This window comes from Biomphalaria glabrata, chromosome 1 (genome assembly GCF_947242115.1).
Source record: "Biomphalaria glabrata chromosome 1, xgBioGlab47.1, whole genome shotgun sequence".
NCBI classification, from domain to species: Eukaryota; Metazoa; Mollusca; class Gastropoda; family Planorbidae; genus Biomphalaria; species Biomphalaria glabrata.
Window position 1 is genome coordinate 59485118 of NC_074711.1, and position 130135 is coordinate 59615252.

The window sequence follows — 130135 nt, forward strand, 5'->3', positions numbered from 1 at the left end:
CATTTTATATTGCTACTATCAGCCATCCCTTTTCCATATCCCATTTGTCATAATCTCCCTTTGTGCTCAAAAGCAATTTTACCAATCTGACGAATGCACCTCAGTCGAGGGCATCGATAAGATGCATGAGAGACATGTCCTAACTTGTCTTTATTTATCTGCAGCCTCCCTCAGGTGTCTGCCTTTGTGCTTAGTGCTATTCATCACTGCACTTGCCTATTTATCGGATCACTCACCTGCCTAATTATTTGGCATTGTCTGCCTAGTCAACTGCCTATCTGCTATTGAGTATCATCTCCCGCCTACGTGGATCTACTCAAATCTACTACTATCGGCCTTGCCCGCCTAGTCGACAGCCCACCTGTCAACTTATTAGGTGCGACGTCCCTATAGACCCAGATATATGCGAGACGTCATAGCTACGCCAAACCTCTGCAACCTCTGCAACTCACTGGACCTAGCCTGTTAACTACGCTGCCCACGGCAGATCAGCTCTGCCCGCAGTACACTTGTGCCCACGGTAGCCGGCCACCCGCCCTACTGTGCCCACTACAGATATCAGAACTTTGGATTGAGACTCCACAAGGACTATATCACCGGCGTCCCTCTACCCGCTAGAGCGCCACCTCCAGCTGCAGAACCTCAAGCCAGGACACAGCCAGCTTCGACATCAACAGGACAACCAGCAAAGTTCAGAAGACAAAGTGACATACTGTCTTATTATGTGCAAGAGTGATGATCAAAATTAGTATCAATTAGAGATAGATGCAAATCCTCCCCCTTTTTATTCTTTTATGTAAATATTTATGTAAATAAATATTCTTCATTTTTACTTTGTATATTTCTTTCATTGCTTGTCTCGTTGCGTGCCTGCTCCCGATTTATATGTTTACGGGTTGGTGTGTGATAGCTTCAAAAACAATCATCCCCTAGACATTAAACACGTCACTTTTCCCAACCTGTCACAACGCATTTACACAACAAATACATAACACCCAAAGCACGAGAAGTGGCCTACAGATTACTCTTCGAGATGACCCCAATAAAAGGAAGACTCTCAACTATAACAGGGTCCAAATATATCTGTGTAATTTGTAAAAATGAAAACCAAAACCCAGAGAAACACTTATTTAGTGAATGTGAGTTGGTTGAGGAAGCAAAAAAAAACTCTAGAAGATATTATTGACGCAAACAGTCAAACCTGTGCAAATGTAAATACTGCTATTTTCTTTAATAAAGTACCTAAAGCCATAAATAAAAAAAACTAAGAGACATCAATGTAATTATTTTATCAGAATATAGAAACCTTATTTGGAATACCTACCTACTAATTGTCTACCATAATATACTATACAATAAAGTATTATTAGATCACATTTTTAAGAAAATTATTGAACGCAAAGTGAAACAATATAGCGCTAAATAAATATACCAAGATTGTCCATTAACTTAAAGAAAAGGAAACACACTCGCATACACATATTCATATATATATATATATGAATATGTGTATGCGAGTGTGTATGCGTGTATATATATCCCAAATGATCCTTTTTATATATTTAAAGACCCTGTAACCATATAATTAAACAGTGATTGCCCCTTGAAATCGACAAGGCTTAAGACAATTCAAGACGGTACACAATCACAAAGGCCACGCCGTGACTTTGTGACTGTACAGACTTAAACCAAAGTTTACAAAGACGAGAGAGTTAGGCAGGAGAAAACGAGAGATCTCATTTGATTAAAACAGAGAATCATATTGAAATGGAACATTAGGCCGGCAAGTCAAGGAACGGAAACACAATAAGGAATCAGGAGAGAACACGTGAAAACCCAAGAAAAGGGAAAGAAGAGTAACTCCAAGAAATCAAGAACAAGGGCAGACCTTTACGTTCTATGTAAACATTGTTTTTCTTCTGTTGTTCCTGTATTGAGAATCAGGCATGACCACATGATATCTAAGCAAACAATTCTTTGTATACATTTGTACTTTTTAACAATTATGTCCAAAGTGGCTTCTTTACAAATATTGCAAAAATACCACCACTATCCGTATTGTGCATACATGTGCAGTCTACATACAAATATATTATTTCTTACTACCTTGCAGACGTTTACAGTCTATACAGATACTCCTCCTCTTCTGTTGTCCTAATGTATTGAGCATCAACATAACCTCATATCTCAACAAGCTTCTACGTCAAATTGTTACTAAATTAGTATTTAATTTCATTTTTTTTTCACACATGTCAAAGTTTTTACTATTGTTAAAAAAATAATTTCTCCACCACCATTGTCAATATTGCGCATGCTTGTGCAGTCTACAGAGAAATAATATATTAAAGAGGGGAAGAGGAAAAATAAAAAAGGGGGGAAAAAAAGGAGAAAAAAAAGGGGGAAAATATTCAAGAAAAAAAAAGTATATAGATACATATAAAATAACTTTCAGTACGACTCTAATTGGCCCCTGTGACCAAAAAAAAAAAAAAAGCCACAGAGAAATTGTCTCTGAACAGAAACTCCCGATATACTAACTCTAGCAGACAGGATTTCCACCTTGATGATGAGGAAGTAGTTTTCCAAATCTCAAGGGAGGAAATCAAACATTGTCATAAAAAGGGAGACAGCAAAAGAAACAATATAAATGTTTAAATGCCTATGTTCGCATATGTGTGTACACACATAGATGTCTATGCACGTTTGATAGAAGTTAAAATAAAGAACTGGGTAATGTAGCAAAGCACAAAGGAAACAACCATAAGCAATGCAGACAAAGTGGAAAAAAATGTGACTACGATGTTTAAAATGTTTTAATATCATTTAAGTTTCTACTTTCACTCTTTGATTGTTTCTATTTAATTACCTATTGTTGACATTCTCACCACATATATTTTAAGACCTTAAATTTCAAAAATATTCATTATATGCTATTGAAAAAAAAATAAACGCCATATACAAAGCAATTTAAAACGTAAAAATATTATGACAACCTAAATGTAACTATATGCATTGCTATGTTTTGCAATCATTGTACATTAAAATGTAACTACTTAATTTGTACGCTTACTAACAATGTATGCATGCCTTTGTTAATATTAAAAAAAAAAAAAAAGCCCAATAAAGAGGCCAATAGCCCAAAAAACAGGCAATGCCCAAAAAGAGGCAAAGATAAGAGGCAAAGGCCCAAGGATTCCTAGGATGTAAACAGCTCGACAACTGAAGTGAAAAGCTAAAAAGCTGAGGTATTTAAAAAAAAAAAAAAAAATTTGAAAAAAAATTTTTCCTCTTTCTATATTTTATCTGCTAAGTAAAGACGAAATGAAGTAGACTGACCGACTATTATCTTTACCTAAGTTGACCATTGGGAAGAGAGCGTTCTTTTTCTTGTAATTTTGGTTGGGGTAGTTGGAACTGAACTGTTCCCCATTGTTTTCATTTTTTTTTTTTGGGGGGGGGTGTTCCTGTAGGGCTTGTAGGGGAGGGCTCCCCACCTCTTATATCTGTGTTGACCACGACCCCGTTCTTTTTGTGGTTTACTACTAATGTAAAACCATCCTTTTCCAGCCATGTGTCATTTTGTGTGTCATTTTGTGTGTCCTTTTGTGTTTCACTTTGTATGTCAAGTTTGGTATTTTTTATCCTTGTTTCATCCCCCCTGAAAACCGAGGCATAAGTGCCTTTGACATTGGCATTATGCTCCTGCTTTTTTCCAGGGACTTTTCCCTTCTCTTTCAAGGTTTTCCTACTGGGACACTGGTTTGACCAGTGTTGATCCTGCCCACAATGCCAGCACTGCTGTCTGCGTCCTGGGATGGTCAGAAGGACTTTATAGGTCATTGGATCATCCTCGTATTTTAATTGAATATAGTGAGGGAGCTCGGTCAGCTTGCGGACTTTTACCCAAGCCATCCACTTGTCTGAGTTGCTCAGTTTGATAGGCTCTATCTACAGGGTTCGAAGATTTCTATAATCTTGTTTCTAACAATTGTGGGCGCTACCCAATGCAGTGTTACTTTGACCTTTTCGTCTTCTATGGTTGAAACCTCAACTTTGAGGGCACTTTCTGATCCTAAGGTCTTTCCTAGAATACGAGCTCTCACCCTTGGACTGTTTGAAACTAAGAACCAGACGAAAGGATTCTCGAATCTATAGAGAGAACTAACTTCATCCGGAGTGAGACATAGAACAGTCATGAGACTAACCATTGAGGCCTTGATAGCCTCTTGACCTACCAATTTAAGAAACAAGGTACCAGAAGGGTGGACCAAACCACATTCCAAATCTTTCTTCTCTATTAAGAAAGTTTTAACAGACATGACTATGTAATGTACTCAAATGAGTAAAAATCAAGAAAAAAAAAAATTTAAAAAATATATATAAAAAATAAAGTATTAAAATGTAGATACTAGAGAGTGTGTAGAATAAATACACTAAATACACTAAATACTCTTTTTTTTTTAAGGATACCTCAGCTTTTTATCTTTTGACTTCAGTTGTCGAGTTTAGTACATCCTAGGAATCCTTGGGCTTTTGCCTCTTTTCTTTTTTTTTGGCTATCGGCCTCTTTATTGGGCTTTTTAAAAAAAAATTTTCAAAGAAAAAACATAACATATTATTTTATATTAATAATAATACAAGGTAAATTTTATAATAAATAATAAATACTCCAAGTCAAAGTTACATAGTTCAATTCTCAGTACGTGCATTTTTTTATATATATCTTTTTTTACACATAATTTTTTAATAAATTGAAATTTCTATTTAGATTAACTAAAAATGCAATTAGTCTCAATATGTACTTTTTTTTTATCTAGTGTTACTATCATTATTATTATCTGTTCATTAAATAGTGTTAAGAAATTTTCTTCTCTTTTTTTTTGTTTTTGAGGATACCTCAGCTTTTTAGCTTTTGACTTCAGTTGTCGAGCTGTTTACATCCTAGGAATCCTTGGGCCTTTACCTCTTTTCTTTGCCTCTTTTTTTGGGCATTGCCTCTTTTTGGGCTATTGGCTTTTGTTGTTGTTGTTTTTTTATAAAAAAAAAGGTGAAATAAGAAGCAATCTTAGCAGGAATTGCTACAATGGTAGTTATATTGATTTTATTTTAATATCTAGTTTTTCTTTGCAATTTTTTAACTTTTACACCTATACTAAAATGACTTTGACAGCGGGTCTTGTCTAACAATGTTTCCGAACCAGCATAATTGTTCTCTTTGTTTGCCGATCAACAAGTTGCTTTTTAAAAGCATTGTGATTAGCTCTAATTTACATTTTTACTCACACTGTAACAATTTTTTTTTTGAGATATTGGCCCGCTTCAAAAAAAAGTTTTTTTTTAATTACAGGACTATGGGTTGGGTGAATTTGAATTCTTATGCTAATGATTTAGGTTGCAACATAATGTTTAGAGGTGACTTCTTGTACCAACTATGGATTTTTTTCATATTAGATTTAGATAGACTGGAAACATAAGGTCGGAAATCGGCATCCCATTTATCCATTTTAGATTTTCTGACATAATACGATTTATAAACGTAAAGAGGAGAAGGGCGAGAATAAATTTTTGCAGCACTCCTATGGATATCTATATTGGTCTATCTAAATTGTGTTAAACTTAGGTAAAGATAATAGTCGGTCAGTATACATCGTTTCGTCTTTACGTATGAAAAAATGTCAGATAGAATATAGAAAGAGGAAAATGTTATGTATAGATCTTCTTCTGAAAGAGTCGTGAAGGGTATCCTCTTAATTTTGTTGGTGCTTCTTTTATATTAGTATTAGTTGATATGGATTTGTAAATAGTCTATACAATCGTAAATGAAAAATAAACCTACCGTACTTCCTACACTTTCACAGACGGAACATGACGTTTTTCTATGTATATTGTAAAAATGTTAAAATTTATATTGGTTAAATCTAAAAAGTGCTAAACTGAGAAATTTAATTTTTATTGTAATAAATATAAAAATATTAATAGTTTAGTTCTAAAATTTGTATAATGACACATTTAAAAATCAGTTCAGTAATTTTCTCTTTGTTTGACAACTCACTGTAAAAATAAATTTATAATTGAAATAAAATGCAAACTTTTCTTATTTAAACAACTACAGAGTTCTCTATATCGATGTAATACGAAACTAAAAAACGGAAAGGTCATGCATCGAAAGGCACATAACTGTTGTAAAAGATGTCATCTATTTTAAATTTAAATACAAATTACTATATTTAGAATGTTGAACGTCAAACATAATGTCTAAATTAAACAGACTCATTCTTTTAACAAATCATGTTTTAAAACATTTACAATGTTTTTATTGATTTAAATTTCAACATTTCAAAGCTATATTTTAAATATATATGATTTACAAAAAAAAGGAAAAGTTTAGATTTATCTTTTAGTAGAAAATATATTGAAGGTGTGTATAAATAATCTCGATTTACATTAAATATGTATGGCGTCTGGCATTTGCGTAGAATGTTGGCTGTCAAAGTTACAGAGTTCAATTCTCAGTATGTGCATTTTTTATATATATCTTTTTTTTACACATAATTTTTTAATAAATTTAAATTTCTATTTAGATTAACTAAAAATGCAATTTGTCTCAATATGTACTTATTTTATCTAGTGTTACTATCATTATTATTATCAGTTCATTAAATGGTGTTAAGAAATTTTTTTCTCAATAAGAAGCAATCTTGGCAAAAATTGCTACAATGGTAGTTATATTGATTTTATTTTAATATCTAGTTTTTCTTTGCAATTTTTTAACTTTTGCACCTATACTAAAATGCCTTTGTCAGCGGGTCTTGTCTAACAATATTTTAGAACCAGCATAATTTTTCTCTTTGTTTGCCGACTAACGGGTTGCTTTTTAAAAGCATTGTGATTAGCACAAATTTACATTTGTACTCACACTGTAACAGTTTTTCTTTGAGATATTGGCCCGCTTCAAAAAAAAGTTTTTTTTCATTACAGGACTATGGGTTGGGTGAATTTGAATTCTTATGCTAATGATTTAGGTTGCAACATAATGTTTAGAAGTAACTTTTTGAAAAAAAAGTTTTTTTCTTTACAGGACTATGGGATGGGTGAATTTGAATTCTTATGCTAATGAATTAGGGTATGTATAAATTGCCTTCTGAAAGAGTCGTCAAGGTTATTTTTTAATTTTTTGTTGCTTTTTTTATACTTCTATCAGTTAAAATAATTTTCTAATCTTTTCTTTTTTTTTTAAATGGTCTATAAATCTGTAAATTAAAAAAACAAAACAATAAACTACAAATATATCTAGTTATGTCGACGGCTAGTTAAAATTTGTATTATTTAAATCTAAAAAGTACTAAACTCAGAGATTTAATTTTTACTGTAATAAATATAAAAATATTTACAACTGGACACATTTAAAAATCAGTTTTTTTTTTATATCTTGCTTTTCTTCGTAATTTTATTTCTTTTGCATCTTTTTTTAAGATGACTTTGTTAGCGAACCGTGTACAACTATATTTCCAAACCAGCCCCATTTTCTATTTTTACAGTATTCTTGAGTTACTATTTGTTTAATGGCCAATGGGTTTACTAGTTAAACACAAACTTTTTTTTTCTAATATTTAATAGCTGACTTTGCATTCTATCCCGAAGACTCCATTGGCTCCCTGTAAATGCAAGAATCGACTAAAATGTGAACACACTTTACCATTACCGCATCTACAGCAAAAAACTGTTCCTATCTCTCGGTAAATTGATTACTCGTACTGACCATTATAGAGACTTTCTCCGTGGACAGCGAGAATCACTAAACGAGTCCCGATCTTTTATAGTATCATATTTGTCTGTTTTTATAGTGTATAAATCAAAGAATCTTTAATTCGATTGTCATTGTGCCATGAAAAATAATTAAATTTACCTCAATAGGAATGTCTAGTATATTTTTGTAGTTATTAGATAATACAAAAATTCTGGCCCCTTCAACATTTTTCGTTTGAATTTTTGACCCGCTTGTCAATAAGTTTGCACTTCATAGATGTAGAGGTTACCAAAAAGAATATATACAATAGGATTAGATTATCTCCCTGGCATAAATATGAATTTGATTGAAAAAGAATATTTTAATGAATATCTTGAAGTAATTCTACAAATCATTAATTATTAGTGGAAAAACCTAATAATTTTTTTTTATGATTGTTTCTTTTATTTCTGCTTGGGATAGTGATTATTTTCGATCACTTGACCACGTTTCGTAAACATGACCACATTATATGCAGTTGACCACATTTTGTTCATATGAATTTCACATACACTAGTCTATATTTGTCTTCATGACAGCATTACCCACGTCATCGCATGTATTTTCCCACATGCCAAGATTATTATCTTTTCATTAAAAATGAGTAAGATTTTGATTAAAAACTGACTCTTAAAATATTCTTGAAACTGATTTTGAAAAAAAAAAACAGATTACAAAGACAGTTTGTGTTGAAACCCAAACCCAAAATCGGTTCCCCGAAGTGGTCCACCCAGGCAGATTAAAAGGCAGTTTTCAATATTTTCAAAAACAACATCAGATTAAAATTCTATCAAAGGAACAAATGACATAGAAGAATGGAGAAAGAAGGTTGACAGATCTTGTGTGGTGCCCCAGCGTTCCAGCAGACCAAAGGATAGTTGAAAGTGAATGTAAAGATAGATTTTGAGCCTGGCCTAAATAATGTTTAATGATGAATATCCAATCGATCTTATTGTTTTATACAGGGTCAATGCTCAAGAAAAAAAAACATTTTCGTAGACAAAAAAATTACTTTAGTCAAGTGTTCTATGCATTATATCTGCAGTTCACGCGACAATATGAAAAACTACATATTAACTGTTGTTTCAAATTCTGTCTAAACTTATTTGCATACTAAATAGATTTTTTCTCTTTAAAAAAAGTAAACATGATTTTTGTGTAAATGTAAAAGTTAGTATGACAGAACTTGCTTAACTTCGCAATACAAATGTAAAAAAATATTTTTTTGACAAGAATCTAAAACCGTTAGCATAAATATGTTAAAAATAATGTATTTGGATATCTCCCATACCAAAGAGCTTCCCGTGTTTGTTACTACTAATAGTGAATAGTTGTAAAAGTGGTGTATTTTTTATGAAAAAAACTACTTGAATTAGTGATTTAATAAATTTGATTTTTCGCTTTCAGAAAAGAAAAAAGTAGCCGTTGCATCAGAACTTTGAATGGTATAAAATATTATGATGTCGGATTTTCACTATCTTTTCTAGTTTACGAGATCTAAACGGGACGGACGGACAGACGGACGGACGGATGGACAGATATCCCACAAAAAACTAATAGCATATTTTCCCCTTTCGGGGGCCGCTAAAAAAATAACAACATATTGTTACAGAATACAGCTCAACCTGTTTTTATAACGTTCTATACATCATTGTTTATTTTTTCCCTGTAGAATCTGATACTGGTTGTTGAATTGTAGGACATTGACTTTGCCAACCTATATCATGACCGTTTTCTTGTTGCAGGAAGGCCATAAGTGGTTTGAAATACTCCAGCATGGGTTGGGCGTCCATTTTGTATTGACCAGTCAAGAGAAACATAGCTTGAGTCCAGGGTTTTGATGACCCTAGACTTAACATTTCACTGAAATGATACAAAAAACATTTGGCTTATGACTAAATAAAGCATTTATTTTTAAAGACTATTCAGACAATTTTTTTTGTGTGATCTTAATGCGCCTTTGCAAATTTTAAGTGTGGGTGTATGTGTGTGTAGGTAAGTGTAAAATAATGCTAGTGATTAATGCAAATGAATATATCAATTTTCATGAGCTCTGAAATTTAGAAATAGGTTTTCATCGACAGTCCCTTTTCATTAGCGACTCATGCAAACAGTACAGAAATGTCTGAATTCATATTGCTCCTTGTTCTAGTAGTCCAACTCTAGTTGCTTCAAATTAATTTCAAACATATATATATATGGCTCCTTCTGTCTCAGAAGACAATGGATGCGCCCACTGACTTTGGTTGATATGAACGATTGGCACATGAAATGAATGTGGCATGAAAAAATGGCACTAATATAAAAGATAAATGGGACAAAAGAATAGCGATTATTTTTCTCACCTAAATCTCTTGCCAGCTGTTTTGCTGTTATAAATGTCACATCTATGAAGTGGACCTTGATACCCAGATATGTCGCAGAGCGTTTTATAGAATTGAAACTGAAGAACGGAGCTAATAAAATATCTGGGAATCAAAGAAATGGATAAAGTTATTTCTTTTTTTCTCTCTCTCTCTCTGTCTCTTTTTTTTTCTCTCTCTCTGTCTCTCTCTCTCTCAACTTTCTTTCTAATCTACATATCTTTATCACTTTTAAATTATCTTTTCATGCATGTAGTTTATTTGGAGATGAAAAGGCTAGTAGTGTTGAACGATTAGGAATTAGGCGCTAAAAGTTATTTGTTTCATCAAAAGGGTAAAATATTTGGTGTAGTGTCACGTGACGTGAATATTAAAAGCAAGACCCGGATCTGATGTGTAACAAAAGTAAACAGAGAATCCTCTTGGCAGCTTTAGAGAGAGATCGGCGTTAATTTCCGAAGTCGATATTCGACGATTTCTTCCTTCTTCGACATCGTTCATCAGCCTCGAATACCTTTATATTTTTTGCATGTCTTGCATGGGCGTAGCCAGGATTTTTTTTCGGGGGGGGGGGTGAATTACTGACTTAGACCCTCCCTCGTCGTTCGGCGCATTTGCCATCAAGCTGTTTTCCTAAAATTATGGACTCTCCGCCATTACTAGCAAGGGGGTCTGTGGGAGCGCCAGGAGCTCCCCAGCGCGGGGCGAAGCCCCGCCTCCAAGCACTATTTCTGGTATTGAAAGCCAACAAAATGCATATTCTGAGGTATCTACAGTCCATTTTAATGCTATTAAAAAGTTTTATTTCAAAAACCTAATGTGCTATTCTTACTGACTTAGACCCTCCCACGCCGTTCGGAGCATTTGACGTCAAGCAGTTTCCATAAAAATCTGTCACAGGTAATGTCTGAAGCCTCTTCCCACCTACCACGAGGACCTCCATGAATGAGTGGCGTCAAGTTGTACTAGGATATCATTGCAACTCTTCTTATGCGTAATTCATTTTGTCGGAGAACATGTCCCGCAAACCTCATGCGTCGTACTCTCACAATCTTACTAAGGGGTAGACTCCCAGTTCGGCATAGGATTTCCTTGATTTAGATCCGATCTCTATAACTGACTCTTGAAATCTGTCTTAGCCATCTTTGTTGAGCTATATTTAGTGTTTTTCGATTTCGGAATATGACTATTCACTGCAGTTTATTAATGGAGCCCTGCCACTGGTAAAAATGTGTAACCTCTCTTGAATACGCTCTTGGAATTAAGTGACTATAGTTTGCTTTAGATTTTATATCGAAAAGAGAAGTTTTATCGTCAAAATCTTCTGTTGGGGGTTTTCCACCTTAAAATGCTCTGTAGGGGGATCTTAGACTCAAAACCATCTGGAGGGGTTTTAAACATTTAAAAAAAAAAGCCATCTGTAGAAGAAACTCAAAAACCCCGATTGGCTTGGCTACGCTCAAATAATTTTAGTGTGTAATTTGCTTTTTTTTATATTGAAGATGTATTTTTAGCACCAAACCCCTCTGAATGGGGGTTTAAACTCAAAACCCCTTTCGGCAACGCTCATAGCATTTTGAGTGAGTAATTTGCTTTTTTTCTTACACTGAAGATGGCGGGGGGTTTAACTCAAACCCCCTTTCACTACGCTAATAGATTTTAGAGTGAGTAATTTTCTTTTATTTATATTTAAGAAGTATTTTTTAGCTTCAAACTCCACTGGAGGGGAGTTTAAACTCAAAACCCCATAGACTACACTCATAACATTTTAGTGTATAATTTGCTTTTTTTTATTATTAAAAAGAGGTATTTTTTTACCTTCAAACTCCACTGAAGTGGGGTTTAAACTCAAAACTGAGTCAAAACCCATTTAGCTATGCTCATAACATTTTGAGTGCGTAATTAGCTCTTTTTATATTAAAGAGGGGGTTTATCGTAAATTTTAGACGGGGTTTTAAAATCAAAATCTTCCTTAACTGTGCTCTTGGAATTAGGGGATTTTCGTTTTAATTTTTTTTTGTTTTGTTTTATAGAAGAGGGGGAGTTAACTGCAAAAGCCCCAGGTAGGGGGTTTAAAACTCAAAACCCCTGGTAGGGGTTTTTTAACTCAAAACCCCTAGTAGGGGTTTTTAAACTCGAACCGCTCTGGTAGGGGTCTTAAACTCGAACCCCCCTGGTAGGGGTTTTTAAACTCGAACCCCCCTGGTAGGGGTTTTTAAACTCGAACCCCCCTGGTAGGGGGTTTTAAACTCAAAACCCCTTTGGTTGTGCTAGGGCAAGTGATGGTTTAGTATTTAAATCTCACCTAAAATAAACAAAATCAAAGCAAAAAATCAGTCACTAAATTCCGACTCCCCCCCCCCCCCCCCCCAAGGGGGATGATTTCATTTCGGGGGGGGGGGGTTTGAACCCCAAGAACCCCCCCCCCTGGCTACGCCCATGATGCCTTGTCAGGTTATTTGAGTGTTGAATACATTTTTAGACTTATCTGCAAAGACACAGAGCATAGACACTTAGCAGGGGTCAGTAAACAGGGGTATTTAACATTATCAATACTATTTGTCATTGTTTTCAGGCTATGGTGCTGTGAAGACTTAGTCGCTACAAAAAGAATCGTTGAATAAAAAATGTAAAAAGGTTTATAGTCTGTGAACGTCTACCTCAAGTACTCCACATCAGCTGGGACATGGTACTTGGCGCCAGGATCAAAGTCTTCAGATGTTCTCTGTACAGCTGGATATATGCCTTGATACTGACAGCTGGATGAAAAGTGGGGAAAAGTTTTACTATATTTGATACACTTATTTTAAAAGTAAAACAATGTACTGAACACAGTTTAACTATCTTATCACAAAGCAGATCTATAGATATATTATAAATTTTATTTTGTTGTTTTTATTGTATTAAAAGAAATATTTGTATTCAATGTTTACATCTAATCTTTTGCCTTTCAGTTATTGTGCTGAGTACATTGGATTTTTGGCCATTAATAACAATCTTACACCATATTCCACCATTCCTCATTGTATTTCTCTGGTGTAATCTCTCCTTTAAATACTCTCCACCGCCACTGGTCAATTAAGTAGCCAAAAGGGAGAAAGGCTACTTTTTTTAGGGCCATGCTCATCAAAAAGTTGACTTCTGACTCTGTGGTATAGAATTATAACATTGACTAGGATAATATACTTAAACCACTGTAAATAAAACAACACATACATAGATATCAAAGTATCTTTGTAAAGAAACAATACAAAGACTACTTTCACAGTATCAGTTCCATAATTAATCAAACTACAGTTGGCCGTTCATATCTCTGAAATTTCTTTAGTATCAATTAGAGACAAAGTAAATTTTAGCTATTTAGTAACAGGATAAAATATATGCAGATCTAAATACCGCGATAAATCCCTTCATGTCTTTAGTTTGCTTTATCTTAGCACCGTAGTGACATAATCTACAAAGCTAACCAAATGGAAAGTGCATAAATAAATGATGTGTATTAATACATGTATATTGATTTATAAATGATTTAAAAAACATGCCTGAATAACCTCTAGGCTTTAATTGTCCGCTTTTTCAATTCACTGCATGCATGCAGCTTCGACATCCTCAAGAGACAAGTTCAATGTTCAATGAAGATATAGGAAGTAGTTAGCTTATATTTACTTGGAGCTTATATTTACTTTGAGTTTATATTTACTTGGAGCTTATATTTACTTTGAGCTTATATTTACTTGGAGCTTATATTTACTTGGAGCTTATATTTACATGGAGCTTATATTTACTTGGAGTTTATATTAACTTTGAGATTATATTTACTTGGAGATTATATTTACTTGGAGCTTATATTAACTTTGAGATTATATTTACTTCAGGCGTATATTTACTTGGAGCTTATATTAACTTTGAGATTATATTTACTTGTTTTGATTTCAAAGTATCAACCTTGAAAAATATATTTAAATACATATAAACATCCATCATTTTCAGGCGTTTACCTGTGTCACCGCTAAGGGTTTCCAACAGTCCGATAGCATGCATATGTTCAGGTGTGTTCACGGACAAAGACATAGTGTCCCCCACAGCCTCGTGGAAACCTAACACATTAGAAATCAGAGCTTACAAAAATTTAAAATATAGACAAAAAAGTTAAGAACAAATGTATATAAGTGACTGAGCTGCATAAACCAGAGTGCAATGAACATGCTATAGCCAACACTTTAAACATTTTGTTCTAAAGGCCTAGTATTATCTTTTCTTTGAAAAAAGCTAATTAACGGTAATTATTCACCTGGATTAGCGCCATCTCTGAAGGTAAGAGGTAGATGAGCGTATTGTAGGTAATACTGAATGTGCCCCATCTCATGGTGTGCAGTGTCCAAGTCTCTCATAGAGAGCACAGTACACATTTTGATTCTAGGGGAAAAAAAGATATTTGGAATTAGAAATTGATTTTAGTTGATTGATTAAATTTCTTAGAGTAGTAGACAAAACAAACAAACAAAATTTGGGATCTTCTAATTGTTAGTTATACAGAGCTGAATACAACCAGGATGAACGCCAATATACGACGGAATTAACATGTTACCTAATAACGTAGGACAAAGTACACACTATTACTACAATAACTAAGTTGTCAAAAGAAATAACTCTAATGACAGCATACACTTATATAATTTGTCAATTATTTGTTACATACATCATCTTTCATATGGAAGTATTCATTTGCAATTAATTTTTATGTTATTTTTAGAATATACTTTTTTTTTGTTTTAATTATAGGTAATAAAAAATGTTTTCAAAAAAATTCTAAACAATGTAAGATAAAAAAAAAACAGGTCATGTCCCTTTACGTAAATTGTATTTCTTGGCACATTAGATATAACTCCTTTACAAAAATGAGATGTGATTATAGAGATGATCTAGCCAGGATGACCAGTGACTTAGCAGAATTTAGGTCATTGGTTAATATGCATGGTTAAATGCATGACGCGTAGGACGCAATCATCTTCTTTTTTGAAGTAACGTCTGTATTATATAAGATAAGAAAAGATGCGAGTAGATCATCTTTTTTTCATGTATGCATCTTATGTTATTTTGTTGCTAATGTGTGTATAAAACTATAAATTAGCCTATTTTTCATATTTTCAGATTATACAGTCATTTTTTGTTGATATTAATATGATATTTCCTACAATTATGTTCTGTAAAAACAAATTTAAAACCCAACCTGAAATCTTTGCCATTGTAAAAGTCCCAGGCTGAAGCATGACACACAAACTCTCGATCATCTTTTGGTCTCTCAAATATTGAGTTGTTCCAAAATTCTTCAGGTGCAGGTAAAAGTCCAAGAGATCGAAAAAAATTGTCGGCAGTCTCAAATATTCTCAAAGCGGTATAATTCTGTTTTTCAATTTATCAGAGATACAAAAAAAAAAAAAACAGTTCATATCTATAATACATATACACGTTTTTAAGAAAGTAGGCTTGGTCTAGATGAGTTTCTATGCCATTAAGACATTTATATCTGTATTGTATGTATCCCTTTGAATAAGCTTTGACAGATCAGGACATGGAAATTCTATACATTTAGTTTCTATGACAAGTTATAAGCATTATGCATAACATCAGGTTTTTCATTATAGAAGGAACTTACTGAGCCCTTAGATATGTTACTTTAGTTAACTGTAACAAATCACAAAGTGCTCAGGGTGTTATGTGGCTAGCACAATGACAACATATTTTTTTTAATAGCTAGAACCAGCAAGTTTATAGATCGTGATGGGCTCAGGTCTCACTCTCCTGTCTCTAGTAAAATTCTTAGTGTTTCTTCATTGCTTCGAATAGAATAATTTACAACACCAATCTATCATTACAATTACCAATCAGCTTGTCATTTACTGTCAAATATTGTCAAATTATATAAGTGTAAATTGTCAAAAGTTTTAAAAAAGGACAAATCTAATGTTACCTGACGTATCATTTCTTCTGTGACGTCAAACAAAGATTTCTGTGGGAAAGGTGTCAGTTCTTTGACTAAACCACTCCACTGTTGCCCCCACATGTTTCCTTTGAACACAGAAACAAGAATACAAGTATATAACTATTAGATACATACATTTTTGAGGCCATGTCAAAGATCTACATACAACATACTTGTTGAGGCAATGTCATAGATCTACATACAACATACTTGTTGAGGCCATGTCATAGATCTACATACAACATACTTGTTGAGGCAATGTCATAGATCTACATACAATATACTTGTTGAGGCAATTTCATACATCTACATACAACATACTTGTTGAGGCAATGTCATAGATCTACATACAACATACTTGTTGAGGCCATGTCATAGATCTACATACAACATACTTGAAGAGGCCATGTCATAGATCTACATACAACATACTTGTTGAGGCCATGTCATAGATCTACATACAACATACTTGAAGAGGCCATGTCATAGATCTACATACAACATACTTGAAGAGGCCATGTCATAGATCTACATACAACATACTTGTTGAGGCCATGTCATAGATCTACATACAACATACTTGTTGAGGCCATGTCATAGATCTACATACAACATACTTGTTGAGGCCATGTCATAGATCTACATACAACATAGTTGTTGAGCCCCACTAGCGGATCTAGAACTTTGGAGTGGGGGGGGCGATTTTTTTCCAAACCCTAACCCTAACGCTCAGTAAACCCTAACCCTACTCATAAACGTGCATACAGCGCGCGCGCGCACACACACACACACACACACGCACACACATATATATGTATATATATATATATATAAATATGGGAATAAAAAAAGGAGCATTTCTCAACCTTCGGCGAAAAACAAAACAACTGGGGCAGCGCTATAAGGTTCTCTGGTGAAGTTCGGGGCGAAGCCACGACGCCATAAGCGTTTTCTTGCTTTTTTCACTGCAGAAACGCATTCTCCTGACAAGTACAGCTCATTATTCATCAATGGAGTTCGGGGCGAAGCCCCGACGCCAAAAGCGTTTTCTTGCATTCTTCTCTGCAGAAACGCATTCTCCTGACATCTACAACTCATTACTCATAAATGGAGTTCGGGGCGAAGCCCCGACGCCAAAAGCGTTTTCTTGCATTCTTCACTGCAGAAACGCATTCTCCTGACCTGAAGCTCATTATTCATACTATTAAAAAACGACCTTTCGAATAATGTTGTACTTGAAAAATATTCTAATTTGAATTTATAGACCCATAATACATTACAAATAAAACCGATTTGTTCCTTGAAAAGATAGGATACCCCACGTATTTAGATTTTTGCTTTGAGGATCGCCGCCGAAAAAAAACTTATTCGATAAATAGTATTCAACATAAATCCATCATAATTTGTGAGTTATAGTCCCAAATTTATTTAGCTAAAAAAATATCAGATTGAGTAAAGGTTGGGAAAAGGCGACTATGAAAATGTTATTTGAGTTTAGAACTCATCTCAATCATGACTCTTATACTGAAAAATTTCGTTTGAATTCTAACTTTTCCAATGCAAAGTCTTTCTTAAAATACTTATGATAACTTCATGTGAAATTACAAAAACTCTGTCTGGAAATGGGAATGGCGGTAGAGTGAAAACGATTAATCCTCGCTTCTTTACTAATTTCTGCTAAAGATTGCATTTGGCATTAAAGAATAGGTATGGGGCGACTCGATATAAGAATTTAATTTATAGTATATATAAATTATATTAGTGACAGATTTTTTTAATTTTGTAATTTCTTAACTATAATACAAAAAGAAAAAGTATAGATTTGTCCGATGGGGGAAATGCGATTGCATGTATCGCCCCTCCCACCTGGTACAACCCTTTTTCATTTAAATTTACTAATGATACAATTGGAGATTAGAGTGTGGTACGACATATTTACAATGGGTCACATATCAATATGTAGTTTATATTATATAGATATTCAACTAATTTTATTCACAAACTATGATTCTCCACAAAAAAAGGACCGTCCCCCCGCAGCACTCAGTGGGCTAGAGTGGGGAGGGCAGTACATGCAATCGCCCCCCCCCCCCTCACCCCACCGAATCGGCCAAAATACCAGAAAGGGAGCGACATAATATAAAATTTATATATTAATTCAACTAATTTTGTTCACAAACTATGATTTCTTAATAAAAACGGACCGCCCCCCCCCCACTCAAAGGGTTTAGGTGGGAAGGGCAGAAGAGGTATTCGTCCCCTCCCCCCACCAATTGGCAAACAGGGAACGACATAATATAAAGATCGGTTAAAATATCAATAACAAGTTACAAGGATATAGATATTTAATTGATTTTGTTAGCAGGCTGTGATTTCTACCAATAAATTGGACCGCCCCCCCCCACTCGAATGTTAAGGGGGGAGGGGGGGCGGGATTGATACCATCGCCCCCTCCCGACCCCACCAAATCGGCCAACATACTAGAGGGGGGGGCGAAATAATCTAAAAATAGGTTGAAATATAAATAATTAGTATATATTTTTAACATAAGTAATAAATTCGTATACAAATTGTGTGAATCCTATACTAAAATTCGTCCGCCCCCCCCCCCTCGGGGGGGGGGGTCGGCCGAGTGGGGGGGGGCGATCGCCCCTACCGCCCCCCCCCCCTGGATCCGCCAGTGTTGAGCCCATGTCATTGATGTATATAACATAGTGGTTGAGCCCATGTCATAGATCTACAAACAACAAATTTGTTGAGCCCATGTCATTGATGTACATACAACATAGTTATTGAAACGATGTCTTAGATCTACATAAAACATAGTTGTTGAGCCCATTGTAACATAATAGTATTATATGTACATTTGCACACTAGCGCGTCAGTGCAACACCGCTTGTGTTTACGTAATAAATGGAGTTCCTAATATGTCTTCCCTCTTAAACACTAGTTTGTTATTTGTGTAATACAAATATTCTACATGGTGTCAGAATAAAACTTAAAAGCTGTCCAGACAAAGGTTTTTATTAATCTAATAATGGCTTCTTTTTATTTTGAGCAACCAATCTTGAATTGGAATGCTAAAGATCTGTATCAAGAGTTTTTAAGGTTTCAACAGCAGGTGAGCTTTTGTTTCAAAGGACCGTTAGCTGGTGCCGATAGTAAACAAAAAGCCGGATGGCTGGGAATGTGGATAGGTCAACAAGGCCGTGAAGTTTACAAAACTCTAAATATTACTGATAGTGAAGAGGGAGATCCGCAATTGCTATTAAAGAAAATAGAAGACTACATAAGGCCAAGACAAAATAAAAGAGTGTCTAGATTTAGAGCACATCAGAGAAAGCAGGTAGAAGGAGAAAGTTTTGATAACTTTGTTAAAGACCTAAAGCTTCTCATTATGGACTGTGAGTATGACAACCCAGATGATATGCTTATTGATTTGATCATTAGTGGAGTCATACACGAAAAGGTACAGTTAAGACTACTTGATCAGGGACAGAAGTTGACCCTTAGCAAGGCTATAGAAATTGGACAACAATATGAGATGTCGCAAAGCCAAGTGAAAATGTTTAGGGGCCAAGAAGTTCTAGCAATTAAGAGACAGTTACACAGTGTACTCAATCAGAAGTCTAAAGACAACTCAGATAAATTATGTAGTAAATGCGGCAAGAACCACGAAAAGGGAAAATGTCCAGCAATAGGAACCACATGCAATTTCTGCAAGAAGAAAAACCACTGGTTTCAAATGTGCAGAAAAAGACGCAACGTCAATCTAGTAGATGACAGTCACAGTGATGAAAATATTATACCTGTTAGCACTGCAAGTAGCCAGTATAGAAAGGGTAATATTGAGAACATCAATGTCGCCGAAGACAAGTGGACTGTAAAACTAGTCGTGCATGGCAAGACATTAATTTTTCGTATCGACACTGGTGCAAGATGTAACATTCTTGTCAAGTCAGAGTTTGAAAAGCTCAAAGACAAAGTAAAACTTGCTTATTCAGCAAAGTCGCTCAAGTCTTACTCTAATCATGTTATTAAGACTGTAGGAGCAGTGGTGCTACCTTTGAGAAATAATATCCAAGAGGTGAAAGCAAGGTTTGAGGTAGTAGACATTAGCCAAGAGAACATTTTGAGTGGTGACACAGCAGAATGTTTAGGACTACTACAACGGATAGACAGCATAGAATCCAAGGCAGAAGACGAGTTACAAAGAGAATTTCCTGAAATGCTGAAAACAACTGGAACACTGCCAGGAGAATACAAGATTCAGTTACAGGAAAATGCTAAAGGAGTTATTCATCCACCACGTCGCTTAGCAGCATCTCTACGCAATAAAGTTGAAGAAAAACTTAAAGAAATGCAAGCTGATGGATTTATTACTGCCGTACATGAACCTACTGAATGGGTTAGCTCCATGGTTGTTTCGTTCAGGAATGACAAAGTTAGAATATGTATTGATCCAAAAGATCTCAATAAAGCAATCAGAAGGGAACATCACCCGATGAAAACTATTGAAGATGTGATCACTAATATTCCAGATTCGAAGATATTCTCAGTTCTCGATGCCAAGTCAGGGTTTATGCAAATAAAGCTTGAAAGAGAATCTTCATTTCTCACAACTTTCAACACACCTCTGGGAAGATATAGATGGTTACGATTACCTTTTGGTATTAAATCAGCGCCAGAAATTTACCAAAGAATTATGGATGAAATGCTTCAAGGAATTGAAGGAGCATATGTCATCATAGACGACATTCTAGTAGCTGGTAGAGATGTTGAGCATCATGATCACATTTTGAAACAAGTCATGCAAAGAGCAACGAAGTACAATCTAAAGCTGAACTATGACAAGTGCAAGATAAGGCAAAACAGAGTACCTTATATGGGCCATATCTTGTCAGAGAAAGGTTTAGAACCAGATCCAGCAAAGATAAAGGCAATTATTGACATGCCAGCTCCTCAAGACAAAGATGGAATCAGAAGATTTCTAGGTTTAATTCAGTACCTAGCAAAATTTATTCCTAATCTAAGTCAAGCAGATGCTCCAATAAGAAAGCTTCTAAAAGATGATATAGAATTTCAATGGAATCATGAACAAAACAACAGTTTCAAAGAATTGAAACATCTTTGTACAAACCCTCCAGTTTTGTCATATTATGATGTCAACAAGAACGTAGAAATAGAATGTGATGCAAGTAAAGATGGACTGGGAGCAGTATTACTCCAGGAAGGCCGTATAATTGCATACGCATCAAGAGCTCTCACAGATACAGAAACAAGATATGCTCAGATTGAGAAGGAAATGCTCTCAATTGTGTATAGTACAAGCAAATTTCACTGCTACATATTTGGTAAGGAAGTAACAGTTTATAATGATCACAAACCTCTGGAGCAAATCTTCAAGAAACCTCTATTGTCAGCACCAATGAGAATACAGAAGATGTTAATAAGACTACAGTGGTATGATCTGAAAGTCTGTTACAGAAAAGGCAAGGAAATGTTTATCTCTGATACACTTTCTCGTGCACATCTACCAAATACTGATACACAGACATGTGAATTTACAGATGATTCAGTGCATATGATCTCTGTAAGTGATTCGAAATATAGTGAAATTAAAGACTGTACAAGCAAGGAACTTTCAATGCTTCTGGAAGAAATTATGACTGGTTGGCCAGACACAAGAAGCGAGACTCCAATTGAAGTCAGACCATATTGGGATTCAAGAGACCAATTATCAACTTCTGATGGTATTATATACAAAGGTCTGAGAATAGTCATGCCACCAAGCTTACGTAAATACATGCTAAATCTGATTCACAAATCTCATTTAGGAATAGTCAAGTGTAAGCAGAGAGCCAGAGAAGTCATGTATTGGCCAGGCATGAATGCAGAAATTGAAGTGACAGTTAGGGATTGTAGCAGGTGTGCTGAACATCAGAATCAAAATGTGTCAGAACCGCTAATACCTACCAAGACACCAGATCTCAAGTTGGTGAAGAAACACGTTCACTCCGAGAAACAGTCTCAGAAACATTATTATGACAAGAGGAAAGGAGTTAAGAGTCATAATCCACTACAAGACGAAACGGCAGTCAGAATGCAACTTAATTCTAAGTGGAAACCAGGAACAGTAGTTTCGAAGCATTCTAAGCCTAGATCATATAATGTCAAAAGTGGAAATAAGGTCTACAGAAGAAACAGAAAACACATCAGAAAGTCTTCTGAGAAAGCAAACAGATTTGACAATGATTATGACTTTCCAGATGACATCTCAGAACAACCAGAACCACTAGATCTAGAGAGTCCAAGATTACAAACTACACTAGATTTTGAGCCGCCACTACACACTGCTTCTTCTAACACCTCTAGACCACATGAACCTTATGTAACACGCTCCGGCAGAATAGTTAACAAACCCAAGAGACTTGATTTGTGATGAACTGATTTGACTTTTTAGTTGACTAGTTTGTTAGTTATTCTGATAAATAGATTTTCTAAATTAAAGAAGAGAGATGTAACATAATAGTATTATATGTACATTTGCACACTAGCGCGTCAGTGCAACACCGCTTGTGTTTACGTAATAAATGGAGTTCCTAATATGTCTTCCCTCTTAAACACTAGTTTGTTATTTGTGTAATACAAATATTCTACACCCATGTCATAGATGTACATTTTTTTAGCCTGTTACATAAGACTAATAAAGCATAATGTGTGTGTGTATTTTAAAATTATTCTTTTTGTCTTTAGTTCTTAGTAAGTGGTTTGACATTTAATTAACTAGACAATATTGGTGCAAAATTCATTACATAGTGAAGTAATAAAAGTTTTTTTTTCTTAAAAAAAAGATTTAGTTCAAGTGTGTCTGAAGCTCTACATTAAGAATACTATACAACTACATAGGTAGCATGGCCGGCTTTAGTCATAGTCAAACTAGGCAGCCGCCTAGGGCTTTCAAGTGGTTGGGGCCTAGCACAGGATTAAAATAATTTTTAAAGAGGAAAAAAAAATGCAAAATATGGAACAAACATGTCAGAACTGTATGTGTACTGTATGTGTACTGTATGTGTACTAGCCTAGCTCTTGTCTCTACTACGATGAAAGTTTTATTCGCGAATGTTTAGACTACTTTTTAGACTACACATGTTTGGAGACCGTTGTTTCTGTCTTTTGATGAAATGTCGAAATGTTATTTCTAGTCATGTGATCACGAATCGTTCATGAAGAACATTATTGCCATCGGCGCTGTTTATAACTTATTTGTTGAATTTGATATAGATACAGGACATTTTATATTTCATTGTGAATTTTATTTTTCGGTCTTATTTTTTATTTTATTTTGGGACTCCCTATTCACTTCTTTTAGCGCCTCCAATTACCTAGGTCGGCCCTGGTACTAGCTGTTAGGAGCTACAAAGAAACGACAGATTATCAACCCATATACAATATGATTGAGTGATGGATTGATTGTCAGATTGCATTACAGAAGAATTTTAAAAAAGAATATATTGATTTATTTAAGGCCAAAACATTAATAAAAGAAATTTCGAACTGGTATACATTCGTAAGATACAACAAGCACAGATCTCTTATATTTATAGGTTACCAAGAATATGCGCTGGAATGTGACCTGATGTCGGGAATTTATCCTCTCCATACATGGTTTTAAGTTTACGCCTGGCGTATGCGTGGAGCTGTTCATACAGCGGACGTAGCTGGTCAAATAACGCATTGATGTCTTCTTCTATTGTCAGGCTTTCATATGACATCCGCCAGGTATGCCCAGTGTCATTATACCCTGTCAGAGTGAGTAAGAACTATTGAGGAGTGCAAAAAAACACAAAGTTAACTCAAACTTGTGTGTGTAAAAATACCTTATTTATTAGTATACCTTAATTATTAGCTTATTGCTTACTTGTTAGTATAGCTTATAGTGCTTATTTAGGGGGAGCGGTGTCTTAGTGGTTAAGCACTTGGCTTCCGAACCTGGAGTTCTGGGTTCGAATCTGGGTGAAGACTGCGATTTTGATTTTTTTGTGAGATTTTGAGGCCAGCCAACTCTAATGGGTACTTGAATTTAGGCGGGGGAAAAAAGGCCATTGTTCGTTGTGCTGGTCACATGATACCCTGCTCAATGAACGTTGACCAAAGAAACAGATGACCTTAACATCATCTGCCCTAGAGATCGAAAGGTCTGAAAGGGGAACGTATTTTTGTATTGCTTACTTACTTACTACTTGTTAATATAGCTGACTGAGGATAGCTCCAAACATAGGCTCGAATAGATTTGTCCTATTAGTCTTACAGCTAAATTAGTTCTAAAACACAATAAATATGGCTGCCTGGTCTGGTGTACATGCATTGTCGTCACCATGGTGCCAAGTTTGAGCCCGCTTCCATTCCCATGATCCTTTTGCAAGAGGTTTGTACTAGGAATTAATAATCTTCATTTACAAAGGAGCATTGGAAAATAATAGAAAAAAGTATTATACATTATACAAGTTGGAGAGCTCTCTCGAAGAGCGACGAAACAAACATTTGAGGCCCAAAAGAAGAGCCCTTGTAGAAGGTCAGCGCAGACGACGTAAAAAAAACTGAGCTACACTATCGGCAGACAACGGCTTTGTTTGCATCAAATGTTGAAAAATATGCAGGTTGCAAATGGGTCTTCGAAGTCATGTAAAACACTGAACTCATCGTTGATCTTCGGAATCAACGATGTTATGTAATAAACCAGAGCAGACTAATCAAGCCGGAAGTTTGCTTTTCACTTACCCATAAGCCTGAATGCCTCGTTGCTTAGGTCAACATACTCTGAATATAAACTTTTCATGTTTTTACCGCTAGCATCTCTCCACTGACTCCAAATAGATAGTAACAAGTCATAGTCGCGAGAGTCTGACATCATGCGTGTTACATCTGAAATAGAACTGAATATATTATGCTATAACATAATGATTTCTTGAAATAAAACAAAGATATCTAAAACTATACAAATATTTAACCATTATTTCTTTATTTTTTATATATTTCTTTCACGGAAAAATTAACTTTTAGAAAGAAAAATGTATACTTGGAAGGCTAAACAAATTAATAAAAAATGACTACATCTCTAAAAGAAGTTTTAAATGACTACGGTTTAACTTAAGTAGACAAAAAAAAACACTGATATTTTAGATTCGAATCATGTACTGCATTGAAAGACTATATATTGTTTTGAGCATATATAGATCTAAAAGGTTAAGGTCGGTAAACTATTCAGACTTTGAAATCTATGGGTGTAGACAATGTGAAGCTCAACAGCCACAATAGTTGTCATGTTGTCATGTGGCTATTATAACGACAAACCACTATTACTTCGGCAACGAAGCAGGACGTTTTGGCGCAACCATTTTGGCGCGAAGGTCGCTTTGGCGCAGCCATTTTAACGCATGGAACATTTTGGCGCGTAATGTGTGGGTGTCGGAAAGAGTAAATACAAGGAGTGAAATATGGCAAGATGAGAATGGGCGGGATAGGTGTCGCAGGTAATGACCAGTCAGAAGAAGATGATCGCCAGACGCCAGGACCAGTGCTCGGCGCTGATCTTGTCTTCATTTGTTTGACTTTACCTGCGTCATATGTCACCCAAATCACCCCTACCCGATTTCTCAAAATATATCTTTTAAAAAGTATCTTAACGTGTACGGATATTAAACTAATGTCAATTCTTTTAAAAAGAAATCGAAGAATGTCAGTGTGCTTAGCAGATAGTACATATAATTAAAGGGGAAGGAAGGATGCAAATACCATTCAGAAATCTGACTTATTATATATTCATGAAATAAGCCAAACCTTTATTAAAAAAAAACAACGATTCGCTGGATAGTGTTAGAAATCCTACTATACATACAATATTATAGTCATCATCATCATCATTAAACTCCATTAGAGCGAGGGCTTGAGAGGCTCAAATCCTCTCTTGCAAAAGCCCTGGACAGAAACCCTGCTGTCTTGCGTAGTGCATGAATGTCGCCATACAGGTCGAGAATTTTGGGTTTCCCAGACATGTCGAGACGGAGATCAGCAAGTCTGGGGCAGTCAAACAGAATATGAGGCACGGTTTCCTCTTCTTCCCCGCAGCGAGGGCACCGTGAATCGAAATTTGGCAATAGCCGCGAGAAATATGAGCCAACAGGACAGTGGCCTGTCCTGCACTGTGCTATAATAGCTTGCTCAGGCCTGGACAGCCTCCACCACGGGGAAGTGCGGCCAGGGCGCCTCATGCGCTCCCAGACTCCACGGGCTTTTTGGGACTTGTCCCAGCACTCAAACCACTTTTCCATTTCTGTTTTTTGTATTATAGCCAGGGCTTAATGAAAGCTTACAGCCTGATCAGTGGGTGGAATTTGCCCTCCCTGGTGGGCCAAAGAGTCTGCGATTGTGTTGCCAGTCACACCTATGTGACTCGGTACCCACTGCATTATTACAGGGTTGCCATAGCGTTGTTTGATGTTATGTGAAGCCATGATGACAGTGTTGATATTGGGGGGCCATGGTCCGGGGCTTTGCAAAGCATGTAGTACAGATTTTGAGTCAGTGACCACAACAATCTGTGTTGCCCTCAAATGTCCCTCGCCGAGTTGAGAGTCAATGACTTTTAAGGCTTCACAGACTGCCATGGTCTCCGCATCAAAACTGCAAACACTACCACATGGTCCAAAGATTTTGACTGTGTGAGAGCCAAGAAAGTCGATGTAGGCTCCATAGCCTGCTCTTCCAGAATCTATTGATGCCGATCCATCAGTGTATGCAAAAATAGCACTGGGCTTGAAGGTATTAATGGTCTCCAGAGCTAGGATTTGAAGGTCGTTAGATGAACGGCTTTGCTGAGTGGCACTAGGGTCTACTAATTTCAAGCGTATGTCTGGGGTTGTTGGGCGACACCAAGGGGGAAGGGGATGAAAGCGTTGAATGTTTTGTCGGTTGGTAGAGAGGCCAGCTTCATCAGATAGTCTAGTGGTATGATGCATAAAAGACTGCATCTGGATACGTCTTCTGCATCTCCAACCATCCACTAGTTTTCTAGCTGGGAGGTATTATAGTAGAGGGAAATGAACATTGTTATAAAAGATACGTGCTTATTAAATAATCGTCAAATTATTTCTCGCGCCAACACTTCCAGCACCAAAACGGCCGCGCCACAACGTCATGAACTCATTACAGTTGGTTGGTCTCTGGCGCGTCCCAACTAACTTCGCCAACACATGTCACGTACTCATTAAAGTTGTCTGGACTTAGGGGGCGTCATAAACTGCTTAACTTCTCCATTTCATGTCACGCCCTCATTAAAGTTGGCTAGACTTAAAGGCGTCATTAAATTCTTAACATCTTCAGTACACGTCACACCCTCATTAAAGTTGGCTGGACTTAAGGGCGTCATAAGCTGCTTAACTTCTCCAGTACACGTCACGCCCTCATTAAAGTTGGCTGGACTCAGTGGCTTCCTCCAGATCCTAACGTAGAATATCCACGTCCTCACTGGAACTCATTCTAGATTCTTCTTGCAAGCAAAGCGCTATGCCAACTCTGCTACCACACCTCAACCATAGATCTAAATATAAAACAATTTGTGTAAATAACACTACCTGGATCTAGGGGTATACAGCCAGTAGTGTTAAGACACACTTTTGCAGTACTGTACAGAGACTCCATATCACTCTTGACTTTACTCAGCTATATTAGGAAAAGAGAGAAGTACAACACTTTTATTTTTAAACAAATCTAGACGAAATGAAATATAGCTTCGGTATATATTTATTTAAAGTAGGCTTAACCAGGGCCAGATTTCCAATAGGCAAACATTTGCTTTATTTAGCAATGAAATAAACTTTTCCTATAAAGGCTTATGAAAGGGCATCATCTCAATAACATTAGTGTATTTCAAGCCCATATACGCACTGGGCACGACACTAAACTAAAAGTATACTTTTACAGTCACGATTATTATTATTATTTTTATTTGTGAGACGTTTTACTTTTATATCTTACAAATAGACTTAACCGTAGCTATAATTATGTTTAAAGCAAAATCAATGAGCATTGCTTTATATTTCAAATGTAACATTTGGTTTTGAATGATTGAAATAAATAAATATAAAACTTAAAAATTCTTCATTGAAATATAACAGAACGGCGAAAACGATATATGTATATTGTTATGGCTCGATTAGGAATTAGTTCTTTATTCCAAAAATAGTGACTAGTAATAACAAGACTAGATTTTAGACAGAGCGAAATAACAGCCGATGTAAACAGACTACTTCCAGGCAGGGCCGGCCCTAGCTATTTCGGGCCCTATGCGAAACGGATTGCGCGGGACCCGACTGGGTAGGGATAAGGAAAATTAAAAAAAAATTGTATTAGAAAATAAATTTGTCATTGCATTACCTTTTTATAAAACAACAGTTGACAATGCCTTTTTTTTTATCGCGTGTAGGATAAGCGTTTCCATAGTGAATAGCACGTTCGAAATGACAATTTTGGCTATTTTTTAGGAGATATTTTTAAATTTCAGATCTCCAGGACTATTTCGATTTTATCGCGGGAATCCTGTTTTAAGTTATAATGGTTTTAATTTAAGATTTTACACCTAGAATAAGCGCTGGGCCTATGAACGTGCGGTGCCCACTGCTATTAAACTTCTGGTTCGACATTCAGTGTCGACTAACTTCTGTTGATTGTTCGGCCTTTCGCCGGTGTTAGTGGATTTCGCTGAGTGTTACCTCCGTTTGGTTATTGGCTTTAGACACCGCGGAAGCGCCTAACACTCTCTATCTATATATCTTTATTTAATTGGCTTGAACAAAATGCAAATCATATGACATTTTCATACAACGCTGAACAATTATAAATAGCTTGCATTGTGCTGTATCTGGTGCATACAATAAAAGATGTATTGATACGTTTGTTTTTAAAAGTAAATGACACTATTTGTGCACTTTTTCAGCACTGAAGATTTCAATTTTCTAATCTCTTCGGTTTTTAGAACCAAAATATTTTCTCTTCGTAGGAATCAATACATTTTCACTTTAGGGCTCATAACTTCTTGAAAGACTATTGGCCGATAATTAACTGTAACGAAGGAGCTTGTATAAGAAAATTAACAGTCATGCATTGAGATTATATATAAACTATAGCTCATTTTTTGTTTTGTTTGAGTTGACAACTGTAACGTTCAATTTAGCGTTCTTGACATTGTTAAGGTTATCGTCAAAAATCTCTAATTAACATAATATCGACAGATACGATGAAAAACAAAAGCTGTTCTATTCTAGACTTACACGTAATAGTTTCGTCTCGTTGTATTGTGCAGCCAGGCCAAGGTTTAAGACTCGGAAATACTGTCGAATCTCGGACTCAGATAAAAGTGAGGTATTGAACTGTAAGGCGCTCTCAGCGGCTTCTTGTCGAAATCTGTCCCACTTTAGCTGTTCCTCGAGCTGAGCAAACAAAGGGGAAATAGTTGACCTAATCTTTTTTTTTAAACCGTCGACAACAACAGCAAGACAGTTATAGCTTTATAAAATAATATCACATACTTATTCTATTTAAAAAAAATTACCTGTTTCATTATTTCTATTTCATTTTATATCATTTTCGCTAATGTCTATAGAAATAGATTGTGTTTAATGAAACCAGTTGTCTTCTTTAGACATAAGCTACCTAAAATAAAAACTTGGGATATTTTCCAGATAGAATTGCAAATTCATTTTGTGCATATTTAGACTGATGTTGATGTTTCGTTTTGTTTGTCTGATTTAAAAAAAACAACTTTTTGTTATGTTTTGGATGGCTGTCCGGTCTGCGGTTCGTGCTCTGGTATGTCGTTTTTTGTGGTCCTGTGTACGAACCCTGCCCGCTTCCAATCCGTGCCGTCCTGACAAGGTTTCGGTTATTTTGTAACAATCTTCATTTTTGAAGGAACTTTCTGAACACGTTTCTTGTGTAAAAAAAAGGGCCCCTTTTAGACCTTTCGGTCTGTAGGGCAGATGATGTTAAGGTCACGTTTGGCCCCATGGTGAACGAGCAGACTGTCAAGTGTTCAGCACAACGACCAACCGCTTTTATTTCCCCCCCCCCCCCCCAACTAAAGTCAGGTAGCCATTAGAGTTGGGTGGAAATGAAAACTCTCAGTCCTCGCTGAGATTCGAAGTCAGGAAACAATGTACGGAAGCCACCGCCCCACCCCCTCCACCTTGTTGTAAAGTAATGTTTTATAAATTTCCCTAATAAGCACTATACATTATTTTTTGTATCAAAACAACCAATATGATATTAAATTGAACTTTTAAAGACAACTATGTTTCTATAATTGCATAAATGCGAGTGATGCAGTACATCTTAGAGTACTTTTAACGAGAATATCATTATGGAACGATAAGTTGTTAGTCTTTAGAATTCAATTTATTGCTAAAAGAACAAAAATCAAAATAAAATGATTCACACTTTATTACCATAATTCTTTGATTCTCTACAGTGATATTAGTAGCAAATCCCCAATTGGCCTGCATACTTCTAGATGTTAAGATCTGTCCAAGCCGGTTAAACTCTGCTAGAAATTCTTGAACGGTTTGTGTATCGTTGATAGAAGCTGTTGCCTTGGCAACACACACTAAGAGATAAAGGACTAGGTGCATCTCTTTTCGTTTATTTCTAGCAGTTGTTGACTGAAATGTACAGTGGAAATGAACATTAAGTTAAAATAATTAATTATGCTCAGCTAACATCACAAATACATTTGAAATAAATAACGCAACGAATGTATATTGAAGCCAGGCAGTGACACCGAAGTTATATCCATGTCATCGAAATAATGGCAGTTTAAGTAAATGCACAGGTCAGTGCATTCATAACAATACAAAGTAAATGTCAGTGCAGTCATAAGAATACAAAGTAAATGTCAGTGCAGTCATAAGAATACAAAGTAAATGTCAGGGCGTTCATAACAATACAAAGTAAATGTCAGGGCGTTCATAACAATACAAAGTAAATGTCAGGGCGTTCATAACAATACAAAGTAAATGTCAGGGCGTTCATAACAATACAAAGTAAATGGCAGGGCGTTTATAACAATACAAAGTAAAAGTCAGTGCAGTCATAAGAATACAAAGTAAATGTCAGGGCGTTCATAACAATACAAAGTAAATGTCAGTGCAGTCATAAGAATACAAAGTAAATGTCAGTGCAGTCATAAGAATACAAAGTAAATGTCAGGGCGTTCATAACAATACAAAGTAAATGTCAGGGCGTTCATAACAATACAAAGTAAATGTCAGGGCGTTCATAACAATACAAAGTAAATGTCAGGGCGTTCATAACAATACAAAGTAAATGTCAGGGCGTTCATAACAATACAAAGTAAATGAAATCTAGAACCATTTTCTTAATAGAAAAACGAAGTTGTGATATATTAAAGATATCTTTTTAGAGACATTGAAACAGCTAGAGAGACACTGAGACAGCAAGAGAGATATTAAGACAGCTCGAGAGACATTGAGACAGCTACAGAGACATTGAGACAGCTACAGAGACATCGAAATAGAATTAGAGACACTGAGACAGCTGCAGTGTCTTGACAGCTAGAGACACACTGAGACAGCTAGGGAAAGACATTGAGACATAGAGAGACATTGAGACAGTGAGAGACATTGAGGCAGCTAGAAAGACATCGATACTCTGTAAACCAAAGAGTGCTAGCTGTTGATTGATACAAAAAAGAGAAACAGAGGGAGAGACACAGACCGAGAGAGACAGAAAGAGACAGTGAGAGACAGAAATTGAATTTTTGATTTTCTGAACAATAATAAAAATTTTGAAAATAACTTTAGCGACAGACCAGGAATAGATGTAATAAAGAATGTAGGCTTAAATAGTCTTCAGTCTTTTGAAACCGTCGTACCGGTCTGGAACACGGTTGCTTTATGCCAATCGTACTGGGTTTTCTTTTGACCCAATTACATAATTGTTTATCTAACACAATTTCTTTCACATTTCGTTTCAGATTTTACTTACAAAGTGCACAGAAAAATTCATACTTTATAAACTCCCGTACAAAAATCTCACTCGATACTTAAATCTAGTTGAAGGTGGTCATTGTGTTGACAGTGCGGTGTGTTATCAAAACGAACACATGGATAAGGGGTTGACAGTATGTGCTAGTGGATTGGGCCCACAGGAAATAGTTTTCTTTTTACAAGTAACGATTTTTGTTTGTTTGTGTACCTAAGTTTTGTTGTACTGAACGCAATCAATGTTACCAGTAATTAGCTAGTAACACAAGGAGAGCTCACCCTGACGAATCTAAACTGAGATGAACCAAGCTGGGCCAATATCTGAGTATAGAAACTTTCTCTCTTTTTTTTTTGTTTGACATACTAAAAAAATGATATCATTGTTTGCATTGATTTACAAACTCATTATTTTCCTGGACGTGTAAAAAGAAAGACCCTTCCCTTTAGTCGCTCAGTAAACATAGCTCTGCTCGAATCGGGTGTCGAACCCAAGCCTCCTTGATAGGTAGAAAAGACCCATTGATAGCGGTTTAAGCCCCTCGGCTATACATTCAAGAACAATTGCACAAATCAGTAAGTCTCACCATTGTACTCGTAAAGCTTCCCAGAGAAAAGAAAAGTTTGCTATTACCTGGCCAGCTACAGCGTCTAGGTAGGTCACCAATATGCCAAATACTGCCAAGTGCTTCCCTGATTCCTGAGTTTCCGAAAAGCATATTTTGGCGGGGCTAGGGAGGGGGTGAGTCGTAATCCTACTGATACTAGAGAGATGTTGAAGCTTTACACAATTATCTATTGTATCTAACAAAATATGAATCAATTAAAAAATTCATCAATTCGTTTATCAATTAGCGGTAAATTATAATATATATATATATATATATATATATATATATATATATATATATATATATATATATATATATATATATATATATATATATATATATATATATATATATATGGGACAGATTCTAGCAGCAGTAATGAGATATATGATATTTATATTTATTTAACTTTATAACCATGATTTATTGCAGCTTGAAATTTGGAACAATCATTCTTTGTTACATGCTTTTAAATTCGTTGCTTTGCATTTCATACAATCTAAACTTTGGTGGAATAAAACAATGCAGAGAATTAGAACATTTGTAGAATGCGTTGTGTGATCGATTTAAGTGCGCTTAATTTGAATTTCGATCGACAATTTTTGTTACATGTATATTTAAGGCGCAACTTTCATTTTATGCATGCGCAGTGCCCTGTACTCAAATATATTAAGCGAAGTTGTCTGGCAAGCTTCCGTGCTGTTTTTAGGTGATCAGTTAAATCAGTTTTGCTTTCAATGGAGCTCTATTTCAAATCCTTGTTCCAGAATAGCTAGAAGAGTGTTATTATTGATGACTGTTTGCTTTTAAGTGAAAATAACGCAAAATAATTGTTTTGAATTTTTATTATTTTAAACGATCAAAACAAGACCATGAAGGTATTCGACGGGGGCCGCCTCATAGTTTGTGTGATAACACAAACTCTCTTTGTATTATTGTATTTATTTTGTTTGCAACATTGATGTTTAACTTATCGTTCTAGACATTGTGTATCGTGACCATCTCAAAGTCCAATCAAGTCTCACTCTATAACTTAGTAATTAAATACATTTGTTTTAGCCCATGACTTCAGGATTCTCCACAATGTGAAAGAGAGAAGCTGGATCGAAGTCAATGGATGTCCTTCACACACCTTGATACTTACACCTGGTTTAATTTTTTTATAAAGTAACCTACAATAGCCATAAGTAACAGCCACTATAAAATGTGTCCAAGTGACCAGAGAATGTAAACTGAAATGTGTTGGGCAACGTTTAGTAGGTCACTTGAGTGTCTGGACTATGCAAAGTAGGGGAGGTAACAAAAGACAAAACTTTATCTCAGTTTCATTAATAGAGTTATCGGCAACATTTTTTCCCTTATGTAAGTATAAGTACATATAGAGGAGACAGTGTTATTTTGTTGGTTCATAAAGTCTTTAGTATTGAATCTATTTCTGATGATTTGTCCTGATGAAATAGTTTCGTATATTCTCTTTCGGAATATTTTGGGTGCTTTTGTCATTCTGTGATATCAAACATATCATATGTTGATATCATATATTGAAAGATTCAACTTTGTAAAAAGGACGCTTAGTACAGAGGACTCCTAGACAGTTTCCCTTATAAATAAATGAATAAATAAAAAGCATTAAAAGACGTTTAAAATAAGTAGCATAGTTTGTCTATATTAAATTACATCAAATGTTATAACACTTGGGAATGAAACGAAAATAAATTTCCAGACAGACCTTGACAGAAAAATAAAGTTAAGAAAAATAAAAAGAGACAAAGGAAAAAAAATGTATGCTAAATTGAAGGTTGTTGACATTATCTGACGTAATGCTTCTAGATTATCCTATAAAGGGCTATACAAGAGAAAATTGGTTTGGTTAGTAGGAGCTTAGGATTATTTAGTTATAAAGTGTTATAGGAATATGGAAGGTATTCCGTGGGCTCGGACTCCGGCCTCGCATGGGTCGGATGAGTCCAAAGCGTTGTCTTAAGGTACCGTGATCCATAAACAAACGATCATTATATTTTGTTTGTATATTTATAGTTTTCATACATTGGTTGGGTATCCCATATTACCCATTTATGGCGGATAATATGGGATACTAAAATGATTTCATTTTATTTCTATAAATTAAAATGTAATGCGCAAATCCATCTGATCTTTAGTGAAAAGTTTATTTCATATATACTGAATCCATTTTATATCAGTGTTTGGTAAAAATATATCAGCGATAAGTTTTAAAAATCTTTTTAGTTATGTATCTCATATTACCCCACTTTCCCCTATCTATCGTTTCAAGTTCAAGTTTGAAAGAATTAAACTCAGAAAAATTAGCTCTACACAGCATGGTTGTAGCAAAGCGGGGGGTTCAAACCCCCAGACTCTGATAAGAAATCCTGACTATGCCCATGCTACACAGAATCTCTTCATTGTTTCTTAAAGTGTTTTGAACTGTAATTAATGCACCTCTGCATTAGCATGTCACAAAATATCTCATCAAATAAAACAAACAAAGTCGTAGCAACAAGCTAAATAAAGAGGGTCAGAGGGAGCCTAGCAGCTGAGCGATCTCACACGAGTACAGTGCGTCTTGTTACGTTTAAATTCTACCACAGTACAGTGCGTCTTGTTACGGTTATATTCTACAACAGTACATTGCGTCTTGTTACGTTTATATTCTACCACATACAGTGCCTCTTGTTACGTTAATATTCTACCACAGTACAGTGCGTCTTGTTACGTTAATATTCTACCACAGTACAGTGCCTCTTGTTACGTTAATATTCTACCAAAGTACATTGCGCCTTGTTACATTTATATTCTACCACAGTACATTGCGCCATGTAACGGTTATATCCTACCACAGTACATTGCGCCTTGTAACGGTTATATTCTACCACAGTAAATTGCGCATTATTACGTTTATATTCTACCACAGTACATTGCGCCTTGTAACGGTTATATTCTACCACAGTACATTTGCCATGTTACGGTTATACTCTACCACAGTACGTTGCGCCATGTTACGGTTATATTCTACCACAGTATATTGCGCCATGTTACGGTTATATTCTACCACAGTACATTCGCCATGTTACGGTTATATTCTACCACAGTGTGACAAGTCAAAAACTCGCTGTCAGAGTCACTCAAATTTATCACAGCATTAATTATTATTTTTCATTATTTATTTATTTTATTTTAATTATTTCCCCATCCTACCCCTGAATTCTCCACCCGCCCCACCTTTTCCTCTCCAGGCTGGACTTAGTTGACCACATTGGAGATAGCTAAGGCGCGTCCTTTCATTTATCTTCCCTTGACCGGGGCAAAGATACACACAGACTCTTTGATCTTATCGTCAGGATGTCTGACAGCCGCAGTGGACACCACCTTGTGTGGAATGCAAGTCACTCCCCCCCCCCTTTCTCCTATGTCTCTCTTTGATCTAGGAGACCACGAGGACAAACACGCCCATTGACCTCCCAATGTGCGAATCCCATCTCAAGTCTACTTCACCCACGTGTAAGATAAATCTTAGCCTAGGACATTTCCTGTGTCCGCCCACATTCTCCAGGCCTGAATATAAGGTAAATCAAATCAAGTCAGACTCTCTCTCCTTTCTCATTATATCTGAGCTATCGAGTCTGGACTATATCATTTATTCTCCCTCCTAGAGGAATACCTGGTGGTAAGCCGAACTTAATCACAAGTTCCATCTTAATTACTTTTGTGCTATTTCCATTGGATATTATCATGTGTATTTTGCTTAGTTCATTTAGATTTAATTAGTGCATTGTGTATTTCTCAATGGCGTAAGTAGAGAACATAAACATGTCCTATGTATGTATTTATGTATTGCATTAATCTATTAATGCTACGTTGCTCAATGGATCGTTGATGCAACCATGTATATATTTGTACATCTTATTTTATTTCCTTCATCTCGGTTGGCCGCCTTGATAATTTTACTAGCGCACTAATACTGCGTCTAGAACGGACACCCTCTCCATTCAAGCGCGCTCCATTGTTCTCGACCCACGGTCATATGTAATCATACCGTCAGGGTCGCTGACCACCGCCCAATTCAACCCCCCCCCCCTTTTCTTTCTCTATCCACCTGTGTTGTTTATTTGAGATTATTATTTCCCCTTCCATGTACATTTTATATTATTACTTTCCCTTTTATGTACATTTCTATATTGCTACTATCTGCCATCTATTTTCCAAATCCCATTTGTCATCATCTCCCCTTTGTGCTCTAAAGCAATTTTACCAATCTGACGAATGCACCTCAGTCGAGGGCATCGATAAGATGTATGAGAGACATGTCCTAACTTGTCTTTATTTATCCGCAGCCTCCCTCAGGTGTCTGCCTATTTATTTATTGGAACAACGATCTATTTACCTGCCTATTTATTTGCTATCGAGAATCACCTATTTATGTGCTTAGTGCTATTCAGCACTGCACTTGCCTACTGAGATCTACTCAACTCTACCACTTGGCGCTATCGGCATTGCCCGCCTATTCGACAGCCCACCTGTCAAGCTATTAGGTGCGACGTCCCTATAGATTCAGATCTGGGTGAGACGTCATAGCTACGCCAACCCTCTGCAACTCACTGGACATATCCTGTCAACTACGCTGCCCACGGCAGATCCGCTCTTCCCGCAGTAACCTTGTGCCCACGGTAGCCGGCCACCCGCCCTACTGTGCCCACTACAGATATTAGATTTTGGGGATTGAGACTCCACAAGAACTATATCACCGGCGTCCCTCTATCCGCTAGAGCGCCACCTCCAGCTGCAGAACCCAGGACACAGCCAGCTGCGACATCAACAGGAAAACCAGCTAAGTCAGAGGACAAAGTGACATACTCTCTTATTAAATGCAAGAGTGATGATTAAAGCTAGTATTATTTAGAGATAGAAGCAAACCCTCCCCCTTTTTATTCTTATATGTATATTTATGTAAATAAATATTCTTCATTTTTAACTTTTGTATCTACCTTTCATTGCTTTGTCTCGCTGCGTGTCTGCTCCCGATTCATATGCTGATAGGTTGGTGTGTGATAGCTTTAAAAATAATCATCCCCTAGACATTAAACGCGCCAAACACACGTCACATTTCCCCACCTGTCACACACAGTACATTGCGCCATGTTACGGTTATATTCTACCACAGTACATTCGCCATGTTACGGTTATATTCTACCACAGTACATTGCGCCATGTTACGGTTATATTCTACCACAGTACATTGCGCCATGTTACGTTTATATTCTACCACAGTACATTGCGCCATGTTACGGTTATATTCTACCACAGTACATTGCGTCTTGTTACGTTAATATTCTACCACAGTACATTGCGCCATGTTACGTTTATATTCTACTCTACCACAGTACATTGCGTCTTGTTACGGTTATGTCCTACATCAGGATAATGCGTTGGAACGCTTGCGACAATTATTTTTAACTTTTAAAACATTTTTCATGTCTCGTTAAAAACTAGAACTAGAACATGATGACTATATTTGATGGATTTTTCGCTTTAAAAAAAAAATAAAAAATTTATTTAATAATTTTGCAAACTAACAGGGCCAGAGCCCCAGCGTAAAAGCACTTAAACGCGCCAAACACACGTCACATTTCCCCACCTGTCACACACAGTACATTCGCCATGTTACGGTTATATTCTACCACAGTACATTGCGCCATGTTACGGTTATATTCTACCACAGTACATTGCGCCATGTTACGTTTATATTCTACCACAGTACATTGCGCCATGTTACGGTTATATTCTACCACAGTACATTGCGTCTTGTTACGTTAATATTCTACCACAGTACATTGCACCATGTTACGGTTATATTCTACCACAGTACATTGCGTCTTGTTACGTTAATATTCTACCACAGAACATTCGCCATTTTAAGGTTATATTTTACCACAGTACATTGCGCCATGTTACGTTTATATTCTACCACAGTCCATTGCGCCATGTTACGTTTATATTCTACCACAGTACATTGCGCCATGTTACGGTTATATTCTACCACAGTACATTGCGCCATGTTACGGTTATATTCTACCACAGTACAGTGCCTCTTGTTACGTTAATATTCTACCACAGTACATTGCGCCATGTTACGTTTATATTCTACCACAGTACATTGCGTTTTGTTACGGTTATGTCCTACATCAGGATAATGCGTTGGAACGCTTGCGACAATTATTTTTAACTTTTAAAACATTTTTCATGTCTCGTTAAAAACTAGAACTAGAACATGATGATTATATTTGATGGATTTTTCGCTTTAAAAAAAAAATAAAAAATTTATTTAATAATTTTGCAAACTAACAGGGCCAGAGCCCCAGCGTAAAAGCACTTAATGGGAAAATTAGTATTTTTGCTAATTTTTTAATATTGTAAAGGTATTATAAAGGTATAACCCCAATTCTTTTTTTTTTTACTAGACATATTGTTCCGTTTTTTTACAGTTGTTTATTTATTCGTTAGTATTATTAGATCTTAAATTTGCATTATGTTTTTTTTTAAATGTTTTATTTAAAGAAAATGTATTAACAATTACCCCCTTTGCTTAGGGTATGGGGAAATATTTTCAAACCGGAAATATTAAGCTATTAATTCATAGGTATTTCTACGTCAACCATTATATTGGAATGTCTTTTCTTATATCGCTAAATAATGCATGGAGTTTAGTATGGTAACCCAACACACTTACTCTTGACATGCTCTGAAGTAATGATGTTATGGCAGTCAGATTACTTTCAACGGAACAATGTACAATTATTTCTCCTCATAAATTGCACTTCAAGTTCCACCACTCTCTATTGTACTTCTCTGGAGTTATGTCTCCTTGCTGATATAATCAGTATTTGCAGTAAAATTTAGTTTATCCTAGACAATAAACTAAATTTTACTGCAAATACTCATTATATCAGCAAAAAAGGGCAGCAAACATTACGATTACTAAGAAAACTATCCTCGTTTAATGTTAGCGAAAAGGCCTTGGCTATGTTTTATCACGCTCACATCTGCAATATTTTATGTTTCAATATCACTGACTGGTATGGCAATCTGAGCATTAAAAATAAAAATAAACTTTATAGAATCCTAACTGCTGCTGGTAAAATCATTGGCAAAAAACAAACCCCATTTGAGCAGTTGTTTGAGACAAACATCTATAAAAAAGCTAACAAGATCCTCGAAATAAAGAATCACCCTTTGTGTCAGGATTTTGTGATTTTACCATCACAAAAGAGATACAAGACACCGATAGCAAAGACAAACAGACACAAACACTCTTTTGTTCCCCTGGCAATCAAATCATTAAATAAGAACAATCTGGTATAAACTTTGTCACATGCAAATTATGAGTGAGTCTGGTGTGAATGTACACTTTGGTTTCTTATAGTTATATATAGTTATAGTTATATATAATATTTTTTGTTTGGTGTAATGCACAAATTGTAAGACAAATTTCCATACGGACAATAAAGATTATTATTATTATTATTATTAAAAGATCTTATATGAGAAATGGGACACATTGTAATCAACATGAGGCACATTTTCATTTGCTTCATTCTTCAAAATGAATTATTTTATAAGGGCTGCTTAGTAAGTAGGGGCCCAGGCCAAAGAATTATTAGCACTGACTTACAGTATCTGGACTTGTAACCAGATATGGCTCAGATATGGCTCAGATAAGATATGGCTCAGATATGGCTCAGATATGGCTCAGATATGGTTTATGGAGACGTGTCTCACGGAAACGGATGTGATTAAACGAGTTCAGGGTTTCTCAAAACTTTTGGAATATGTGTACCCATTTTAGAATTTTAGTAACGCCTAGTTCCCCTTGCGCTAGTCCCTCCAGCCCACCCCTCCCCTCAAAAAAAAAGATTTATTATAAAAGAAAATTAGTCTGTTTGTTCTCCTCTTTTTTTTTTTTGGTGCATAAAATAATTTCAAATGAAAAATAAACGTTGTCGTAGGGAGTTCATAGGGATCGTTGACGAGTCTGACGTCTTGAGTAAATCCTTCGAGCTGGTCTAAGGCATGGATTCCCAAAGTGGTATATATAGACCCCGAGGGGTCTACGAAGACTTCCAAGGGGTCTACGAAAGTTAAAATGGGAATTGGGGGTCTATGACATGTGCACTGGGGTCTACGATAAAGAATCTCAACTCAGCATGTTGTAACGTTAATTTTGATAATTGGGATTTTTTTCATACACACATTTATAATTTGTACCTTAGGAAATCCTTAAAAAATTTTTATCCTGCTGATAGAACTAAAAATTGTTTTATTTAATTTAATAACAATATTTAAATAGTGTAGTTTTGTCTAGTTATAACATTAACAAAAAGAAATGTTGACTGTACAGCGTTAAGTATTTGAAATTGAACTTCATTACTTCCTTGTCAACAAGCGAGTGTTAATGTGCCATTTTTTTATGATGCTATGAAACCAATTAAGCTGGGTTAAAGATGATGACACCCTTACAAAAAGATAAAGGTTCAGAATACACCCACAAAATTTCTCTTTGACCTGACATTGAGAAGATGATGATTATTGAACGTTTGACTATATCTCTTTACTTATAGTAAAATACTGAAAACCTTACTCGATAGGCAAATTATTGATTTTACAAGCCGTTGAAGAAATTGTAAAAACTCTTACACAAACTTATATCATTAAAAGAATTTCATGTTTGGGTTTTGTGGCCGGTGTCTTGTTTTGGGCCTTTTGATGAAGAATGCAATTTTGAAGACATAGTCGGCATTATCTGGTGACATGGTCGGCATTCTCTTGTGACAATTCAAAAGGGCAAATTTCAATGGTCCCAATTTTGAGCCTCCAGAAAATATGCTCTCACATTATAATCTGAACAATTAGAAGTGGTCTTATCAGGATAGTTTATAATAGGTTTCATCTTTCTTGTATATCTTATATATTGAATGAGAGCTTGTCCATTTCTCGTTTTTACAATTCACTATTAGTTTCTTCATTTCTTCCGGATAGAGTGCGATGTTCAAGTGTGTATTTGTTTTCTCACATTTGGCAAGTGTGTCAGCTTTCTATTTCCTTCTATTTAAACATTGGAGAACATTGTTCTTGCTGTTGTTGAGCTTTACAAGGTCACACAATATGTTTTGTACAAAATGTTTTGAATGTTCCTTCAGATTATGTGGATAATTACATCCTAGCCCAAACCTCCCGACGGGAGATGCGAGCAGGCAAGGTGACCACCGAACATCAGTCCAGGCATCATAAATTGTTTTATTTAGGAGGCATCAGAGTTTGTTAAGCCTTGAAGGACTATTTTTTTATTTTTCAAGAAATAAAAATTAACTGTTTGGCGAACTTTGTTGATTTGCTAGCATGGTAGCTGTTAGCTCAATTCCTCATATTTCTTCTTTGTGGTTGTCATGGAGCTCATTAGTTACAATGAACTTATTTTTTAAATTATTTTTTCTCCATTGGGTCATTCAATGAGTATTCCAGCTCCTCCGTTTGTGGTGGATTTCTGAGAACCATCCATGCAAACTCTGACTCATTGGTTGATAGGGCAATAGATTTGTAGAAGAGTTCATTAAATTCTTGAGCTCTGTTGGAATATAATCCAATTTTTCTTTCTTCTTATGTAAGTCTTTGCAAACGACATATTTCTGCAAACAACTTATTTCTCTATACAGCTGGCTGAGTCAATCTTGTCTGGTAATGATGTATTTTTTCATTCAAAATATTATGGCTCAATAAATCCACGAAAAACTGCTCTTTGTGAAAACTTTTACTATGATACTTAAGGCACATTAATATTTAATGTTTTGAAAAACTACTAAATAAAACAACAAATCCCAATATGAAAAATAATCTCCGTAGCAACGATTGGTGAGCGTGCAAACCTTTAAACATAAAACATTTTCAATGAGTTTAGTGATTGTATGATATACGTATTAACTGTTATATAATGGGTTTAAATTTGAATTTTCTTAATACATTTATTTAAAAACAATAGATTCAACTTAAATTGTAGTTTTAAATTTTTTTTTCACTCATCGTGTCACTGGTTAGAAATTATTTTATTAAAAATTTGTAATTTGAAATTGATGAATTTTCAAAAATTCAATAAAACTTAAGCAGGGGGTCTACGGAAAAAATCAGAAAACATAGCAATGGGTCTACGAGACCAAAATGTTTTTGAACCACTGTGTGTGATTCTCAAACGTTTTTGACCAGGGGACCCCTTTGTATAACGAAATCTTGCTCAAGGACCTTTAAGTGAAAAAGCTACATTAGTGTACATGTATATGTATTGTATATTCGGTACAAATCTAAAAAAAAAAAGATGATGTTGTGGGAGTGTTTATTAAAATCAAAACTTTATTTTATTTTAAAAAGTTAATGATTTGGATGTGGGTTAGTGACATTTTATGAGTGTATTTATGACCGGCTCAACGTTAGTAAGTAGCAACCGCTAGTTCTCACGAGCGCTAACTTATTGTCGGTTTCTTTTGTGATGAGGGTCATTACGGCAATGATTTTACGTTGTACCAAATATGATGATGGGAAAGCAAACAACAAATTCTATTCCATTACCCATAATGCAGGATATACAAATGGAATCTGATTTGTCTTACCTTATTTTATAAAATAAAGACCTTACTTCAAAAAGATGATTACATCCTTAGCGAATTCCTAGGTCAATCTAGTATTGTATGTTAATCAATGACTTAAATTATGCATAGCCATTGCCTTTACTGGCTGAATCAAACAACCCATTCCATGCTCTAATAGCCCTAGGGAAGAATGAGCATTTGTACAAATTTCTCCTAGCGTATGGGATAAGGAATCTGCCTCTACATAATTTATAATTAGAAGTGTGGTCTCTTTGTTCAGAAATTGGTTAAATTTCCTCGTTTGTATATTGATCCTGTGATTGGGATCTGAGTTTGTCCAAACAGGCTCAATACCCAGCTGGGAATATCCAAAGAAGAATGTCTTCCAATCTTTTGGTTTAGGTCGCCCTAGAATAGTTCGTAATAAACATATCAGTATTGAGGGGCAAGTGGATTTTTATTTAAATTATCCGAACGGATAAATTATCTTTAGCGAAGAAGTTATTTTGTATACTATTTTCATCCCCCAACGGACAACCAACGGTCGCCTAGTGGACCACAATTTGAGAGCCACAGGCCTAGGGTAGTTATAGGATGCAAGTTAAACCCTGGACACGCAACGAGAACTTGTTAAGAGCCCTTGTTAAGAGCCTTATGCAAAACAGTTTAGGGCGTTTACAAGTGAAATACTGGAGTACGTGTTACTGTTTATTTCAACATAATATAAGTTTTATCAGCGGCCTTAACACTGCTAAGACACATTTAGAAATTTGACGCAAAAAAGTTGTTTTTTCCTTTAACATGAAAAAGGTTTAAGTTTTGGCTTGTCGACAATGACGTGACCATAGACTTGTATATAGTGTACCTAGACTGAACATAAAGATCTTTTAAAACTACAAAAAATGTCCTGAATTTTTTTTTTAAAGTTGAAACTAGGCGTGTTTTGTAAAGTAGTTATAAGAAGTAAAGTTGTTTTTTTTCAACCCTAACCTATGTAACATATAATTTAATTTTTAGATCTAGATCTAGTAATTGTACATAAAAAATAAGAGTACTCTAGTCTCATAATTATTATTTTGCAATTTTTATATACATAATCTAAAAAGATCTAGGTGATCAATCTATTTAAATGTACATAAGATAATTAAAATCAACAGACATGAATTATTTCCATTTAGGATTTTTGAAACATTATCTCAATGGAAATTAACAGGAAATGACTTTGTTTCAAATATTAGCTTGAATGTATAGTTCTGTGATAAATATCCCATTCTAAAGAAAATCAGAGAAATGATTTTGCATTATTTCTAAACTTTGAAAACTAAAGATCATTACTTTTCTAGACAGAAAAAATTGACTGGGGCGACCAGTGGCGTAGCTAGAGTATATGATGCCTGGTGCGGTACCTCATCTTGATGCCCCCCCCCCCCCCCAAAAGAAAAAAAAAAAAAAAAAAAAAAAACTAACTAATTAATAACATTGCAAAACTATATTGTTATTCAAAAAAATCACTTTTACATAAACATAATACAAATGAATTTTACGCGCTTTCTTGCTGGCAAAAGTATCAATAATTTTATCAAAATCCATTTTTTTTCCACCAGCTTTTGTTCAATGGACAAAATGGCCAAATTAGTGAGTCATCGTTGATCGCAAATAATTCTTGATCAGTTTAAGTTTGCAAAAACTTCGCATGTAGCGACGCTTACTGCAATAGTCAAAAATATGCGAATCATGATGACGATATTCGGGATTGAATCATCTAGCTGATATTTATTAATAAAATTCAAGAGCTCAACAGTCCTTGTTTTGGAAGTTCGGAGGCTTCTGATGAAACTGTGACAAACCGTTAAGCCTCTTTCACTCCAGCATAAATTTGTTTTTGTCAATGTCGCTAGGAGTACTATCGAGATTGATTTCGACCTAAGGATTTAATAGCTGGGAAGGCGACAAAAATTTATATCTATCTGCTACATCATGAAGTTGCTCGAATCGGGTGATTATTTCTTGAACAATCCTGTCCAAGGTAGAATAAATTTCCCTTCGTAGCTCTTCTTTGTGTGTAAGTACAGAGTAGTCACTTTTCTCACCAGGCTTTTTTTGTCTTATGGCCAATACGTTTTTGAAGTTCTGTACTGATTCTCAGATTTGAACACACGCTTTCGGCAAAGGTAATGCTGGCTTCAGCGATGTCCTCTCGATTACTACTTAAAAATGTCTCTAATGTTTTTAGTTTGAGTGAGCAGTCTCGAATACACAATCCTTGTTTTTGAAGGTAGACTTGCGCATCATTAATTTCAGTTAATACAGGAGCCCAAAATCCAAGATAGGTGAGAAAATTAAAAGACTGAACAGCAACCAATCATCCACCTGCTTCAGATCTAGTCGATGAATTTTCATCTCTGGTAGTTAATGTCTCCAGAGTTTGAGCATGCAATAAATAGTGACTTCTAGAGTACGTTTTTGGACACCGTAGTTTTGACCTTTCATGACCGCCGCATTATCATAGCCTTGACCCCTGCAGTCCATTATGTCTAAGCCATCCGAACGCAGTTTCTCTAGAATCATCTCAGCGATTCCAGCAGCATGCTTGTCCTTTGTGTCGATGAAGTCAATAAAAGACTCACGAACCTGCACCCCGTCATTATCCATTACGTACCGTAAAATTTTGGAAGTTTGATCCAGCTTTATTAAGATGTCAGGTGTACTGTCAAAAATAATAGAGAAATATTTGGCTTGTTTTACTTGTTGTATGATTTGTTTTTTAGCGTGATCACCCAATATTGTAATAAATTCATTTTGTATTTTTGGAGACATGTATGTATTCGGTCTGGAACAAAGATTAGTTCGAAGCACATGCTCCCTCAAGAGTGGATCGTACTTTGATAGTAAATTTACTAACTCTCCAGGTTTTCGTCTCTTGTATAATCAAATCTTGGGCCTTGTTGTCCATATTGTTTCCTACTCTCAGGCGAACTTCAAGTTCCGTCCAAGCAAGCGAAGACTGAATTTGAGCTCTGCTGGTCTCATGTTTTTCTATTTTCGGGGATAACCTCCACCACTCATTGAATCCATCTTTGGATTTAAATGAAGATGATGAAATCTTAACAAACGTGGCCCCTTTACATTTAAGGAGGGAGAGGGCGGTACTTACGGCCTACGAGCGCTACAAAAGAGGCGACTCTAGGCTACCCACCACAATCTTAGTGCAACAGTGGAGAGAGAGGAACCGCATACAAATGCGATCGTTCCTCCACATTGCGGTCAATTTGTCAAAATCATCTGGGCTCTCCACTGATAGAATTCCTATTAGAAGAATTAATACTTGTCCTCCGTGGAGGAGATAGCCACCCCCACAAATAAACATGTCCCTTATAGGGCAAGAGGGAGCCACCAAGAGGCGATTAACACCTGCCATACTCCAAAACTTGGCATCAGCTACACTAAAGTCCTACCCATCAGATGCCATTTTCTGCTACACCGATGGGTCGGTAATGAGGGACCCCGATAGATCTGGGTATGGGGCCCTTATAGACTACACAGACTGGACAGAACCAGAGATGCCGATTTCTCCGTCTGAGCTTAAAAGGGTTTTGAGGTGCCAGCCAGACTAGTCAGTCTTGAGCACTGTTCATCATTTTGTTTACGTTACAGTATTACAATTAACTAGTTAGTTAAAAAAAACTCGTAGAAAACATAGGTTAGCTTATTTTAAAAAATTGACATTACAATAGAATTATTTCAAAAATTAAACTATTAAGAATCATAAAGAAATGAATAAACTAAGACGATTGTTTAGAGCTAGAGTTTAGAAATATATTTGTAAACTCAATATCTAGATTAAACCAATGGACTAAACAATGAAGTAAAAAAGGTCGTCCTATCTTCTTCTTCTTCTTTATATTACAGAGCATCGATCAGTGTAGTAACAACATGTACCGTGTGTCCGAAATAAATGTAGTAAATTAGATTCAAACTGTACTATAGCTTACATTGTATTGAAGAAATAGTCAAGGAGATGAAACAAAATAGCGACATGACTAGTTTATAAATCGTTAGTTTATGTTTAAAATACAGTAGTTTTTGTTTGTTCGTGTCCATACAATTAGTCGTTTTTACTGAAACGCTCAGGGAAATAGGAAATTAATACACACTGGGGGAATTTTGGTGCCCCTCTCCACTTGGTGCCCTGTGCGGCCCGCACCACCCGCACATTGGTAGCTACGCCACTGGGGGCGACTTCCCTTAAAGCCTGAAAAAAAGTTACGTACATAAAAATCTATATAGCCTAAATAGGTCCGTGTCAATCGCGGATAAGAATCTGTTTCCGGTTTCCAGTTTAGATATAATATATTTAAGTCTATGGACGTGACAAAATAAAACATGACTATAATTTAGAATAAAACGAAAGTAAACACAGAATCCTTTTGGCGGCTTTACTGAAAGTTGAGTTTTTAGTTCTCTGAAGGCTTACAGACGGAGCTATTAGCTGAACGACATACGACGGTTCCTTTGGTTACGTATTTCACTTACTATTTGACATTGTTTATCAGTGTCGAGTATCTTTGAATTGTTGGCCTTAAGCCTGAGTTAATGTTTTTTTTTAATGTTTACCTCCGTTTGGACTTATCTACACAAGACACAGCACGTAGGCGCCTGACAACACAAAGCAATTCTAAGTCATTATACTAGTGCATGTCGGCCACAATTAGGATTTGTCACGCTTCAACGCACAAGTCGACTAGTTGGCTAAAGTCGCACAGACCTGTGGCGTGGCAACGAGCTATTTATTTAAACTGCTTACAGGTTATGACGTTGCAGATCAGTGTTGAGTGTTGTAACGATTGGTCTCGGTGTGAATGACCAAGTTTAAATGTCGCATTGTGCAAGTGTACCAAGCAGGACGTTTAACCGCATCCGCTTTGGCGCAGGACGTTCAGGCGCTTATTGCTCTAGCCACATTAGGAATCTTCATGTGATTATGTCTTGAAATGAATGATACATTTCGCGTGTGTGTGTTTGTGTTCCAACGTATTTTGTACGTAAAGACACTCGATATTTTTAGATGTTCTATTTCCCTCACATCGTCTGTCTCTCTGGTTGAGATCTTGTATACGTTATTTCTCCACTATTCACAGCTTGCGCCAAATGCACTGATAGTTACCGAAGGATCTAAGTAATATCTTCCGCCTCTCATTCTCGAATCAATGTCAAACTTTACACAATTACTCTTTATCGATGACAACACACGAATTTAAAAAAATTAATGTATTTAATCAATTAGGCGTAATTATTACTTTTTTATATGGACTCTTGTTAATGTTAATAAAAAGGTAGTACTATGAAACAATATTTTGGGCACACTACAAACGAAAAGTCAGTCATTATTGATACGTCAGTAGTTATTGATACGTCAGTAGTTATTGATACGTCAGTAGTTATTGCTACGTCAGTAGTTATTTATACGTCAGTAGTTATTGATACGTCAGTAGTTATTGATACGTCAGTAGTTATTGATACGTCAGTAGTTATTGATACGTCAGTAGTTATTGATACGTCAGTAGTTATTGATACGTCAGTAGTTATTGATACGTCAGTAGTTATTGATACGTCAGTAGTTATTGATACGTCAGTAGTTATTAATACGTCAGTAGTTATTGATACGTCAGTAGTTATTGACCGTCACTGTTTTTAATGGGCTTCATTTACTTAACACTAATATTAGTCGTCTTTCTTTTCTATTTGGACAAGTGCTTTATGTTTTATGTAAATTTATGTGTCGCTGGATTACTTGTTTTACTGAAGTTTGAAGGCTTGAACTTAATAAAATTTCATTCAAGCTCTTTTTCTTCAGTGTATTTAAATATTAGAATAGAGGCTCCCACGAATTGGCATATGTCACGTGATTTAAGAGGCCAAATTATTCTCCAAAAACTCGTGACAGTGATAAACGACGAGATAGACTTGTACAATAAGCTATTGTCTTGCAACATCTTGTACACCACCAAAAACATATAATTCACTTTTGTTCAAAATAGATTTCCATTCCAAGTTCCCTAGCTGCAGCATCCAGTTTTTATGTAATTAAGGTCTAAATCATCTGCAAACCTGAGATTGTATTTTGGCAGCCTGTTCATGGTGAAGCTAAGAGTAAATCCTTCTAGAGTTTCTATCTCGATATACTCTATAAATATGTTTAAAACAGCTTTGTTTTACCTTTTAAAAACAAACAAGGATAACGCCATGAACTTCGCTAGTTAAATACACGTATTTGTAGACATTCAAACGAACAGAAGACAAGAGCATGTTATTATTTGCTTTATTTTACTGGAATGTCTTGTTTTATTACAGGTCGTGTCAACGTACAAAGGTCCATACTTGTCTGGTGTGGTCTACTGTACTGCTCAACCTATTTCAATGTATCTCATGATGTTGTCGATCTAGTTGTTATTGAACGGACAATTTGGTTGCCAGTCGATATCTTCAGCATTTTCTTTCTTTAGGTATTCCATTAAAGGCTTGAAGTAGTCCAGCAAAGGCTGAGCGTCCATTCTGTTTGTACCGGTCAGCACTCTGAGACTCTTTTGCCAGGTTTGAGTTGCTCCGTGTCGTAACATTTCACTAATAGAAAAAAAAAATATGTCTTACACCTTCAACTTATGCCATAAACAAACAGTTAAATAAACCAAATAGGACACAGGAACATAAACCCAATACTCATGATAGAAAAAGCTTTTTAAAAGAAACACACCTACATTGACACAATTTCAACAAAAAGTGAGTCCCAGTGATATAGGGGTCCCAGTGATATAGGGGTCCCAGTGAGATAGGGGTCCCAGTGATATAGGGGTCCCAGTGATATAGGGGTCCCAGTGATATAGGGGTCCCAGTGATATAGGGGTCCCAGTGATATAAGGGTCCTGGTTTCCAATCCTAGTGAAGACTAGGATTTTTAATTTTGGAATCTTTAAGGCGCCTCTGAGTCCACCCAGCTCTAATAGGGTACTTAACATTAGTTAGGAACAAGTAAAAGCAGCTGGTCGTTATGCTGGCCACATGACATCCTTGTTAACCGTGTGCCACAGAAACAGATGACCTTGACACCATCTGCCTTACTCGAGTTCTGAAAGGATACGACCTTTTCGACAAAAAGCTGTCTAAGTACCTAACCATCAGGAAACATTCTATAACATAGCTCTAATGTTGTTCCTTTGAAGTTCTAATGCATACAACTTTTAGACAAAAAGCTGTCTAAGTCCCTAACCATCAGGAAACAGTCTATAACATAGCTCTAATGTTGTTCCTTTGAAGTTCTAATGCATACAACTTTTAGACAAAACTCAATGCCTCCTTTACCTCAATTTAGTCCCAGCTCTGGTACTGTTGTAAATATTACACCTATGTAGGGGTCCGTCAAACCCAGCTGCCTCACACAAAGCTTTATGGAATTGGAACTGAAGAACGAAGCTAAGAAAGTAACTGGAAATAAAAAAAAATGTCTGTCCACATTTCATGCTGTATGCTAAAGTTAGACATATGCTGCTTGTAAATCAGATTCATGCTATAGTTAGACATATGCTGCTTATAAATCAGATTTCATCCTATAGTTAGACATATGCTGCTTATAAATCAGATTTCATGCTATAGTTAGACATACCCCCCCTAAACCCCGCCCACAACAAAACGTGTAAAGATAGTTATATATATATATACATACCTTATGTAATAAACGTTATGCGAAATATGATAAATGGAGCCTGCATCGAAGTCCTCTGATGTTCTGGTTACAGGAGGATATATTCCTTGATATTTACACCTGTTTTAATACAGTAAAAATAAATTCAATTCAATACATAACTGATCAAAGTTAATACTCGCAATAACTAGAAACTACATAGCTGAATTTCATCTGAAATTCAAACTTCACTTCCTAAGCGAAACTTCACCTCCCACCACTAACGGATCCAGAACTTTGAAGTGATGGGGGGCGATTTTTTTCCCAAACCCTAAACCTAAGCATAAACGCGCGTACAGCATATATATATATATATAGTTCATTTGTTGTTGTTTTACATGTATCAGATGTTCCTTCAGAGTTGAAGATAGTTTACTACCTAGTCCAAACCTCCCGCAAGACGATGGTGAATGGGAGCGGGCAGGGTTTGAACCCGGGACCATCGATAAATCCAAACGACAGTCCAGCGCAGCAGGAGCGGTCAACCGTGACCAGTGACAGTACACGCCAGTTCGGCAACGACCTGTGTATAAATATTACGCACGCAAGTCATGACGATTGTGATCATTCTGAGTGGTCAAGAACGTTCCATCCGATTCTAGAAGGCCAGTAGAGACACTATATAAGAGCGAGTGTGTCAGAAGTACGACACTTCACGTGACCTCGCAATGTGACCAGTACGAGGCGAAGTTAGAAACAACACGGTGTGTGAAGTCAGGCGGAACAAAGCTAGGTTTTTGAACTGTTAGAGTAATATTGTTGCCAATTGTACAGTGTTGTAATGTATTTGAAATTAAATTGCTACTGTTACTTTGGAGCCCTGAATTGTGAGGTTCTTTAAGTTAGTTGTGTCGTGTGGTGCAGTTTGAAGAGAGTCTGGATAGTGAGATTCGTAACAATATATATAAATATTAGTTTTATTTTAAAGCAGTGTTTTCAACCTTTGGCGAAAAAAAGAAACAACAGCAAAAATAAAACAGCAAGTGGGTCGGGGGGGGGGGCCGCTGTAAGCATCCCCAAAGGGTTCCGGGACGAAGCTCCGACTCCAAAAGCGTTTTCTTGCATTTTTAACAGAAGAAACGCATTTTCCTGACATTTACAGCTCATTATTCATCCTATTCAAAAAGAATCTTTCGAAAATGTTTTACTTGAAAAATATTCTAAAATGAATTTGCAGGCCCTTAGTACATTGCAATTACAACCAATTTGTACCTTGAAAAGATAAGATACCCCACATATGTAGATTAAGACTTTGAGGATCACCGCCGAAAAAAAAATATTCCAAAAATAATATTTAAAAAAAGCTTATTTGTAAGTGATACATTTTGTTCAATAGGCATGTATTTTTATGATTCAAATATATTTTGTGAGTTATAGTCTCAAATTTTTTTTTACAATAGAAAAATATCAGTATGACTAAAGGTTGGAAAAAGGTGACAAGGAAAATACTATTTGGTTCAGAACTCATCTCAATTGTTACTCTTGTAATGCACATTTTCCAAAAGAAAGGCTTTCTTAAAATGTCGTGTGCAATTACATAAACTCTGTCGCCATATTTGACTATTCTATTTTAAAACGTCATGTTTTCGTATGGAAAGGGGAGAGGGCGGTAGAGTGAAAACGATAATCCTCGCTCCTTTTGATAATTTCTGCTAAAAATGGCATTTGGCATTAAAGAATAGGGGTGGGGGTGACTCGATATAAGAATTTAATTTATAGCAAATATAAGTTATATTAGCGACATATTTTTTTTTTTTTTGATTTTGTAATTTCTTAACTAAATTAGAAAAAGAAAAAGTATTGGTTTGTCCGATGGGCGGAAGGCGATAACATGGTACAACCCTTTTTTCATTTTATATTTACTAATGATAAAATTTGAGATCAGAGTCTGTATGTGACATAATATACAAATGGGTGAAAACATCACTATGTAGCTTATATCATATAGATATTCAACTCATTTTGTTTACAAACTATGAATTCTTCATCATAGGATTTCTATGATTTCTAAACAAAAGTAGGACCGCCCCTCCCACTCAAAGGGCGGTAGATGTATTCGCCCCCCCCCCAATCGGCTATATGGAGAACGACATAATATAAAGATCGGTTAAAATATCAATAACAAGTTTTAATCATATAGGTGTTTAATTGATTAGGTTGACAAGCTGTGATTTCTACAAATAAATTGGACAGCCGACCACTCGAAGGTTTATGGGGGTGGGGGAGGGGGATCGGGATTGATGCCATAGCCACCTCCCCATACCACCTAATTTGCTCACATACTAGAGAGGGGGGCAAAATAATCTAAAATAGATTGAAATATAAATAATTAGTATATATTATCAACATAACTAATAATATCGTATCCAAATTGTGTGATTTCTTGACTAAAATTCGTCCTCCCCGCCCATTCGGGGGGTATAAATATGGTTGAATGGTAGCATTAATATGGTTGAATGGTAGTATAAATGTGGTTGAATGGTAGTACAAATGTGGTTGAATGGTAGTACAAATGTGGTTGGATGGTAGCATAAATGTGGTTGAATGGTAGTACAAATGTGGTTGAATGGTAGTATAAATATGGTTGGATGGTAGTATAAATGTGGTTGAATGGTAGTATAAATATGGTTGGATGGTAGCATAAATATGGTTGGATGGTAGTATAAATGTGGTTGAATGGTAGTACAAATGTGGTTGAGTGGTAGTACAAATGTGGTTGAATGGTAGCATAAATGTGGTTGAATGGTAGCATAAATGTGGTTAGATGGTAGCATAAATATGGTTAGATGGTAGCATAAATATGGTTAGATGGTAGCATAAATATGGTTGGATGGTAGTATAAATATGGTTGGATGGTAGCATAAATGTGGTTGAATGGTAGCATAAATATGGTTGAATGGTAGCATAAATATGGTTGGATGGTAGTATAAATGTGGTTGAATGGTAGCATAAATGTGGTTGAATGGTAGCATAAATGTGGTTGGATTGTAGTCTAAAGTGGTTGAAGAGTTTTTTAATGTGTTTGAATAGCATTGAAACATATTTATCTTTTGGCTCTTTGTTTGTGTACATATTTTGAATCTCTTCTACCACGCACACACACACACACACACATGTACTTGACCCACTGTCTATACTTTTACCAAAGTAAGTAAGTAAGTCTATACTTTTACCAAAGTAAGTAAGTAAGTCTATACTTTTCAAAGCTTGCTAACACATTGCGGTCTATTCTAACCTCTCTCTCTCTCTTTTCCGTCATGGCGATTGTGCTTCTCTAATCTATTCATCTTTATGAAGGTTTCCAATGGGACCCACGTTTAGACGTATGCACGGATGGTGTTTGGAAGAGAAATAGACACTATTGCTGTTTCACCTTAAGGTCAAATGTTCGTCTAGAATAGCGATAAGCGAACTGGACTCGCGGCCAAAATGTTTGATCTGGCTTTCAAAATGGTTTGTAATAATTGAAAAAGATTTAGATATTTTCAGCAGGCATTTAAATGTGGATATTTAAATAATGTAATCAGACTTCCAGCTGGAATGAATAGAGTTCTAAATAGTAACTTTCATAGTAAAACGCTCTCAAATCTGCAAATCATGTAAACGTAAAGAAACCATATTTGGGTGTATTTTAGTGTTACAGAAAGTGAAATTCACACCCAACGCTTTGTTTTTATCACTTTTATTTCTTGAACTTGGCTTGTCTTGGCTACCTAGAAGGGGGCTCGAGGTTCGACACCCGACTCGGGCAGAGTTGCGTTTACTGAGCGCCTAAAGGCAGCACAGTAAAACCTCCTAGATACCCCCACTGGTCCACAAATGAGATTGGACCAAAGCGCTCTGAGCATGCTATAAGCATGAAAGTAGCGCTATATAAAAGCTATAATAATAATGCCGCTTAGCTAAGCGAAGATGTAAATCTGCAAGACTTAATAATTTTCTAATCATATAAAACAGAGTGCAGTGTGTTTCCCAATGTAGATATTGTTACGTATTTCTGAATCTTCTGGCTAAATGTACTAGTAGGCACACAAATAAAAACACAGCAAAGAACTTGACGACTAAACTTTCAGTTTCATATAACTTTAATGACTATTAACTCTAACAATTCGTTACTGTAACATGTAGCGTAGAAGACTGTACAATATCTGTCAGTTTACAGTTAGCTATACTTCGTTGCAATTCATCTCTTCACTTCGTTGCAATTAATCTCTTCTCAACTTTCCTCGAGCCGTATTCCACAGAACAGACCAACGACACACTTCCCAGTCGCTCCAGGTCTCCCAAAGCTGAACCAAGTCGTACTCAAGTCTACCGAATCAGAGCCACACACGTCTTACATCGACTGTATCGACTGTAACGGCTCAAGTCCACTGTAGTTCGCTGTATAGACTTTAACGACAGTAGTCCACTCCAGTTAACTCTACCCTAGTTAACTTGCATCGAGTCGTACACATTTCTCTTCCACAGAGCCGCACACGTCTTACATAGTCTGTATCGACTGTAACGGCTCACTCACGACTCCATACGACTGACTTTCACATTAACTTTCTGGCTTATATAGAGTCCCTAATCGCTTCTCCAAAGTTGCACAAACACTCCTAGTATCCTCTGGAATAACATGTCAGGAAACGTCACATCCTGTCTTTATTTATACGTGTAGATTCCAGAAAACACTCGCTGCAGTGTCATCAAGTCGGGGTCACACGTAGTGACCTTTATCTGTCACTGTTCATTAGTAACTGTCCCCCTACTTAGATATGTTCGTGCCCTGGAACAACACGTGTGGACACGTCACATCCTGTCTTTGTTTGTACATGTAGATTCCAGGGAACACTAGCTGCTGTGTCATCTCGCCGGGGTCATACATTGACCTCTACCTATCACTGTTCATTTGTAACACTATATTAAGCTCTTTAATGAAGGCGGAAATACCAGAAGACGTATAGTCTGTTAAAAATAAAGTCCAGTCCTCTACTCATATTTATTTATTCACTTATAAAATTATAACGGTCAGAGTTTTCGCAGTGTTGCCAACATAAAATGTCAAATATTTAGGAAAATCGTTTGAGCCGTTTTCGAAAACAGTGTCGATCAAGGTTTTGCCCACTCCGAATTTGCGACTTGAATCCAGACTAATCGTCATCGATGTCCTGAGCACTGTCCGGCAACTTCACTGTATGTGCTCAGTTTATCGTCATAGATGTCCTGAGCACTGTCCGGCAACTTCACTGTATGTGCTCAGTTTATCGTCATAGATGTCCTGAGCACTGTCCGGCAACTTCACTGTATGTGCTCAGTTTATCGTCATAGATGTCCTGAGCACTGTCCGGCAACTTCACTGTATGTGCTCAGTTTATCGTCATAGATGTCCTGAGCACTGTCCGGCAACTTCACTGTATGTGCTCAGTTTATCGTCATAGATGTCCTGAGCACTGTCCGGCAACTTCACTGTATGTGCTCAGTTTATCGTCATAGATGTCCTGAGCACTGTCCGGCAACTTCACTGTATGTGCTCAGTTTATCGTCATAGATGTCCTGAGCACTGTCCGGCAACTTCACTGTATGTGCTCAGTTTATCGTCATAGATGTCCTGAGCACTGTCCGGCAACTTCACTGTATGTGCTCAGTTTATCGTCATAGATGTCCTGAGCACTGTCCGGCAACTTCACTGTATGTGCTCAGTTTATCGTCATAGATGTCCTGAGCACTGTCCGGCAACTTCACTGTATGTGCTCAGTTTATCGTCATAGATGTCCTGAGCACTGTCCGGCAACTTCACTGTATGTGCTCAGTTTATCGTCATAGATGTCCTGAGCACTGTCCGGCAACTTCACTGTATGTGCTCAGTTTATCGTCATAGATGTCCTGAGCACTGTCCGGCAACTTCACTGTATGTGCTCAGTTTATCGTCATAGATGTCCTGAGCACTGTCCGGCAACTTCACTGTATGTGCTCAGTTTATCGTCATAGATGTCCTGAGCACTGTCCGGCAACTTCACTGTATGTGCTCAGTTTATCGTCATAGATGTCCTGAGCACTGTCCGGCAACTTCACTGTATGTGCTCAGTTTATCGTCATAGATGTCCTGAGCACTGTCCGGCAACTTCACTGTATGTGCTCAGTTTAGACAAATAGTTCGATGCTGCGTCACAGGTCCGACGTGGCAACAAGCTATTGGTCACCACTGCTTACAGGTCGCAGGTCAGTGTTGAGGCCTTTTATTACCAATAGGGTTAGGGAATAGAGGTATTGTAATTAAATCAGTCTCTTCTTAATGACGCTGTGGTGGCCTATACGGCATAGCATACTCCGTTATTTTGCAGGGCCGACCTTAGGCCCCTATGTGACCGCAGTGTGCCTCGTACTTTCAAAGGACGCGCGCTAATTCAAGGTGTAAATTATTAACTTAAACCATTTTATAACTAATAACAAAAAATTCGAAACAGTCATGGAAATATCCGGAAATTATTTTAAAATTTTGAGAACAAATCAAAATTGCGAAATAAAAGAGTGATCTTTCCTTTACTTCTTCTTCTCGTCCAAAAACTCTTGAGGGAAGAAGAGAATTATATATATATAGATAGATTCAATCTACTTACGAGGGTCATCGAAGGGTTGATTCAACAGACCAATTGAATACATGTTGTGAGGTGTCATGGCTGACAAAGCAATGGTATCACCTACAGCCTCGTGGAAGCCTAGGGCAGTGGGCATAGAAATAAACAGTTTTGGTAGACAATTTTTATCATATATAATACAGATAAAAATCTAATTTTGATTACAGCCAGAACTATGACATATCGCTTTTTCAATAATTTATCCTAATAAAATTTTATATGAGAATCTATTATATTGGTAAAGTTGAAGATGTGTAGGTTAAAACATCACAATTCTGTCACTAATTGATCATCATCATTGTCTGTCCTTTGACTTTTGTTGTAGGTATTGTAGAGAAGCATTTTAGGTGACTGCTGGTGAAATTAGACCATAGTGCTCTGAGCATGCTATAAGCAAGAAAGTAGTGCTAAATAAAAGCTATAATTTAATTAATTGATGCCACAAATATATTTCTCACCGTAATGGGGACTAATTCTAGAGAGATATGGTTGATGAGCATATTGTAGAAAGTATTGGATGTGTCCCATCTCATGGTATATTGTCTCTAGATCAGCCATGGTTACTGTGGCACACATCCTTATTCTGAGTGTCATCATGTAAACAAAACAAAAGTAACATTCTATAAGCCGGCTGTGTTGGAAGCATGTGTTGGTGACTGCGGGCAACGCTGACCAAGTTACAAACAACGCCTATAACAAAACATGCACACTTTAACGGGAGTACCTCATGCAAATCTCATTAAAAACAAATTATCATTTTGAGGTGTCATTCAATATGGAAAACACCAATCCTACTGGCGATTAAAAAAACGGCACTGTTAGCTTTCATAAAAATGTAATAATAAGGCGAATTTTAACCGAAACAGGAAGTTCATAAAAATATAGATCTAAATCTATCTTGACCTCTTTAAAAAAAAACACCCGATATTTTGCTAGTGTCAGCTTGTCGTTAGTAAGTTTAAAAGGCAGATGTGAATGTTTATCGGCTTTTTGTTGGAAAACTACTATCTACAATAGATGGCTAGTAAAGTTGATTTGACAGTGATTTTGTACTTAGTAAAGTTTGAATAAAATGCACTGACGAATTTATTTTCTAATAAAATCTTAATTTTCACTTATTATTCTTATCCCTACCCAGACTGGGCCCCGCGTAATCCGTTTCGCATAGGGCCCCGCAATCTGTAGGACCGTCGCTGGGCGCAACTATATTTCGTTAAAATGCAAGTCTGTTCTTGTTTCTATCAGCCAATCATTACATAGCAGTGGTAACTGTTGGTGCCTAGGTTTTGGTATTCTAGCACCAATGTTTGTTAGATTAATAATTTTTGAACACACCTTCTTTGGTGCATCGCTTTTAAGCTTATTGTTTTTGTTATTATGCTGGTGTATCGTGTCTTTCGTCTGTGTACCCCGGTTTAGGGTTAGGGTTAGAGTTAGGGTTAGGGTGAGTATCTAAGGCATTACTGCATATCGCAGTTGTTTCGCTGCCATAGTGTATTAGTCTAGACCTTTCAATTTGTCTTTTCTTATGTCTCTACGGTGAGTTAGTTATGGAATTATCAAGTCTACACTAGAGACTTAGAGTAGGCAGTGGGCCAGTGTTGTGTGTACTAATGTGTTGGGTTGTGGGATAGCAAGGTACAGAATGATTGTTTACTTTATATAACCACTATATTATAATGTTTTAAACTCAATAATATTACTCCATCACTTTGTCATTATAACTTACTTTCATATCATTAAAATATTACATTGTTAACAGCGAGTCAATTATTTATTGTTAGCACGAAGGTGCCTGTTGAATGTCAGAGACCCGGGAAAACACAACCCCGACAGTAACTATATAGTTAGCTACCATATAGTTCAATGCAAACGCAAACTAAACTAAATCCATTAAATTTGGAAATCCAATGAATCTCAAATGATGTTTTTACTATGAAGGACCGGTCCCTGCTGAGATATTTGTAGTTTTAAATAAACTGTGGTGTCCATGAGTCTATTTTGTTGTTGGCTATTGTAATTGTTTCTTAAAGATACATCAACACTTTTCCTATCGTTCTTAAGGTCTTTGATTTTTGCCAAGATTTACAGGTTCGTACTTTTTAAAAGATGAAAAGCCCAAGATAGTTACCTATAATCCCTTCCGTTTCTGAAGTCTACAGCTTCAGCATGACAAGCGACTTGTCGACCATCAGAAGGGTTTTCAAACAACGATTTCTCCCAGAATCTTGGAGGCATTGCTTTTAATCCCAGAGATTGAAAAAAATTGTCAGCAGCTTGGACCATCTTTAAAACAGTGTAGTTCTGCAAATTGTTATTTCAAATTATTTTCAGAGATTCAATACTTGTGTTAGGCCTCGCTGAACATAAGCATTGAGTCTATACGTTTTACTGCTTTTTTCTTAAACATTGGGAATGTATTATCCCACTAAAGACAGACCAACATTAGACTATCACACTCTAGGGCCAGCTATTCTAGTCTCAAAAGCACCATCTGCATGCAAATGAGATGCCTGCTGAAATAAAAAAACTTAAAAGACAATACAAATACTGTTATACACAAATAAGTTTCTGTAAATTTCCAAAAACATTAATTGAAAAAAAAAGCGTGTTAAACCTGGACCCATGATTTTATAGTGACCTTTAAATGGGAAAAGTCTGTGAGTCACGTTTCTATATTAAAAAAATTAATTAAGATTTCTTTTGAAACTCCGGCGCTCTCTAGCATCCATGTTAGGTCAAATGTAAGTGGTGGGCCCTTTTAGATTTAAAGAGACGCTGACATTGTTTTCATACACATTCGCTTTATTCTGAACACATTTTATTTATCAATGTATTACAGTTCAACAGTAAATAAGGAAAATAAATGTTATTTATTTTTTATTAAATTCTTTGTCAAACATTTAAATTACACAAGATTCTAAATAGAGTTGATGTAAACACAAACACAGAGGTGGCCTCAAGGGTCTATTCATACGTCATCTGTTGCTGAATAATGCAGGTTAAAAAAAAAGCAGGATTTCTAATTTCTTGCATGAATGTCAGTGTTTATGAAGTACAAGCCATCACCAACTAAAAGCCTAATGCCACAATACAAGATAGATGTGTGTGGGCCGGATTGATTAATGTTTGACCGGCTGACGTTCTGATACCGCTGACTATAAAGATAGGCTAACGAAGCATCGGAATGGCTAAAAGAAAAGAGCCGTGATGATGCAAAAGAGTAAATCGCCAAAAGGAATGTTACTGGATAATCACCTCCATCTCGTTGACCTTTGGCCGGGGGGGGGGGGAGGGGGGATAGTGAATCGCTTAATCTTAGGATATAAGCAAAGCATTTTCCTTTGGCCAAATGATTAATAAAATCTTAAGATTCCCAACAAAAACAGACGAGCACTTTATAGCGCGACGCCATGATGATTTGTCATGTGCTTCTGTCTCCCAGGTGGCTGAGTCAATGCTGAACGTTTTCAGAGAAGCTTTGAGGGTGTCCCTGAAGCGTTTTCTTTGTCCAGAGCATCGTCAGTGACTTTTCAAGAGCATAGTCAGACTTTGGCCTCGCTATAAACACAAAAAGACTGAAGTCTTATATTTGCCTGCTCCGGGTAAAGCATACTCCGATCCAAGCATCAAGATAAATGGACATGATATAAATGCAGTGGAAAGATTCACCTATCTTGGCAGCACACTCTCCAGAAACGGAAAGATCGATAATGAAATCGACCTGCGTATCGCCATGGCCAGTGCATCCTATGGCAGACTGTCTAAAAATGTCTGGAACAGACGAGGTCCCACCACAAACACATAGCTAGGGCCGGGGTCAGCAACCTGCGGCTCGCGAGCCACATGTGGCTCTTTGGGTGTGAAGCTGCGGCTCTTTAGTTCCATACGCATACATTATTTATTTTATCAAAATTTTTTTTTAAAGAAGTTCTGAATCTTTTAACGAAGATTAGGCGCCGATTCTATCTCTCAGCCACTTGTACACGCTTTTCACCAGACCCCTCCCCCATTACACGCGTCGTCACTGTTGTCAGTCCGTCGGAAGCGCTCGGCCGTCGTCGGATGTTTCTATGTAGGTTATAATTTGTTTTCGGCGCAAGATGGATTAGCATCTTAACCAAGTGCTTTGACTGTGACGTATAGTTTATTGTTTAAAGTAAATGAGTTGGAAGCAAATGATCTTCTCAAAGTTAGAAGCAATCTACAAGTAATGCTAATCTGGCAAGCTTTGCGGTACCACTAGAAATTGCACAAAAAGGCAAACCATTTACAGATGGTATGTCGAAGAATGATTCCTACTTGCTTCTGAAGAAATGTTTTATGATTTCAAAAACAAACCAGATATCTTGAAAAAAAAAAAGATTTGCCACTATCCGCTGATAAAGTACAAAATAGAACAGCTAAAATGTCTTCAAATGTAATATATTTGCAGGTGGAAGCTATTCAACTTTCTTCTGCCGTATCACTTGCCATAGATTAGTCTTGCGACATAAAGACACGACACAAGATGCCTTTTTTTGTCAGATATATGTCGTTCCTAGGATTGCTACCGCTCTCGTGACAAACTAGAGGGGACGATAGAGCGAATGCTATGCAAAAATACATTGAAGAAAATAAGATAAAATCATTTAAATAGCAATTGATAGAGTCAGAAAATTGACAGGAAAAAGTAAAAGGGTAACAACGATTCGTCGGAGCAGAATAAACCCATAAATTCTTTTGTTTCACTGAATAATGCACCAAGAAACGCTTTGTGCCCAAAACGATTCCGGCCGAAATAGATGAGGTCATGAATTTGGTAATCAAGATTATTAACAGCATCTTCCAAAACCACTCTACCAATGAAACGAAATGAAGACTCAGTATTCCGACCTCCTTCTTTCCAAAAAAGTGCTATGACTTTCCAAAGGTAAGGTGTTGAAACGTTTTGCTTTGTGCTTGAATGAAATAAATACATTTCTCAATGAAAAAGGCATTTATCACACCGAATTAGAGAACGACAAATAGTTGCAAAAATGTTACTTTATGATTGACATAACAGCGAAAACTAAAAACTAAAAACAACGAAAATTAAATGAGCCGAATCTAAAACTGCAAGGAAAAGAAAACCCAGCCAATGTTTTGAAGAAAAATTAATTCCTTTTACAGAAGATATTCAGAGCGGTCAGTTACTTCATTTTGAATGTCTAAAGCAGTATCGCGATAAAATCAGTGCCACTTCAACACGAATTACTTCAGCACAGTTATTAAAAAAATCAAAGATGAATTTCTTGACAGATTTAAGCAGTTCAAAACCAACAAAACCATTCTAGCATTTCGAGTACACTGTATCAACACAAATAGTAGGCCTAAAGAAATCCACCTTGATTCATTAGTAATTGATACTGGATTACAGAGTTGAAAAGCAAGTTGGAAGAGTTGAAGTTTGAAGCCTCAGAAATGTATGTACGTAAAAGTGGACAGCTTCAAAAAGGAATGCCGCGAGTTGATTCGACGCATGGAATAATCTCCAAGATTGCTACAGTGAGGTGGAGATGTTGGCATTTGATGTGCTGACTATCTTTGGATTGACATATTTGTGCGAGCAAGCGTTCTCTTGCATGAATAGAATTAAAAGTAAAGTAAGAAGCCAACATCAAATGAAAATTTAGAGTCGTGTTTGAAACTAAAAACAAGTTATGAACCAAATGTATCCAAACTTTCTAAAACCATGCAAAGCCAACGCTCCCACTGAATGTGTTTGCTCGATTGTTTGTTATTGAAGTTCAAGTAAATGTTTAAATTCTTTAGTTGTTACCAAAATAAAAAAAAAATTATATATATATTATTATATATTTATTGTGAAAATCACTACTTATATATTAATTCGTGTTTGTTTGTTTTTTTCATTAAAAAAAAAGTTCATTGTTTGAGAATTATTTATAGTTGGCAAGAAAAAAACTTTGTGGCTCTTTAAAAACTCTAAAATTGTGTAAATTGTCATTTTTGGCTCTTTCGACTCAAAAGGTTGCCGACCCCTGAGCTAGGGGTCTATTTATCCTGCCTACATTGCTCTAGGCCTCAGAAACGTGGACAGAAACATAAAAAAACATACAAAAACTATAAAAAAAAACTTAACCACTTCCACATGACCTGTCTCAGAAGAAAACTAAATGTTAAATGACAAGAAAAATTTCTCAAAAAGGTAATAGTAGAAAAATGATACTAACCTGCCTAATCATTTCATTGGTCAAATCAAATGTTGATAAATTTGGGTAAGGTCTCATGTCTTCAATTAATGTGCTCCAATCCTGAGCCCACATATCTCTTATAAATAGAATGTAACATTACAATCAATGAGACACATGAACTGAGACCTCACTTACTGAGGCTCATGACCTGAGACCTCACTTACTGAGGCTCATGACCTGAGACCTCACTTACTGAGGCTCATGACCTGAGACCTCACTAACTGAGGTACATGACCTGAGACCTCACTTACTGAGGCACATGACCTGAGACCTCACTTATTGAGGCACATGACCTGAGACCTCACTTACTGAGACACATGACCTGAGACCTCACTTACAGTATCTTAGACTTAGAGCCTAACAAAAAGGAAAATTTGGCTCACCCAAAAACACAACTGGTATCTACTAGTACAACACACAACCGTTATCTGCTCATTAAAAACACAACCTATATCTGCTAGTTTAACACGCAAGCAGTATCTGCTAGTCCAACACGCAACTGGTATCTGCTCACCCAAAACACAACCTGTATCTGATTATCCAACACACAACCAGTATCTGATTATCCAACACACAACCAGTATCTGATCATCCAAGACATAACCTGTCTCTGATCATCCAAGACACAACCAGTATCTGATCATCCAACACACAACCTGTATCTGATCATCCAACACACAACCTGTATCTGATCATCCAAGACACAACCAGTATCTGATCAACCAACACACAACCTGTATCTGCTAGTCCAACACACAACCAGTATCTGATCATCCAACACACAACCTGTCTCTGATCATCCAAGACACAACCTGTATCTGATCATCCAAGACACAACCAGTATCTGATCATCCAACACACAACCTGTATCTGATCATCCAAGACACAACCAGTATCTGATCATCCAACACACAACCAGTATCTGATCATCCAAGACACAACCTGTATCTGATCATCCAAGACACAACCAGTATCTGATCATCCAAGACACAACCTGTATCTGATCATCCAACACACAACCTGTATCTGATCATCCAAGACACAACCAGTATCTGATCATCCAAGACACAACCAGTATCTGATCATCCAACACACAACCTGTATCTGATCATCCAAGACACAACCAGTATCTGATCATCCAAGACACAACCTGTACCTCATCATCCAACACACAACCTGTATCTGATCATCCTAGACACAACCAGTATCTGATCATCCAAGACACAACCAGTATCTGATCATCCAAGACACAACCTGTATCTGATCATCCAACACACAACCTGTATCTGATCATCCAAGACACAACCAGTATCTGATCATCCAAGACACAACCAGTATCTGATCATCCAAGACACAACCAGTATCTGATCATCCAAGACACAACCAGTATCTGATCATCCAAGACACAACCAGTATCTGATCATCCAAGACACAACCTGTATCTGATCATCCAAGACACAAACAGTATCTGATCATCCAAGACACAACCAGTATCTGATAATCCAAGACACAACCAGTATCTGATCATCCAACACACAACCTGTATCTGATCATCCAAGACACAACCTGTATCTGATCATCCAAGACACAACCAGTATCTGATCATCCAAGACACAACCAGTATCTGATCATCCAAGACACAACCTGTATCTGATCATCCAAGACACAAACAGTATCTGATCATCCAAGACACAACCAGTATCTGATCATCCAACACACAACCTGTATCTGATCATCCAAGACACAACCAGTATCTGATCATCCAACACACAACCTGTATCTGATCATCCAAGACACAACCAGTATCTGATCATCCAAGACACAACCTGTATCTCATCATCCAACACACAACCTGTATCTGATCATCCTAGACACAACCAGTATCTGATCATCCAAGACACAACCAGTATCTGATCATCCAAGACACAACCTGTATCTGATCATCCAACACACAACCTGTATCTGATCATCCAAGACACAACCAGTATCTGATCATCCAAGACACAACCAGTATCTGATCATCCAAGACACAACCAGTATCTGATCATCCAAGACACAACCAGTATCTGATCATCCAAGACACAACCAGTATCTGATCATCCAAGACACAACCTGTATCTGATCATCCAAGACACAAACAGTATCTGATCATCCAAGACACAACCAGTATCTGATCATCCAACACACAACCTGTATCTGATCATCCAAGACACAACCTGTATCTGATAATCCAAGACACAACCTGTATCTGATCAACCAAGACACAACCAGTATCTGCTAGTCCAAGACACAACCAATATCTGCTAGTCCAACACACAACCAGTATCTGCTAGTCCAACACACAACCAGTATCTGCTAGTCCAACACACAACCAGTATCTGATCATCCAAGACACAACCAGTATCTGCTAGTCCAACACATAACCAGTATCTGCTAGTCCAACACACAACCAGTATCTGATCATCCAAGACACAACCAGTATCTGCTAGTCCAACACACAACCAGTATCTGATCATCCAAGACACAACCAGTATCTGCTAGTCCAAAACACAACCAGTATCTGCTAGTCCAACACACAACCAGTATCTGCTAGTCCAACACACAACCAGTATCTGCTAGTCCAACACATAACCAGTATCTGCTCATCCAACACACAACCAGTATCTGCTAGTCCAACACACAACCTGTCTCTGATCATCCAAGACACAACCAGTATCTGCTAGTCCAAGACACAACCAGTATCTGCTAGTCCAACACACAACCAGTATCTGCTAGTCCAACACATAACCAGTATCTGCTAGTCCAACACACAACCTGTATCTGATCATCCATCACACAACCAGTATCTGATCATCCAACACACAACCTGTCTCTGATCATCCAAGACACAACCAGTATCTGCTAGTCCAACACACAACCAGTATCTGCTAGTCCAACACACAACCAGTATCTGATCATCCAAGACACAACCAGTATCTGCTAGTCCAACACACAACCAGTATCTGATCATCCAAGACACAACCAGTATCTGCTAGTCCAACACATAACCAGTATCTGCTAGTCCAACACACAACCAGTATCTGCTAGTCCAACACACAACCAGTATCTGCTAGTCCAACACACAACCAGTATCTGCTAGTCCAACACACAACCTGTCTCTGATCATCCAAGACACAACCAGTATCTGCTAGTCCAAGACACAACCAGTATCTGCTAGTCCAACACACAACCAGTATCTGCTAGTCCAACACATAACCAGTATCTGCTAGTCCAACACACAACCTGTATCTGATCATCCAACACACAACCTGTATCTGATCATCCAACACACAACCTGTCTCTGATCATCCAACACACAACCTGTCGCTGATCATCCAACACACAACCTGTCTCTGATCATCCAACACACAACCTGTATCTGCTCACCCAAAACACAACCAGTATCTGCTCACCCAAAACACAACCTGTATCTGATCATCCAAGACACAACCAGTATCTGCTAGTCCAACACACAACCTGTATCTGCTAGTCCAACACACAACCTGTATCTGATCATCCAACACATAACCAGTATCTGCTAGTCAAACACACAACCTGTATCTGATCATCCAACACATAACCTGTCTCCGATCATCAAAGACACAACTAGTATCTGCTAGTCCAACACACAACCTGTATCTGCTAGTCCAACACACAACCTGTCTCTGATCATCCAAGACACAACCAGTATCTGCTAGTCCAACACACAACCAGTATCTGCTAGTCCAACACATAACCTGTCTCTGATCATCCAACACACAACCTGTCTCTGATCATCAAAGACACAACCAGTATCTGCTAGTCCAACACACAACCAGTATCTGCTAGTCCAACACACAACCAGTATCTGCTAGTCCAACACACAACCAGTATCTGATCATCCAACACACAACCTGTCTCTGATCATCCAAGACACAACCAGTATCTGCTAGTTCAACACACAACCAGAATCTGCTAGTCCAACACACAACCAGTATCTGATCATCCAACACACAACCTGTCTCTGATCATCCAAGACACAACCAGTATTTGCTAGTCCAACACACAACCTGTATCTGCTAGTCCAACACACAACCAGTATCTGATCATCCAACACACAACCTGTCTCTGATCATCGAAGACACAACCAGTATCTGATCATCCATGACACAACCAGTATCTGCTAGTCCATCACACAACCAGTATCTGCTAGTCCAACACACAACCAGTATCTGCTAGTCCAACACACAACCAGTATCTGCTAGTCCAACACACAACCAGTATCTGATCATCCAACACACAACCTGTATCTGCTAGTCCAACACACAACCTGTCTCTGATCATCCAAGACACAACCAGTATCTGCTAGTCCAACACACAACCAGTATCTGATCATCCAACACACAACCTGTCTCTGATCATCGAAGACACAACCAGTATCTGATCATCCAAGACACAACCAGTATCTGCTTGTCCATCACACAACCAGTATCTGCTAGTCCAACACACAACCAGTATCTGCTAGTCCAACACACAACCAGTATCTGCTAGTCCAACACACAACCAGTATCTGATCATCCAACACACAACCTGTATCTGCTAGTCCAACACACAACCTGTCTCTGATCATCCAAGACACAATCAGTATCTGCTAGTCCAACACACAACCTGTATCTGCTAGTCCAACACACAACCTGTATCTGCTAGTCCAACACACAACCAGTATCTGCTAGTCCAACACACAACCAGTATCTGCTAGTCCAACACACAACCAGTATCTGCTAGTCCAACACACAACCAGTATCTGCTAGTCCAACACACAACCAGTATCTGCTAGTCCAACACACAACCAGTATCTGCTAGTCCAACACACAACCAGTATCTGATCATCCAACACACAACCTGTATCTGCTAGTCCAACACACAACCTGTCTCTGATCATCCAAGACACAATCAGTATCTGCTAGTCCAACACACAACCTGTATCTGCTAGTCCAACACACAACCTGTATCTGCTAGTCCAACACACAACCAGTATCTGCTAGTCCAACACACAACCAGTATCTGCTAGTCCAACACACAACCAGTATCTGCTAGTCCAACACACAACCAGTATCTGATCATCCAACACACAACCTGTATCTGCTAGTCCAACACACAACCTGTCTCTGATCATCCAAGACACAATCAGTATCTGCTAGTCCAACACACAACCAGTATCTGCTAGTCCAACACACAACCTGTATCTGCTAGTCCAACACACAACCTGTATCTGCTAGTCCAACACACAACCAGTATCTGCTAGTCCAACACACAACCTGTATCTGCTAGTCCAACACACAACCTGTCTCTGATCATCCAAGACACAACCAGTATCTGCTAGTCCAACACACAACCAGTATCTGCTAGTCCAACACACAACCAGTATCTGCTAGTCCAACACACAACCAGTATCTGATCATCCAACACACAACCTGTATCTGCTAGTCCAACACACAACCTGTCTCTGATCATCCAAGACACAATCAGTATCTGCTAGTCCAACACACAACCTGTATCTGCTAGTCCAACACACAACCTGTATCTGCTAGTCCAACACACAACCAGTATCTGCTAGTCCAACACACAACCAGTATCTGCTAGTCCAACACACAACCAGTATCTGCTAGTCCAACACACAACCAGTATCTGATCATCCAACACACAACCTGTATCTGCTAGTCCAACACACAACCTGTCTCTGATCATCCAAGACACAATCAGTATCTGCTAGTCCAACACACAACCTGTATCTGCTAGTCCAACACACAACCTGTATCTGCTAGTCCAACACACAACCTGTATCTGCTAGTCCAACACACAACCAGTATCTGCTAGTCCAACACACAACCTGTATCTGATCATCCAACACACAACCTGTCTCTGATCATCCAAGACACAACCAGTATTTGCTAGTCCAACACACAACCTGTATCTGCTAGTCCAAGACACAACCAGTATCTGATCATCCAAGACACAACCTGTATCTGATCATCCAAGACACAAACAGTATCTGATCATCCAAGACACAACCAGTATCTGATCATCCAACACACAACCTGTATCTGATCATCCAAGACACAACCTGTATCTGATAATCCAAGACACAACCTGTATCTGATCAACCAAGACACAACCAGTATCTGCTAGTCCAAGACACAACCAATATCTGCTAGTCCAACACACAACCAGTATCTGCTAGTCCAACACACAACCAGTATCTGCTAGTCCAACACACAACCAGTATCTGATCATCCAAGACACAACCAGTATCTGCTAGTCCAACACATAACCAGTATCTGCTAGTCCAACACACAACCAGTATCTGATCATCCAAGACACAACCAGTATCTGCTAGTCCAACACACAACCTGTCTCTGATCATCAAAGACACAACCAGTATCTGCTAGTCCAAAACACAACCAGTATCTGCTAGTCCAACACACAACCAGTATCTGCTAGTCCAACACACAACCAGTATCTGCTAGTCCAACACATAACCAGTATCTGCTCATCCAACACACAACCAGTATCTGCTAGTCCAACACACAACCTGTCTCTGATCATCCAAGACACAACCAGTATCTGCTAGTCCAAGACACAACCAGTATCTGCTAGTCCAACACACAACCAGTATCTGCTAGTCCAACACATAACCAGTATCTGCTAGTCCAACACACAACCTGTATCTGATCATCCATTACACAACCAGTATCTGATCATCCAACACACAACCTGTCTCTGATCATCCAAGACACAACCAGTATCTGCTAGTCCAACACACAACCAGTATCTGCTAGTCCAACACACAACCAGTATCTGCTAGTCCAACACACAACCAGTATCTGCTAGTCCAACACACAACCAGTATCTGATCATCCAACACACAACCTGTATCTGCTAGTCCAACACACAACCTGTCTCTGATCATCCAAGACACAATCAGTATCTGCTAGTCCAACACACAACCTGTATCTGCTAGTCCAACACACAACCTGTATCTGCTAGTCCAACACACAACCAGTATCTGCTAGTCCAACACACAACCAGTATCTGCTAGTCCAACACACAACCAGTATCTGCTAGTCCAACACACAACCAGTATCTGATCATCCAACACACAACCTGTATCTGCTAGTCCAACACACAACCTGTCTCTGATCATCCAAGACACAATCAGTATCTGCTAGTCCAACACACAACCAGTATCTGCTAGTCCAACACACAACCTGTATCTGCTAGTCCAACACACAACCTGTATCTGCTAGTCCAACACACAACCAGTATCTGCTAGTCCAACACACAACCTGTATCTGCTAGTCCAACACACAACCTGTCTCTGATCATCCAAGACACAACCAGTATCTGCTAGTCCAACACACAACCAGTATCTGCTAGTCCAACACACAACCAGTATCTGCTAGTCCAACACACAACCAGTATCTGATCATCCAACACACAACCTGTATCTGCTAGTCCAACACACAACCTGTCTCTGATCATCCAAGACACAATCAGTATCTGCTAGTCCAACACACAACCTGTATCTGCTAGTCCAACACACAACCTGTATCTGCTAGTCCAACACACAACCAGTATCTGCTAGTCCAACACACAACCAGTATCTGCTAGTCCAACACACAACCAGTATCTGCTAGTCCAACACACAACCAGTATCTGATCATCCAACACACAACCTGTATCTGCTAGTCCAACACACAACCTGTCTCTGATCATCCAAGACACAATCAGTATCTGCTAGTCCAACACACAACCAGTATCTGCTAGTCCAACACACAACCTGTATCTGCTAGTCCAACACACAACCTGTATCTGCTAGTCCAACACACAACCAGTATCTGCTAGTCCAACACACAACCTGTATCTGATCATCCAACACACAACCTGTCTCTGATCATCCAAGACACAACCAGTATTTGCTAGTCCAACACACAACCTGTATCTGCTAGTCCAAGACACAACCAGTATCTGATCATCCAAGACACAACCTGTATCTGATCATCCAAGACACAAACAGTATCTGATCATCCAAGACACAACCAGTATCTGATCATCCAACACACAACCTGTATCTGATCATCCAAGACACAACCTGTATCTGATAATCCAAGACACAACCTGTATCTGATCAACCAAGACACAACCAGTATCTGCTAGTCCAAGACACAACCAATATCTGCTAGTCCAACACACAACCAGTATCTGCTAGTCCAACACACAACCAGTATCTGCTAGTCCAACACACAACCAGTATCTGATCATCCAAGACACAACCAGTATCTGCTAGTCCAACACATAACCAGTATCTGCTAGTCCAACACACAACCAGTATCTGATCATCCAAGACACAACCAGTATCTGCTTGTCCAACACACAACCTGTCTCTGATCATCAAAGACACAACCAGTATCTGCTAGTCCAAAACACAACCAGTATCTGCTAGTCCAACACACAACCAGTATCTGCTAGTCCAACACACAACCAGTATCTGCTAGTCCAACACATAACCAGTATCTGCTCATCCAACACACAACCAGTATCTGCTAGTCCAACACACAACCTGTCTCTGATCATCCAAGACACAACCAGTATCTGCTAGTCCAAGACACAACCAGTATCTGCTAGTCCAACACACAACCAGTATCTGCTAGTCCAACACATAACCAGTATCTGCTAGTCCAACACACAACCTGTATCTGATCATCCATCACACAACCAGTATCTGATCATCCAACACACAACCTGTCTCTGATCATCCAAGACACAACCAGTATCTGCTAGTCCAACACACAACCAGTATCTGCTAGTCCAACACACAACCAGTATCTGATCATCCAAGACACAACCAGTATCTGCTAGTCCAACACACAACCAGTATCTGATCATCCAAGACACAACCAGTATCTGCTAGTCCAACACATAACCAGTATCTGCTAGTCCAACACACAACCAGTATCTGCTAGTCCAACACACAACCAGTATCTGCTAGTCCAACACACAACCAGTATCTGCTAGTCCAACACACAACCTGTCTCTGATCATCCAAGACACAACCAGTATCTGCTAGTCCAAGACACAACCAGTATCTGCTAGTCCAACACACAACCAGTATCTGCTAGTCCAACACATAACCAGTATCTGCTAGTCCAACACACAACCTGTATCTGATCATCCAACACACAACCTGTATCTGATCATCCAACACACAACCTGTCTCTGATCATCCAACACACAACCTGTCGCTGATCATCCAACACACAACCTGTCTCTGATCATCCAACACACAACCTGTATCTGCTCACCCAAAACACAACCAGTATCTGCTCACCCAAAACACAACCTGTATCTGATCATCCAAGACACAACCAGTATCTGCTAGTCCAACACACAACCTGTATCTGCTAGTCCAACACACAACCTGTATCTGATCATCCAACACATAACCTGTATCTGCTAGTCAAACACACAACCTGTATCTGATCATCCAAGACACAAAAAGTATCTGCTAGTCCATCACACAACCAGTATCTGCTAGTCCAACACACAACCAGTATCTGCTAGTCCAACACACAACCAGTATCTGATCATCCAAGACACAACCAGTATCTGCTAGTCCAACACACAACCAGTATCTGCTAGTCCAACACATAACCTGTCTCTGATCATCCAACACACAACCTGTCTCTGATCATCAAAGACACAACCAGTATCTGCTAGTCCAACACACAACCAGTATCTGCTAGTCCAACACACAACCAGTATCTGCTAGTCCAACACACAACCAGTATCTGATCATCCAACACACAACCTGTCTCTGATCATCCAAGACACAACCAGTATCTGCTAGTTCAACACACAACCAGTATCTGCTAGTCCAACTCACAACCAGTATCTGATCATCCAACACACAACCTGTCTCTGATCATCCAAGACACAACCAGTATTTGCTAGTCCAACACACAACCTGTATCTGCTAGTCCAACACACAACCAGTATCTGATCATCCAACACACAACCTGTCTCTGATCATCGAAGACACAACCAGTATCTGATCATCCAAGACACAACCAGTATCTGCTAGTCCATCACACAACCAGTATCTGCTAGTCCAACACACAACCAGTATCTGATCATCCAACACACAACCTGTATCTGCTAGTCCAACACACAACCTGTCTCTGATCATCCAAGACACAATCAGTATCTGCTAGTCCAACACACAACCTGTATCTGCTAGTCATACACACAACCTGTATCTGCTAGTCCAACACACAACCAGTATCTGCTAGTCCAACACACAACCAGTATCTGCTAGTCCAACACACAACCAGTATCTGCTAGTCCAACACACAACCAGTATCTGCTAGTCCAACACACAACCAGTATCTGCTAGTCCAACACACAACCAGTATCTGCTAGTCCAACACACAACCTGTCTCTGATCATCCAAGACACAACCAGTATCTGCTAGTCCAAGACACAACCAGTATCTGCTAGTCCAACACACAACCAGTATCTGCTAGTCCAACACATAACCAGTATCTGCTAGTCCAACACACAACCTGTATCTGATCATCCAACACACAACCTGTATCTGATCATCCAACACACAACCTGTCTCTGATCATCCAACACACAACCTGTCGCTGATCATCCAACACACAACCTGTCTCTGATCATCCAACACACAACCTGTATCTGCTCACCCAAAACACAACCAGTATCTGCTCACCCAAAACACAACCTGTATCTGATCATCCAAGACACAACCAGTATCTGCTAGTCCAACACACAACCTGTATCTGCTAGTCCAACACACAACCTGTATCTGATCATCCAACACATAACCAGTATCTGCTAGTCAAACACACAACCTGTATCTGATCATCCAACACATAACCTGTCTCTGATCATCAAAGACACAACTAGTATCTGCTAGTCCAACACACAACCTGTATCTGCTAGTCCAACACACAACCTGTCTCTGATCATCCAAGACACAACCAGTATCTGCTAGTCCAACACACAACCAGTATCTGCTAGTCCAACACATAACCTGTCTCTGATCATCCAACACACAACCTGTCTCTGATCATCAAAGACACAACCAGTATCTGCTAGTCCAACACACAACCAGTATCTGCTAGTCCAACACACAACCAGTATCTGCTAGTCCAACACACAACCAGTATCTGATCATCCAACACACAACCTGTCTCTGATCATCCAAGACACAACCAGTATCTGCTAGTTCAACACACAACCAGTATCTGCTAGTCCAACACACAACCAGTATCTGATCATCCAACACACAACCTGTCTCTGATCATCCAAGACACAACCAGTATTTGCTAGTCCAACACACAACCTGTATCTGCTAGTCCAACACACAACCAGTATCTGATCATCCAACACACAACCTGTCTCTGATCATCGAAGACACAACCAGTATCTGATCATCCAAGACACAACCAGTATCTGCTAGTCCATCACACAACCAGTATCTGCTAGTCCAACACACAACCAGTATCTGCTAGTCCAACACACAACCAGTATCTGCTAGTCCAACACACAACCAGTATCTGATCATCCAACACACAACCTGTATCTGCTAGTCCAACACACAACCTGTCTCTGATCATCCAAGACACAATCAGTATCTGCTAGTCCAACACACAACCTGTATCTGCTAGTCCAACACACAACCTGTATCTGCTAGTCCAACACACAACCAGTATCTGCTAGTCCAACACACAACCAGTATCTGCTAGTCCAACACACAACCAGTATCTGCTAGTCCAACACACAACCAGTATCTGCTAGTCCAACACACAACCAGTATCTGCTAGTCCAACACACAACCAGTATCTGCTAGTCCAACACACAACCAGTATCTGATCATCCAACACACAACCTGTATCTGCTAGTCCAACACACAACCTGTCTCTGATCATCCAAGACACAATCAGTATCTGCTAGTCCAACACACAACCTGTATCTGCTAGTCCAACACACAACCTGTATCTGCTAGTCCAACACACAACCAGTATCTGCTAGTCCAACACACAACCAGTATCTGCTAGTCCAACACACAACCAGTATCTGCTAGTCCAACACACAACCAGTATCTGATCATCCAACACACAACCTGTATCTGCTAGTCCAACACACAACCTGTCTCTGATCATCCAAGACACAATCAGTATCTGCTAGTCCAACACACAACCAGTATCTGCTAGTCCAACACACAACCTGTATCTGCTAGTCCAACACACAACCTGTATCTGCTAGTCCAACACACAACCAGTATCTGCTAGTCCAACACACAACCTGTATCTGCTAGTCCAACACACAACCTGTCTCTGATCATCCAAGACACAACCAGTATCTGCTAGTCCAACACACAACCAGTATCTGCTAGTCCAACACACAACCAGTATCTGCTAGTCCAACACACAACCAGTATCTGATCATCCAACACACAACCTGTATCTGCTAGTCCAACACACAACCTGTCTCTGATCATCCAAGACACAATCAGTATCTGCTAGTCCAACACACAACCTGTATCTGCTAGTCCAACACACAACCTGTATCTGCTAGTCCAACACACAACCAGTATCTGCTAGTCCAACACACAACCAGTATCTGCTAGTCCAACACACAACCAGTATCTGCTAGTCCAACACACAACCAGTATCTGATCATCCAACACACAACCTGTATCTGCTAGTCCAACACACAACCTGTCTCTGATCATCCAAGACACAATCAGTATCTGCTAGTCCAACACACAACCAGTATCTGCTAGTCCAACACACAACCTGTATCTGCTAGTCCAACACACAACCTGTATCTGCTAGTCCAACACACAACCAGTATCTGCTAGTCCAACACACAACCTGTATCTGCTAGTCCAACACACAACCTGTCTCTGATCATCAAAGACACAGCCAGTATCTGCTAGACCAACACACAACCAGTATCTGCTAGTCTTAGTTTTCCTTGACTGAAATGGTGATATAAGCTGAATTATTCCCTATTATAGGTCGACGTCTTATATCCTGTGAGCGCAAACATGAAATAGGACGAGAGTATAGAAACAATAGCTAAGTCATGGCTAAGTCAAATATATATATATATATATATATATATATATAATGTACAAGAAATGTTTACACCAAATATAAATAATAGTTAAAGGTGTTTTTTCTGGTCAACTAGCTGCTAAAATTAAAAGAAAACATTTCTGTTTGTTTATATAGGCTAATAATGCACTTTGTATGTAAATATCACGCACATTTTTTTAAAATGGACTTTTTATGCAGCGACTTTCGTGCAGTAGCGTAACGTCGCAACATGCTATGGCGCTAAACCAATTCCTTAAACTTTAAAAAAAAATCAGATTTTATTTATTTTTTGTTTGTGCCACCATCCGAATAAAAGAAGCTTATTTTTGTGCGTTTTGTCTGTTGGTCGGTCTGTCCGTCACGATCAGATTAACAAATAACACTAAAGGCTATTGTAAATCTGATTTGACCTATAATTTTTCATTCAGGAATATTGCAATAGTTTTAAGTATCTATAATAGATTGTTCCGGATGTTTTGTAAAAAAACAAACCAATGCCTACGAATATTTGTTTGCTTTTCTAACTTAGTTTTTATTTCCATGCTTAAACATTGCAATAAACACATACTCTTTAATACATTGTTCCGAATTTTTTAATGTAAATAGCATATAAATTCTAAAGAAAAATATCTATACTGATTTCTATTTCATTAACTATAAAGTTGTTCCGGATATTGTTTTATAAAAAATAAATTATGTCAAATGATTGTTTGAAATCGCATAATTGAATTATATTACACTTATATTCTTTGACACTACGTCACTATAGTTTATTTATAAATATCAATGGTTCTGAATTTTTAACTTAAAACAAATTTATGTCAAACGACTTTATTTTTTTCAAAAATATCGACAATAGGTTGTTCAGGATTTTAAAATATGAAAGTAATTTACTAGAAACGATTATTGAAAATCACTTTTTGACTTATTTTACAGTTAATTTTCTTGCCGAAAGATAATAAAAATTGTTTAATCGGTAAAGAATGTTCCGGATTTTGTTTAGAAAAAGAAATCTACCTACATTACCTTAATTTTCTTTCAAATCGTCGCCAAAATGATCCGAATTTTATATGAAAAATCTAATAACGCTAATAAATGTTTGAAATCCCTCTTCTAATAGATAAAACAAATAATTTTCTCATTTACAAAAATTGGTTGTTCCCAATTTTTTATGAAAAATATTTTAACTCTTTTTATGTAAAATCGCACTTCTTTCTTACACTACATTTAACTTTATAGCTAAAACATTAGAAAATCTAATTATCGTTAATATTATGTTCCGATTTTTAAGGAAAACAACTTCCTAACATTAAAGTATGGTTTGAAAATCTCTCTATTAGGCTATGGTAAATCTAATTTTCATAACAGACCATTCCACAAATTTAATTAATGGTATTTGATTAATCTGGAATTTTTATTTTCTCTCACTATAATTATATAAACATCCGGAACAATCTACTATAGAAACTTAAATTTAATGTGATGTTTCGGAAGGGAAATTAAATTTTAATCAGATTTTCAATAACTTTTAGTCTTTTTTTTCTCGCTATTAACATGACGGACAGACAGACTGACAGTCAAAACAATAAAAAGCGTCTTTAAACCTTTTATATATACATATTTAGTCTAACTAGCCCATCAAATGAAATGCTAAAAGAACTCACTCTTTGTACCAATGTCTATGAACCCTCGAGAAGCTGCTCGTATAGAAGACAATTTTTTAGTCTAACTAGGACGTGTGACGTAATGGATTTTTTTTCCTTTGACGTCATATGGAGTTAATTCTTTAAATGAAATGCTAAAAGATCTCACTCGGTGCACCAATGTCTATGAACCCTCAGCAAGCTGCTCGTATAGATGATATTTTTTAGTCTTACTTGGCCGTGTGAGGTAGTAGATTTTTTTCCTTTGACCTCATATGGAATAAATTCTTTAAATGAAATGCTAAAAGAACTCGGTATAGTAATGTTTATTAAACCTCGTAATGTGACTCGCATTTTAAAAAGATATAATAGCTAGATTTAGATCTAATCTAGATTTTTTACATTAGATCTAGATGTTTTTAAAACTAGAGCTAGATTTTTTACACTAGATCTAGATTTTTTTTTACACTAGAGCTAGATTTTTAAAAGTAGATTTAGATTTAAGTTCTAATTAAAATAATTGTAGAATCTAGATCTAGAATTTCTTGGTCTAGTTTAGAATGTTTGTTGTTTTACATGTTTCAGATGTTCCTTCAGAGTTGTAGTCCAAACATCCCGCAGGACGACGGGGGATGGGAGCGGGCAGGGTTTGAACCTGGGACCATCGATGAATCCAAACGACAGTCCAGCGCGCAAACCGCACTATCAGACAGCCATGATTTAGAATATATCAAGATCTATAATTTTAATTTCTAGACTTAAAGTGTAGATTTTTATTTCTAAAGTCTAGATTGTCAATATGTCAATATTGCAATGTTTTAAAATACTAAAACCAATCTACTATTTTAAAATTTAATATTAATTGATTATCTAGCTGTTTTTTTTACATAAATCGAATCTAAATTACATCTAAATTATCCCAAATATATATTTTATATCTAGATCTAGTAGATATAGATATTGAGAGTGCTAAATTAGAAGTTTAATTTAGGTAGATCTACATCCTCATTCTAGTTCCATTTAAATGAAAATGCTCAATACCAAAAGATTATCTAAAAATGACTCTTCTGACATATTGTACATATCCGGTAGTTGTCATTCCGTAATGTGTATGTAGGTATATTATCAATAATAGGCTATTAGTTTGTAACCAGTTAGTCATTAAGTTAAGAGCAATACCTGGTCGTGCGGTTAGCAATCAAAACAAAATCACGTCTTGAATATTCCTTGCGAATATGCGGATCCGACAGGGATCCGTCTCCCACGGGGGCCGCCTCTGAGTTTGTGTGACAACACAAACTCTCTTTGTAACTTTGTTTATTATTAGTCTAGATCTATTACTAATTTTATTACAGGACTGATCCTAGCTAATTGATACAACTAAGCTTAATATAAGCTTTTTTTAACTAAATCTACTTTTATGAATGAATTAACATATCTTTTTACACACAGTTTGTTGAAAACTCATAACTACGTCAAAAAAAAACTTTACAAAAAAAATTGATTTTACCAAGAATATGAGCTGGGATGTGACCACTGGCTGGAATTTTGTCCTCTCCATATCTAGCTTTAATTTTATGTCGGACGTAGGCGTGGAGCTGAACGTAAAGCGGACGTAGCTTGTTGTAAAGTTTTAGAATATCATCTTCAAAGTTTACTGACTCGTAGCGGATATCCAGTTGTGTTTCATGTCCTCATAGCCTTCGACATAGAGAGTCAAGAGAGTCAACATAGACAGAGAGTCATAGAGAGTCAACATAGACATAGAAAGTCAACATAGACATAGAGAGTCATAGAGAGTCAACATAGACATAGACAGTCATAGAGAGTCAAAATAGACATAGAGTCAACATAGACATAGAGAGTCAACATAGACACAGAGAGTCAAACAAACAATATTATGTCTTACAACTTTGACTGTCTGTCTGGTAAAACACACCCAATCTGGGATCAAGCTTAAATTTTGCAAAACTATTTCTATTAGCCGACAAAAAAAAAAAAAATATAACTTATTAGTTAATTAACTATTGGCAATTAATTTTTTTTAATATCGAGCAAGGGAAAGAAATTATACTTCACTGATGGGGAGGTATGAACTGAATTAGTTACCTATATGCGCAGATTTAAAGTTTAAAACTAAAAAAAAAAAGATAAATATAAAACCTTCGTTTTTCTTGAGCACTTCACTGGCACAGTAGTTATTGTTTTGGCTTGAGTCCTCGAGTTCAAATTTAAGTCGTTAAACTTTTATTTAATAAATGCATTTAAAAAGCGATAACTATAACATTCACACAGATAACCCTTAGTTTTCCCTGCCACCCCTTTCCTAAATTGTCCGGACAAGTGATAGGATCATAGCGATTTTAGAAAGCTAAAAGCATTTAATTGAGCTAAACAAGAACTTTTAGTAAATAAATATTTATAATCACCCAGATTTGTATTTGTTAGTCTAGATCTATTACAAAATTGATTACATGACTAATCCAAACTTATTGATACAACTACACTGAATATTAACTGGTTTTTGTATTTTAGTTTTTTTGTATTTTCTTTTATTTTTTTTTTATTTTATATTTCGGTTGTTTTTGTCCCAATTTCAGATTTAACTGCAGAAGGATTTTTTTTTACTTTGGAAAGTCAAAACTGGAAATATCCAAGAGGAGAACGATAAAATAACGGTGCGGTTTTAATAGGAAATAGGAATGACCTAAACAAAAATGGATTGAAATGCTACTTTTTTTTTTAACCATGTTAATCTCCCAGAATCATTTTTTTTCTAGAAAAAAAGGGGAAAGGGATGAGGCCAGCATTTTTAAATCCATTCTGCACTCAAGCGGTAAGTGCAAGGCTCTGACTGTAGTGTTGTCTTGCAAGCCTCTGTCCATTATAGAGCGCAGACAGCTTTGATGATAGAAACTTTAAGAGCTTAAGATGCTTACTGTAGAGAGGTGATGCCCAACCTAATTCGACATGCGGGCCATTTTAATTTCCAACCCTCGTTTCGCGGGCCACATCAACGAAAAGATCCGAAAACGAAGTGAAATTGACCTAAAATCATTGGTTAGAAACCAGTGGATCTAAAATTAATTTAATTAATGGGATATTTGAAGTTTTTTTACGCGTCGAAAAATGGCTTCATTTTTCTACTTACAATGTGAGTAACGTTGTAGCTTGCAGACTCGTTTTCATGTCTCTATTTGGTAACTATTCCCAACGACCCTACAATCTCAAGGCATAGTTTCACTATCATTTTATTCCCGGCTCAAACCAAGATTGACGTCATATTTTGTTATAGGCCCTACAATGCCGATTATATGTTGTTTTTTAACAGCCACACTTTCTTTATAAAACAAATATATTTGTTTATTATCATGTTCCACAAAAAAGTAACGATACGTTCACTTTTCGTGCTAAATTCTACATTCAGAGTCATATTTCTTAAACAAATTTTAAAGGTCATGGTGCCAATCCATCAGACAAAAAGTGAGGGCCCTAACGAAGGTGAAGATTCACTTTTAAACGTTTTCTTCTTAGATGGGGAATTTCTATATTTTATACCAACGTTTCGGCGGGCCGGATGGAACCACGTCGCGGGCCGTATCTGGCCCGCGGGCCGTATTTGGGGCATAACTGCTGTAGAGTATCAAGGTGTCAGACTTAGACATTACGAATGTAATGTACATATTTTATTGGTAGACAGGTAAATATTTTCTGCCATCTCACCTTCACCTATCCCTTAGTGTATTGTACTGATGGGGCGCTATAAAAGATCTGCTTTTCTTTCTCCATTGCTCTCTTTCTTTTGTCATGGATATAATTGTTTTTTAATGACAGGCTTGTCAATTCTTAAATGGTGTCTTCCAATCGCTATCTTTGTCTGGCTCTTCTTATTTTTCCAGTTACTGTTCTCTGAAGGAAGGTCTTTGCGAGCCCTGAGGACATTGTGATATGTCCATAGAGTTTAAGTTTGCGTTGTTTTGATAGTAGTTAGCAGGTCATCGTGAGTTCCAAATGCTGTATTAATCCTGTTTCTAAGCTTTTCATTTCTGAGGCGTTCTTGTAGGTGATACCTAGAATCTTTCTGTAGCATCTTAATTCCATTGCTATGATCATCCTATCTAGATTTGCTGTCAGCGTCCATGAAACGCAAGAATATAAGAAAGTGGCCGTGACCAGAGAGCGCATTAGTCTGATTTTAGTGTAGAGGGCTTTGCCTTTGTCTTTCTAGATTGTTTTGGATTTTGCAAGGGCGGCAGTTGACTGTTCAATTCTGGCCAGTACTTCAGCTTTGATTTCATCCTCTGAGACGATAGCTCCGAGGTGCTTAGAACTACTGACACTTGTAACTTTTTCACTTTTTATCTTCCAATACTGATGTTCCTTTTAAAGCCTTGTTGGCTATTGATCATAATTTGTGTTTTTTTCGGCATTGATTTGCATAACATATTGTTATAAACTTGGTGGTGGCACAGAGAGGGGTAGTGGTGTGTGTGTAGTCAGCCGACGCAAATCGCCCCAGGCCAGCGCTAGACGAGCGGTCAACCGTGACGAGTTACGACGATCGGCCGAGACGAGTGTCAACAAGAGAGTTCGGGAAGGATCGCCGACGTGAACAGAGCTCAGGGGCGTCACGAGAGTTGTAGTCATCTGACCACCCAGAAACGTCGAGCGGCGTTCTGTCCGGTTCGAGAAGGCCAGTAGGGACCCTATATAAGAGCGGAGGTGACGCAGTCAAGACGGTTCAGAAAGCGGGTTCACGACAGGAGGTCAGAACACGGTCGACTACAGCACAGTTCAACGGTGTGGTTTTGTACGGAGCATTACGACGGTTCAGTGCGGAGTACTGTCAAGTACAGTTGAGACGAACGGCGTCTTGATCTTGGTCTGTGATCGAGTCCGACACAACGAGCCCAAGTGTGTGAAGTCAGTCCCGAACTGTTGAACCCAGTGCAAGCCCTGAACGAGACGGAGAGGCCAGTGCAAGACTTGATACGGCGGAACGGTGTTAACGGAGAGATATTTGTTATCGCAGAACTATTTGTACTGTTCTACGTGCTGCCAATTGTACAGTATTGGCTGTTATTTATGGACATTAAACCTTTACGTTAATTTGGAGCCCTGACTTGTCAAGTTCTTTAAGTTGGTGGTGTATGGTGCAGTTTGCAGAGAGCCTGGATAGTGAGATTCGTAACAACTGGTGTCAGAAGTGGGATCGGATCGGAATCGGAATCTACTATGGCTTGTCTGAAACTGCTGTACGAACTTGATTTTAGAGAACTGAAGCAAGAACTCCGTGGACGAAGGCTGAAGGTATATGAAGGTATATGGAAACAAGGAAACTTTACAAGCACGCCTCCGAGAAGACATGTTGGAAGAAAAAGAAGATCCGGACACATATCTTTTTGAAGTCGAACCTAATTTGCTGGAACAGCTCGCCAGTAGCATGCAGCAACTGACCACCAGTACCAGTATCATGCAAGAACAGATGACAGCTATGCAGGGACAGATGGCAGCTATGCAAAAAGAGATCACCTCAAACAGCAAGCCAGATCAAGTGAATGTTTGCTCCGCGTCCAAGCATGTTGCTGAGAAACGTTTGCAAGTTGAAAGTGGCCTACGAAGGTTGGACCCTACTGACGCCTGCCCAGATTCTAAGACCAGCGAGAGAAGCCCTGATGGTGACCATAGGAACCCAATGAAATCTGACGAAGCTGTTGAGGGACATCTACAAGCTGAGAGATACCAGCCAGGTCCGTACCCAACAAACGTTGGTCTAGTTACCAAGACTGGAGATGAAAGTCTTGATGGCTGTCAAGAGAACCCAAGGAAGCCTGACGTTGGTACAGCTGCTAAGACTGGAGAGGAAAGTCCTGATGGTGGTCAAGAGAATCCAAGGCAGCCTGACGTTGATGGACATTTGCAAGATGAAAGTCATCGACCAGGTCTGAAACCAACAAGCGATTGGCCCGATACTGAGACGAGAGAGAGAGGTCATGATGGTGGTGAAGAAAGCCGAATGGAGCCTGAAGCCAAAGACGAGGGACCTTTGCGCGAGGAGTGTTGCCAACCTGCCTCACGAACATGCCCTCCAGACAAGGCTGAAGATGATGATCTGTCCCACAATTCCCTGTCCTGTGGATTTGAAGCCCATCCCAGTCCTTCTTCGCAAAGCCCTATGAAGCCACCTCTTTTGCCAACGATCTTGGTATCCCCAGCCCTTACATCCTATACCTCTCGATGTGCCAAGCGGCTGCCCTTAGTACCGAAGGACAAGAGAGCAATGCGACCACGACATCACTACAGCCACATGAAGACCAACTGGCGGAGAAGAAAAAGGCTACTTTTATTGAATGCAACATGGATGTCAAGTTCTTTAAGTTGGTGGTGTATGGTGCAGTTTGCAGAGAGCCTGGATAGTGAGATTCGTAACAATATGCTCCTGAAGTCTAGCTATGGGCATCACCATGTCAGCATTTTCTTCTCCTGTCCCTGACAGACCTTTAATGTAGTCTGCAAAGCGCAAGTTAGTAATTCTTCTTTTTTTTTTATGCTTACAGAATCTTCGAAGCCCACGAGAGCATCTTTCATTATTCTTTCAAGAAATGTATTGAACAGAGTTTTTGAAAGGAGACAGCCATATCTCACTTTAACTGTGGTTTGAAGCCAGTTTCTAATGTTGTTGTTGAATTACACTTTTTACAAAGCTTATATCAACTCTGTCTGTCTGTCTGGTAAAAAGTGTGTACTGGTTATTTCTCTCACGCCCACAGTCATATTAAATTATGCACAATTATTTATTGGCGTAGACAAGACATGAATCAAAACAAAACTTTAACCAATCAGTAAGTTAATTACTATTAATTAATATAACAAGAGATATTAATCCTTCACTATTTACAGATATTGCTAAACTATTAGGGTTTATTCCCCTGAAATAATTGTTAGTGCTATTTCACCCACACGTATATTCAGTTCAAGTTGATACTTTATAAACAATTATTTATTGTATCTAACGAACATGAATGCATAAAAGTTTTACATTCCTGTCTCTTTGTACGACAAGCTGTCTCCTTGTAAAACAAGGATGTCTTTTTTTTTTTTTGGACTTTGTTACTACTTCTTTGTAATTGCTCATAAAACTCTTCCACTGCCTCGTTATCATTGATTAATGTCAGAGAATAGGCTTGTATGACGGAGATGCCGAAAGCTGATGTCTTTAACTGTATACAAATATAGAAATGAGTTGAATTGATATTGGGTATCTGTCCGCAACACAGTGGATGTAGTTTCTGTGTACAAGAGACCCGACTCGTTGTTCTTGACAATCTTGCAATCCACTGTGGTAATAGGTTATTGTCCTCTTCGTTGGTTCTTTCGCCAATGCTTTTTTAGCGCATTTGAAAGAGTCCAATGGTGTTGGAATGGAGTCAGTTCAGCTCGTGTGAGAGCTCTTCAGCTTTTTCTCTGTTTCCTAATGATCTCCATTTCCATGTTTCATGTTCTAATAGTGACTTTATTTCATTTTTTTTTTATTTTGGCACGGTAACATACTTTTTACCTCCGCCTTCGTCAGTGTCAACATGTTCGTCTTTCATCTATACCGTGCAACGGCTGAGCCGTATGGGTTAATATATGGCCATATGTTCACGTGGTGTAACGAGGGATAGCTATGTTACGTACAATATGACCATATATGGTAACAGTTTCTGGTTGCTTGCCGACATAACTTGACCTAGCTGGAAAAAAAAAACCAAGCATGTAATTAAATGAACTCCATTGGTTCCAAAAGTTAAATGTTGTACATTAGACTGCGATGATTGGTCGGTCTGGCAGGGGTAAGTTGTTGATCACGTGATTACGAGCTGAAACCCGGCGAAGATGCAAAATAGCCTCAGTCTTGTATGGAACGTGTTAGTGTAAACATGTACTTAAGTCGTATGTATGGAATTTGTAGGGATAAGATCTAACTTGTAGATAATTGAGAATATATTTTATTTGTATCAAGACTCAGATAATACTATTGTGTAGATCAGTTTTTCAAGTACATTTAACCATTGTAACTATTTGTGAATAGTGTTTTCAAGTTATTAATTAAAGTAATTGTTTTTGAACGAAGAGAAGTTTCTTTATTGAATATAGAACGTACTTAGATCATATTTGTCAAGCAGTAACTCCTAGACCTAGATGATCCTCTTATCAATTGGCAACATTCTATATGATCATATTATCAACATAGATCTGTCTACTTCTATACGATCATCTTATTGAAAGATCATTTCAAGATCCTCGGCAATCACGATCATTGATAGTGCAATATAGTTCAAGTCTGATCGTGACAGTAGCACCATCTTAGAGTGTGACATCAGCACCATTGATGATCGTGACAAGCTATTAGCATGGAGGCACCCATCCTCTCCATTTTGTGTTTCTCTTCATTGATCTTTATTGTATTTATTATTTTTATAATGTTTAATCATATTTTAAACAAAATTAAGACATTTTCTACGTTGCCGGACGTAGATCTACTCATTCTATAAATAGCCTAGAAAAAGAAAAAAAATTGGAAGTTATTTCCTATTGTATAAAAAAATAGCCATGCATTATTTAGACATAATCTTACCCAATACTCTATACGCATCATTAGCTAAATGAACAAATTCAGAATACAAATCCCTCATTTTTTTCCCACCAGTGGCATTTCTATAAGCTGTCCAGACATCGGATCGATAATTATAATCACGTGAAGAAGTCATAATCAAGGCTAAATCTGTGAAGACAAAACATGACTATAGTGTTATATGATAACAAACAGAAAATCCTTTATATTACTTTTATCCAAGTTTTGTATTTACCTGATTATCATGTTCAAGTACAGGGAAAGTCAATAACATGATTGTATATATTAGGTTTGCACGTAGCCTAGCTCCGGCCGAATATCTGGCCATTTTTCATTATTCAAGCATATTCACCTCTGGCCGAATATCTGGCCATTTTTCATTATTCAAGCATATTCACCTCTGACCGATTATCTGGCCTTTTTTCATTATTCAAGCATATTCACCTCTGGCCGATTATCTGGCCTTTTTTCATTAATCATATATATTTAGCCCGGCCTAAAATCTGACCTTTTTCATTCTCAAGACATACTTAGCTCTGGGCGAATATCTAAACTTTTTTCATTATCCAGACATGTTCAGTTTCAGACGAATATCACTACAGGATAGTTTGCCGGATAATAAAAAGTGCAGAGTAAATCGTACTTAGATAAATACTCGGAGCTATTGTCTCAGATGAGGGAACAAAACCCGACCTATTGGCCCGAATAGCACAGTCCACTGCAGCCCTTTGAAAACTTAAAAAAATATGGAAAGATAAGGGCTTAGCCCTCTGCACTAAAATCAGACTGATGCGCTCTCTGGTCATGGCCACATTTTTATATGCTTGCGAGTCGTGGACGTTGAATGCAGAGCTTGAGAGGAGGATCATAGCAATGGAATTGAGATGCTACAGAAGGATCCTAGGCATCACATTCAAAGACCGCATCACAAACCAAGAAATCAGAGACAGGGTTACTGTAGCGATCGGAGCCCATGACGACCTGCTAACTATTGTAAAAAGACGAAAGCTTAAAACCTTTGGCCACTTTACAAGATCTACGGGGCTCGCAAAGACCTTCCTTCAGGGAACAGTGCCAGGGAAAGAAGAAGAGGCAGACAGAAAAAAGCGATGGGAGGACAACATTACAGAATGGACGGGCCTGCCATTGAGAGAGGTTCTAAGCAAGGCAAAAAAAAGGGAGGAATGGAGAAAGACGGTCGACAAATCTTGCCTGTCCAACAGATTAAGGGATAGGTAAAGGTAAAAAAGATAAATACTCTAGCTGATGACAATATATGACATCAATTGTGGAAGTAAAAGCAACAGGACACCCTCGTAGACCGAAGACCATAGAAACAGATGAGCTATCCATCATCTTGCTTAAAGTAGCTTTCACATTCAAGGGATGAATCATGACCAATAGCAGATTCAGAACTTAGGAGTGGGGGGGGGATTTTTTTTCCAAACCCTAACCCTAACGCTCAGTAAACCCAAACACTATGCCTAAACGCACATACAGCATGTATATATATGTGAGAATTAAAAAAGAGCAGTGTTTCTAAGCCTTCGCCAAAAAAAAAATAAAACAACAAAAAAAAAACAACAACAGTCATGTTGGTGGTATTTTTCTTGACAGCTAAGGAGCCAAGCGTTTATTGCATTCTTCCATGCAGAAACGCATTCTCCTGAACATACAGATTATTATTCATCCTATTAAAAAAAGGCAGGTCAAATGAAGTCAAATAAAGTAACATGGGTGCGAGGGCCGATCCTGAAGTTTGACAGACAATCGAGGCACAAGTAGCCTAAGTATATCTTTATCTTCATGTGAAGTTAGACCTCTTGTAGTAAAGGCTTGTTTTGGTCAGCATAAGACAGCAACAGAACGATGATTTCTTACTTACTTAGACTTAGGTCCTCCCGCGCCGTTCGGCGCATTGGGCGGCAAGCTGTCTCCATAATGATCTGTCACTGGCAATGTCTGAAGCCTCCTCCCACCTGGTGTCCACTGTTCTGAGGTCCTCCATGAAGGTGTGTCGCCAGGTAATACGAGGACGTCCCTGTTTGCGCTTTCCTCGTTTTGGCTTCCATGTTATCGCAACTCTTGGTGTGCGTAAATCATTTTGACGTAGAACATGTCCCGCAAACCTCATGCGACGCTCAGTCACAATTTTACTAAGTGTTCGACTTCCAGTTCGGCCTAGAATTTCCTTGTTTGAGATCCGGTCTGTGTAACTGACTCCCAAAATCCGTCTCAGCCATCTCTGTTGAGCCACATTTAGTCTTTTCTCAATTTTGACAGATGATTCCACGTCTCACATGCATATGTAGCAGTTGAAATGACGATTGTGTTGAGAAGGTGTATTTTTGTCTCGAGTCCAATGGCTTGGCTAGTCCAAATAGGCTGCAGCTTTTGGAAAATGCTTCCTGCTTTTCCTATTCGGCACGCTACATCATGGTAAGCATCTCCATCATTTGTTATGATGCTGCCAAGGTACGTGAACCTGTCCAGCTCTTCAAGCTTTGACTCGCCAAGTCTGACGGGGACACCCTTTGCCTTATATCCCACACGCATAATTTTAGTCTTATCCAAGTTTATGCGGAGGCCAATTTTGGGTGCCTCTCTGTCTAGGCTCTCCGTCATTTCTTGAATGCATTTATTTGTAGCCCCGAGTAGTGCAACATCATCAGCAAAGTCCAAGTCCATCAATCGGAGTTGTTCACGCCATGGAATACCAAAGGCAGTCTGGTTCATTGCTCTCCTCATTATGTAGTCGATGGCTAGGAGGAAAAGGAAGGGAGATAAGATGCACCCCTGTCTCACACCTGTCTCGATTGTAAAAAAACTCTGTTGTTCCCTCTTCTGTTTTAATGCAGCAACTAGACTGACTGTAAAGGTGTCGTAGGATCTGGACGAATTTTTCTGGGATACCGTATTCTCTAACTATTTTCCATAGTGATTCTCGGTGGACACTATCAAACGCTTTTTTGAAGTCTACAAAACTGATCGTTAGCCGTTGTTGGTACTCAAGACTTTGTTCTATGATATTTCGTAAAGCGAAAATCTGCTCTGTACATGATCTGCCTCTTCAAAACTATCGAATTTTCAAGAACGTTTCAATTATGTTTTACTTGTAAATTATATTCTATTACGAAGGCCCCTTACTACATTGCCAATACAACCAATTTGTTACTTGAAAAGAAAAGATACCCCACACATTTATAATATGGCTTTGATTTCATAGTTAATGTAGGGGTGAGACCCTAAAGGCGATAGCTCCTTTTACCACTTGCGAACGAATTAGTATAGTATAGAAATCACATAATTTGTAAACGAATTTATTACGTATGGTAATAATATATACGAATTATTTATATTTCAACAAATTTTTAGATTATTTCGCCCCCACCCCCTTCTAGTATGTTGGCCGATTTGATGGGGTGGGGAGGGGGGCGATGGCATCAATCCCGTCCCACCCCTCCCCTTTAACTTTCGAGTTGTAGGGTTGGTCTAATTTATTTGTACAAATCACAATTGTTAGTATAGTCAATTAAATATCTATAGGATTAAAATTTGTTACTGATATTTGAACCGATTTTTATATTATGTTGTTCCCCTTTTGGCCGATTGGGTAGGGTAGAGGGTATGAATACATTTACTGCCCTTCCCACCTAAACCCCTTTTTGGAGAAATCATAGTTTGTGAACAAAATTAGTTGAATTACTATATAATCTCTACATTATGTCGCTTCCCTTCTGATATCTTTGCCGATTCTAGCCCTCTGAGTGGGGAGGGGCGGTCATATTTTTATGGAGAAATCATAGTTTGTGAACAAAATTAGCTGAATATCTCTATATATAAGCTACATATTGATATTTGAACCCATTTGTGTCTTATGTCGCACCAAACTCTAATCTCAAATTTTATTATTAGTAAATATAACATGAAAAGGGTTGTACCAGGTGGGAGGGACAATACATGCAATCGCCCTTCGCCCATCGGACAAACCAACACGTTCTCTTTTTTATTGTGTGTGTGTGTGTGTGTGTGTTTAGAGCTTGGAATTATAGTTCTGCAACAAAAACAAACTTACAAAAAGGCCAATTAAACAAAATGTATCACTTACAAATGCGCTTTTTTTTTTAAATATCGTTTTTGAATATATTATTTTTCTGTGGCAATCTGGGGCTTGACCTTTTTCGGGGCCCCTGCATTTTGACATTTGACATCATGACATGATATAATGGGGTAGTATTTAATATTTAATGTAGAAATTCAATTTTGAACACTCATTTGGGGCCCCACTCAAGTTTGGGCTTGATTTCTTTCCCCTCCCACACCCTAACTACGCCACTGCCTAAAATCTTTTTTAAAAAAAAACAAGCAGAGTTTGCACCTAGACTACCATTACTATCACTAACCTAGGCTCAAGTTGAAGCTGAACTCGAAAAAAATAATTAATATACCTGGATACATGGGAAGTTTTTTTCCGTTCACATCTGCTTTCGCTGAGTTATGGATGAATGTCATAGCGCTTGAAATTTCACCTAACTAGATTTATTGTAGAATAAATAATAGTACATATAAAGGAATGAAAGCTACAATTGAAAGGTCATGATCTGTCCTAAAGTAAATGTTACAGGATCTGTCCTAAAGTTAGTGTTACATGATCTGTTCTAAAGTTATTGTTAAATGATCTGCCCTTAACTTAGTGATACATGATCTGTTCTAAAGTTAGTGATACATGATCTGTCCTTAAGTTAGTGATACATGATCTGTTCTAAAGTTAGTGATACATGATCTGTTCTAAAGCTAGTGATACATGATCTGTCTTTAAGATAGTGATACATGATCTGTCCTTAAGTAAGTGTTACACTATCTGTCCTTAAGTTAGTGATACATGATCTGTCCTTAAGTAAGTGTTACACTATCTGTCCTTAAGTTAGTGTTACACGATCTGTCCTTAAGTTAGTGATACATGACCTGCCCTTAAGTTAGTGATACATGATGTGTCCTTAAGTTAGTGTTACACGATCTGTCCTTAAGTTAGTGATACATGATCTGTCCTTAAGTTAGTGATACATGATCTGTCCTTAAGTTAGTGTTACACGATCTGTCCTTAAGTTAGTGATACATGATGTGTCCTTAAGTTAGTGATACGTGATCTGTCCTTAAGTAAGTGTTATACTATCTGTCCTTAAGTTAGTGATACATGATGTGTCCTTAAGTTAGTGATACATGATCTGTCCTTAAGTTAGTGTTACATGATCTGTCCTTAAGTAAGTGTTACACTATCTGTCCTTAAGTTAGTGATACATGATCTGTCTTTAAGATAGTGATACATGATCTGTCCTTAAGTAAGTGATACATGATCTGTCCTTAAGTTAGTGTTACATGATCTGTCTTAAATTTAGTGTCAAGGGCAGGTAGGGCGAAAGTGAATATTTTACTTTATTGATATTTATGTAGGATAGTTATATCCCTTTGTTTATGTACTCCCAGAGAGAGAATGCAATGGTCAGTGGGAGCTCTGTTCCAAGTCCAGGAAGGTTGGACAGTTGGTACCTGGACTGGTGTTTGTGTATTAATATTTCATGAGAGTTGCTGTCATTGTGTGCTTCATTGGATACTAGAGTTTTGTTATTTTCATGGATATCTGAAGTTTGGAGTTGCTGTTTATTTGGTAATATCAGGTGACCGAGCCTCGCTCGGATGAATAATTTGTTAAGGAAGGATATATACTCGAAGTTATTTTGGGAATATTTTTGTAATTACGAAAATGAACGATCGGGTAAAGACTCTTAATCCGAAGAGTTGCTTTTTCGTTCTGTCAGTTCTCAATGTAATTGTACATGGCGATTAGAATAGTAAATCCCCCCAACAGTAGGCCTATAGAAAACCACAGCTCACGTCTTAACGTTTTACATTGCTTCTTTCGCGTAAAACTATTGGGCTATTATAGGCTTAGAAGAAAGTCTTTGCAGTGTAACTTCTAAAATGGTTACTTTCTGACATTTAATATTGCAATTAATGTATTCATTATGGCTCTGAGACATGGACACTTACAGAAAACAACTAAGACTTCTTGAGTGCTTTCACCAAAGATGATTGAGTTCCATCATGGACATACGGTGGCAGGACCGCACTTCAAACAGCGATGTCCTTGCCAACGCCGGTATGACAGTATAAAGGGACTTCTTATGGTCCGACAGTTGCACTGGGTAGGGCACGAATCCCGTATGGTAGACGAACGTATGCCAAAGGCAGACTTTTTTTGGTGAGCTAAAAGGTAATCGAGGTCACTCACGAAGGCCGCGGGATACACATTTGAAACTTAAAGATAATCTGTTGCCGAGGACAAACGCAGACGGCGAACAGAAAATCTAAATCGACCACCTGCGGACAATGGATATGCTTGCCCTGATATGGCTAGATATGTAGGTCACAGCTGGGACTGCGCAGCCACGGGAAATATTGAATTTCCTTATTCATTTTTCGGACTCGAAGACAAGCCTTATTATTATGGCTTTAAGAAGAATCAATAATTGATGCTAAATCTCTACGTTATAGTGTAAAACGTGCACCTAGTAACAAAGTTAAATCGCACATTTTCTCCTAAGAGACTTAAAAACATCGCGTTAGTATTATTAAAGAAGCGTTATTGTGAGGCATCTCTGTTACTCCGACAACCTTTCATCTTACTAAAATAAAAAAGATTGCCAAAAATATGTTCGTCCCCCATACTTATCAACCTCTCTTTAAATAAATGCTTCATTTGATACTATGCTTCCCAGATAATGTGAAGTTATCTACGACTATAAGGGATGTCTATGCGCGGTGATCTTTGGGTTGAGTAGGTTTTATTGGGTGACTTCTGGAACATGACTTCTGTTTTACCGAGGTTGTTTATAGGTTTACCAAAAAAAGCAGCAGCGTGATGAAAATTCGTTGACCGCGAGCTGGATATCATCAGTGCCAGCCTTAGACTTATGCTGCCGCAGTGGACCCTGCGCTAATTCTAGGTGTAAATTATTAAATTAAACCATTATAAGTAATAATAGGGTTCCCGTGGCCTCCTTGTTTTCAAGGAGCTCCTAGAAATCTCCTGAAATTTATAAAAATGTCCTTAAAAAGACAAAATTGTCATTTTGGGGTGTCAATCAATATGGTAAACGCCAGTCCTACGCGTGATATAAAAAAACGGCATCGTCATCTTTCATTTAATAAAAATGTAATGCAAATACGAATTTATTTTCTAATACAAAATTTTATTTTTACTTATTATCCTTATCCCTACCCTTACTGGTCCGCGTGCAATCCTTTTCACATAGGGCCCCGCAAATGTTAGGACCGGCCCTGGTTGTGCAAGTAAGGCATAGATAAGCTGTGTTATGACCATTTCCTATGTTATGGTATGGGACAGAAGACTTCCAAGCTTAAACACATTACAATAATTCACCAGTAAAATAATAACAAAGTAAAAGCTATCTATAGGGATACTACATTCAAGTGTAAACAATTTATAAAGCCTTTAAAACACAATAACTAATTATACATTAAGATATTTAATTTCATTATTTTTCTTCCATAGTTTCATAATGGATCAATGTACAATAAGATGGTGCGTAAATGTTTAATTAGGCCAATTGAATCATTAAAACTTGTTCTTGTTTGCGAAGAAATGTTTTAGTGTACTGCTGTGGGCCTAGTGACGTAAGCGGTGTCAAGTTTTTTTCCATTGACGTCATATAGAAAATTTCATTCATAAAACATTCTAGCCAAAATTAATTTTTCGATAATTAGCCATTTTCAAACCGATATAATGGTCGACCTCGATTTTTTCCGATGTGATCGATGAGCTGAGTTTTTTTTTCTCACTATTATGCACATACCGTGAAATTTTAAAGAAAATCGTTAGAGCCGTTTTCGAAATAAAATTTATACATATATATATATATATAAATATATATACATACATACATACATACATGCAAGAATTGCTCGCTTAGGAGTATAGGATTAAAATTTATTGTAACTGAGTAACCCCTAATGAGCCAAGCAAAAAAAGAACCTGACAGTTAGTGTTAAGTGATCTGTCATAAGGTTAGTGTTACGTGATCTGTCATAAGGTTAGTGTTACGTGATCTGTCATAAGGTTAGTGTTACGTGATCTGTCATAAGGTTAGTGTTACGTGATCTGTCATAAGGTTAGTGTTACGTGATCTGTCATAAGGTTAGTGTTACGTGATCTGTCATAAGGTTAGTGTTACGTGATCTGTCATAAGGTTAGTGTTACGTGATCTGTCATAAGATTAGTGTTACGTGATCTGCCATAAGGTTAGTGTTACGTGATCTGTCATAAGATTAGTGTTACGTGATCTGTCATAAGGTTAGTGTTACGTGATCTGTCATAAGATTAGTGTTACGTGATCTGTCATAAGGTTAGGGTTACACCACTGAATCAGAATTAAAAAAAAATAAATACAGTTTTTGCTTTCACATTAACTAAAAGCTCGGAACTACAAGCTACAAACTACAAACTACAAACTATTAACAATAACAACACCCCCCCCCCCCGTTGAATCAATACGAATATAAACATGCCTGTGATCACTCTAACCCAGTGCATGAGGTCAAAGTTGTCTCCTTGTCTGATAACGACCAGGTGAACATTGTTTGACACTCTACGCTAACCACATTTCATGTATGTTAGCCTAGTATCATTCCAAGTGTGACGCCTCAATGAGATGTCCATTATAGGAAACGGATAGGCAAAAATTAACAAAGATATCCCAATGTCCAGTTAGAGCTCATCTTCTATTGCTGGGGAGAATGGGAGAAGGAAGAAGAGCTCTAGAATTCTTGACGTCATTCTTGACGTCATTCTTGACGGGGTGACATACGAAGTGCGTGGCGTTTTCATGGTTAGAGGTGCTATAGTATATCTTAGAAATACTTAGATACTTCTGTGGCGTTTTCATGGTTAGAGGTGCTATAGTATATCTTAGAAATACTTAGATACTTCTGTGGCGTTTTCATGGTTAGAGGTGCTATATCTTAGAAATACTTAGATACTTCTGTGGCGTTTTCATGGTTAGAGGTACTATATCTTAGGAATACTTAGATACTTCCTCTTAAGTCTCCGACTCCGGCAGAGATAACCAGAAATGGCTTATGGAGCTTTGACCAGGCATAACGAGTGTGGTTGAATAATCATTTAGTTGATGGAAAACTTTGAACTCAATATGTGAATGGCCAATATTTCAATCCTAGCCCCTGAAAGAATTCCTTCGATTTGGTGAAGCACTTCAATGGCCTCTAGCGCTCGTCTAACACATAAGTTTAAACAGAGGTAGACGTTGCCTAACAAGACACACTATTAAATCTGTTTCATTGACATCACATTGAAATATCCACACAGTATGTGTTTTTAAATAGACGTTAACAGTTAGTCATTTGGTTATTTATTTATGTATATAAAGGCAGTGAGTGGAATTTGGGAAATCGAGTCTGTGGTTTCTTTGAAATATATATACAATTTTGTAGACCTTGAATACTGCGAAATCGTATGTTGTTGTTCAATTTATTTTGATTTTGTTGTTAACATTACAGTTTTATTAAGTGTCCTTGATATTGTATTGGAGATTTTCATACTTGTCGAAAAAAAAACTATTTATAGCAAGCTTCTTGGAGTATCCGGTATATAAACTAAAGCAAGTGTTGAGAAGCTTTTTTTTCAATGGCATATAATAGTATATGTAAGCCTTTTAGAAATGCAGAATCACATTTTATAAGCTCTTAAGTTTGTAGCCCAATATAACTTAAATATGGAAAAAGTATTCGTTATATGTTCACTCTATGCCTTAATACGTATTTAAAATACACGGTAATAAAGGGGATTCGATACGTAGATCAACTGACAAGCATTCAAATATTGTTTAAACTTTATATCAATTCTTTTTCCTTTAGTTGGCATCTAGTGTGTGAGTAGACTTGCGTCCTTGATAGTGTTTAGTTCAGCGTAAAATAATTCCCAAATAATCTCAATATATTTTTTGATTTCTTTTTTCCACACCGGCACAATTTAAGCCATGTCTTGCCCAATAATCTCAAACCAAAAGAGTAGTTAGGGTTAATCAGGAAATTTAGACCGTCTTACGAAAGAGACTGAAAACAAGAAAATCGATAGCGGCATTTCCTAGTTGGAAAGACAAAGAATAACTCTATGGAAAAAACTTCTAAAGGAGTTCTTAGGCATTTGTCATCCAGTTTCCTTGAGGGATCGCAAGGATGTTGGCAGTTTTAAATTGATTTTAACTGCAATGGCTATAGGCTACCCCTTAGAGTGTAAAAAATTGTTCCAATAAATACATTCGCTACTCCTGGTTCAAGATTGTCACTTACTCGACGTCTCTTGGTTTCGTTTGGCTGTACCACGACACCAATATCTATGATAGCAATCATCTGTCTCCTGTTCTTTACGGTCAATGATGAAAGATCAAATAATCGAGAGGCATTCTTGGATGAACTCATTATACTTCACTGAGCTTTGATGCTGAAAATACAAATAGAATCATACAAAACATTGATCTGTACACTGTTTTTAGAAGCTTGTACTTCACTGAGCTTCGATGCTGAAAATACAAATAGAATCATACAAAACATTGATCTGTACACTGTTTTTAGAAGCTTGTACTTCACTGAGCTTCGATGCTGAAAATACAAATAGAATCATACAAAACATTGATCTGTACACTGTTTTTAGAAGCTTGTACTTCACTGAGCTTCGATGCTGAAAATAGAATCATCAAAAAAAAGCATTGTTCTGCACACTGTTTATATGAGCTTGTAAAAAAAATAATTTAAAAAATAAAAGGAAAAAATATTGTCGGGTCCTAATAATTGTATATTAACATAGCATTACCCACCAACTGCATTGCATTTATCACTGATTTATCACAATATAGCACATTCTTTAAAGATTTTAACCCAAGCGCCTACACAAGTAAGTAGCTGCAATCTTATTTGGCTTTTCTATAGTGAGAGTATTCAATACTATTGAAATACAAAGTATCGATAGCTCACCATGACATCTTCATTATGACTTGTCATGTCGTTATAATATGTCCAAGTGTCCTCTGAAGCGTTAGACGATAAGCTCAAGGCCCGTTCTGAGAATTGCGAGATGAAAGCGTTGGCCTCCAAATTATGTTGGACCCACACCGAGGACATACGTGCAGATCTTGTGGCTAGAACTCCAACAGCAAGAGACAATGTGAAGAAGAAACAAACGAATGTCATCGTGTCGTTTAGGAATGAGCTCATGGCGTCATTCAATCTGTGGGAACACACACAAAAACACCCGATAAAATAAATATGTTTTTACTAACGCACAATGAACTTATACCTGTACACTATTAGCTTTTATTGATGTTCAGTGGTTGTCACGGACTGTCTGTACATGTTGACTGTTAATCACTATCTTTGCCACTGGCTTTGACTACCAAGGATTGTGCCGGTGATATTGTCGATGTGATAACCATTATAGCGTGGTTTGCGAGTTCTTGATAAATAACTATTTTAAACAAGTCACTTACACGCGCACACATTTACACACAGAGACACACACACAAACACACATACTCACACACACACACACAGAGTAATGTAAAAACAAAATAAGAGAGCTGAAGTGAGTACATATATAATGTAATAATAAAATAAGAGAGCTGAAGATGAGTACATATATAATGTAATAATAAAATAAGAGAGCTGAAGATGAGTACATATATAATGTAATAATAAAATAAGAGAGCTGAAGGTGAGTACATATATAATGTAATAATAAAATAAGAGAGCTGAAGGTGAGTACATATATAATGTAATAATAAAATAAGAGAGCTGAAGGTGAGTACATATATAATGTAATAATAAAATAAGAGAGCTGAAGGTGAGTACATATATAATGTAATAATAAAATAAGAGAGCTGAAGGCGAGTACATATATAATGTAATAATAAAATAAGAGAGCTGAAGTGAGTACATATATAATGTAATAACTAAAAGGAGGCAACTCAACGAGGCAAAGATATTTATTTACATTAGGGCATCGTCACACATACATAAAACAACGTGTGCCTTGAACACATCATCTTCATTGGCTCTGGACTTGGGCGGAACATGCTGTCTTCCTCCTAATGTCAACATCCTTCTCTGTCTAGTCTCTAGTTATGGGCACCTTCTGCACTAGCTTGGATGGCGTTGTGCATGATAGAGTTATAACAATAACTTGATGATTTATTACGATCAAATATGAATTATGCCATGTCCACGGTGCGCAAATAAAACATTCCTTCACTGTCGTTATATCTGTCACTTGGCTAAACTCTCTTTCTCTCTGTTAGTTCTCTCTGTTAGTTCTCTCTGTTAGTTCTCTCTGTTAGTTCTTTCTGTTAGTTCACTCTGGTAGTTCTTTCTGTTAGTTCTCTCTGCTAGTTCTCTCTGTTAGTTCTCTCTGTTAGTTCTTTCCCATGAAATGTCACCCACATGCACACATACTTTTCTTCTAATGGTTTCCAAAGCACCTGACCAAGCCAGGTTTTTATGACTAATTAAAAGACTGTATCAATTGTTTTTAACACTAATTTCTGAAACCATTTTTTTAAAGCAACATTCATTTTATTTTAAGCATTGATGAAAACAAATTAACACCCCCGTTGCGATAAAATATTTACAGCAAGGGAAAGTTAAATCACATGTCTCTAAAATATTCTCCCCTGTAGCAAGGTTTGAGTATCAAGTATATTCCCGTTATCTATTACCTTCTACAAGTATATTCCCATTACCTATTACCTTCTGTAAATATATTTCCATTAGCTATTACATCCTGTAAGTATAATCCCGGTAGCTATTATTTTCTGTAAGTATATTCCCATTAGCTATTACCTCCTATAAGTATAATCCCGTTAGCTATTACCTTCTGTAAGTATATTTCCGTTAGCTATTACCCACTGTAAGTATATTCCCATTAGCTATTTCCTTCAATAAATATATTCCCGTTAGCTATTACCTTCTGTAAGTGTATTCCTGTTAGCTATTACCTTCTGCAAGTGTATTCCTGTTAGCTATTACCTTCTGCAAGTATATTCCCGTTAGCTATTACCTTCTCGAAGTATATTCCCGTTCGCTATTAACTTCTTTTAGTATATTCCCATTAGCTATTACCTCCTATGAGTATATTCCCGTTAATTATAACCTTCTACAAGTATATTCCCATTATCTATTTCCTTTCTACAAGTATATTACCGTTAGCTATTACCTTCTGTAAGTATATTTCCGTTAGCTATTACCTTCTATAAGTATATTCCCGTTAGCTTTTTCCTTCTGTAAGGATATTCCCGTTAGCTATTACCTTCTGTAAGTATATTCGTGTTAGCTATTACCTTCTACAAATATATTTCCGTTAGCTATTACCTTCTACAAGTATATTCCCGTTAGCTATTACCTTCTACAAGTATATTCCTGTTAGCTATTGCCTTTTGTAATTATATTCCCGTTAGCTATTACCTTCTGTAAGTAATTTCCCGTTAACTATTACCTTCTGTAAGTGTATTTCTGTTAGCTATTACCTTCTGCAAGTATATTCATGTTCGCTATTACTTCTTTAAGTATTTTCCCATTAACTATTACGTTCTATGAGTATATTCCCGTCTACAAGATATTACCATCTACATTAAATTTCCGTTAGATATTTCCTTCTACAAGTATATTCCCGTTAGATATTTCCTTCTACAAGTATATTAATGTTAGCTATTACCTTCTGTAAGTATATTTCCGTTTGCTATTACATTCTACAAGTATATTCCCGTTAGCTATTACCTTCTACAAGTATATTCCTGTTAGCTAATACCTTCTACAAGTATATTCCCGTTAGCTATTACCTTCTAGAAGTAATTTCCCGTTAACTATTACTATCTACAAGTAATTTCCCGTTAGCTATTACCTTCTACAAGTATATTCCTGTTAGCTATTACCTTCTACAAGTATATTCCCGTTAGCTATTACCTTCTACAAGTAATTTCCCGTTAGCTATTACCTTCTACAAGTATATTCCTGTTAGCTAATTCCTTCTATAAGTATATTCCCGTTAGCTATTACCTTCTGTAAGTGTATTCCTGTTAGCTTTTACCTTCTGTAAGTATATTCCCGTTCGCTATTACCTTCATTAAGTATAATCCCGTTAGCTATTACCTTCTATGAGTATATTCCCGTTAGCTATTACCATCTACAGGTACATTCCCGTTAGCTATTACCTTCTGCAAGTAATTTCCCGTTAGATATTACCTTCTGCAACTAATTTCCCGTTATCTATTACCTTCTACAAGTATATTCCCGTTATCTATTACCTTCTACAAGTATATTCCCGTTAGCTATTACCTTCTACAAGTATATTTCCATTATCTATTACCTTCTACAAGTATATTACCGTTAGCTATTACCTTCTGTAAGTATGTTTCCGTTAGATATTACCATCTACAAGTATATTCTCGTTAGCTATTTCCTTCTGTAAGTATATTCCCGTTAGCTATTACCTTCTGTATGTATATTCCCGTTAGCTATTACCTTCTATGAGTATATCCCCGTTAGCTATTACCTTCTACAAGTATATTCCAGTTAGCTATTACCTTCTGTAAGTATATTCCCGTTAGCTATTATCTTCTATGAGTATATTACCGTTAGATATTACCATTTTCAAGTATATTCTCGTCTGCTATTTTCTTCTGTAAGTATGTTTCCGTTAGCTATTACCTTCTACAAGTATATTAACCTTAGCTATTACCCTCTGTAAGTATATTTTCGTTAGCTATTACCTTCTGTAAGTATATTTCCGTTAGCTATTACCTTCTACAAGTATATTCCCATTAGCTATTACCCCCTACAAGTATATTCCCATTAGCTATTACCTCCTACAAGTATATTCCCGTTAGCTATTACCCCGTACGCTTGAGTCTCTACAACTGTCTAACACCAGTAATACTTACTTTTCTTTGATTTACGTTTTTGATACATTCTTTGACAACGAGCTAATCTCAACATTGCCGTATTTAAATTTAAAAAGGCCCTAAGTTATTCGAGATATTGGACCATTTTGGGTCCTTCTATAAGTTCCTATATTATATGTCATTACTTCTTTGTTCTTGGGATAAATCGGGCCCTAAATGTTATGAGACTCTACCGTAACGATTAGCATTGACGTCTCTCCCTAATCTGCTGGCTCTGAAGTCACATACGCAATAAGGGGAAAACCAAAAGTAAAGAGAAAAACAACGTTCGTCTGAAGGGCTTGGTTACCTTAGTAGAACGACAGTGCAGCTTTCACATTACGTTGGGACAGTCAAATCACCAAAGGCGCTTGCAACTGTGTCTTTTTTTTTTTACAAAGCTTATAGCAACACACCCTGTCTATCTATCTGTCTATGTCTGTCTGTCTGGCGAAAAGTTTGTGCACGTTATTTCTCCCACTTCTAATCTCGAGTCAGGCAGAAATTTTTCACAATTACATGACAAGACAAGAATCAATAAAACCAAATATACCAATTAGTTAATTAACTGATTTGATAAGGCTTAATTTTTTATTTCCATATTATATTACACTACATATAATGTTTAAGAAAATTAAGTTTTTAACATTACTATTCGTTTTAAATTAGGTTTAACTTATAAAGCATACTAATTAGCTTTTTCTCTTTAAAAAACTGCTTGCATAACTCATTTTAAAAATTAGATTTTTATCTTCAGGAAAAAAAAAGTAGCCGTTGCATCAGAACTTTGAATGGTCTAAAATATTGTGATGTCGGATTTTCAATATCTTTTCTAGTTTACGAGATCTAAACGGGACGGACGGACAAACAGGCAGACGGACAGACGGACAGACATTTCGTACAAAACTAATAGCGTCTTTTCCCCTTTCGGGGGCCGCTAAAAAAAACGGCAAAGCAGGATATGTTTTAATGGCTTCTTAGAAAATTGCATTTTTTTTTTTTAAATACTTGTGATATTGTTGAAAAATTGACTAAAACTAAATTTATTTTAAAACACATGTAACACAAAAAGACTTTTTTTCTGTTAGAGATGAAATACTATTTCAAAATTGTCTAGTTATGTAGCTTATGAGGACAAATAGGAAATCATCAGTGGTTGGACGCTACAATGACTTCATAAGTAATATAGAATAAAGAACAAATTTATTCACTATTCACATTGTGAGTTATGATACACAAGAAAAGTTTAGCCCGCAATTTCATTTCTATTTGAATCTAATTATAAAACTGTAAATAAAAATACAAACCCATGCCGAAAATAAGCGCATCTTTCAACAGTTTTATGAAACAAATGATGAAAAAGGTGTTAGACTCTTTGTAACATAATAGTATTATATGTACATTTGCACACTAGCGCGTCAGTGCCACACCGCTTGTGTTTACGTAATAAATGCAGTTCCTAATATGTCTTCCCTCTTAAACACTAGTTTGTTATTTGTGTAATGCAAATATTCTACATGGTGTCAGAGTAAAACTTAAAAGCTGTCCAGACAAAGGTTTTTATTAATCTAATAATGGCTTCTTTTTATTTTGAGCAACCAATCTTGAATTGGAATGCTAGCGATCTCAACAGCAGGTGAGCTTTTGTTTCAAAGGACCGTTAGCTGGTGCCGATAGTAAACAAAAAGCCGGATGGCTGGGAATGTGGGTAGGTCAACAAGGCCGTGAAGTTTACAAAACTCTAAATATTACTGATAGTGAAGAGGGAGATCCGCAATTACTATTAAAGAAAATAGAAGACTACATAAGGCCAAGACAAAATAAGAGAGTGTCTAGATTTAGAGCACATCAGAGAAAGCAGGAAGAAGGAGAAAGTTTTGATAACTTTGTTAAAGACCTAAAGCTTCTCATTATGGACTGTGAGTATGACAACCCAGATGATATGCTTATAGATTTGATCATTAGTGGAGTCATACACGAAAAGGTACAGTTAAGACTACTTGACCAGGGACAGAAGTTGACCCTTAGCAAGGCTATAGAAATTGGACAACAATATGAGATGTCGCAAAGCCAAGTGAAAATGTTTAGGGGCCAAGAAGTTCTAGCGATCAAGAGACCGTCACACAATGTACTCAAGCAGAAGTCTTAAGACAACTCAGATAAATTATGTAGTAAATGCGGCAAGAACCACGAAAAGGGAAAATGTTCAGCAATAGGAACCACGTGCAATTTCTGCAAGAAGATAAAACCACTGGTTTCAAATGTGCAGAAAAAGACGCAACGTTAATCTGGTAGAAGATGAAAGCCACAGTGATGAAAATATTGTACCTATTAGCACTGCAAGTAGCCAGTATAAAAAGGGTAAATATGAGGAAATCAATGCCGTTGAAGACAAGTGGACTGTAAAACTAGTCGTGCATGGCAAGACATTAATTTTTCGTATTGACACTGGAGCAAGATGTAACATTCTTGTCAAGTCAGAGTTTGAAAAGCTCAAAGACAAAGTAAAACTTGCTTATTCAGCAATTATTGACATACCAGCTCCTCAAGACAAAGATGGAATCAGAAGATTTCTAGGTTTAATTCAGTACCTAGCAAACTTTATTCCTAATCTAAGTCAAGCAGATGCTCCAATACGAAAGCTTCTAAAAGATGATATAGAATTTCAATGGAATCATGAACAAAACAAGAGTTTCAAAGAATGGAAACATCTTTGTACAAACCCTCCAGTTTTAGCATATTATGATGTCAACAAGAACGTAGAGATAGAATGTGATGCAAGTAAAGATGAACTGGGAGCAGTATTACTCCAGGAAGGTCGTATAATTGCACACGCATCAAGAGCTCTCATCGATACAGAAACAAGATATGCTCAAATTGAGAAGGAAATGCTCTCAATTGTGTATAGTACAAGCAAATTTCACTGCTACATATTTGGTAAAGAAGTAACAGTTTATAATGATCACAAACCTCTGGAGCAAATCTTCAAGAAACCTCTATTGTCAGCACCAATGAGAATACAGAAGATGCTAATAAGACTACAGTGGTATGATATAAAAGTCTGTTACAGAAAAGGCAAGGAAATGTTTATCTCCGATACACTTTCTCGTGCACCAAATACTGATACACAGACATGTGAATTTACAGATGATTCAGTGCATATGATCTCTGTAAGTGATTCGAAATACAGTGAAATTAAAGACTGTACAAGCAAGGAACTTTCAATGCTTCTGGAAGTAATTATGACTGGTTGGCCAGACACAAGAAGCGAGACTCCAATTGAAGTCAGGCCATTTTGGGATTCAAGAGACCAGTTATCAACTTCGGATGGTATTATATACAAAGGTCTGAGAATAGTCATGCCACCAAGCTTACGTAAATACATGCTAAATCTGATTCACAAGTTTCACTTAGGAATAGTCAAGTGTAAGCAGAGAGCCAGAGAAATCGTGTATTGGCCAGGCATGAATGTAGACATTGAAGTGACAGTTATGGATTGTAGCAGGTGTGCTGAACATCAGAATCAAAATGTGTCAAAACCGCTAATACCTACCAAGACATCAGATCTCAAGGTGGTGAAGAAACACTTTGACTCCGAGAAACAGTCTCAGAAACATTATTATGATAAGAGGAAAGGAATTATGAGTCATAATCCACTACAAGACGGAACGGCAGTCAGAATGCAACTTAATTCTAAGTGGAAACCAGGAACAGTAGTTTCGAAGCATTCTACGCCTAGATCTTATAATGTCAAAAGTGGAAATGAGGTCTACAGAAGAAACAGAAAACACAACAGAAAGTCTTCTGAGAAAGCCAACAGATTTGACAATAATTATGACTTTCCTGATGACATCTCAGAACAACAAGAACCACTAGATCTAGAGAGTCCAAGATTACATACTACACTAGATTTTAAGCCGCCACTACACACTGCATGCTTCTTCTAACACATGAACCTTATGTAACACACTCAGGCAGAGACTTGATTTGTGATTAACTGATTTGACTTTTTAGTTGAATAGTTTAGTTTGTTAGTTATTCTGATAAATAGATTTTCTGAATTAAAGAAGAGAGATGTAACATAATAGTATTATATGTACATTTGCACACTAGCGCGTCAGTGCAACACCGCTTGTGTTTACGTAATAAATGCAGTTCCTAATATGTCTCCCCTCTTAAACACTAGTTTGTTGTGTAATGCAAATATTCTACACTCATGTTGTAAACTGAAGTTCGATGGATTTCGAAAGGGGTTTGTTCATTGTTATGGCTCGTTTTTTTTTAACTCTTAAATCATTTTTTTTTTGTTTTGAGAAACTGGAAGATTCAACGGTTGGCGATGACTTAAAGAAGGCAAAAAAAATGTTTTACATGGAAGGCATCTAATACAAATGAATGAAACGAACCTCCGACTGCTAGGAAAGAAATGGACTTTTATTGATAATATCATTTTCTCTTTTATCGAGATATTAAATCTATTCTACAGAGTTTTAGAATCTCACATAACCTGTTTGTTGACAAATGAATTACTGCCCAAGGACACTGATACCTATGCAACTCACATAACAATGCTCTATGAAGAAATTCGCTTCTAAAATTTAATATATGTATATTTAAATGACAATTATTAAACATCTGTTACTGATGTTTAAATTGAGTTGCATGAAAAAATAGATTTACAAAACGATGTCTTTAGTAAAAAGAATGTAAACATAGGAGTCACACAGTGGCGTAGCTAGGGTGGGGGGAGGGGGTCCCCATTCAAAAGGGGGGGGGGCAATTAGTGCTATTTTAATTAATTAAATTAAATATTAAGCAAAATGCAGCGGCCCCCAAAGATGTCAAGCCCACTGGCCCCCAAACGATAGATATTCCTGGCTACGCCCCTGAAGGCACAACAGAGATGTGGCTGCATTTAAATGTTTCAGTAATATTTCAAAACTGTGGTCGAAATTGGCTTATGTTTTAGCTTTTTAGTAAACATACATTGTTAACCTAGATTCAGTGCTTAACAAACTTAATGAATAAGCAAAGAAATAGACTGGATGTAGCCACTAGAGGAGACCTTCGCCTTGTTTTGGCTAATTTAAAGCTTGAAATTTCTAATATGGTCAGACTGCATGGGGCACAATGTTCCCATTAGCTTAATTTCATTTTGTAGTGAATTCAGCAATAATAATATTTATATTAAAAAATAAAACTAAATTTACAATTAAACCAAAAAAAAACAAAAACAGTAGACCCTAATATTCAAAAATTTAAACGGAGACTATTCTTAGGATTTGAAAGAAAGTCTTACACAATTAATTTTTGTGTGTAATCACTGAAAATTAAATGACATAATTTTTTGTATAATCATAATATTGGCTGTTTTTGCCTTTAATTCCGAAGATTACGGCTGAGTCCAGTGTTTCACATAACTACGCAAACCCAACTGCGACCTACATATTTTCCCGAATTTTATGCAGACAAAGCCGTTGTATGCTGGTGTTCTATTTAAGTTTTTTTTCCGTCTTTTGCGCCTGTCTTCAATAATGGCTTTTCTTTGAGTATCAAATGTTTGTCCCGCAGTTTTTGTAAGAGCTTAGAATTTAGAAAAGATAGGGCTGATAATCATGGAGGAGTTCTTTTAGCAATAAAAAACACTCTTATAGCAGAAGAAATTACCTTACCTAACACAAAAAATATAGAATCAACATTTTGTAAAATTAATACCACCTCAACATCCCTAATAATAGGCAGCATTTACAGACCACCAAATTCTAGTTTATAATACATGCAAGAACTATGTAATCAGATTACTACACTTAAAGAGACAAATAAAAATGCAGTTTTTTGGATTATGGGTGATTTCAACCTACCTGATATAAATTGGAAAACACTAACCATAGATAAACACCAAAACCTTAAGGACATAAATGAGCTTTTCATAGAAACTTTACACAACCTAAGTTTAGATCAAATCATTAAAAAGCCAACTAGATTAAACAACACATTAGATCTCTTCTTAACCAACAGACCTGGATTAGTAGTTGATTATGATATTATCCCTGGTCTATCAGACCATGAGATCATAAAAATACACAGTCAGATAAAAGCAGTAGCCAATACAAAACCCAAAAGAAAAATCTTACTCTGGAATAAATGTAACCTAACACAACTACACCAAGCTGCATTAAACTTTCAACAAACATTCTTATTAGAAAAAGACATTAACCAACCAGTCGATGACCTCTGGGATTTCATTAAAAACCATCTTAAAAGCATTATAGAAAATCATATACCAACTAAATACACATTAAACAAAATAAATAAATGCTGGTTTAATAATAGACTAAAGAAGCTTTGTAAACAGAAGGAAAACCTATATAGAAAATTTAAAGAAACTAATGCAGAAAGAGTTTACAAAAAGTATATAAAAATTAAACACTTAACCCAAAAAGTAAGCAGACAGCTGCAGAGTGAATACATAAACAATGTAATATCTAAAGATAACAACAAAAACCTATGGTCATACATTAAGTCTAAGAAAATGGAAACAACAGGCGTAGCGCCATTAAAAGATGAACATAACATAATACATAATGATAATGAAACTAAAGCAAACATTCTAAACAAATACTTTGCATCAGCATTCTCAGCCCCAGGAGACAAAGACATATTACTGAATTTGAACCAAGTAGACAACATAGAAGATATAGTAGTACAAGAAAATGGAATTCAAAAACTATTAGCCAACACCAAACCGAATAAAGCTTCTGGACCTGATGGTATTCCAGCTAGATTACTCAAAGAACTAAGTAATGAGCTAGCCCCAGTGTTCAAAATACTCTTTCAGGCTTCACTTAACCAGGGCAGAGTACCAAAGGACTGGAAAGAAGCTAATGTCACCCCCCTATTTAAAAAAGGAGAAAAATCTGACCCAGGAAACTACAGACCAATATCACTTACCAGCATCACATGTAAAATCCTAGAACACATAATATGTAGCAACATCATAAACCACTTAGACAAACATAATGTCCTCACACCATACCAACATGGCTTTAGGAAATATAGATCATGTGAAACACAACTAATAGGACTAATTGATGATTTTTCAAAAGGTTTAGATAATAGTGAACAAATAGATGCTATCTTACTAGATTGTTCTAAGGCTTTTGACAAAGTTCACCACCATAGTTTGCTTAAAAAATTAAAATATTTTGGCATTAATGGTCCACTGCATCAGTGGATTAAAGATTTTCTGATAGGGAGAGAACAACACCGATAACAGTAAACTCAGGTGTACCTCAAGGAACAGTCTTGGGTCCACTACTATTTTTAATTTACATAAATGATTTACCAAATTGCATTACTTCAGGAAGAAAAGTCAGATTATTTGCAGACGATTGCATAATATATAGAACAATAGAAACAACACAAGACACAGATATTTTACAAAGAGAATTAGATGAATTACAGAAATGGGAATCAAATTGGAGCATGTCTTTCCACCCAGAAAAATGTCAGTTGTTAAGAGTAACAAAAAAACTAAAACAAATTAATTCCACTTATCTTATTCATGGCAAACCAGTAACACAGACTAAAAACGCAAAATACCTAGGTGTTATAATAAATGAAAAACTGTCATGGAATCCACATATTGATGAAACTACAAAAAAATCAAACAAAGCATTAGGATTTATTAAAAGAAATTTCTATAAATCAAATAAGAACATAAAACTAAAATGTTATTTAACCTTGGTTAGGCCAATAATAGAATATGCATCCTCTGTTTGGGACCCCTCAACTCAAGAAAACATTAAGAAACTAGAACAGACACAAAATAGAGCAGTGCGATTCATAACAAACGAATATTCACATTTGACTAGAGTAACACCTTTAGTAAAATCACTGAATTTAGAAAGCCTTCAGGACAGAAGGCTCAAAAGTAAAGTAGCAATCATACATAAAACACTGAACTGAACTGAATCTTCAAATACAAAAACAAAGTTTAATAAAATACTCTGAAAGACACAAAGATAAAGGCACATTCCTCGTCCCATATGCTAGGACAAATTTGTACAAATACTCCTTCTTCCCTAGTGCTATTAGAGCATGGAATGGGTTGCCTGAGCTAGCCAGGAAAACCAGTGACTTGGCAGAATTTAAGTCATTGGTTAATATGCATGACTAAATGCATGACGCGTAGGACGTAATCATCTTCTTTTTTGAAGTAACGTCTGTATTATATAAGATAAGAAGAGCTCTCGAACTGTTTCTCTCAGAGGCTATCTGCTGCCAGAGAATGCTGCCAGGTACTTTTCTCTATGCAAGTGAGAGCGAAATGGCGCCTGAATAAATCTTTATAGAGCTTTATAGAGGGGGGCACCTCTGTAACTCAGTTCTTCTTAAAGCTCGTCAGTCATAGGCCAAGGAGTTCACAACAATCGCCTTTGGCATGCGGTCGTCTCCCAAGCTGGATAAGTGTTATTGACAGCATAAAAATTAATAAATAGATGATATTTTGTTCAAATTGGCCTTCTCACGCTTCTTTATAAGTGTTTTTCTTAGAGGGGGGCGCTGGCGGATTTTTTAAAGAAAAAAATCGAAAAGGGGGTGGTAGGCCAAAATAGGTTGAAGACCACTGGTCTAGACCAACCACAGCTCACATCCGTCTAATAGTTTTACAATCCATCTTTTGCGTAAAACTATCGTAGGCCTACTTTTATTGGCTTGGAAGAAAGTCTTTGCAGTGTTACTTCTCAGATGGTTACGTTCAGACATTTAATTATGGAATTAGTATATATTCATTATGGCTTTAGTACGAAACATTAAGTGACGCAAGTCTCTACGTTATAGGGTAAAACAGGCACTTTGTGACAAAGTAAAATGGCAATTTTTTTCTTAATAAATTAAATCATTGCATTAGTTTTCTAAAGAAACGTTTCCGTGGGGCACCTCTGTTACGCCGAAAAATATGTTCGTCCCCCATACGGGATACTTGCCCTGCCCAGCCTGACTGTCGGACTATAAGAAGTTCATAACGGCTTTTGTCATCCATCCATCCATCCCAGTAGTGCTACAGCCCGTTGAGGGATATGGCCTGCTTTTACAGATCTGTCCATTGAGATCTCTCCTGGGTCTTCCGTCAACACGCCCTAACTCCAAGCTTTTTACCGAGGTTTATAATTAAATCAAAAGAGGCTGCAGCGTACTCAAACTCGTTGACCGCTAGATGGATATCATGTTTAGTGTGAGCAAGTAAGGCGTAGAGAAGCTGTGTTATGATCATTTCCTTTGTTTTGGTACAGGACAGTAGACACCAAAGCATGAACACATGGTAATAATTCACCAGCAAAATAATAATAATAATAATAAGGCTTGTCTTCGAGTCCGAAAATTAATGAGGATTGCAGCTGTGACCTACATATGCCACATCCAGGGCAAGCATAACCATTGTCCGCGGTGATCGATTGAGATTTTCTTTTAGCGTCTGCGTCTGTCCTCGGCAGCAGATTTTCTTTTGGTCTCAAATGTGTGACCGCGGCCTTTGTATAGAGGGAATTCTTTAAGTCCGACAGTTACGCTGGACATAGCAGTATCCTCTATGGGAGACGAATCTCAGACGAACGTATGCCAAAGGCAGTCTTTTTTGGTGAGCTAAAAAGTGGTCGACGTAACACCGTAACGCTTAAAAGACAAGTTTAGGCGCCAACTTGCCTTAGCTGACATAGAAGATAGCACAGAACGAGGCAGCTGGAGGTCACCAGCAAAATAAACAACAATGTAAAAGGTATCTACACCATTCTACGCAATTAAAGAGTAAACAATTTATTAAGCACTTAAAACACAATAACTAATCATACATCGGCACATTTAGTTTCATTACTTTTCTTTCATAGTTCTATAATAAATCAATCTACAGTAAAATGGTGCGCAAATGTTTAATTAGGTCTAATGGTTCTTTAAAACTCGTTCTTGTTTGCAAAGAAATATTTTAGTGTACTGCGATAAGCCTGGTGACGTAAGCAGCGTTTTTCCCCTTTACGTCATGGGAAATTTTCATTCATAAAACATTCTAGCCAATATTAATTTTTCGATAATGAGGCATTTTCAAACCGATATAACGGTCGACCTCGAGTTTTCCCGATGTGGCCAATGAGTTGAGAATTTTTTTCTCACTAATATGCACATACCTTGACATTTTAAAGAAAATCGTTAGAGCCGTTTTTGAAATAAAATGTATATATTTAAATATATATATATATATATATAAATAAATATATATACATACATGTATACATACATACATACAAGAAGTGCTCGCTTAAGAGTTTAGGATTGATTAATTTTATTTGATACCAAAAATGGAATAACTTAAAGTATTGATATATATTGCTGTATATATATAGAGCTTTTCCACTTAGCTAATAATTGTAGCTGAACATCTTCAAATACAGAAAAAAAATCTAATAAAATACTCAGAAAGACACAAAGATAAAGGCACATGCCTCGATCAATATGTTAGGACAAATTTGTACAAATACTTCTTCTTTCTAGTGCTATTAGAGCTTGGAATGAGTTGCCGGAGTAAGCAATGAAAACCAGTGACTCTCTTCCGTATTTTTATTTTTTCGCTTGCTTAATCGTACAGATACGAGTGATTAACCAATTTAATCGTACAGATACGAGTGATTAACCAATTCAAAAAGTAGAAATTTTAAATTTTAATCGATGGAAATGTGAAACAGCTAGATATAGGCAGTAAAACGCCATGGGAAAATATATGTATAAAAAACTGACCTGTAACAACCGCTGATTTCGCATCAAAAAGCCGGGTAAAAAAAATATCAGCAAAACAGCGAGCAAATTAATGCAACAAAATTATTATTACACCAGTTGTTGGAGCGAACGTCGGTTTATACAGCCAGACCAACCGCCAAGTTGATTCAGAATCAATACGTTACTCAAAGAACGTTTTGTTTATTTAATTGGTAGTATGTTCTGAAAGATATCACATATTGTTGTATTTTTGTTCTCAAACTACAAGGGCTTTAATTTGTCAAATTAAATCTAGGATGATTTAAGGAAATAGTAGTCAGCATTAACAAAAACTGTTGGCAACGGTTGTTAATGTATCTACTGTATCCTATAACAATACTTTGGTTAAACTTTTTCAATAGTTGTTTTTTTTTAAGTCTGTCTATTCATTATTCTTAACATCATGTTTCTACTCCAAGTAAAAATGTATGAGTTTAAAATAGAGTTAGAAATGAAGTTGAGTTACCCTTTCAGACCTTGAGATCTCTAGGGTTGCTTTGGACAACGGTTATCGAGCAGGATGTCATATAGCCAGCACAACGACCAATGGCCCTTACTTTCCCCTACAAACGTCAGATACCCATTAGAGTAAGGTGGACTCTGGGGCGGCCTAAAAATCCAGAAATGTTAAATTCCAGTCTTAATAATTATAGCTATTATTTAGTGCTAATTACATGCTTATAGCATGCTCAGAGCGCTATGGACCAATCTCATTTGTTGAACAGTAGGGGGAGGGTATCAGGAAGAAGGTTTTCCTTGTGCTGATTTTAGGCTCTAAGTAAACACAACTCTTCTCGAGTCGGGTGTCGAACCTCGAGCCCATTTTATAGGTAGCCAAGCCAAGCCAAGTTCAAGCGTACTTGGCCTCTCCACCACGCTTCACTCGAGATTCAAACCCAGGACCCCAGGTTCGGAAGCCAAGCGCTGCCTGGTTGTGCGGTTATCACGCTAGACTGTCGTTCAGATTTATTGATGGTCCCGGGTTCAAACCCTGCCCGCTCCCATCCCCCGTCGTCCTGCGGGAGGTTTGGACTAGGAAGTAATTATCTACAACTCTGAAGGAACATCCGAAACATGTAAAACATTTTACAAACATTTAACTACTTTGTTGAATTAGTTACTCATAAAAACTGAAGAGTTACCACAGATTTATAATCTATTCTACATGAGTTCTCAAATCTTACTAGGGTGGATGGGAGAGGGAGGATATAGAAACATGCAGTAGTAGACTAGTGGGGCTAATTTGAGAATGAGGTCACGAGACTGCATTGACAATAGCGAATTGTATTTTAAAACTTTTTGAATAATTATTTAAAGTAGTTGAACCATTCTTAGTTTAACATTAATTTTTTAAACAAAACAATCCAATAGCTATTCATGCTTTTGATAAGATTTGTGTTTTTAAATGGGTCTGGGGAATTACTAATCAGCATCTAGAAAACTCTAGACAAAGGTTTTAAATGTAGGCTATTTTCAGTGGACAATTCAGTTCTATGACTATCCAATTGTTAAACAGCTTTTAAAAATCTTGTTTTCATAGCCCCCAGCAAAACTTTTGTTACCAAAGCCAAATAAGACACGGTTGAATACAATGACTTGTTTTCCGCTTTAAGTTTGCTAAAGTGGAGCCACCAACAGCTTTTGAATAGACATAGACATTCTCTGTTTTTCAATCTTCTCTATCGCAAATTAACAGCGAGCTGTTTTAGGATTTAATGAGTACTGCTTCGTATGTAGTTAACAGTAGACAAATGTTTGAATTGTAGTATTAAGATTGTAATAGTTTACAGATTTTAATAGCTCATAGCGCTGAACACAAAGTGAACAGTGTAGTTGCCCCCCCCCCCCCCTCCTCCCACTAAGGGGAAACATTGAAATACGTTTTGTTTTGTCTCTCTTTGCTAACCCCCCCCCCTCCCGTGTAAAGGCACTCTGAATTTGTTGATCCTTTTTTCGAGATGCTCCGTGTTACCCAGATGTATCACTACAAATGAACTAACTTAGCGTGCGATGTACGTGAGAGATGACGTGGCAGAATTGTCCAAGGCAGCGAGCACTTCCTTTACCACATTCAATGCACATGGTGTAATAAGTTCTGTTTCTTTAGTACCAATATTTATTGAAGGTGTACTATTTATTAATCTTTCAATACCTTATGTATTCTTGTGTTTAGACATTTTCTAATGACACAAACAGAAACACTTGCCGAAGATATAAAGCTTGAAAACACACGGAAGAAATTTCTGCATAGATTTTCGATTCAACAACAACTTGACAGAACTGTCTTGTCAACATTCAACTTTCTACTAATAAAACTTTAATTGGACCCGTAATTGTTTAAGAACTCAATACAACACCAGAACAGTTTCAATGCAAAGACCCCAACATGTTTTCCACCAATTTATGTTTTTTTTAAACCGTATTTTTCAGAATCATAGAAACCTCTATTCTAAATATTTGATTAACTATGACATTCTAAAACTGACGTATGCGACTTTTTTTCCTGACCTCTTTCCCTGATTGGATGATTATAATTATCACCTGCTTGTACTGCAACGTCTTTGGCCTGACCCGTTTCTTAAAAGAGGTAGAATTAAGTCAAAGTTTCGATTTGTGACACATGGTATTGCGGTGGCCAATGAAAGGTTATGGTTTCATTCCCTGTTCTATCTAGTTCCTGTTGAAAGTCTTCATAGTGATGCTACGATATAGACAAAGAAAATACATCATACACCAAAACATACATCAGATCATACAGATGATGCTATTAATTAGATTAACTTGCAACAATATTTCATTTGCAGTAGTTCATTTTAAAGTAATAGTTCTTCTTCCTCTTCTATCCAGCTTTACAATGAGAATCAGATGGAAAGATTGAATCTTGGCATGTATATACTACTTTCAAAATTAAATATCAATATCACATAGCAGTGGATCCCTGGACACATTGGCATCATGGGAAAAGAAAATATCGATAAGCTATCAAAAGGCGGGATCATCTATGGAAGAACCAGATAGACCTGTTAACAAACGGACCCTAAGATCAGTGTTTGTCAACAATCACAAAGTGATAATGTAACAGTGAAATTAATTTTGTTGTTATAAAAGTCATCTAAAGAGGGTTGGAGTCCTCTCACAAATTTTGTGATAGACACCACTTGCATAAACCTATTCCTGGCTATATACACACAAACATAGATGGATAGATAAATAGAAGATAATGAATAAATAGAAGATACCAAATGTTACGAAATTTTTCTGCAAAGTGTAAATCACGCAACTACTTCGGTCTTTACAAAGATTTCTTTTAATTTCAATCTAAATCCCATCAATGTTTATAGAAAAAAAAGCAATACAAAATAAAATTGTGTCTCTTAAGCCTTAAAGCAATCAAGATCCTTTGTTGGTCGCCCTCAATCCTAAAACAACAATTGTTCGTCTCATAAAGTTTGGGAAGAAAAGAAACCCTAAGCATGAATGTAAAGTCAAAATGTTATCGCTGACACAGCAGTTTATTTCTCTCTACCCATCTGCTACATATAAAGAAGCAGTGAATAGATGAATTCAATAAATGATTAGCTGGGCCAGAGGATCTGTTACAATGTAGAATACTGTAAGCTACACAATTGTCTCCCAATCCAGACAACGATGTCGAGAACTGATTGCCAAATAGTTTATCATCTTTGGGTAATGCCGCATTGAGTTATACTCATTTTGAATGTTCAAATAAACGTACATTCCATGTTGAAGCACACCAATCAAAGACAACGCTGTTTTTACATTTTCAAAATGATGTATCGACGGCCAGGGTCAAAACAGCGTCTCCAAAAATACAATGTAAAATATTTTAATTCGTCTTGCAATTTACGATAGTGAAATTAGCAAAATGACAGTAAGCAGTCTAGTGAAATGACATCTGTTTGATTATGATTAACTTTGCTTTTCTTCAAAGTCATCAATAAAAAATATTCGTTGAGTTTCACATGACCTGAACCGTTTGTAAGGACTTGATGTTTTTTAAAGTGTATTATATTGTTGCTGTTAGTTAATCTTCGGAACTTAAATACACGTCTTAAAAGTATTATTACATTGTTACTATATGTGATGTTTGTCTCTACTTTTCTGGATTAGATATGCCTCATTGTACAAACAGAGAAGTAACATTAGTCTTTCCTATCGGTCTATTGTTATTTCATTGATAGAAGTCCTTGACACTAAAATCGGACTGGTGAAGATCACATTCTTATATGCTTGCAAATCTTAAACGTTCACTGCAGATCTAGAGAAAATGATCCAAGCAAAGGAATTGAGATGCCACAGCTAAGAGTTAAGGAAACGTGGGGTAATACAGTCATTAATATGTGGTTTTATTTGATGGGTCGGTGTTAAATACATTCGTCGAAGTGGAAACGAAATTTAAACTAACATGGTTACAAAGACAGTTTGTGTGGAAACACAAACTTAAAATTGGCCCCCGAAGTAGTCCACCCAGGCAGGCTTCAATATTTTCAGAAAGAACATCCAAATGAAATTATATCAATGATAAATGAGAGATAAGAATGGAGAAAGAAGGTTGACATATCTTGTGCAGTGCCCCAACGGTCCAGCAGATCAAAGTATAGGTGCAAGTGAATGCAAAGTTAGATGTGAACCTGGCCTAACTAGTTCCCCTTTCAGACCTTGTGGTCTATAGGGCAGATGATGTAAAGTTCATCTGTTTTTGTGGCCTACGGTTAACGAGGGTGTCGGATAGCCAGCACAACGACCAACCGCCCTTTACTTTTCCCCAACTAATTTCAGGTACCCATTAGAGCTGGGTGGACTCAGAGGCGCCCAAGGATTCGTAAGTTGAAAATCCCAGTCTTCACCAGGATTCGAACCCGAGACCCCGGTTCGGAAGCCAAGCGCTTTACCTCTCAGCTACCGCGCCTCCCCTGGACTAACTGAAGTGTTATGATTAATGTAATTGTTTTGAAAAGGCTCAATCTCTTTTTCGAATTGTTATAATAACATTTACAAATCCCTGCCAAGTAAATATGGCTGAAGAAATTGCTGTTTACAAAATTACTATTTGTTTTAAAATAGGTCTGACTTATAATGCATACTGAATAGCTTTTTCTCTTTAAAAAACTTCTTGCATAAGTGATTTTAAAAATTAGATTTTTCTCTTTTAGAAAAAAAAAAAACGTTGCATCAGAACTTTGAATGGTCTAAAATATTGTGATGTCGGATTTTCACTATCTTTTCTAGTTTACGAGATCTAAACGGGACAGACGGACAGACATTTCACACAAAACTAATAGCGTCTTTTCCCCTTTCGGGGGCAGCTAAAAAACAACACCCGGAAATATAAATTCACGTTAAGGATTGCAATATCTGTTCGATTAATTTGTTTACAAAATTCGGTAGTTCTCTTTACATTACATCATATCAACTTTGTTTTTCTAGTTCATTGATAGTCTACCCTGATTGTGTATTCAAACATTAAATATGCAAAGTAGCTCTTGCTCATTAAAAATGTCTATAAAGATAAGAGTCTAGGTCTGTATTCTTTGGACATCACCAAATGAGAGATAAACTTGCTGACTCAGCTTTTCCTCTAGGCAACTTGACCTTCCTTCTCATGTACATCTAAAATGTATTACCTACTATCTACTCTTTGGATTAAGGCTGAGAAGCAGTGGTGTAGAGCAGGGGTTCTCAACCTGTGGGTCGCGACCCCCTTGGGGGTCGATTGACGATTTGCCAGGGGTCTCCAAAGACCATTGAAAAAATGGATTGTTATTGTCTAATCTTTTATTGCTGTGTGTGTGTGCGGGGGGGGGTCGCGGCCAAGTGTGGGATTGTAAAAAGGGGTCGCCGAGCATAAAAGGTTGAGAACCGCTGGTGTAGAGTGTCGACAGAAGATTGTATTGTATCCTCAGTGCATTAACTGTGATAATAGAACAGTGAATAAGTTTTCAATAGTTCTGTTCAATAAGGTGTTTATTCTTAGTGCCAAACAGATATCTTTTGATTGAAATAGAATTACCTTAGGTTTTTTCATTAGAGCATTTCTTGTATTATACAAACTGTGTATTAGAAATAGATGCACAGAAAATCAAAGGAATTAAACAAAAAAAAAAAATAAACAAAAAAAAACTCTTGTCGATGTAATCTATCAGCAATCTTTCTATTATTGTCTTTCTTGTGTGTGGAAAATTGTTTTAAAAAAATGAACTCCTAAATCATTCAGGCCTTAACTCTTTCCATTCAGAGGATTCACTTTATCACTCCTGCTATAATTTCTATCCCCCCCCCCCTTTCTCGCTCCCATCTACTTCCGCAAGTTTTTCTTTTTACGACCCTCTTTTTCTCCTTTTATTCTTTCTCTTCTTCTCACCATTCTCTCTCTCTTCGTTTTCTCTCTTTCACTCTCATTGTTTCTCTCTTTCTCTGTTTTTCTCTCTTTCTGCTTCTTTCTCTGTCTGTCTCTCACTCCCCCTCTCTCCCCCTCTTTCTCTACCACGTTTGTATCAAATAACTATTTAAAGTAAAAGAAGAAACTTCAAATCCATTTTTTTCCCTATTCAATGCATTGGTTATACTGAACATTCAGATGAGAAGATGTGCTATGTATGTTGTTTAAATGTAGAGTACCATACAAAGTCTCGTTGTCTTCGTATTAAAAAAAAATATTATTTATATGAATAAAATTGAAGATGTTCATACATAGAGTCTATTACAAAATAATAAAACCATATTGGTCTACCACCCTACGTATTACACAGAATAGAGGTATATGTAGAGAAAATGATCCACGAGGTTATTGTTCACAATATATATATGAAACAATATCGGCGGTAGGTGTCCTTAAAACTAAACTGTATGAGACCGGAACAAACAAAGAGAGCAATGAAGCAACAAAAGAGGCTTGAGCCAAAAAGACATTTTTGAATAAACTACATTACATTTTTTAAATATTCTTTGTAGCACTGAAGAATCCAATTAGAAAACTATTAGGCTTGTTGTAAAAAGTAATTTTGTTTATTCTATTTAAAGGAGAGACTAATTGTTATAGTGGGCATTAACACTGACGTGCGACGTCGAAAGAGGTGGGAAGATAAAGCTTAATAGCTCGTTGCCACGTCACAGGTCCGACGTCACGACCTGTGACGTGGCAACGAGTTATTGTCACGTCGCAGGTCAGTGTTGAAGCCTTTTAAAACGGTTGGTCTTGGTTGACTACACTTGATACTAATGTCATGTCCTTTTTTGTGCTTGTTTGCCTCCTTCTGTCGTAGAACTGCTCAGGTTACGTTTCATCTCGTGAAACACCTTTTCATGTGTGGAGCCATATTCTCAAGAGACACTCCTGTCCAGATGTAATAGGTAGCATTCGCGTTGGTGGTAGTGGAGCCAGACATTTTTTGTTTGTTATACTTTTCTTCCAGAGCTGAGACCAGTGCTGTTCGCTGTCCATAGCTTTTATGGTCATTTGCTCTTCCCCCACAGAGCAGAGCTATGTCTTGACAGCAGTTAACATGACTGTCCACTACTTTGAGGTCTCGCTTGAGGCTGAGTGTCCAACGTCTTTTTACCAGTCAGTGTTTTATTCATGTGAAAAGTAAAGTCCACTATGCTATGTCTTATCAAATTCTTCTAATAATATAATAGGATTATAATAGGGCACGTGAACAGGAACTTCAACAGAACACTGTGCAAAATGTTCACGTCTCTTTGTTTATTACACGTTGCCAATTTAAAAAAAAAATCGGGTCGTGTGCAGTTATTCCTGCTGAAAAGTATTTTAAAAGACTTAAATTAATTTGAATATGATTATATTTTTTGCAAACTTATAGTTTTCACTGTGTTGCCCATCTTATTTTACCTATACAAGATTCATAAGAAGCTGTTAAAATTCTTCGAAAATCATCGAGCCATATTTAAAATAACTTCCCCCTACGATCTCCATTTTCAACCGTCATTCTTGTTATACTACTATACTACTAGTAAATAACAGGAATCATAATAACTATTTTTTTTCTTTAATATCTATTTGTACGTTCTGAAACGTCGATATATTAATGAAGACTATTGCGTGCTAGCATTTTGCATGGGAGACAACGAACAGTTTCCGAGCTCGGTAACTTTGTGATAACTCTCCAGAGTGGTAATCAGCTAGATAGATTTTATAACACTAAGGTTACAATAGATTTTATAACACTAAGGTTACAATAGATTTTATAACACTAAGGTTACAATAGATTTTATAACACTAAGGTTACAATAGATTTTATAACACTAAGGTTACAATAGATTTTATAACACTAAGGTTACAATAGATTTTATAACACTAAGGTTACAATAGATTTTATAACACTAAGGTTACAATAGATTTTATAACACTAAGGTTACAGTAGATTTTATAACACTAAGGTTACAATAGATTTTATAACACTAAGGTTACAATAGATTTTATAACACTAAGGTTACAATAGATTTTATAACACTAAGGTTACAGTAGATTTTATAACACTAAGGTTACAATAGATTTTATAACACTAAGGTTACAGTAGATTTTATAACACTAAGGTTACAATAGATTTTATAACACTAAGGTTACAATAGATTTTATAACACTAAGGTTACAATAGATTTTATAACACTAATGTTACAATAGATTTTATAACACTAATGTTACAGTAGATTTTATAACACTAATGTTACAGTAGATTTTATAACACTAATGTTACAGTAGATTTTATAACACTAATGTTTGTTAAAGGCCTCCGCGCGGTGTTGATTCTTGGCAATCTGTCTAGTGTAGATCTGACTGGAAGTAACGCTGAACTCAACACTTCAGTAACACCGGCGAAAGGCCGAAACAATCAAATATGTAGTCGACGCTGATATGTTGTTCTACAAATATGTTTAATACTCAAGAAGGGAATCGTCCGATGTCAATAATGTCGTACTCAAGTCTACTACTCTACAAGAAGCGTCTTCCTTTTAGCGTCACTAAGAGCGTTCTTATTTTTAAAAGATCTCTAACGTCACTTGTCGCTAATTAAAACTTTCCCCTTATTCCCGAAACAAATAACTAAATCCTAATCATGTCATAACAACTCCTCCCCCTCCCGCTAAAAAAATTACCTGTCAATTTTTTAATCTACTGTCTTAGTCTTACAATGTGCAAGGGCCAAAATGTAGGGAAACATAAAAGACAACACAACTTGAGTCTTGATTGCGATTTCAACTTCTCTTTCTGTGTCCACAATCAAGTTCCTCTGAACACACATTTCCCTCAAGTGTCACTAACTGATACTGTCCAATGTGATGTGCCATAGGTGACCGCAGACATAGTTCGTTTGCGCTGACACTATAGGTGTGTCTATCTATACTTCATCACATTACGTTCCAGAGGTTACACCGCTTTCCCTCACACGTCAGGACAGACAATTTACCTAATATGACAAATTGATATTTATCAATACTCGTTCTCCCACTATACACCTTACGTTCTTTCGGGCATTTACAAGTGTATTTTATTTCCTCTCTCCACTTACTTGTCCACACACGACCTAACTCTTGACTGATGTATGATCATGATCAAATACAAAGAATAAATTATAAAACTTACTTTTCCTTGATGTAACTACGTCGTCGCCTTATAAATGCCCTTTTTATTCATACAAACATACATACAATTCATACATACTACCCGAAATCAATAACCAACATGAGTTAATCTAATAATAACGCAATAGCATTTATATTATAACATAAATATCCTATTCAAAAATACCTTAACACAACCTAATACCCATCATCTAACTATGACTACTAGCCAACTCGATTACTTAAATTAAAACAAACTCAACTGTGTCCAAGTTATATGCTCCTTCACCTATCTCAACGTAACTCGAGACACCATGTCCGCCACTATATTGATACTTCCGCTTATTGCCTTTATTTCAAATTTGAAATTCTGCAGTATCAGGAACCATCTACATATTCTTCCATTCTTCATGCTTTTCTGTTGCATGAACTGGAGAGGTTTATGATCAGTGAGCAAACAAAATTCTTTGCCCAACAAATAACTTTCTAACTTTGTCACCACCCATACTATTGCCAGTGCCTCCGTTTCCACTACACTATATCTTCTCTCCGCTTCTGACAGTTTCCTGCTAACATACGCTATGGGATGCAGGCACTCATATTGTTGCATTAAACATCCCCCAATTGCCTCCCTGCGCTCCGAGTCAAATGTAACTTTCTGTGGTTGCCCTTTTCTCAGTAAATTATTTAGCGGGTTCACAATTTCTGCCAGGTTCCTGATAAATTTCCTGTAATAGTTTACCAGCCCTAATAAACTCTTAACCTGCTTCTGAGTTGTAGGTATCTCCAGCTCCAATATCTTTTTAATGTTTTCTCCTATGGGACTGATGACGTTGTTTTTAACCCTGTGACCTAAGAATGTTATTTCTTCCAACCCAATTTCTACTTTCTCAGCCTGGATAGTCAAACCATTCTCTTGTATTACTTTAAAGATATCTCTAATACCTTTTAAATGGTCCTCCCAATTCTCATGGAATAGACATATGTCGTCCAGGTAACATATGACGTTCTGTCTATTACCGACAACCGATGCCATCATCCTGTTGAACGTAGCAGGGGCGTTTATTAGTCCAAAGCTCATACAGTTCCATTGGAACGTCCCGTACGGCGTCGTGAATGCTGTATATGGTTTCGCCCTCTCAGTCAGTGGTACTTGCCAATATCCCTTCGTTAAATCCAGCTTAGTGAAGATTTTAGCATTCGAGAGCTTGTGTAATATATCGTCGATATTTGGCATAGGATACGGATCGAATTCCGTTATTTTATTCAACTTCCTATCAACTTCCTATAGTCCACACAAAGTCTGATATCTCCATTTTTCTTCTTTACTATCACTATTGGTGAAGCGTATGGAGAGACTGAGGGTTCTATAATGCCCAGTTTCAACAAACTGTCTATTTCCTTCTTCACCTTTTCTTGTAGATGTAATGGAACTCTGTACGGTCTCATGAAGATGGGCTTATCCTCCATTAGCTTTATAGCATGGCTAATAACGTTCGTCTTCCCAGGTCAGCTCGAAAACATTTCTTTGAATTCGTAGACCATGTTTTGTATATCTCTTGCTTTCTCCTGGGACAAGTTCTCCAAGTTAAGTTGTTCCCATGTTTGATTCTTATTCACTTCCAGCAGCGGTATATCTTTAATATCATTGTCTTTGTTCTCCTCTTCTATTAGCACTAGTAAACATTCTTCTGTCTTTTCCCCATTGTTTTCTGCTTCCATATGTTCTCCATGTGTTTCCTCTCTATCTCTTTCCATATATCTTTTCAAATTGTTGATGTGGTGTGTTCTTACTTTACCATTAATATCTACTTTGTACTTCACTGCGCTTGTCTTGTCAGTAATTGTGTACGGCCCTTTCCTTTGCTTGCCTATCTTGTTCTTCAAATCATTCACCAGAATCAGAACTTTATCTCCTATCTCTAGAGTTCTTATTTGTCTTTTTTCGTTCACCCTCTCCCGTGTATTGTGTTTATATCTGGAGCAGTTGTCGTAGGCTTCCTTCCAAATTTGCTTCAGATCTAGTACTGCTTCATCCTCTTCTGTTTCAATGACGTTGGTTATAAAACTCTCCTTAAAAATTTGAATTTCATCCCGAGGTTTTCGTCCATATACTAGTTCATAGGGTGAGAATTGTGTGGCTTCGTGTACATTATTCCTGTGTGCAAATAGTACGAAATTGATGTACCGATCCCAATGACTCTGATTGTTCTGAACAATTTTGGCCAGAGCCCTTTTAAGACCCCCGTTAAACCACTCGCAGGTCCCGTTTCCTTCTGCGTGGTAAACCGATGACGTCATATGCCGCATGCCTGACTGCTCCATCCACTTCTTAAATTGTTCCGACCGGAACTGAGATGCGTTGTCCGTCAGCAATATCTTCGGCATCCCATACCTGGTTATCCACTTTTGTGTTAGGCCATTGATAATGTTCTCCGTGTCTATATTAGACAATGCCACCGCTTCCGGGTACCTAGTAAACATGTCAATTATTGTTAGTATGTATCTGCTATTACTTTCCGTTTTAGTCAATGGACCTATAATGTCGATGGCTATTTTCTGGAAAGGTTCCGTTGGTTCATCCATGGCCTGCAACGGTGCCTTACCCATCCGTCCCTTAGCTTCTTTCTTTTGACATATGTCGCATGAGCCTATGTACTTGGCGATAGTGGTTTTCATGTTTGGCCAAAAGAAATGTCTGGACAAGTTTTTGAAGCACTTCTTTGTCCCGCTATGTGCTGACATGTTATTGTCGTGTACAATCACAAGCGCGTCTTGCCAATACTTCTGGGGAAGTACCAACTGTTTCACTTTCCTCCCATTCAGTATTGTCTGTCTAACCAGTATGTCATTTTCAAATTTGAACTTTTCCATTGGATTATTATTATTCTTGTCTTCCACCCTGGCATATATGCTTCCAACTATGTTATCCAACTTTTGCTCCTGTGCAAACCTGGGTATTTCCTTTGTTTCTTCCAAGTCCTCCTGCTCTTCTTTCCTTGAATCATTTTCATTCGTTTCTGCTACTTGGTTGTTTTCGAGTCCGTTTCCCCTTGGTTGCTCCATCGTCTCCGTCGATCCACTCTCTATGCTATTTTCTTGCGCCTCTGCTTTTCTTATCCCCTCTGCTCTTGTCATGACCATGTTGCTCTCGTATGGCGTGGTGTCCGTGCTCTGGTTCATCTGTTTATACTTGTTTTGCCATGCTGCTAGCTCCTCTGTAGTGCACTCCTTCACTCCTGGTATATTGCCAATTAACATGTCTTGTCTCATCTCGGGCATTGCGACTCCCTCGCAATATCCAGTGTAGAATGGCGTCTCAATGAAGACCCTAACTGCTTCAAATTCCTTGATGCTTCCGTCCGCAAACTCCACCTTCCTCTGGTACCCTCTATAATCTTGTGGTTCAATGAAGTTACTCCTGATAACGATCGTGTTACAACCACTATCGCGGACCGCCCGTACCGGCCGCTTATTTATGAACCCTGGGTAAAATGTGAAACTATCACTGTTCCCCTTCACAAAGTACACCCTGTCCACACCTCTGGGTTGCTGCTCTCTGCTTTTACTTCTATTTTCCTTATTTCTGTTATTACTGTAGTTATTGTAACCACTCCGATTGCTGTAATTGTTCCTACCACTGGACCTGCTCTGTGACCTCATGCAGTTCACTGCAATGTGCCCTTTCCTTCCACATGTATAACATGTCACTCCTTTTGCCCTTCCGCTATTACTATTCCCTCTGACGGGTTGTGGCTCTCGCCCTCTGCTTCTACCCCTATCCTTGTTCTCCTGCGTATATCCCACCAAGTCAATATTTTTCTTGTCTTTATTTGAAAGTGGGTTGCTGGGATACGCCTTTTTATATGTTCTAATAATTTCTGTCACTTCGTCCAACACCTTTGGGTTCCTTTCTTTTACAAAAGACTGCAGATGGAGATCGCATTTATTGAGAAAATTATCAATCAAGATAAAGTTCCTCAACCCCTCGTAGGTGTTCTCTACATTCTCGAATCCGAGCCATTTAGTGAAGAAGTCTTTCTCTGAGTTGATAGTTGTTTGTGGATCAACTTGGCTGGATGGAGTGTTTTCGTAATACTTCTTTCGGAATGTTGCCGCGTTGTGCCCGTATGCGTTTAGCAGTTCCTTCTTTAGCACCTGATAGCTGTTTTGCATGGAGTGGTCATGGTTTTGGCAAATCGTGAGGGCTTTCCCATGTAATAAGTCCAACAAGATTTCGGACCACTCCTTCTCCTGGACATTAAACTTTGCAAGTTTAATTTCAAAGCGTTTCAGATAGTCGCCGATGTCGTCCTTGTCTTCCGCAAACGGTTGGATTTTCTTTTTCATCCATGCGGCGCTACTATGGCTTTCTATGTTGGCACTATTGTTGCTGTTTCCTTCGGTGGGCACACTTACACCAGCCTCTATCCTCATCTGTTCAACTTGAATTCTCACTTTTCTGTCCGCCTCTTCTTTCTTCTCCCTCTCTACACGTTCCGCCTCTCTAACCTTTTCCCGTTCTACACGGTCTGTCTCTTCTTTTTCTTTTTCTCTGGCTCTCTCAGCTTCTCTGACTCGTTCCCGCTCTCTGCGGTCTGCCTCTTCTTTTTCTTTTTCTCTGGCTCTTTCAGCTTCTCTGACTCGTTCCCGCTCTCTGCGGTCTGCCTCTTCTTTTTCTTTTTCTCTGCCTCTAGCTTTCTCTCTCTCCAAGCGTTCTGCTTCTGCCGCCACCATCTGCTGTACATAAGCAGTTAGTTCTTTGCCTCGCAGTTCTAGTTCTGTCTTAGCTTCATGAATTAGCTTTTTTCTAAATTCTTCCAGGTCGTAACCTGAAGTAGCTGCCATATTACCTTTATGTTACTTTACCTCGCTTTTTATTTAAATTATCTTACACACAGGCCTAATAGCTTCTATTGCCTATGTTCTATAAATCAAATTACCTTTTGAGCGTAACCTCGCTCCGCGGCTACCTAATACCTCTTGATTCAAATAAATTAAATTCGTCACTCTACCCTTGGCGTCTAGACTACCAAATCCGACTTATAATAACTTCTGTACTTTCCAAGATACACTTAGTATCCTTGGTACCAGTGTGTAGGCTACCCTTTGACCCGACTGAATACGCTGTGCGACACACGCACACTCAACCGACTACGTGTTACTCACAAGAGTCGCCGGTAAATAGACCAACCTGTCTATTTACAAATACTAAAATTTACAAATGGGCAATCAGGCTTCACCTCGATTGTTCCCCAGATCTAGTCTAGATTACGCTAGATCTTAGTTACTTCTTACCTGCTTTCACAGCCAGGAGTGTATATAACTTACTCATACAAATAAACTATGAAAATAAACTTAAATACGATAAACACCAAACTATAGATCTAGTTCTAATGAATGAGACTTTCGTTTGACAGTAAGACTTAAGACGGGAGTATTACAACCAATTAATACACAACGTTACTACAAAAAAAAAAGCTTAACTAAATGATCCACATTCACACACAGGACGAATTAACAGCTAAACGTATATCTGGACCTCTTGCTAGATTACACCTACTTTTTTTTAAGGATATCCCCAATCCACCACGATTTAACCTGGTAGTGATAATCTAGCGAGTGGTCACTTCCCTACAGACTCTAATTATTCTAAGGAGAAAGTAGTTAAATAACACTTGACTTATCTGTCTAAGAAGCTGCGATAACTCCACAGTCAGTCTCGGGTCCACTCTTCCTACGCTAATGTCTGTCCCGGCGGCAAGTCTCACGGCGATGTCTTCCCTAGCGGTGAGATAAGGACAGCGAACGTTTCGGCTCTCCAAGGTTCTTCGGTACTGGTCTGCAACGGCTCCGGTTCTTCGGTGGTACGGCGTCTGGTTCTGGTTCACGGTGATCTGTCGTCTGGCTCAGGTTCGTCGGTGACGTAGAGTCTGGTTCCGGTTGCTGGTTCCAAGGCAGGTACGGTGGTTCCAGGTGGTCGTCTGTCCAAAGTGAGACTGGAACGGTCCAACAGTTGACACAGCGACAAAGTCAAAGTCCAGTGCTAAAATACCGGCTATCTGGCTATCTAACGTGTAGCACAGATTCAGCCGAGACGTAGATCAAATTAGCACTACTGTACTTAAGGGCCGTAGGCAGTAAGATGGCTCCTACGTCAAAAGTTCTTTGGCGGGCGTGACCTCAACGGTCGATCTTGGCCTTGCAGAGGTGACCTTCACGTTCGTTCTCAAGATGCCGGGCAGGCGATATCTCTTCAGTACGGCTTCGACAGGACGGTTTTCTTCCCTTCCACAAACTGTAGCCTTCTCGATACCGAACTACAGGCTTCAATACGATGCCCCAACGTATGGGCGTTTACAAATTACAAATGTAGATCTAGATCTCTGTTTCGTTACCTCCTAGGTCTACGAGTCCAGGATCTCACTGGCTTTCCTTCGCCGACGTGGCTGTATAATCAGGGTCTAGCTGCAGACTAGGCCGATGACGTAACTTCTGCCTCCTCCTAACAGAGGGCTTCTATCCTTCTGGATGTTGATGCCAGTGAGCTCCGAGTCTGGGGTCGCCACGTTGTTAAAGGCCTCCGCGCGGTGTTGATTCTTGACAATGTGTCTAATGTAGATCTGACTTTAGGTAACGCTGAACTCAACACTTCAGTAACATCGGCGAAAGGCCGAAACAATCAAATATGTAGTCGACGCTGATATGTTGTTCTACAAATATGTTTAATACTCAAGAAGGGAATCGTCCGATGTCAATAATGTCGTACTCAAGTCTACTACTCTACAAGAAGCGTCTTCCTTTTAGCGTCACTAAGAGCGTTCTTATTTTTAAAAGATCTGTCACGTCACTTGTCGCTAATTAAAACTTTCCCCTTATTCCCTAAAAAAATAACTAAATCCTAATCATGTCATAACATGTTACAGACATGTTACATTGCAATTCAATTGTATTCGTTTTTACACGTTCAAAGCTTTAACACATGAAACTGCATTTTTTGCTATACCATTAGAGTTGGGTAGACACAGGAGCGTCTTAAGAATCCCGGAATTCAAAATCTGCATCGTCATCTGAGTTTGAATCCAGGACCTCTGGGATCGGAAACAAAGCGCTATACCACTCAGCCATTGAGCTCTCTAGACTCTAGACCCATCGTGTTAATACAAAAAAAACAGAAATGGAAAAATGGTTTGAGTGCTGGGA

The 130135-nt window shown here is 37.3% G+C and overlaps 3 protein-coding genes across 3 annotated transcripts; all 3 read right to left on the reverse strand.

Annotated features, from left to right (window-relative positions):
- Window positions 1–9400: 9400 nt before the first annotated feature.
- LOC106063041 (angiotensin-converting enzyme-like) lies at window positions 9401–32354 on the reverse strand. Its single transcript, XM_056005071.1, has 14 exons — window positions 32192–32354; window positions 30634–30846; window positions 29461–29619; window positions 27766–27853; window positions 24914–25057; window positions 23745–23936; window positions 16121–16218; window positions 15380–15552; window positions 14441–14565; window positions 14148–14246; window positions 13152–13296; window positions 12810–12908; window positions 10132–10254; window positions 9401–9649 (listed from the first exon to the last, which is right to left on the reverse strand). Exons 1-14 carry the CDS (start codon window positions 32210–32212, stop codon window positions 9442–9444), a joined length of 1887 nt encoding a protein of 628 aa, XP_055861046.1. The 5' UTR covers window positions 32213–32354; the 3' UTR covers window positions 9401–9441.
- Window positions 32355–49750: 17396 nt separating this feature from the next.
- On the reverse strand, window positions 49751–84259 carry LOC106063042 (angiotensin-converting enzyme-like). The gene is made up of 8 exons (XM_056024790.1): window positions 80397–84259; window positions 64015–64111; window positions 59934–60106; window positions 58261–58385; window positions 57781–57883; window positions 51165–51263; window positions 50804–50926; window positions 49751–50068 (listed from the first exon to the last, which is right to left on the reverse strand). Exons 2-8 carry the CDS (start codon window positions 64105–64107, stop codon window positions 49888–49890), a joined length of 897 nt encoding a protein of 298 aa, XP_055880765.1. The 5' UTR covers window positions 64108–64111; window positions 80397–84259; the 3' UTR covers window positions 49751–49887.
- Window positions 84260–124441: 40182 nt separating this feature from the next.
- Window positions 124442–127369, reverse strand: LOC129925304 (uncharacterized). Its single transcript, XM_056024871.1, has one exon. The coding sequence runs from the start codon at window positions 127367–127369 to the stop codon at window positions 124442–124444; it is 2928 nt and encodes a 975-aa protein (XP_055880846.1).
- Window positions 127370–130135: the final 2766 nt, after the last annotated feature.

Bases quoted from the DNA above. Each gene is read 5' to 3' on its own strand.
- LOC129925304 (XM_056024871.1), bottom strand. From the start codon at position 127,369: ATGAGGATAGAGGCTGGTGTAAGTGTGCCCACCGAAGGAAACAGCAAC.
- LOC106063042 (XM_056024790.1), bottom strand. From the start codon at position 64,107: ATGTGGGCTCAGGATTGGAGCACATTAATTGAAGACATGAGACCTTAC. The intron at 58,386-59,933 runs GTAACTATCTTG...GATGACACTCAG, and splicing joins AGAAACGGAAGGGATTATAG to AATAAGGATGTGTGCCACAG. The intron at 51,264-57,780 runs GTAGATTGAATC...GTATTAAAACAG, and splicing joins CCCTTCGATGACCCTCGTAA to GTGTAAATATCAAGGAATAT.
- LOC106063041 (XM_056005071.1), bottom strand. From the start codon at position 32,212: ATGAATTTTTCTGTGCACTTT. The intron at 30,847-32,191 runs GTAAGTAAAATC...TGTACATTTCAG, and splicing joins TGAATTTTTCTGTGCACTTT to TCAACAACTGCTAGAAATAA. The intron at 15,553-16,120 runs GTAACATTAGAT...ATTGAAAAACAG, and splicing joins CAGAAGAAATGATACGTCAG to AATTATACCGCTTTGAGAAT.